Here is a 144,179-nt window from a genome sequence, read left to right as displayed (position 1 = left end):
TGTAGATAGCTTTGGGTAGTATTGACATTTTGACAATATTTATTCTTCCAATCCATGAGCAGGGAATGTCTTTCCATTTCTTTAAATGTTCTTCAATTACCTTCATAAGCTTTCTATAGTTTTCAGCATACAGATCTTTTACATCTTTGGTTAGATTTATTCCTAGGTATTTTATGCTTCTTGGTGCAATTGTGAATGGGATCAGTTTCTTTGTCTTTCTGTTGCTTCATTGTTAGTGTATAAGAATGCAACTGATTTCTGTACATTGATTTTGTATCCTGCAACTTTTCTGAATTCATGGATCAGTTCTAGCAGACTTTTGGTGGAGTCTATCGGATTTTCCATGTATAATATCATGTCATCTGCAAAAAGCGAAAGCTTGACTTCATCTTTGCCAATTTTGATGCCTTTGATTTCCTTTTGTTGTCTGATTGCTGATGCTAGCACTTCCAACCCTATGTTAAACAACAGCGGTGAGAGTGGGCATCCCTGTCGTGTTCCTGATCTCAGGGAAAAAGCTCTCAGTTTTTCCCCATTGAGGATGATGTTAGCTGTGGGCTTTTCATAAATAGTTTTATGATGTTTAAGTATGTTCCTTCTATCCCGACTTTCTCAAGGGTTGTTATTAAGAAAGGGTGCTGGGGGCGCCTGGGTGGCTTAGTCGGTTAAGCGTCCGACTTCGGCTCAGGTCATGATCTCGCAGTCCGTGAGTTCAAGCCCCACGTCAGGCTCTGTGCTGACCGCTCAGAGCCTGGAGCCTGTTTCAGATTCTGTGTCTCTCTCTCTCTCTCTGACCCTCCCCCCGTTCATGCTCTGTCTCTCTCTGTCTCAAAACTAAATAAACATTAAAAATTAAAAAAAAAAAAAAAAGTAAAAAAAAAAAAAGAAGAAAAAAGAAAGGGTGCTGGATTTTGTCAAAGGCCTTTTCTGCATAGATTGACAGGATCATATGGTTCTTATCATTTCTTTGATTAATGTGATGTATCACGTTGATCGATTTGCGAATGTTGAGCCAGCCCTGCATCCCAGGAATGAATCCCACTTGATCATGGTGAATAATTCTTTTTATATGCCATTGAATTCGATTTGCTAGTATCTTATTGAGAATTTTTGCATCCATATTCATCAGGGATATTGGCCTGTAGTTCTCTTTTTTACTGGATTTCTGTCTGGTTTAGGAATCAAAGTAATACTGGCTTCATAGAATGAGTCTGGAAGTTTTCCTTCCCTTTCTATTTCTTGGAATAGCTTGAGAAGGATAGGCATTATCTCTGCTTTAAACGTCTGGTAGAACTCCCCTGGGAAGCCATCTGGTCCTGGACTCTTATTTGTTGGGAGATTTTTGATAACCGATTCAATTTCTTCGCTGGTTATAGGTCTGTTCAAGCTTTCTATTTCCTCCTGATTGAGTTTTGGAAGCGTGTGGGTGTTTAGGAATTTGTCCATTTCTTCCAGGTTGTCCAATTTGTTGGCATATAATTTTTCATAGTATTCCCTGATGATTGTTTGTATCTCTGAGGGATTGGTTGTAATAATTCCATTTTCATTCATGATTTTATCTATTTGGGTCATCTCCCTTTTCTTTTTGAGAAGCCTGGCTAGAGGTTGGTCAATTTTGTTTATTTTTTCAAAAAACCAACTCTTGGTTTCGTTGATCTGCTCTACAGTTTTTTAGATTCTATATTGTTTATTTCTGCTCTGATCTTTATTATTTCTCTTCTTCTGCTGGGTTTAGGCTGCCTTTGCTGTTCTGCTTCTATTTCCTTTAAGTGTACTGTTACATTTTGTATTTGGGATTTTTCTTGTTTCTTGAGATAGGCCTGGATTGTAATGTATTTTCCTTTCAGGACTGCCTTTGCTGCATTCCAGCGCGTTTGGATTGTTGTATTTTCATTTTCGTTTGTTTCCATATATTTTTAAATTTCTTCTCTAATTGCCTGGTTGACCCACTCATTCTTTAGTAGGGTGTTCTTTAACCTCCATGCTTTTGGAGGTTTTCCAGACTTTTTTCCTGTGGTTGATTTCAAGAGTAGTATTGCCATTTAAACAATATTTATTCTTCCAATTCATGAGCATGAAATATTTTTCCATTTCTTTGTACGTTCTTCAATTTCCTTCATAAGCTTCGTATAGTTTCAGCATGCAGATCTTTTACATCTTCGGATAGGTTTCTTCTTAGGTATTTTATGATTCTTGGTGCAACTGCACGTAGGATCGGTTTCTTTATTTCTCTTTTCCTTCATTATTGGTGTGTAAAAATGCAATCTATTTCTGTACATTGATTTTGTACCTTACAACTTTGCTGAATTCATGTATCAGTTCTAGCAGTATTTTGGCAGAGTCTTTTGGGTTTTCCATGTAGAATATCATGTCATTTGCAGTAAGTGAAAGTTTGACTTCTTCTTTGCCAATTCTGATGCCTTTTGTTTCATTTTGTTTTCTGATTACTGATGCTAGGACTTCCACCAATATGTTAAACAGCAGTGGTGAGAATGGACGTCACTGTCGAGTTCCTGACCTCAGGGGGAAAGATTTCAGTTTTTCCCCATTGAAGATGATATTAGCTGTGTGCTTTTCATATATGGTCATTATGATGTTTAAGTATTTTCCTTCTATCCCAACTTTCTTGGGGTTTTTTAGTAATAAAGCATGCTGTATTTTGTCAAATATGTTTTCTGCAACTATTGACAGGATAATATGGTTCTTATCCTTTTATTAATGTAGTGCATCACATTGATTGATTTGCGGATATTGAACCAGCCCTGCAGCTCAGGAATGAATCCCATTGATCATGGTGAAAAATTCTTTATACATCCTGCTGAATTTGATTTGCTAGTATCTTGTTGAGAACTTTTGCATCCATGTTCATCAGGGATATTGTCCTGTAGTTGTCTTTGTTTGCTGGGTCTCTGTCTGGTTTGGGAATCGTAGTAATTCTGGTTTCATAGAATCAGTATGCAGGTTTTCCTTCCCTTTATATTTCTTTTTTTTGGAACAGGTTGAGAAAGATATGTATTATGTCTGCTTTAAATGTCTGGTAGAATTCCCCAGGAAGCCATCTGGTACAGGACTCTTATTTGTTGGGAGATTTTTGATAACCGATTGAATTTCTTCACTAGTTATGGGTCTGTTCAAATTTTCTATTTCTTCTCGTTTGAGTTTTGGAAGTGGGTGGGTGCTTAGGAATTTGTCCATTTCTTCCATGTTGTCCAGTTTGTTGGCATATGATTTTTCATAGGATTCTCTGATAACTCCTTGTATTTCTGAGGGGCTGGTTGTGATAAGTCTATTTTCATTCGTGATTTTATCTATTTATGTCCTCTCTCTTTTCTTTATAAGAAGTCGGGCTAGGAGTTTATCAATTTTGTTTATTTTTTTCAAAAAAAAAAACCTCTTGGTTTTTTTGATCTGTTCTACTGGGTTTTCTTATTCTATATTGTTTTTGTAATGTATTATTTTTGAGAGAGAGAGAGAGACAGAGAGAGAGAGAGAGACAGAGAGAGCACACTCACAAGCAGGGGAGGAACATAGAGGGAGACACAGAATCTGAAACAGGCTCCAGGCTCTGAGCTGTCAGCACAGAGTCCGATGTGGGGCTTGAACTCACAAATGGTGAGATCATGACGCAAGTAGTGGTCAGACTCCCAACTGACTGAGCCACCCAGGAGCCCCATATATTGTTTATTTCTGCTCTGATCTTTATTATTTCTCTTCTTCTGCTGACTTTGTGTTTTTTGTTTTTCTGCTTCTAGTTCCTTTAGGTGTGCTGTTAGATTTTGTATTTGGGGTTTTCTTGTTTCTTGAGATAGGCCTGGATTGCAATGTATTTTCCTATTAAGACTGCCTTTGCTGCATCCCAAAGGAATTGGATTGTTGTCTTTCCATTATCATTTGTTTCTATATATTTTTTAAATTTCTTCTTTAATTGCCTGGTTGATCCATTTGTCCTTTAGTAAGATTTTCTTTAACCTCCATGCATTTGGAGGTTTTCCAAATTTTTTTCCTGTGGTTAAATTCAAGTTTCACAGCAATGTGATCTGAAAGTGTGCATGGTATGATCTCAATTCCTTTATGTTTATTGAGGGCTGTTTTGTCACCAAGTATGTGATCTATTTTGGATAACATTTCATGTGCACTCAAGAAGAATATGTATTTTGCTGCTTTAGAATGAAAAGCTCCAAATATATCTGTCAAGTCCATCTGGGCCAGTGTATCATTCAGGCCATTGTTTCTTTATTGATTTTCTGTCTAAGTGATCTGTCCATTGTTGTAAGTGGAGTATTAAAGTCCCCTACAATTTCCACATTCCTATCAATAAGGTTGCTTACGTTTGTGATTAATTGTGTTGTGTATTTGGGTGCTCCTGAATTTGGTGCATAGACATTTATAACTGTTAGCTCTTCCTGATGGAGAGACCCTGTAATTATATAATATCCTCTTCATCTCTTGTTACAACCTTTAACTTTAAGTCTAGTTTGTCTGATATAAGTATGGCTACTCCAGCTTTCTTTTCACTTCCAGTAGCATGATAAATCGTTTTCCATCCCCTCACTTTCAATCTGAAGATGTCCTCAGGTCTAAAATGAGTACCTTGTAGAAAGAAAATAGGTGGGTCTTTTTTTTTTAATCCATTCTGATACCCTATGTCTTTTGATTGGCACATTTAGTCCATTTACATTCAGTGTTATTATAGAAAGATATGGGTTTAGAGTCATTGTGTTGTCTTTAGGTTTCATGCTCGTAGTGATGTCTCTGGTACTTTATGGTCCTTGCAACATTTCTCTCACAAAATCCCCCTTAGGGTCTCTTTTAGGGCTGGTTTATTGGTGGTGAATTCCTTCAGTTTTTGTTTGTTTGGGAAAACCTTTATCTCTCCTATTCTGAATGCAGTCTTGATGGATAAAGGATTCCTGGTTGCATATTTTTTTCTGTTCATCACATTGAAGATTTCCTGCCATTCCTTTCTGGCCTGCCAAGTTTCAGCAGATAGGTCTGCTACCACCTTAATGTGTCTACCTTTGTATGTTAAGGCCTGTTTATCCCTAGCTGCTTTCAGAATTCTCATTTTAACCTTGTATTTTTCCAGTTTCACTATTATATGTCATTCAGAAGGTTGATTCAAGTTATGTCTGAAGGGAGTTCTCTGCCTCTTGGATTTCAATGTCTGTTTCCTTCCCCAGATTGGGGAAGTTCTCAGCTATGATTTGTTCAAGTACACCTTCAGCCCCTTTCTCTCTTCTTCTTCTTCTTCTTCTTCTTCTTCTTCTTCTTCTGGAATTCCTATGATATGGATATTGTTCTGTTTGACTGCATCACTTAGTTCTCTAATTCTCCCCTCATGATCCTGGATTTTTTTTATCTCTCTTTTTCTCAGCTTCCTCTTTTTTCCATAATTTTATCTTCTAATCCACCTATTGTCCTCTCTGCCTCTTCAACCCGCACTGTGGCCACCTCCATTTTATTTTGCACCTCATTTATAGCATTTTTAAATTCCTCACAACTATTTTTTAGTCCTTGATCTCTGCAGCAATAGATTCTTTGTTCTCTTCTATGCTTTGTTCAATCCCACCAATTAATCTTATGACTATTATTTTAAATTCTTGTTCAGTTATATTGTTTATATCTGTTTTGAGAAATTCTTTAGCTATCATTTCTTCCTGGAATTTCTTTTGAGGATAATTCTTCTGTTACATCATTTTGATTAGCTTTCTGTTCCTTATGTGTTTTAAAAGGTGTCATGTTCCCTGCTCCTGTGAGCACTACTATGTTAAAGAGGGGTCGTACACTGTCCAGGGCCTTGCTCTTCTGGAGGAGTTTTTGGGAGAGTGTTACTTGCTGTCTGTTGTTGTGACTTTGGTTACTTTATTTCCCTATTCCTAGTGATGTTTTGGACCCTCCACCAAATTATTTGTTCATTGAAGTAGCCCTGGAAATGAAAACAAACAGACAAACAAACAAAGAACAGCAGAAAATGAAAACACGCAAACACACAAAGACACACACACACAACAAAAACAAAAAACAAAACAAAACAAAAAACAAAGCAAAACAAAACCCAGAAACACCAGCTACAAGTAAACAACAGGGTGGGGGGGTGCTGATGGAAGTGAACTTATGGCATGCAAAGAGAGAAATGACAAGAGCGGGGAAAAAGAGAAAATAAAAATTGACCAGGCAGAGAAACTATAGGCTTAATACAGAGAGAGAGGAAGGAAAATAAAGAAGGAGGCAGGGAAAAAGAAAAAAAATGATAAAGTTGTCCAAACAGAGAAACTATATGGCTGAGTCCAGAGAGAGAGAAATGAAAATAAGGAGGGAAGTGTAGAACGTGTATCAAGAGAATGGATTAAATATGTCTGCCTAAGCAGAGCAACAGCCAGAGTAACCAGACTAGAGGAGGAAAGAGATAAGAAGAAGAAAAGGAAGGAAGAATATAGTATATAATAAGAATTGTCTGAGAATTAAACCAGGGAATGCAACAGAGCTGGTCTGTAGGAGGGGCTGCCTGGTTCATCCTTGTCAATCCCGCTCCAGTAGATATGCAGTTACTAAGCACAGAAGGGTGTTGTTTTGGTGTAGGTGGGTCCCAACTCCAGTGTAGGCTCGCTGTCTATTCCCTGAAGCGCCCCACCTATGACCTGTCAGGTGGGGTCCTGGTAACAATTCTGCCTCTTTTCCTCCTGGTCTCTTGGGGTTCAAAGTCCTTTGGCCTCAACACACCTTTGTTTGATAGATGAGGGAACTTTGGATTCCCCTACTTCTCTGCCATGTTCACCCTCCCTCCAACATCTCCCTTCTGAACTGCCACTTTGACCCACTCAGATGCTCTGTGGGGGGTGGGTCTCACTGAGCAATGGCCTGATACTGGCCCATCCCCAGGAACGTTCATGAGACTGAGTTGCTGCCAGTGCCCAGAGACTGCGGCTAGGTGACAGCCCACCCCAGAAAAATTTCACGTGATCTTGTAGCAGCAGCAGTTCAGGGCTTATGGAAAATCACAACACACATCTAGTGCCAGACTTCCCCCTTAACATCCTTGTTCCAACACAAGAGAATGTGCTTGTTCTCTGGGATTTGCTGGGAGCTTTGTTTGTGGGGTGGCTGCACAGCCTCTACCAAATGTCCTCCCCACAGGGGAACTGTCACTCCCTATGTGGCCCATGGACCGTTGGACCTCACTCTCTGCTCTTGGGGATTCTCCCTTCCCACCAGAACACCACCAGGTATCGAGCTGCTGAGTCTCAGACTCTGCTCTCCCTCTGCTCATACAGTCTTGATGGAATTTAGGCCCTCTCCTTTCTCCCTTTTTTTGTTCAGTCCCTGTGGTTATTTCCACCTTCCCACTTTCTCTCCAGCTGCCTAAGGGAAGTGTTTTCTCCCCCACCCCGTGTCTCCATCATCTTTCTGCAAGTGAAAACAGATTCCTGCCCTCCATAGCTACTCTCTTCCCTGGTTCACCTCTCCCTGTTGTGTACCTAATTCTGTGTTTCAGGTTGTGCATATTGTTGTGTGAATCCTTAGATCTGTTTTCTAGGCATGCAAGATGGTTTAGTATTGATCTGGCTGCATTTCAGCAATGAGAGATGCAAAACAAAACAAACAAAACAAAACAAAACTTCCATTCTGTTCTGCCATCTTAGACCCTCTCCCAATATCGTATTTTTAAATTATATTTCTACTCACTCATTGGTCATAGGAAAGATATTGAATTTTATATGTAAATTTTGTATCCTACAACCTTGATATAATCACTTACTAGTTTTAGGAGGATTTCGTTGATTCTTTAGGATTTTCTGCATAGATGGCCAATACATCCCTAAACAAAGACAGTTTTATTCCTTACTTCCCAATTTGTATGCCTTTTATTACATTTTCTTGCCTTATTGTATTACCAAGGAGTCCAGTACAATGTTGAGAAGGAGTGGTGAGAAGGAATATCCTGGTCTTCTACCTGATCTTAGTGAGAAAGCTTTGAGTTTCCCAACATTAAGTTGACATTAGCTGTAAGATTTTTGTATTTTTTTAATCAAGTTGAGAAAGTTTCTATTTCTAATTTATTAAGAGTTATCATGAATGACTGTTGGATTTTGTCAACTGCTTCTCCTGCAGCTATTGATATGATCATATGATTTTCTTTCAGTCTGTTGAGGTGATGGATTACATTGATTGATTTTTAAATGTTGAAATGGCCTTGCACACTGGAATAAATCCACTTGATCATGGTGTATATTTCATTTTGTACATTTTAAATTCAACTTGCTAATATTTTCTTAAGTATTTTGCATCTATATTCATGAAAGATATTGATCTGTAATGTTTTCTCTTATAATGGTTTTGTTTGGTTTTGATATTAGGATAATGCTGGCCTCATAGAATGAGTTAGTAAACATACATAATTAAATACAATGTAGTTATAATTATTTTGAATGAACTGCTATCTCTTAGATCAATTGAAAATAAAAGTAATAAAAGTTTTTATTTTACCTGCACTGAATCCTTCTTTTATACTCTCCCTTCCTTTGTGTAGATCCAAGTTTCTGATCTGTATTATTTTCTTTCTCTCTAAAGAACTTAGTTTTAATATTTCATTCAAGACATGTCTACTGTCAAGAAACTTCTTCAATTTTTGTTTGTCTGAGAAAGAGTTAATTTCTCTACTTCTGAAAAATAATTTCTCAGGGTACATAATTCTTGGTGTATGGGTTTTTTCTCTCAACATTTTAAATATTTTTCTCCTGTCTCTTCTTGTTTGCATGGTTTCTAAAATACAAATTGAATTGTAACACTTGTTTGCCTATGTGAATTTTTTTTATCCTGCTTAGTATTCTTTGAGCTTCCCAGATTTTTTATTTGGTATCTGATATAAATAGAGGAAATTTTATGTCATTTTTTTCAAATATTTATTTTCTTTCTTTCTTCTCCTGGTTTTCCCGTTACATGTATGTTATACATTTATAGTTTTGCCATAGTCCTTGGATATTCTGTTATGGTTTTTTTAATAGTCTTTGTTTTCTTTGAGTTTTGGATTCTATTGACATATTCTGTTGCTCAGAGATTCTTTCCTTTTCCATGTCGAGTCTACTATTAATCAAAGGCATTTTTATTTCAGTTACTATTTTTTATCTCTAGCATTTTTTAAAGATTTCCATATTTATGTTTAAATTGTCCATCTATTCTTGAATGCTGTCCACTTTTCATTAATGACCCATAGAAGGTCTGACAATTTTGTTTTTGATTTGTTTTTATAATGTAAGTCTCTGACTTACACTCTGATTGCTTAGGCATCCACTTCAAAGCGGCATCTACTTCAAAGATGGCTATTTGAACAAACACTCTGCAGCCCTGTGATTAAATAAAGAGCCAGGCCACAGCCCATTCCCCACCTCCCTCCTCAAGTTACTTTTTTTTTTATTTAGAGATCTTGGTTAACTTTGATAACTGACTATTTGGGCAACTTTTTTTTCTCTTCACAGGCTTTAAATTCCTGATCTTATATTTTAAATTCACCAATAAGAGTGATCTTGTGAAACTATACTCCCTCACAATTGACCCTAATGAAAGCAGAAGCCCAGGCATGTGCTCTCTCTCTCTACTCACAGCATCACTGTGTGGCCCCAGGTGTGCTGTGTAATTTCAAGGACTCATAAGTCATAAACTGTGTTTTTTTTCCTTAAAATTTCCTTATGGTTATTGCTGAGGACATCCTGTAATCATAATAAGAACACAAAGGGGTAGTCCAGCCACAACATTGGTTATCAATGGGCTGAGACTGGCACAAATTGGTATAGCAGACACAATTGTTTGAATGCCCTTACAGTTAAACAAGGAAAATGCCCTTTAGCTGCAACTTGCTTACTCACCACCTAACTCAGGTGGATAACACCATCTTTGAAAGAAGCACCATTTACTGGGGCTATGTCACATTGTTATGGCTTTCACATATTGCCTCTGTAATGTGTCACTTGCTGTATCCAACCCAAAAATCATGGTTGCCATATTAATTCAATGATCTCCCCAGAGCAGTATGATCGTGGCCATATATTCTAACAGGACAATCAAACTATTAATTGTAAAGGCCTTAATTTACTATTAATGTTCATGAATGTCCTTCATGCCTTGAGGCCAAAGTGTACTAAAAAAAGGTCTAGTGGATCTTAAAACTATTGTCACTACCCAAGGAGAAGTTCTGGTATAAAAGCACAAGAAAATCCTATAGGTAAAGAAACCAGAAATTCTCACTCCATCTGCAACTACTCAGTGGGTCATTCCTGGACTATATGTCAACCTATACAGTGAAATAGCTTTGCAACAAGAAATCAATGGCATTACCAGAGGGAAAGTACAACAGAGGTCCACTTCAGTCCCTTCGGTTGCTCTTCATCCCCTGACCTAATGGGATATTGTGGACCCATTTCTAGGCACAATGCTGCTAAAAAATTAATGGAAAATATCAGTGTTCTGAATATCTGATGACAGTACCTCCTAAAATACTGAGGAGGTAACCAGCTCCTTGATAAATGCAAAACCTCATAGAAGATGTAATACACACACAAACACACACACACACACACACAATGGAATATAACTCAACCATAAAAAGAATGAAATATTGAAATTTGCAATGATATGGATGAAGCTAGAAGAGTATTATGCCAAGTAATGAAATAAGTCAGTCAGAGAAAAACAAATACCATTTTATTTCACTTATATGTAGATTTTAAGAAACAAAACAGATGAACATGGGGCAAAAAAGAGGCAAACCAGGAAACAGACTCTTAACTCTAGAGAACAAACTGAGGGTTACTGGAGGGGAGGTGGGCGGGGGGGATGGGAATTAAGGAGGGCATTTGTGATGAGACTAGGTGTTGCATGTAAGTGATGAATCACTAAATTCTGCACCTGAAACTACTATTACAGTGTATGTTAACTAATTGGAATGTAAATAAAAACTTGGAGGAAAAAAAAAAACACCTCATGGAAGTATTCTGAGTGTTGTTCAGTGCCATGCATACTAACATGCCAAATCTCTGTTACTATATTCCAGAGGTCTAGGGCTTTTCCTAAGTACCCTTTGTGTATTTCACTGGTTAGAGGTACACCCCAATCCCAGAAAGGACAATTGAGACGCCCTGAAAAGGAAAGCAGCCATCTAGGATAAGGGGTCACAGTGACATCATCTCAAGTTTTCTAGTAACAACACCTAAGTTTAAGATAATAGGAGAAAAGCAAGAAGTAGAAACTGATATCAGAACTTATACCATAATTGTAATGTAAACCTTCCTTAAGGATTTTATGCAGCAATAAGGAGAGAGGGGAGCTAATTAGCTATTGCAGGTGTGTTTTGTTTGTTTTGTTTTGTTTTGTTTTGTTTGAGAAGGCTTTAAATTGTTACAGCGGCCTAAATTCATCTACTGGCTGGTATCTCTAAAGACCCTCAAATCCATAAGATTCTTAAAGATCCATCTGGGCTAGGTGTTCACTTCTTTTGAGATATTGTAGATTTAGAGCCCCCTTGGTTTTCGACAAAATGGGGCAGAACTAAGAAGCACACGTTACAAAGCATCCTTGCCACCAAAAGAAAAGCTGGCGGGGTTTTTGAGGCCTCTAGTGAGGAGAAATCAGGAAAAGGGAAGGCAAAAGCCCCTAGAGCCACTGATATTTGTACCAGGCCCCTCCCTCTCCCCACTTGGATATGTATTGCCTGGAACCATGCCCATCTTTTAATCACAGTGATCACTGCTAAGGTTCACAGGTAATGAAACCATTAGGTAAGGCCCATCTCCTGATGAACAAAATTGGCATGGTCCAATGGGTTTATCATTTCCCATTACCATAGTGACCCAAATGACCCTCTCCTTTTCCAATCCTGAAGAGGCCTTATTTCATCCTGAGTCCAGAGAATACTTGTTTTAAAATTAGAGTATAGTTGACACACAACTTTACATTAGTGTCAGATGTACAACTTAGTGATTTGACAAGTCTGTAAATTATGCTATGTTCGCCACAAATATAGATACCATCTGTCCCATGATATCACTACAACAGTATTATTGATTATATTACTTATGCTCTGCTTTTTTTTATTCCTGTGACTTATTGCATAACTGTAGGCCTATATGTCCATCTTCCCTTCACCCATTTTTCCCACTCCCCCTAATCCCATCCCCTCTGTCAATCATCAATTTGTTCTCTTTATTTATAGCTCTGATTCTGCTTTTTGCATGTTTATTCATTTTTTTAGATTCCATTTATGAGTTTAGTCATATAGTATTTGTTTTTCTCAGTCCAACTTATTGCATTTAGCATAATACCCTCTGGGTCCATCTATGTTGTCTCAAATGGTATGATCTCATCTTTTTTATGGATGTGTAATATTCCATTATATGTATTCACCACATTTTCCTTATACATTTGTTTATTAATGGACACTTAGACTGCTTCCATGTCTTTGTTATTGTAAAAAATGCTGCAATAAACAGGGGTGCATATATCTTTCTGAGTTAGTGTTTTTATTTTCACTAGGTAAATATCTATTTGTGGAATTATTTGACCATATATTATTTCTATTTTTAATTTTTGTAGAAACTATTGTGTTTTCCACAGTGGCTGCACCATTTTGCATTCTCACCAACAGTGCATGAAGCTTCCTTTTTTTCCCGCATCCTCACCAACACTTGTTTCTTTTCTTCTTGATTTTAACCATTCTAACAGATGTGAGGTGATATCACATTATGGTTTTGATTTACATCTCCCTCACGATTAGTGATGCTGAACATCTTTCCATGTGTCTATTGGCCATCTGTGTGTCTTCTTTGGAAAAAAATGTTCAGGTCTTCTGTCCATTCTTTATTCAGGTTGACTTTTTGGTGTTGAGGTGCATGAGTACTTTATATATTTGGATATTAGCCCCTTTTTGGATATATCATTTGCAAATATCTTCTCCCATTCACTAGGTCACCTTTTTTTTCTGATTGTTTCCTTTGCTGTATAATAGTGTTTTCTTTTAATATAGTTCCAGTAGTTTATTTTTGCTTCTGTTTCCCTTGCCTGAGGAGCCCCATCTAGAAAAATGTTACTAGGTTAAAGTCAGAGAAATCACTGTTTGTATTCTTTTCTAGGATTTTTATGGTTTCAAGTCTCACATGTAGGTCCTTAATCCATTTTGAGTTTATTTTTGTGTATGATGTTAGAAAGTGGTCCAATTTCATTCTTTTACATGTAGATGTCCAGATTTTCTAGCACAATTTTTTGAATAGACTGTTTATTCCCATAGTATATTCCTGCTTCCTTTCTCATAGATAAATTGATCATATAACTGTGAGTTTATTTCTAAGGTCTGTAATCTGTTCCACTGATTCATGTGTTTGTTTTTGTGCAAGTACCATACTGTTTTAATTACTACAGGTTTGCAGTTTATCTTAAAATATGGAATTGTGATACCTTCAGCTTTGTTCTTCTTCAAGATTTCTTTGGCTATTTGGGGTCTACTGTGGTTCCACACAAATTTTAGTATTAAAATTTGTTCTAATTCTGTGAAAAATGCTGCCAGTATTTTTTCTATTAAAATTTTTTAACATTTATTCATTTTTGAAAGACAGAGACAGAATGCAAGCAAGGGTGGGGCAGAGGGAGAGAGGAGGACACAGAATCTGAAGCAGGATCCAGGCTCTGAGCTGTCAGCACAGAGCCAGACGTGGGGCTCAGACTCATGGACTGTGAGATCATGACCTGAGCCAAAGTCGCACGCTTAACTGACTGAGCCACCCAGATGCAACACTGCTGGTATTTTGATAGAGATTGGATTCAGTATTTAGATTTCTTTGGATAATATGGACATTTTAACAATATTACATCTTCCAATCCTTGAGTGTGGAATATCTATTTGTTGTGTCATCTTCAATTTCTTTTATCAATATTTTATAGACCTCAGAGTACTGGCCTTTCACTTGTTTTCATTAAGTTTATTCTTAAGTATTTTATTCTTTTTGGTGCAGTTGCAAATGGTGGGATTTTTACATCTTTCTTTCTATGACTTTGTTGTTGGTGTATAGAAATGCTACTGATTTCTATGTCTGTATTTTGTATCCTGCCACTTTACTGAAATCATTTACTTTTTCTAGTATTTTTTTTGGTGGAGTTGTCAGGATTTTCTTTTTATAGAATGTTCTTCCTGGTTACAGAGCAGGACTACATTTTATTGGGACTGCTGAAACCATCCAAAAGGCACTAAAATCCATAAGAGAAAACATACTTTATTTATATGTTTCTTTATTATTTAAGTCTTGCCATGCCTTACATAAATACCCCAGGAAGTAACTAAAACACAACCTATAATTACCTGAAACTGAAGGAAAAAAATTGTGGTGTGGGAGGCCTTTTAAAATAGAGCTGCTATAAGAAATATCTGGCTGACTCAGTCAGTTGAGCATCTGACTCTTGATTTTGGCTCAAGTCATGATCTCCTGGTTCATGGATTTGAGCCCCACATCAGGCTCTGCACTGACAGATTTTCTCTCTCTCTCTCCCTCTCTTTCTACCCCCGCTTCTCTCTCTCAAAATAAATAAATAAACTTTAAAAATACAACTGTTATAATAGCTTTTTTGCCCAAACTCTAGTCCACAACCTTCTTAAGATTAATTGTCAATGACAAATACAAATCTTAGAAATCTCCTCCACAAATATTGGTAAAAATAATTAGTCATTGGAGCATGTAACTTTAACTTGTTCCATCTGCCAGAGATACAAAGTAGATTCAACTATTGTTTTGTAAACTAGTTAGTTTTGTATTATATCTGATTCATGGCAAAATTTTTGGAATAGAAGATATAAGGTCTCTGTGTCTGTGCATTTATGTACGTCTATGGATGAATGTTGTTTATATGTGATTTTTTTTGGTATTTATTTATTTATTTATTTTAATATATGTAATTTATTGTCAAATTGGTTTCCATGCAACACCCAGTGCTCATCCCAAAAGGTTCCCTCCTCAATACCCATCACCCACCCTCCCCTCCCTCCCACCCCCCATCAACCCTCAGTTTGTTCTCAGTTTTTAAGAGTCTCTTATGCTTTGGCTCTCTCCCACTCTAATCACTTTTTTTTTCTTCCCCTCCCCCATGGGTTTCTGTTAAGTTTCTCAGGATCCACATAAGAGTGAAACCATATGGTATCTGTCTTTCTCTGTATGGCTTATTTCACTTAGCATCACACTCTCCATTTCCATCCACGTTGCTACAAAGGGCCATATTTTGTTCTTTCTCATTGCCATGTAGCACTCCATTGTGTATATAAACCACAATTTCTTTATCCATTCATCAGTTGATGGACATTTAGGCTCTTTCCATAATTTGGCTATGGTTGAGAGTGCTGCTATAAACATTGGGGTACAAGTGCCCCTATGCATCAGTACTCCTGTATCCCTTGGGTAAATTCCTAGCAGTGCTATTGCTGGGTCATAGGGTAGGTCTATTTTTAATTTTCTGAGGAACCTCCACACTGCTTTCCAGAGCGGCTGCACCAATTTGCATTCCCACCAATAGTGCAAGAGGGTTCCCGTTTCTCTACATACTCTCCAGCATCTATAGTCTCCTGATTTGTTCATTTTGGCCACTCTGACTGGCATGAGGTGATATCTGAGTGTGGTTTTGATTTGTATTTCCATGATAAGGAACGACGTTGAGCATCTTTTCATGTGCCTGTTGGCCATCCGGATGTCTTCTTTAGAGAAGTGTCTATTCATGTTTTCTGCCCATTTCTTCACTGGGTTATTTGTTTTTCGGGTGTGGAGTTTGGTGAGCTCTATATAGATTTTGAATACTAGCCCCTTGTCCGATATGTCATTTGCAAATATCTTTTCCCATTCCGTTGGTTGCCTTTTAGTTTTGTTGGTTGTTTCCTTTGCTGTGCAAAAGCCTTTTATCTTCATAAGGTCCCAGTAATTCATTTTTGCTTTTAATTCCCTTGCCTTTGGGGATGTGTTGAGTAAGAGATTGCTACGGCTGAGGTCAGACAGGTCTTTTCCTGCTTTCTCCTCTAGGGTTTTGATGGCTTCCTGTCTCACATTCAGGTCCTTTATCCATTTTGAGTTTATTTTTGTGAATGGTGTGAGAAAGGGGTCTCGTTTCAACCTTCTGCATGTTGCTGTCCAGTTCTCCCAGCACCATTTGTTAAAGAGACTGTCTTTTTTCCATTGGATGTTCTTTCCTGATTTGTCAAAGATTAGTGGGCCATACGTTTGTGGGTCTAGTTCTGGGGTTTCTATTCTATTCCATTGGTCTATGTATCTGTTTTTGTGCAAATACCATGCTGTCTTGATGATTACAACTTTGTAGTAGAGGCTAAAGTCCGGGATTGAGATGCCTCCTGCTTTGGTCTTCTTCTTCAAAATTACTTTGGCTATTCGGGGCCTTTTGTGGTTCCATATGAATTTTAGGATGGCTTGTTCTAGTTTCGAGAAGAATGCTGGTGACATTTTGATTGGGATTGCATTGAATGTGTAGATAGCTTTGGGTAGTATTGACATTTTGACAATATTTATTCTTCCAATCCATGAGCAGGGAATGTCTTTCCATTTCTTTAAATCTTCTTCAATTTCCTTCATAAGCTTTCTATAGTTTTCAACATACAGATCTTTGATATCTTTGGTTAGATTTATTCCTAGGTATTTTATGCTTCTTGGTGCAATTGTGAATGGGATCAGTTTCTTTGTCTTTCTGTTGCTTCATTGTTAGTGTATAAGAATGCAACTGATTTCTGCACATTGATTTTGTATCCTGCAACTTTGCTGAATTCATGTATCAGTTCTAGCAGACTTTTGGTGGAGTCTATCGGATTTTCCATGTATAATATCATGTCATCTGCAAAAAGCGAAAGCTTGACTTCATCTTTGCCAATTTTGATGCCTTTGATTTCCTTTTGTTGTCTGATTGCTGATGCTAGCACTTCCAACGCTATGTTAAACAACAGCGGTGAGAGTGGGCATCCCTGTCGTGTTCCTGATCTCAGGGAAAAAGCTCTCAGTTTTTCCCCATTGAGGATGATGTTAGCTGTGGGCTTTTCATAAATGGCTTTGATGATGTTTAAGTATGTTCCTCCTATCCCGACTTTCTCAAGGGTTGTTATTAAGAAAGGGTGCTGGATTTTGTCAAAGGCCTTTTCTGCATCGATTGACAGGATCATATGGTTCTTCTCTCTCTTTTTTTTTTTTTTTATTAATGTGATGTATCACGTTGATTGATTTGCGAATGTTGAACCAGCCTTGCATCCCAGGAATGAATCGCACTTGATCATGGTGAATAATTCTTTTTATATGCCGTTGAATTGAATTTGCTAGTATCTTATTGAGAATTTTTGCATCCATATTCATCAGAGATATTGGCCTGTAGTTCTCTTTTTTACTGGGTCTCTGTCTGGTTTAGGAATCAAAGTAATACTGGCTTCATAGAATGAGTCTGGAAGTTTTCCTTCCCTTTCTATTTCTTGGAATAGCTTGAGAAGGATAGGTAGTATCTCTGCTTTAAACGTCTGGTAGAACTCCCCTGGGAAGCCATCTGGTCCTGGACTCTTATTTGTTGGGAGATTTTTGATAACCAATTCAATTTTTTCGCTGGTTATGGGTCTGTTCAAGCTTTCTCTTTCCTCCTGATTGAGTTTTGGAAGAGTGTGGGTGTTTAGGAATTTGTCTATTTCTTCCAGGTTGTCCAATTTGTTGGCATATAATTTTTCATAGTATTCCCTGATAATTGTTTGTATCTCTGAGGGATTGGTTGTAATAATTCCATTTTCATTCATGATTTTATCTATTTGGGTCATCTCCATTTTCTTTTTGAGAAGCCTGGCTAGAGGTTGGTCAATTTTGTTTATTTTTTCAAAAAACCAACTCTTGGTTTCGTTGATCTGCTCTACAGTTTTTTAGATTCTATATTGTTTATTTCTGCTCTGATCTTTATTGTTTCTCTTCTTCTGCTGGGTTTAGGCTGCCTTTGCTGTTTTGCTTCTATTTCATTTAGGTGTGCTGTTAGATTTTGTATTTGGGATTTTTCTTGTTTCTTGAGATAGGCCTGGATTGCAATGTATTTTCCTCTCAGGACTGCCTTCGCTGCACCCCAAAGCGTTTGGATTGTTGTATTTTCATTTTCGTTTGTTTCCATATATTTTTTAATTTCTTCTCTAATTGCCTGGTTGACCCACTCATTCTTTAGTAGGGTGTTCTTTAACCTCCATGCTTTTGGAGGTTTTCCAGACTTTTTCTTGTGGTTGATTTCAAGCTTCATAGCCTTGTGGTCTGAAAGTATGCATGGTATAATTTCAATTCTTGTAAACTTATGAAGGGCTGTTTTGTGACCCAGTATATGATCTATCTTGGAGAATGTTCCATGTGCACTCGAGAAGAAAGTATATTCTGTTGCTTTGGGATGCAGAGTTCTAAATATATCTGTCAAGTCCATCTGATCCAATGTATCATTCAGGGCCCTTTTTGCTTTATTGACCGTGTGTCTAGATGATCTATCCATTTCTGTAAGTGGGGTGTTAAAGTCCCCTACAGTTACCACATTCTTATCAATAAGGTTGCTTATGTTTATGAGTAATTATTTTATATATTTGGGGGCTCCAGTATTCGGCGCATAGATATTTATAATTGTTAGCTCTTCCTGATGGATAGACCCTGTAGTTATTATATAATGCCCTTCTTCATCTCTTGTTACAACCTTTAATTTAAAGTCTAGTTTGTCTGATATAAGTATGGCTACTCCAGCTTTCTTTTGGCTTCCAGTAGCATGATAAACAGTTCACCCCCTCACTCTCAATCTAAATGTGTCCTCAGATCTAAAATGAGTCTCTTGTAGACAGCAAATAGATGGGTCTTGTTTTTTTATCCATTCTGATAGTCTATGTCTTTTGGTTGGCGCATTTAATCCATTTACATTCAGTGTTATTATAGAAAGATACAGGTTTAGAGTCATTGTGATGTCTGTATGTTTTATGCTTGTAGTGATGTCTCTGGTACTTTGTCTCACAGGATCCCCCTTAGGATCTCTTGTAGGGCTGGTTTCGTGGTGACAAATTCCTTCAGTTTTTGTTTGTTTGGGAAGACCTTTATCTCTCCTTCTATTCTAAATGACAGACTTGCTGGATAAAGGATTCTCGGCTGCATATTGTTTCTGTTTAGCACACTGAAGATATCGTGCCAAGCCTTTCTGGCCTGCCAAGTTTCAAAAGAGAGATCAGTCACGAGTCTTATAGGTCTCCCTTTATATGTGAGGGCACGTTTATCCCTTGCTGCTTTCAGAATTTTCTCTTTATCCTTGTATTTTGCCAGTTTCACTATGATATGTCGTGCAGAAGATCGATTCAAGTTACGTCTGAAGGGAGTTCTCTGTGTCTCTTGGATTTCAATGCCTTTTTCCTTCCCCAGTTCAGGGAAGTTCTCAGCTATAATTTCTTCAAGTACCCCTTCAGCACCTTTCCCTCTCTCTTCCTCCTCTGGGATACCAATTATGCATATATTATTTCTCTTTAGTGTATCACTTAGTTCTCTAATTTTCCCCTCATACTCCTGGATTTTTTTATCTCTCTTTCTCTCAGCTTCCTCTTTTTCCATAACTTTATCTTCTAGTTCACCTATTCTCTCCTCTGCCTCTTCAATCCGAGCCGTCGTCATTTCCATTTTGTTTTGCATTTCATTTAAGGCGCTTTTCAGCTCCTCGTGACTGTTCCTTAGTTCCTTGATCTCTGTAGCAAGAGATTCTCTGCTGTCCTGTATACTGTTTTCAAGCCCAGCGATTAATTTTATGACTATTATTCTAAATTCACTTTCTGTTATATTATTTAAATCCTTTTTGATCAGTTCATTGGCTGTTGTTATTTCCTGGAGATTCTTCTGAGGGGAATTCTTCCGTTTGGTCATTTTGGATAGTCCCTGGAATGGTGAGGACCTGCAGGGCACTTTCCCTGTGCTGTGGCATATAACTGGAGTTGGTGGGCGGGCCGCAGTCAGACCTGATGTCTGCCCCCATTCCACTGCTGGGGCCACAGTCAGACTGGTGTGTGCCTTCTCTTCCCCTCTCCTAGGGGCGGGATTCACTGTGGGGTGGCATGGCCGTCTGGGCTACTTGCACACTGCCAGGCTTGTGGTGCTGGGATCTGGTGTATTAGCTGGGGTGGGTAGGCAAGGTGCACGGGGGCAGGAGGGGCAGGCTTAGCTTGCTTCTCCTTAGGTGATCCACTTCAGGAGGGGCCCTGTGGCAGTGGGAGGGAGTCAGATCTGCTGCCAGAGGGTTGGCTCTGCAGAAGCACAGAGTTGGGTGTTTGCACGGAGCAAGCAAGTTCCCTGGCAGGAAGTGGTTCCCTTTGGGATTTTGGTTGGAGGATGGGCAGGAGAGATGGCGCTGGTGAGCGCCTTTGTTCCCTGCCAAGCTGAGCTCTGTTGTCCGGGGGCTCAGCAACTCTCCCTCCCTTTGTCCTCCAGTCTTCCCGCTTTCTGAGCAGAGCTGTTAATTTATGACCTCCCAGACGCTAAGTCATGCTTGCTGTGGGAACACAGTCTGTCTGGCCCCTCTGCTTTTGCCAGTCAAACTGGGGGCTCTGCTTGGCTGGTGGGCAGCCCCTCCGCCCCGGCTCCCTCCCGCCAGTCCATGGAGCGCGCACTGCCTCTCCACCCTTCCTACCCTCTTCCGTAGGCCTCTTGTCTGTGCTTGGCTCCGGAGATTCCATTCTGCTAATCCTCTGGCAGTTTTCTGGGTTATTTAGGCAGGTGTAGGTGGAATCTAAGTGATAAGCTGGACGCGCGGTGAGCCCAGCATCCTCCTATGCCGCTATCTTCCCTCTCTCTCCTATATGTGATTTTTTATATCTATGAATGGTATTGCAAAAATTAATTCATAAAAAATGTTATTTAATTAGTTTAGGAAAAATAAGTGCTTATCAAATTAAATATTTTTAAACCCTAAGAAATATAAAAGAAACTAACCCAATTCTTTCCAAGTTCACATTACGTGGGATAACATTGAATAAATAAAAGATAGTTAAGTTTGTTGATTTAGTTAAAAGGCTTCAGAGTAATCAGCATTAAACATAATACAGGCATACAATTTTTATTCTACCTGCATTTATTGGTCAAATAAGCTCATGTTATCTCTGTTAAAAAATTTGTCATGATGGCTAGTTATATTAGTGTCTCATGAAATTTTCGTAAGTAATCTAAATTGTTAAGAATCGATAAGTTAAATAAAAGTAAGTGGGATAAAAGTTAAGTGTACTTTTCAATAGCAATTATGTTTTATGATATGTCTACTTAAATAGTTTTGTCACCAGCTACATCCCAAGACCTGATCTTTGCTGACTACCTGCTTGTACTCATTTTGTCCGCATTTTTCCTTAATATTTTCCTTTCAGCTTATCTCTTAACTTGGGCAAATGGAAACCAAAACCACCCCTCAAACAAGAGCAGCTGCCATGACAAGACCTCTAGCCATCCCAGACCACCCAGACAAATTTGACTGTAACCCCTGTCTTGTACCTGCACAGATGGACCATCGAATGACCTCTAGAATGACCTACAACTAATTTTACTTCATTATAATACTAAAATATCCGCCCAAGGAAGACCATAAACTCGTTCACATAATATATATATATATATATATATATGCATGTTTCCTTAAGGTGCATGCACAGCCTTATGCCCACCTTTATATACAATGACAAGGCTTCCATATCTAAATATTCATCCTAACCCAAAATCAAGGGAACTTATTCACATGTGTGGGGAGTCATGGCTTTGGAAGTTTTTCTTCATGATCTCTTTATTTGCTGCAAATAAAGTTTACTTTGTGCAACAACGCTGCCTGGTGTATCTGTGACTCACCAAGGAGCAAACTCACACGGTTCTGTTACAGTTTCCCATATCTCTTCAGTAACTTACATCCTTAAAGTTTTCCTAAATTAAGCTAAATGTTCTTTGAATATATACGTTGTTTCAAAATAAGTGTTGAAACATTGAATTCATTGAATATCTAGATTGTTTCAAAATATAGTACTGAAACATTAATTATCAAATATAATTTTATTGACTTCCAGATAATTACAGAGAAACTAAAGATATTTGGATGTGTTAATGAATATGTCCAGCACTATATTAAAAGCCATATTAAAAAAGGCATATGCTTCTAGAAATTTTGAAATGTATCCTTAAATTTGTCAATCTACAGAGAGATCACATAACAGTTCACAGTTAATTATAATTTTTATGACTTTTTGTTTTAACATTGATAGTTTTTTAATATTTTGGCTTTATTTCCAGACTTAAGGAAACCTTTTCTCTTAAGCTATCCATGACTTAACCACAATTTGGTCAAGTACATCTTTGGGTACCAAACTGAAGAAATTATTTTTTTCCTCCATACTGATCCTTCTACAACTTGAAATTTCAAGCAGTATTCTTATATTCTTGGCAATATAGTTATTTTCATGAATTCCATAAGAATCTATCCTTCTTGTAACGGTACATAGTTGCAAACATTGGCTATATTACCAAAGCTTTGACTGGAGTGTCTTATTAGGGAGAGAGATGCATGTACTCAGATACAACTAGTTATCTTTAATGGACCAAAGGTGACTTTATGAAACCAATAAAGCCCCTTGGAATAATTGGCCTGGTATCTTGCTTCCATGTTTCCCAGAAGCATTGCCAAATGAGTAAGAAAGGGCATTTCTTGGCTGGACCAGGAACACCAGGATATTTTATGGACGTCAAGAAGATAAGAATTTACTCAAGCCCACAGATAATTCAGGCAAAGTCTGATCACTGGTCTTTGGCTTGCTATTATCATGAGGCTTTTTAGAGTTCAATCTGACATTCCTTATGAAGATGTCCAGCAAAACAGAGCATATATAGTCAATCACTATTCTTGTTGCAGTTATGTAAATATGCAGTTATGTAAATATTATGTAAATAATCAGGCCAAGTTAAATGAAACTAGATTTATTTTGTAAACAAATTAGTCTTACTTTGATTATCTCTGATAGAAATGGGAGAGATTATAAATGGGAAAATTATGTTCCAATGGAAAACTATAGTATGCCCATGTGGAAAATCAGATTCTAGTCCTCTTGTCTTTGAAATTTTGTTTTTGCCTGTAAACTGGATTGGATGCTGAATTCTAGTTTTATCCAAACTAATGTTTCCATTTTTTCTCCTATCCTTCTAATTTGGAATTATTAAGAACTAAAACTGTACTTTTTCTGAAACTATACAAGCTAAAGTTGGACAGCTTGATAAAAACTTCAGAGAAATCAGTATAACAGCTCATGTATACAACAATCTTTATGCCTGCCACTATGTGCATCACTCAGAAAGGTTATTAGACACATTAAAAGTATAAACAAGGGACACAGAGGGAGATGGAGGTGTAGGAGGACGCTGGGCTCACTGTGTCCTAGTGATCACTTAGGTTCCACCCACACCTGCTTAAATAACCCAGAAAACAGCCAGAAGACTACCAGAATGGATTATCTAGAGCCAAGCATAGGAGAGAGGCCCACGGAAGAGGGTAGGAAGGGCGGACAGGTGGTGCTCGTGACACAGACTGGCAGGAGGGAGCCGGGGCAGAGGGGCAGGCTGCCAGCAAAGCAGAGCTCCCCAGTCTGGCTTGCAAAAGCAGAGGGGCCAGAGTGTGTTCAGACAGCAAGCGGGACTTAACATCTGGAAAGTTATAAGTTAACAGGTCTGCTCAGAGAGAGGGAGGGCTGGAGGACAACATGAGGAAGAGTTATTGAGCCCCTGAGGACAGAGTTCAGCTTGGCAGGGATCAAAGGCGCTCGCCAGTGCCATCTCCCTCACCCATCCCCCAGCCAAAATCCCAAAGGGAACCAGTTCCTGGCAGGGAACTAGTTTGCTCCGCACCAACACCCAATGCTGTGCTTCTGTGGATCCATCCCTCCAGAGGCAGGTCTGACTCACTCCTGGTGTTGGAAGGCCACTCACGAAGCAGACCACCAAAGGCAAAGGAGGTGAGCCTACCCCTCCCGCCCCTGTGTACCTTACTGATCCACCCCAACTAATACACCAGATCCCCAGCACCACAAGCCTGGCAGTGTGCAAGTAGCCCAGACAGGCCACTCCACCCCACAGTGAATCCCACCCCAAGGAGAGAGGAAGACAAGGTACACAACTGTCTGACTGTGGCCCCAGTGGTGGGCTGGGGTCAGACATCAGGTCTGACTGCGGCCCTCCCCACCAATGCAAGTTATACAAGACAGCACAGGGGAAGTGCCCTGCAGTTCCGACCACTCCAGGGGCTATCCAAAATGGTGAAGCAGAAGAATTCCCCTCAAAAGAAACTCCAGGAAATACCGACAGCTAACGAACTTACCAAAAACGGTTTAACAATAAAACAGAAAGTCAATTTAGACTAATAGTCATAAAGTAAATCACTGGACTTGAAAACAGTATAAGAACAGCACAGGATCTATTGCTACAGAGATCAAGGGACCAAGGAACAGCCAGGAGGAGCTAAAACATGCTATTAATGAGCTTCAAAATAAAATGGAGGCGACCACAGCTCTGACTGAAAAGGCAGAGGGGAGAATAGGTGAACTAGAAGATAAAATTATGGAAAAAGAAGAAGATAAGAAAAAGAGAGATGAAATAAATCCAGGTGTAGGAGGGGAAAATTAGAGAACTAAGTGATGCAATAAAGAGAAATAATATACGCATAATTGGTATTCCAGAGGAGGACGAGAGAGGGAAAGGTGTTAAAGGTACTTGAAGAGATAATAGCTGAGAACTTCCCTGATCAGGGAAGGAAAAAAAAATGAAATCCAAGAGGCACAGAGAACTCAGACGTAACTTGAATCAATCTTCTGCATGACAGGTCATAGTGAAACTGGCAAAATACAAGGATAAAAAATAATTCTGAAAGCAGCTAGAGATAAACATGCACTAACATATAAAGGGAGAAGTATAAAACTCGTGACCGATCTCTCTACTGAAACTTGGCAGTCCAGAAAGGAATGGCAGGAGATCTTCAATGTGATGAACAGAAAAAAATATGCAGCCGAGAATCCTTTATCCAGCAAGTCTGTCATTTAGAATAGAAGGAGAGATAAAGGTCTTCCCAAACAAACAAAAACTGAAGGAATTTGTCACCATGAAACCAGCCCTACAAGAGATCCTAAGGGGGATCCTGTGAGACAAAGTACCAGAGACATCGCTACAAGCATAAAACATACAGACATCACAATGACTCTAAACCCGTATCTTTCTATAATAACACTGAATGTAAATGGATTAAATGGGCCAACCAAAAGACATAGGGTATCAGAATGGATAAAAAAACAAGGCCCATCTATTTGCTGTCTACAAGAGACACATTTTAGACCTGAGGACACCTTCAGATTGAAAGTGACAGGATGGAGAGCTATTTATCATGCCACTGGAAGCCAAAAGAAAGCTGGAGTAGCCATACTTATATCAGACAAACTAGACTTTAAATTAAAGGTTGTAACAAGAGATGAAGAAGGGCATTATATAATAATTACAGGGTCTATCCATCAGGAAGAGCTAACAGTTATAAACGTCTATGCGCCAAATACCGGAGCCCCCAAATATATAAAACAATTACTCATAAACATAAGCAACCTTATTGATAAGAATGTGGTAATTGCAGGGGACTTTAACACTCCACTTACAGAAATGGAGAGATCATCTAGACACATGGTCAATAAAGCAACAAGGGCCCTGAATGGTACACTGGATCAGATGGACTTGACAGATATATTTAGAACTCTGCATCCCAAAGCAACAGAATATACTTTCTTCTCGAGTGCACATGGAACATTCTCCAAGATAGATCATACACTGCGTCACAAAACAGCCCTTCATAAGTTTACAAGAATTGAAATCATACCATGCATACTTTCAGACCACAATGCTATGAAACTTGAAATCAACCACAGGAAAAAGTCTGGAAAACCTCCAAAAGCATGGAGGTTAAAGAACACCCTACTAACGAATGAGTGGGTCAACCACACAATTAGGGAAGAAATTAAAAAATATATGGAAACAAACGAAAATGAAAATACAACAATCCAAATGTGTTGGAATGCAGCGAAGGCAGTCCTGAGAGGAAAATATATTGCAATCCAGGCCTATCTCAAGAAACAAGAAAAATCCCAAATACAAAATCTAACAGCACACCTAAAGGAAATAGAAGCAGAACAGCAAAGGCAGCCTAAACCCAGCAGAAGAAGAGAAATAATAAAGATCAGAGCAGAAATAAACAATATAGAATCTAAAAAAACTGTAGAGCAGATCAACGAAACCAAGAGTTGGTTTTTTGAAAAAATAAACAAAATTGACAAACCTCTAGCCAGGCTTCTCAAAAAGAAAATGGAGATGACCCAAATAGATAAAATCATGAATGAAAATGGAATTATTACAACCAATCCCTCAGAGATACAAACAATCATCAGGGAATACTATGAAAAATTATATGCCAACAAATTGGGCAACCTGGAAGAAATGGACAAATTCCTAAACACCCACACTCTTCCAAAACTCAAGCAGGAGGAAATAGAAAGCTCGAACAGACCCATAACCAGTGAAGAAATTGAATCGGTTATCAAAAATCTCCCAACAAATAAGAGTCCAGGACCAGATGGCTTCCCAGGGGAGTTTTACCAGATGTTTAAAGCAGAGATAATGCCTATCCTTCTCAAGCTATTCCAAGAAATAGAAAGGGAAGGAAAACTTCCAGACTCATTCTATGAAGCCAGTATTACTTTGATTCCTAAACCAGACAGAGACCCAGTAAAAAAAGAGAACTACAGGCCAATATCCCTGATGAATATGGATGCAAAAATTCTCAGTAAGATGCTAGCAAATTGAATTCAACAGCATATAAAAAGAATTATTCACCATGATCAAGTGGGATTCATTCCTGGGCTGCAGGGCTGGTTCAACATTCGCAAATCAATCAACGTGATACATCACATTAATAAAAGAAAAAATAAGAACTATATGATCCTGTCAATCGATGCAGAAAAGGCCTTTGACAAAATTCAGCACCTTTCTTAATACCCTCGAGAAAGTCGGGATGGAAGGAACATACTTAAACATCATAAAAGCCATTTATGAAAAGCCCACAGCTAACATCATCCTCAATGGGGAAAAACTGAGAGCTTTTTCCCTGAGATCAAGAACACGACAAGGATGCCCACTCTCACCGGTGTTGTTTAACATAGTATTGGAAGTTCTAGCATCAGCAATCAGACAACAAAAGGACATCAAAGGCATCAAAATTGGCAAAGAAAAAGTCAAGCTTTCACTTTTTGCAGATGACATGATGACTATGCATGGAAAATGCAATAGACTCCACCAAAAGTCTCCTAGAACTGGATACATAAATTCAGCAAAGTTGCAGGATACAAAATCAATGTACAGAAATCAGTTGCATTCTTATACACTAACAGTGAAGCAACAGAAAGACAAATAAAGAAACTGATCCCATTCACAATTGCACCAAGAAGCATAAAATACCTAGGAATAAATCTAACCAAAGATATCAAAAATCTGTATGCTGAAAACTATAGAAATCTTGTGAAGGTAATTGAAGAAGAGAGAAAGAAATGGAAAGACATCCCCTGCTCATGGATTGGAAGAATAAACATTGTCAAAATGTCAATACTACCCAAAGCTATCTACACATTCAATGCAATCCCAATCAAAATGGCATCAGCATTCTTCTCAAAACTAGAACAAGCAATCCTAAAATTCATATGGAACCACAAAAGGCACCGAATAGCCAAAGTAATTTTGAAGAAGACCAAAGCAGGAGGCATTACAATCCCGGACTTTAGCCTCTACTACAAAGTTGTAATCATCAAGACAGCATGGTATTGGCACAAAAACAGACACATAGACCAATGGGGTAGAATCGAAACCTCAGAACCAGACCCACAAACGTATGGCCAACTCATCTTTGACAAATCAGGAAAGAACATCCAATGGAAAAAAGACAGTCTCTTTAACAAATGGTGTTGGGAGAACTGGACAGCAACATGCAGAAGGTTGAAACGAGACCACTTTCTCACACCATTCACAAAAATAAACTCAAAATGGATAAAGGACCTGAATGGGAGACAGGAAGCCATCAAAACCCTAGAGGGGAAAGCAGGAAAAGACCTCTCTGACCTCAGCCATAGCAATCTCTTACTCGACACATCCCCAAAGGCAAGGGAATTAAAAGCAAAAATGAATTACTGGGACCTTATGAAGATCAAAATCTTCTGCACAGCAAAGGAAACAACCAACAAAACTAAAAGGCAACCAACGGAATGGGAAAAGATATTTGCAAATGACATATCAGACAAGTGGCTATTATCCAAAATCTATATAGAGCTCACCAAACTCCACACCTGAAAAACAGATAACCCAGTGAAGAAATGGGCAGAAAACATGAATAGACATTTCTCTAAAGAAGACATCCGGATGGCCAACAGGCACATGAAAAGATGCTCAACGTCGTTCCTTATCATGGAAATACAAATCAAAACCACACTCAGATATCACCTCACACCATTCAGAGTGGCCAAAATGAACAAATCAGGAGACTATAGATGCTGGAGAGGATGTGGAGAATTGGGAAACCTCTCGCACTGTTGGTGGGAATGCAAATTGTTGCAGCCACTCTGGAAAACAGTGTGGTGGTTCCTTAGAAAATTAAAAATAGACCTACCCTATGACCCAGCAATAGCACTGCTAGGAATTTACCCAAGGGATACAGGAGTACTGATGCATAGGGGCACTTGTACCCCAATGTTTATAGCAGCACTCTCAACAATAGCCAAATTATGGAAAGAGCCTAACTGTCCATCAACTGGTGAATGGATAAAGAAATTGTTGTTTATATACACAATGGAGTACTACATGGCAATGAGAAAGAACAAAATATGGCCCTTTGTAGCAACGTGGATGGAACTGGAGAGTGTGATGCTAAGTGAAATAAGCCATACAGAGAAAGACAGATACCATATGTTTTCACTCTTATGTGGATCCTGAAAAATTTTAACAGAAACCCATGGGGGAGGGGAAGGAAAAAAAAGAGATTAGAGTGGGAGAGAACCAAAGCATAAGAGAATCTTAAAAACAGAACAAACTTAGTGTTGATGGGGGTTGGGAGGGAGGGGAGGGTGGGTGATGGGTATTGAGGAGGGCACCTTTTGGAATGAGCACTGGGTGTTGTATGGAAGCCAATTTGACAATAAATTTCATATATTGAAAAAAAATAATAAAAATAAAAAAGAAGTGGCATATATATTCAATGGAGTATTACTCTGCCATAAAAATTATGAGATCGTGCCATATGCAACAACATGGATGGATCTATAGAGTATAATGCTAAGCGAAGTAAGTCAGTCAGAGAAAGACAAATGCCATATGATTTTACTCATATGTGGAATTTAAGAAAGAAATCACACAAAGAAAAATGAGACAAACCAATAAAAGCAGACTGTTAACTATAGAGAACATACTGATGGCTGTTCTAGGTGGGTCAGTGAATTAGGTGAAGGGAGTAAAAGTACACATCATAATGAGCACTTACTAAAGTACACAATTGTTGAATAAGTATTGTACACCTGGGACTGAAATAACAGTGTATGTCAACTACACTGGAATTACAAAAAAAAAGAGCAGCTATCATATAAAAAAGCTAGCCTTAAAATTCCCCCAAATATCGGGGAGCTTTTGGAACTTTCCCTTGGTGGAGGAGCTGGTGGACACAGTTTTTGCTCTCCTTTCACCTTGAAAGTGCAGACCTGTGCAGAAGGTGGGTGCCCTAACAAAACATGTTGCCTCAGTGAGCTCCAGACCCCTATGCCACACCAGCCTTAGCTGTCACACAAAGGTGGCCACATATTGGTGCATACTGGGACACTCTGGTTAGTGTTCATTACACCACCAACCTTTACACAAAAATGACACAGGCACAAATGACCCCAGAGCACTTTAGGCCCACATCACTTTGGCTGCAGATGGTTTGTTAATGTACTTCTGGTGCAGAGTATGTTGGAACCTCCTGTTTGATATCTGCTTCAGATTCAGCCACCCTGCCAAGATGCCACCTTCACAGAGTGCTCCAGAACACTCCTGCTGCACTGGACTCTTCTACAGTCACCACCAGTCCAGGACACCCACTATGTTGTGTACCTCAGGACACACTGGCTTGCAGCGAAATCAATTTCAGCTGTCCTGTCAGGTCACTCTTAATATGGAAAACCCTGGAACAAGCCAACCTGCAACCACTTCAGCTTCAGCTGAAATACTAGAGAACATTTTGTGTGAAAAGTCCAAAGATCACACCCACCCACACCCACTCTAACTTTAGCTGTCCTACCAGAGGATCCCCTTCTTGAGCACCGCAGGACCCCATGATACATACACCAGGAAACTTCCTGTGCAGAGTATTGTAACACCTTAGTTTACATCCACTTATGCTTATCTATTCTGCAAAGGTATTCTTCGTGAGTAGAAACCCAGTTCCCCAGCTTGCACCCACTTTAGTTTCAGCTATTCTGCCAGGTTACCCTCTGTACAGGGAGCCCAGGAACTTTCTGGATCATACACCACCTCACTCCAGCTTCCCTGCCAATGTACCTCTTGCACAAAAAGCACCAAGACACTCTAGATTACACCAAATGCAGCTTCAGCTATGAAGATGCTTTCTGCAAGTAGAGTCTCAGGACAACCTGGTTTGCAACCACTTTAGCTTTAGCTGTCCTGTCAGGGAACCTGTTGCATAAAGAGCCAAAGACCACACAAATTTGTTCCCACTTCAATTTTAGCTATTTTGCCACAGCACTCACTGTGTGGATGGTCCTGGGATGCCAGGCCCCACCTACAACCAGTCAGAAAATTTCACCAAGTACTCACTCTCAACATAGGGGTTACCATACCCAAGACAATTCCATCAAGATTAGAAGTAGCTGTTTTGCCTAACCCATAGAAGCAAACACAGAAATTCAAGAAAAATGGGGAGACAGTGGAATATGTTCCAAAATAAAGAATAAGAAAAATAATCTAAGAAAATAACTAAATGAAAAGGAGATATGCAAAATGCTTAATAAAAATTTACATGAATGGTCATAATTATGCTAACCAGGCTGCAGAGAAGAGTGGAAATCTCACTGGGACCTTCAGAAAAGATATAGAAAATATAAAAAAAGAACCAATAAGTGTTGAAGAATACAGCAACTAAAATAAAAAATCAACAGTAGAGTAGCAATACAGAATGTATAAGTGATTTGGAAAAGAAGGTAATAAAAAGCACTGAAGCTGAACAACAACAAAAAATAATAATAATTTTAAAAAATGATGAAAGGTTAAGGAATCTCTTGGACAACATCAAACGAACAAACATATGCATTGTAGGATTCCCAGAAGAAAAGACAGAAAAGTACAAAAACACTTATTAGAGGAAATAATAGCTGAAAATTTCCCTAACCAAGTGAAGGGAACATTCACGCTCAAAGAAGCACAGAAAGTTCCAAGTAATATTAACCCAAAAAAGAGCACACAATGACACATAATTAAAATATCAAAGTTTAAAGATAAATAATTTTAAAAGCCACATGAGAGAAGCAAAACATTACCTACAAGGTAAATCCTTAATAATATCAGCTGGTTTTCCAGCAGAAAATATTCAAGCCAGAAGGGACTGGCAATGTATATTCAAAGTGCTTAAAGGAAAATAAATCTACAGTCTACAATCAGGAATACTCTACCTGACAATCTTATTATTCAGATTTGAAGGAGAGATAAAAAGTTTCCCAGAAAAACACAAATTAAAAGTGTTTATCACCACTAAACCAGCCTTACAAAGGATGGTAAAAGGACTTATCGAAGTGGAAAATAAATGGCCATAATTAGACATGAGAAAATTAGGAACAAAAAGTTATAAAATATGACTGCATATACATAAATGTGAGGGAGGGAGTAAAAAAAGGAAGTATCTTTGGAATGTGTTTGTACTTAAATGACAACCAACTTAATATAGACTGCTGTATACTTAGGATGTTATATATCAACCCCATTGTAACTACAAATCCAAAAAATATATAATAGATGCACACACAAAAAAAAAAACAATAAGGAGAAATAATGCCAAACATAACACTACAGAAACTCCTCAATCACAAAGAACAAGAGAAGAAAAAAGGAAAAGAGAACAACTGCAAAAATAACCAGAAAACAATTAACAAAATGGCATTAAATACATACTTATCAATAATTATTTTAAATAAATGTCCTAAATGCTTCAATCCCAAGACATAGGTTATCAAAATGGATAAAACAACAAGACCAATGTATACGTGGCCTATAAGACACTCACCACAGATCCAAAGACACATACAGACTAAAAGTGAAGCTATGGAAAAACATATGCCATGAAAATTGAAGTGAAGAAAAAGGTAAGGTAGCAATACTTATATCAAACAAAATAGACATTAAAACAAAGCCTGTTTCAAGAGATAAAGAAAAGAATTACATCGTGATAGAGATCAAACAAGGAAATATAAAAACTTCAAAAATCTTCACACACAATAATGACACAATAAATGCATATAGAAAATATTAATGGACATAAGAAAAGACACTGATGGTAATACAATAATAGGGGGCACTTTAATGCCCCACTTACATCACTGTATAGATCATCCAGTCAGAAAAATCAATAAGAAAACCTTGTCTTTGAACTTCAAATTTCACCAGATGAACAAAACAGATATGTACAGAAAATTCCATCCAAAACCAGTAGAATGCTTCACCAAAAACCATACTACATTTAGGAATAAACCCGACCAAATAGGCAAAAGATCTATACTCTGAAAAATATAGAATGCTTATGAATGAAATTGAAGAGGTCACAAAGAAATGGAAAACTATTCCATGGTCATGGATTGGAAGAACAAATATTGTTAATATGTCTATACTACCTAAATCAATCTACACAATTAATGCAATCCCTATTGAAGTACTACCAGCGTTTTTCACAAAGCTAGAACAAACAATCCTAAAATTTGTATGGAACTATGATAGACCCCAAATAGCCAAAGCAATCTTGAAAAAGAAAAGCATAGCTGGAGGCATCACAATTCTGGGCTTCAAGCTATATTACAAAGCCATAGTCATCAAGACAGTATGGTATTGACACAAAAACAGACACACAAAGCAAGAAAGAATATCCAAGGTGGGGGGGGGGAGAGGGAAACAGTGTCCTCAAAAAATGGTGTTGGGAAAACTGGACAGCAAAATGTATAAGAATGAAACTGGGCCACTTCTTACACCATATACAAAAATAAATTTAAAATGGTTGAAAGACCTAAATGTGAGACAGGAAACCATCAAAACCCTACAGGAGAATACAGGCAGCAACCTTTTTGACATTGACCATAGCAACTTCTTACTAGACACATCTCCAGAAGCAAGGAAACAAAAGCAAAAATGAACTATTGGGACTTCATCAAGATTAAAAACAAACAAACAAACAAAAAAACAAAACAACAAAACAACAACAAAAAACCTTCTCTGTAGAGAAGGAAAACAATCAACAAAACTAAAATAAGCCCATGGAATGGGAGAAAATATTTACAAGTGATATATATGATAAAGTATCCAAAATCTGTAAAGAATTTATCAAACTCAACACCCAGAAAAACAAAATAATCCAGTTCAGAAATGGGCAGAAGACCTGGATAAACATTTTTCCAGAGAAGATGTTCAGATGGCTAACAGACACATGAAAAGAGTTTCAACATCACTCATTATGAGAGAAATGCAAATTCAAACCACAATAAGATACCACCTCATATATCTCAAAATAGCTAAAATTAACAACACAGGAAACAACAGATGTTGGCAAGGATTCAGGGAAAAGGGAACCCTCTGGCATTGTTGGGAATGCAAACTGGTGCAGCTACTCTGGAAAACAACATGGAGTTTCCTCAAAAAGTTAAAAATATAACTGCCCTATAATCCAGCAATTACAATACTAGGTATTTACACAAATGATACAAAAATACTAATTCAAAGGGACATGCACCCAGATGTTATAGCAGCTTTTTTTTTTTAATTTTTTTTTTCAACGTTTATTTTATTTTTGGGACAGAGAGAGACAGAGCATGAACGGGGGAGGGGCAGAGAGAGAGGGAGACACAGAATCGGAAACAGGCTCCAGGCTCCGAGCCATCAGCCCAGAGCCTGACGCGGGGCTCGAACTCACGGACCGCGAGATCGTGACCTGGCTGAAGTCGGACGCTTAACCGACTGCGCCACCCAGGCGCCCCATATAGCAGCTTTATCAACAATAACCAAATTGTGGAAAGAATCCAAATGTCCATCAGCTGATAATTATACAAAGAAAATGTGACATAGAAGCACCTGGGAGGCTGAGTTGGTTGGTTGGTTGAGTTATGACTCTTGATTTCAGCTTAGGTCATGATCCCAGGATCATGGGATTGAGCCCTGCTTGGGATTCTCTCTCTCCCTGTGCCCCTCTCCCCGGCCCATTCTCTCTCTCTCTCTCTCTCTCTCTCTCTCTCTCTCTCTCTCTCTCTCTCAAAATGATGTGATACACTCACACACACTACTACTCAGCCATAAAAAATAATGAAATCTTGCCATTTTCATGATGTGGACAGAGCTAGAGTATATTATGTAACACAAAATAAATCAGCCAGAGAAAGAGAAACACCATATGATTTCTGTCATATGTGGAATTTAAGAAACAAAACAGATGAACACAGGGGAAGGAAAATAAAGAAAGGACATTATACTTCCTTCTTAACCATAGACTTTTATCTACAGAGAATAAACAGTGTTGCTGGAGGTGAGGTGGGTGGGATGGACTAAATTAAATGGGTGATGGGTATTAAGGAGGACGCTTGTGATGAAACCTGAGTGTTATATATGTGATGAATCACTAAATTCTACTCCTGAAACCGACATTATACTATATGTTAACTAAGTAGAATTTAAATAAAAACTTGAAACAAATTACCAGTAACCAATATACTTTCAAGTGCACATGGAAAATTATACAAGATAGATCACATGTTAGGCCACAAAACAAGTCTCAATAAATCTAAGACTGGCATCATATCATACCTTGTTTTTGACTCCAATAGTATGAAACAATAAGTCAATTACAAGAAAAAATTGGAAAAAAAAACAAAAACTCGGAGACTAAACAACATGCTAAGCAACCAATGACTCATGAAACAATCAAAGAAATAATAAAAAACATACAAGAAGGTAAATGAAAATGAAAACACAATGATCCAAAATCATTTGGATGCAGCAAAATCAGTTCTATAAGGGAAATTGATAGCGGTACACGGTTACCTCAAGAAACAAGATGTTGAGCATCTTTTCCTGTGTCTGTTAGCCCCTCACACTGGTCAGAGTGTCTAAAATTAACAACTCAGGAAACAACAGATGTTGACAAGGATGTGGAGAAAGGGAAACACTCTTGCTCTGTTGGTGGCAATGCAAACTGGTGCAGCTTCCCTGGAAAACAGTGTGGATGTTCCTCAAAAATTTAAAATAGAATTACCCTATGACTCAGCAATAGCACTTCTAGGAATTTATCCAAAGGATACAGGAGTCTTACTTGTAGGAGCACAGGTATGCCAATATTTATGGCAGCACTATCAACAATAGCCAAATTATGGAAAGAGCCCAAATGTCCATCAGCTGCTGAATGGATAAAGAAGATGTGGTATGTATATATAATAGAATACTACTCGGTGATGAAAAAACTGAAATCTTGCCATTTGCAACAATGTGGATGGAACTGGAAGGTATTATACTAAGTGTAATAAGTCAGTCAGAAAAAGACATCATATGCTTTCACTCATATGTGGAATTTAAGAAACTTAACAGAAGACTGTAGGGGAAGGGAAGGAAAAATAAGTTACAGAGAGGGAGGCAAACCATAAAGACTCTTAAATACAGAGTACAAACTTATGGTTGATGGGGATGGGGGGTTAGGAGGTGGGGGAAATGGGTGATAGGCATTGAGGAAAGCACTTGTTAGGATGAATCATGGGTATCTAATCCTGAAGCCAAGACTACACTGTACACACTGTATGTTAGCTAACTTGGCATTAAATTATTAAAAACAAAAAAAGAAACAAGAAAATGTTCAAATAGTTAATCTGATCTTACACATAAATGATGGGAAAAAGGGACAAAAAAAACCCAAGGTGAGTAATAAAAAAGGAAAAAAAACCCACAAAGATCAAGGCAGATATAAGTAGCATAAAGTCTAAAAAATGTAAAGACAAGAAAAGGAAAAAGTCAATGAAGCCAAGAGCTGCTTCTTTGAAAACATAAACAAAATTAAAAATCTTTAGCCAGACTCAAGAAAAAAAAATGAAAAGGCCCAAAAAATAAAATCAGAAATGAGAGAGAAGTGACAATTGAAACCACAGAAATACAAAGGGTTATAAAAGAATACTAAAAAAATTATATATGAACAAATTGCACAATGGGGAAGTAATGAATGGATTTATAGAAACATAACCTTTCAACACTGAATCAAGAAATAGAAAAGAAAAAAAAATAGAACATTTCAATGGAAGAATTAATAGTAGTGAAATTAAATCAATGATACTGATTAAAAAAAATACTACCAAAAAATTTCCAGGACCATCTGGATTCACAGATGAATTCTACCAAACATTAAAAGAAGAGTTAATACCTATTCACCTTAATCTATTCCAAAAAGAAAAAAGAACCAAAAAAAAAAAGAGCTTCTAAATACATTCTATGTGGCCAGCATTACCCTGTACTAAAACCAGATAAAGACACAATAAACACACACACACACACACACACACACACACACACACAATAGGCCAATATCTCTGATGAACATAGATGAAATACTACTAAAAAATATTAGCAAACCATATTCAACAATACATTAAAGGAATTACACATTACAATCATGTGGGATTTATTCTGGGTACACAAAGATGGTTCCATTATTGCAAATCAATCAATATAATATATGATATTAACAAAACAAAGGATTAAAAGCATATGATTACCTCAATAAATGTAAAAATACCATTTGACAAAGTACAGTATCCATTTATGATAAAACTCTCAACAAAGTGGCTTTAGGTGATCATGCCTCAACATAATAACAGACATATATGAAAAACCCATAGTTAACATCATATTCAATGGTGAAAACTTGAGAGGTTCTATTCTAAGATTAGGAAAAAGACAGGGATATACAATGTCACCATTTTTATTCAACATAGTACTGGAAGTCCTACACGCAGGTATTATATTATTTTACTCACATGTGGAATTTGAGAAACACAACAGATGAACATAGGGAAAGGGAAGGGAAAATAAAATAAAAACAGAGGGAAGCAAACCATAGAGAGTCTTAAATACAGAGAACAAACTGAGGGTTGCTGGACGTAGATGGGGGGATGGGTTAAATGGGTGATGGGTATTAAGGAGAGCACTTTTTTGGATGAGCACTAGGTGTCCTATGTAAGAGATGAATCATTGGGTTCTACTCTTGAAGGCAAGAATACACTGTATGTTAACTCAATTGAATTGAAATAAAAAAAGACAAGCAATAACAAGTGTTGACAAGAACTTGGACAAAAAGGTATTATTGTACACTACTGGTGGAAATAGGAATTGATACAGCTACTGTGGAGAACAATATGGAAGTTATCTAAAAATAGAATTATCATATGATTAATTAATTCTACTACTTAATTTTTCATGAAAAGAAAACAAAAACACTAAATCAAAAATATATATTCATCCTTAAGTATATTAAAGCATTATTTACATTAGCCAAGATATGGAAGGAAACTGTCCATGGATAGTTGATTGGACAAGGAAGATGTATATACATATATATATATATATATATATATATATATATACATATACATATATACATATGGTATACACATGTACATATAGAAAAAAATGTTACATAGCCATAAAAAGGATGAGATCTTGCCATTTGTGATAATGTGTAGAACTAACAGATATTATACTAAGTGAAATAAGTCAACCAGAGAAAGACAGATACCATATGATTTCACTCATATGTGGGATCTAAACAACAAATGAGTAACAAAGAAAAAGCAGAATCGGATCTATAAATATACAGAAAAGAATGATGATTTGCAGAGGGGTAGAAAAAGGGGGATGGGCAAAATGTGTAAAGGGTATTGGGAGATACAGCCTTCCAGTTATGGAAAAAAATAAGTCATAGTAATAAAAGGCACAGCATAAGGAATATAGTCAATGATATTGTAATAGCATTGTGTGGTGACAGGTGGTAGCTACATTTGTGGAGAGCATAGCATAATATATAAACTTACTGAATCACTGTGTTGTACCCCTGAAACTAATGTAACATTTTGCCAATCATAGTCAAAACTTTTTAAAGGTAAACAATAAAAACAAATTGAAATTAAGGATTTAACCATTATTGAAAAATTATTTATAAATATGGACTATATAATAGTTTTATTTTTTGGAATAAAAGAATATTAAAATGTAGTTCAAAAGAAAATATTTTTTCTTTTTTTTTCCAAATTTTTATATAAATTCTAGTTAATTAATATATATTGCATTATTAATTTCAGGAGTAGAATTCAGTGATTCATCACTTACATACAACACCCAATGCTCATCATAACAAGTGCCCTCCTTAATACCCATTATCCATCTAGCCCATTCCCCACCCACCTCCTTCCATCAATCCACATTTTGTTCCATATATTTAAGTGTCTCTCATGGTTAGTTTCCCTTTCTCTTTTTTCCCCACTCCCGTAAGTTCATCTACTTTGTTTCTTAAATTTTGTATATAAGTGAAATCATATGGTATTTTTCTTTCTCTGACTTATTTTGCTTTGCGTAATACACTCTAGTTCCAAACATATCATTGCAAATGGCAAGATTTAATTCTTTCTGAAGGCTGAGTAATAGCCTTCAGATATACATCTTCTTGATCCATTCATCAGTCCATGGACATTTGTGCTCTTTACATAGCTTGGCTATTGTCGGTAATGCTGCTATAAACATTGGGGTGCATGTACCCCTTCAAACCTGTATTTTTTATCCTTTTGGATAAGTACCTAGTAGTGTAATTGCTGGGTCTTAAGGTAGTTCTACTTTTAACTTTTTGAGGAACCTCCATACTGTTTTCCTGAATGCCTGCCTGCACCAGTTTGCATTCACACCAACAGTGCCAGAGGGTTCCCCTTTCCCTGCATCCTTGCCAACATCTGTTGTATACTGTGCTGTTAATTTTAGCTATTTTCACAGATATGAGTTGGTATCTCATCATGGTTTTGATTTGCATTTCCCTGATAATGAATGATGTTGAGCATCTTTTCATACTTCTGTTGACCATCTGGATGTCTTCTTTAGAAAAGTGTCTATTCATGTCTTCTGCCCATTTCTTAACTAGATTATTAATTAGTATTTGGGGTGATGTTGATATATATATATATATATATATATATATATATATATATATATGCGTGTGTGTGTGTGTGTGTATATATATATAATTTATTGTCGAATTGGTTTCCATACAACACCCAGTACTCATCCCAACAAGTGCCCTCCTCCATGCCCATCACCAACTTTCCCCTCTCCCCCACCCCCATCAACCCTCAGTTTGTTCTCAGTCCTTAAGTGTCTCTTATGGTTTGGCTCTCTCTTCTGCAACTTTTTTCCCCCTCCCCCCCCCATGGTCTTCTGTTAAGTTTCTCAAGATCCACATATGAGTGAAAACATATGGTATCTGTCTTTCTCTGCCTGACTTATTTCACTTAGCGTAATTTGGATACTAACCCTTTATCAGATGCCAACTGCAAATATCTTCTCCCATTCCATTGCTTGTGTTTTAGTTTTCTTACTGTTTCCTTCTCTCTGGAGAAGCTTTTTATCTTGATGACATCCCAATAGTTAATTTCTGCTTTTGTTTCCTTGCCTCTGGAGATGTTTCTAGTAAGAAATTGCAATGGTCAGTGTCAAAAGCTTGCTGCCCTCTACTGTAAGGTTTTAATGGTTTCTGTCTCACATTTAGGCTTTTCAACCATTTTGAATTTATTTTTGCATATGGTGTACGAAAGTGGTCCAGTTTCATTCTTCTGCATGTTGCTTTCCAGTTTTCCCAACATCATTTGTTCAAGACACCATTGTTTTCCCCACTGGATATTCTTTCCTGCTTTGTTGAAGATTAATTAACCATATAGTTTTGGGTTCATTTCTGGGCTTTCTATTCTGTTCCATTGATCTGTGTGCCTGTTTTTGTGCTAATACCATACTGTCTTGATGACTACAACTTTGTAATATAGCTTTAAATCTGGTATTGTGATGCCCCCACTTTTCTTTTTCTTTTTCAGGTTTGCTTTGGCTATTTGGAATCTTTTTTGGTTCCATACAAATTTTAGGATGTTTGTTCCAGCTCTGTAAAAAATGCTCATTGTATTTTGATGGGGATTGCATTAAATGTGTAGATTGCTTTAGGTAGTATAGACATTTTAACAATGTTTGTTCTTCCAATGCGTGAGCGTGGAATGATTTTCCATTTCTTTGTGTCATCTTCAATTTCTTTCATAAGTGTTCTATAGTTTTCAGAGTATAGATCTTTTACCACTTTTGTTAGGTTTATTCTCAGATTCCTAATTTTTTGGTGCAATTGCAAACAAGATCGATTCCTTGACTTCTTTTTTGGCTGCTTCATTATTGGCGTATAGAAATGCACCAGTTTCTGTACATTGATTTCATATCCTGAGACTTTGCTGAATATGTGACAATACTTCAGTTGATAAGTAAAATAGTTGTAAAAGTTTAAGGTGCAAACATTTACACACCTGTGTTATAAGTCACACAGATGAAAAGAATAGCATCAGGAATTTAGTCAATAATATCTTAATAAGTACTTAATAAGTACTTAATAAGACCTAGGACCATTTACTTGAGTGCCTATACACTAGGAAAAGGAGAAAATACAGTTACTTTGAGGAATATTGGACACAGCATCTGACTTGACATTGATATCCAGAGAACTGAAGCATCACCATCACGGTACCCTTAGTAAGGCCTTAGAGATGGGTTACGGGTTGAATTGTGTCCCTCAAATTTCTCTGCTGATATCCTCACCTTCAATACTTCAGAACATGACCTTTGAGGGAGAGTCTTTACAGAGATAAATGTTTAAATGAGGTCATTGGGATAGATCCCAATCCAATGTGATATGTCTCCTTATAAAAAATGGAAATTTGGACACAGATACATATGTAGAGGGAGAATACCATGTGAATATGAATACATCCATCTACAAGCCAAGGAGAGTCCTTCCCTCACAGTCCTCAGAAGGAACCAACTCTGTCAACACCTTGATTATGTTGTTATAGCCTACAAAATGGTGAGAGAATAAATTTCTATGGCTCAAGCCATTCAGTTTGTGGCAGCTTAAGTACCTGCCACTTTGGTAGGCTACCCTAGAAAACAAGTACATATGAACAGGTAATAAGTAGAGTCTTGGTTATGGTTCAGCTTATGATTGGTCTAATGGATCTTGCAAACCCAACCACTGGTCATTTCCTCAACTTCTAAGTGTATCATTTTCAGCTGTATACTTGGCAGTTGGAGTAACCCTCTATGTGGTCCATGGACTGTGGAGTAGTAGTTATTAAGTAATGAAATCAAGTGGAAACATTAGAAAATTCCTCTCCACTCTTTAGGAGAAACATAAAAGTATATATAGCATCCCTAGGTCCACTTGGCAATGATTTATATTACTTTTAAGGAGAAAAAGTATACAAGAATAACATTGCCACTCATAGCTCTGCTTAATTTGTCAGTTTGCCTACTGAGAAAACTGGATGAATCATGGAGAATGACTATAAACTACTACAAGTTCATCCAGGTAGTATTCCCAACTGTAGCTGCTCTGCTAGTCATGGTACTCTTGCTAGATCAGCTTGGAAAGACCTCACATACACTGATTTGGGAAATTATTTTCTATTTATTCAGAAAAGGGAAACAGAAAACAGTTCACAATCATATGAGGCAGACAATGATATGCATCTACAGTTTGCTGAGATCTATGTTAAATCTCCCATTCTTTCTTATAATATAGTGTAAACTATTCTGAAACATCTGTATACCCTATAGAATATTACATTAGTGGCATTATGCTGATTAGGCAGGATAATAAAAAAGTTGAAAAATATGCTGGAAGGCTTTATTAAGGGACATTTATTTCAGAGAATGGAGGACAAATAATAGAAATATTCAGGAACTTGCAATTTTACTAAAACTTTTCGTCCAGTGGTCAAAGACATGCTGAGACACTGCCCCTCTACAGAAAAAAAAAGTTGTGTCTGGCATTTATTACTAAGCAGAAAGAAATACATTGTCTGGTGGTCTTCTTTGGATTCTGGAGTAACACAGTCCACACAAAAGAATACTGCTCCATTTGACTTACTGGGTGACACTAAAGGCTGACAGATTTCAATGGGGCCTTGAAACAGAAAAGGGCTTGATAATAAGCCCAAGTTGTGGTGTCAGTATCCCTGCTGCTTGTGGCACAGAATGAATAAAATTCTCTGGTTTTGGAGGTGTAAGTGGTAGAGAAAGGTGCAATGTGGTGTTTCTGACAGGTGCCAGTGTGAGAATCTCAATTCAAGCCCCTGGGTTTCTGAAGCAAAGCCATGGTGTCTATATCCAAGAATTATATGCCCTTTAACAGACAACTCTTGGCATGGTACTGGGCTATAATAGAGACAAAATGTTTTACAATAGGATACCAAATGATTATGAATCCAGAACTGCCAAGCATAATCCAGATTCTGTTGAAGAATTTTTCCTAATCAAAAAGTCATGAAGGCCCAGCAGCTATCCATCATAAAATGGACATGGTCATTCTGGGATCAAGCCTAAGCAGGACCAGAAGTTATAAATAAATTTTATGAACAGTTTACACAGACCTCTATGTCATCCAACATACTTGCACTAGCACCCTCCCTCTGCTTACACCTGTGAATATTTGAAAAAGGAGAGAAAGCCTGAATTTCATTCATAAATAGGTTAGTTCAGTTTGTGGGTTCAAGCTAAAAATATATGGTACCTACATTACAGCCACACTCAGGGATGACCTTAAAAGAGTATAGTATCTAACTAGAGGATTCACTTCACAGTAAAGGAGAAGTGGGAGTAAACTGGCCAAGAGATTCACTGGTAATACATATTGCACTATCCAGAAGCAACTGTCTTCAGAGAGAGCCTGAATGACCTACTGAAGGCATAATAAAATATTAACTTGGGTGCAATACTCTTCAAAATTGAGTGACATTCTTTAAGATGCAGTGCATGCATGAAAACAGCAACTTCTATGTAATGGTGTGCCTTGAATAGGGAGAGCATATGTGCTTAGAAATGAAGTGATATACTCAGGAGTGGCCTCACTTACCATCCCTCTTAATGGCTCACTAGAGCTTGAGTTCTTGTTACATCAGTTCTGGTCAATGTAGTGTTATAAGTCCTAATCCTCCTAAAAGGAACATATTCTTGCCAGGGGAAATAGCAATAGTCCCAGTGAAGTGCAAGTTATGTATATTGCCAGGGAACTTTGGACTCCTTATGTTTAGAGGCCAGCTATTGTGAAGAAAATTCACCACCTTGACAGGGTAATTTAACCTGATCAGCAAGAGAAGATAGAGTTCCTGTTTACAATATAAGAGAGAAAGAATATCTGTGAAAGGCACATGATCTCTTGGTACTCTTTTTTCCATTTTTTACTATGAATGGAGTTTGAAGAGTGTATGATTACTAGGGTCTCAGACCCTTCTGGAATGAAATTGGAGGTTGTACCACCAGGTAAGGCAGCAAGATCTATAGAAGCAATACCTGAGGATGAAGAGAAAGAATGGACAGCATAGGAAGTCAGCCAATTGTGACCCTAACATCAACAACAGTGATGAAGGCTATTGTTTTTCCACTTTTCTCCCTAAGAAGAAGTCCACAGGAGCTTTGGAGGGGTGAGTATGGATAGAGAAATTAATCTGTGTAGTGACTGAGTTTGCTGCTCAGATCTCACTTCAAGAAAGATTGGGGCGCCTGGGTGGCTCAGTCGGTTGAGCCTCCGACTTCGGGTCAGGTCATGATCTCGCGGTCTGTGAGTTCCAGCCCTGCATCGGGCTCTGTGCTGACAGCTCAGAGCCTGGAGTCTGCTTCTGATTCTGTGTCTCCCTCTCTCTCTCTCTGCCCCTCCCCGACTAATGCTCTCTCTGTGTCTCAGAAATAAATATTAAAAACCTGCATATCAAGATAATCCCTTCTTTAAAAAAAAGAAAGAAAGAAAGATTGTGCTATAAGGAGCATAGATACTGATAGCCTCAAGCTACTGAAAATTTGAGATCCACCAGTGTGCAAGCCAGGGCCACTCTTTCACTGGATTTCTTCCAGCTAATGATTTAGCACCATGGGGGTACAAAGGTCAGGATATTCCTTACCAACACAAACTCTTCTAAAGAGCAGTGTTTACTCATGGCTTTTCACCGGCCTGGTTGAGACTCTCTGAGCTGCATCACAGTCTCAGGCTCTTCCTTCCAGCTTTCCTTTTTCTTTCTCTTTTAACATGGGTCACAACTGCATGGTAATCTGAAGATTCTCCCTACCTACTCTTTCTCCTTTTCTCCTTTACCTTTCAACACTGTTTCCCTTAGTAAGTCATTTATATTTTTCATTATGCCTTAGCTTGTAATTCCTGGAGGATCGCTGGTGCTCTAGGGTAGAAGGCCAGAGAGACATTTCAGGTGGAGGGTAAATTCTCTAGCTGCCATTTGCCAACTGTTTTGGAAGTATTTTTACCAACATTTACAGATCTATCCTTGTGTACTGGCTGAATATTGGTATTGGGTCTAAATTTCATCCCTGTTTCTCATTTATTTCTCCAACATCACTTATTATTTATAGGTAATTGCTTTTATTATTTTATTTTATATCATTCAAGAGCTTCTTTTAGGAAATACAGGTACACACACACACACACACAAGGACACACATACACAGACACACACACATGCATTCTCTCTTTCCTCTTTTAAAAAATACTATAGCTTATATAACATATCTCTTATTCACCTTGATTTTTTTCACTAAAACTTAAGTAAAAGATCTTTCCATCTCACTACATAGAGAGCTTCTTTATTCCTTTTCAGATTCACGTGGTATTCCATTGCAATGAAGTACTGTTATATATTCAACCAATCATTTAATGACAGATAAATGGACTGTTTTTAAACTTTTCATATTTACAATGTTGCAATAAAAAAACTTTTTTGTGTCATTTAGGGAATGTGTAAAGTTATCAAATGGGTTAGAAAAATGACACCTCTTTAAGAATTGGATCTGAAATGTAGTAATTTCTGAGTAAATGGAAGACAAGATTATAACAAAAGGCAGAAATCAGACTGTATGGAATGAAGGAGTGCTCCATATTTATATCTGTCTATAGCTCTATCTATATATTTGTTGTTTCAATAGATAGGATATTTGTGTTCTCTCAAAATTCATATATTAAAATCTTAATTCCAAATGTGGTGGCATTAGAGTGGGCCTTAAGACCCCAAAGGTAGAGTCTTTGGGAAGTGCTTTGGGGGAGCAGAGCCCTCAAGAGAGGAATTAGTGTTTTTATAAAAGAGAACCCAGCGCTCCCTTTTCCCCTTCCACTATGTGAGGACACAGTGATAAGGGAGGTCTATGAACCAGAAGGTAGGCTCTCACAAGACCCTGAATTTTCTGGTTCCTTGATCTTGGACTACCCAACCTCTAGAATTGTGAGAAATAAATTTATTTATGAGCTACCCAATTCGTGGTATTTTGGTTATAGCAGCCAAGACAGACCAAGACGATTATCTAATCTAATCTAATCTAATCTAATCTAATCCTACTTCGGATTAGACTGTCGTTCTTTCCACACCCCTTTACAGCTTTCAAGAATAAACATTACAAGCATATTCATGGAAATATGTAAAATAATTGACAAATATGTGTTATTCTTTCAGGGTAACTTGCAGATTATCATTAAATAAAGTAATAAACTAAAGAAAAAGTGTCTAAAGGTAAATGATTACATTTAGAGGTCTATATGTATGTAGGAAGTGGGGGTTACTCTCTACATATATCTGTTTATTTCTTTTAAGGGTGTAAAAGATATGATTCTTTCCTTCCATTATCTGTTTACTTTTTCTTAATGCTAAGAAAAGGTAGATAAAACAAAACATGATAAATGTATTCAAAGGGAGATTGTAAAGTTTTAACCTAAATTTAGAAATGGTTTCCAATTAAAGTTTCAGAACATGGGGTAAAATGCTACAGCATTTTGGCTTGAATAGTTCAAACATTTAATAAAGCATGTACCACTAAAATTACCTCTATAAATTATACACAGGAAAATCAGCTCCTGGTGTAAGTGTTAAATTGTAGTGTAGGGCTAACCTGTAGCCTTGAGAAATAACAGCTTTGTTTGGATACTGTAGGTTAAGAGCTAACAGCCTTGTCCTATCAATCAAGGGAACAAGTTCAAGGAAAATCAACTGGATTAGTGTTTGATTGAATTGGGGCAAGGGCATGTCTGAACTGTTTCCACCCCGATCTGGGAACTATTTCTTTGTTCTGTTCCCAGGTGGTGATAAGACGATGTGGTAGGCTATAAAAACTCTGTACCCCGGCTGTTCAAGGCCACACTCTGATCAAGAGTGTTGGTCCCGATCTGTCGGCCTTGCCTCTCATTGCAATAAACTTTGTTGTGACTGTCACTGGTGCCCGTAGCATTCTGTTTCAGGAGTCGTGTGGATGCAACACTGGGATTCATGGAAGACTTGTTTTTATTTATTACAGTTCCACACAAGTAGAAATGATCATTTGGGAGTAGCCAGTGTTTACTGTGGTAAGGCCATTCTGTGAAACCAAGTGCTCAGTTGTTCTTTTATTTTCTTTTTCTTTTTCTTTTTCTTTAAAGCAGCTTATGAATCCACTTTGCTTCAGGCTGAGGAATAAAGTAAAAAAAGGAAAATAAAGAAAATAAAAAGTAAAATATTATTTATCTATTAATTATGGAGAGTTCCAGGTTTTTTAGAGACCACACCAAAACACATAATGTCACAAGTGAAAGGAACTTGGATATCATTTTTATTTTTTATTAAAAATACAGGTCCCTGGACTCCACCCCAGACTTATCAAGACGAAGTCTGAGATGGAGTCAGAAATTTGCATGTTCAACATCCCTGGGTGCTCCTAATGTTCACCAAAAGGTGAGAAGTACTGAATACTCATCCAACAATAAGGATTTGTGTAGGAACCAAGTTCTATCAAAGTACATTATGTATCTAAGATCTCACAACTATTTTAATAGACCAGAACTTTTGAAATTGATAATATAATATAAAAACACAAAAAGTAGTTAACAATAATGGAAAGTCACTTCAAATTCCACCCTACTAATATAAATATATTCATATTTGCATATTACTATCTTTGTTCAGAAACATGCAGATTTTTGCTTAGTTGTGATCCCATAGTATTTTTTCCTGTTTTTATCTCTTAAAAGTATAGTATGAACTTTTTCCTTTAATTATCAAGGTTTTATAATTATTTCAATGAATGCATTCTCCTAGTTTGATACCTTTAGTTTAATTCCAAAGTTTTTCCTTTATAGACTGTATTGTAATCATTGTCTTTATTCCTAGTGTTTGTTTATCCATCTGCTGATATTTTTATTACAATACATTTCAAGTAATGGGATTACTGAATCAAATAGTATTACCACATTTACGACTCTTCCTTCATAGTTCCATATAATTCTAGAGGAAGGTTAGACCAGTTTACACTGTTCTTTTGTGTCAGCCGTGAATAAATGTACCACCATCCTTAAAGCCTCAAGAACTCTATGTGAGATATATATGTAAGATATCTTAAACACATAATACATATAAAATTTATGTTATATTTATATAATTTAGGTATGGATTATTATATTTTTACTTCATTATTATATGAGAAATGATCTCATAGGATTGTTTTCATTACTAACCATGGTCAATATATTTTTTTAAATTTTTAAATATTTTATTATTATTTATTTTTGAGAGAGAGAGAGACAGAGCACGAGTGGAGGAGGGGCAGAGAGAGAGGGAGATACAGAATCCAAAGCAGGCTCCAGGCTCTGAGCTGCCAGCATAGAGCCTGACATGGGGCCTGAACTCACGAACCATGAGATCATGACTTGAGTTGAAGTCAGAGGCTTAACTGAATGAGCCACCCAGGCACCCCATAGTCAATATTTTTTAATAATTTTATTTCTTATATTTATTTATTTCCTCCTGTATAAATTATGTTTCTATTTCTTGGTCATTTATTATAGGTACCTTTATTTTACTATAAGAAATGTGTCTTATTACTCACACTCTTGATTTATAGTTCAGTATTTTTTTCTACATGATGATACTTCTCAAATAATTAGGATGAAGTGTTGACTGTGTGTAGCCTAAAATACAGATGGAATAACTTTCATCTACATATTGTGGTTTACGAGAATTACTGGAAATGCCACTTTCTAAAGCATTTCACATTACAAGTCCAAATATTTGACATTCATTCATTTATATTTTGGCTTTAAGAGATTTAAATGCTTCTGTTAAACCATAGTTAATACTTTAAGGGTGACTACTATGGACTGAATGTTTGTGTGTCCCTAAAATTCATATTCTGAAACCTTAATGCCCAATATGATGGTATTTGAAGGTAGAGAATTTTAGGGGGTAATTAGGTTTAGATGAGGTCCTAAGGGTGGAGTCCTCATGATGGGATTGGTCCCCTTATAAGAGAATGAATAGACCAGATCTCTTTCTATGCCATGCAAGAATATATCAAGAAAGTGGTGTCTATAAGCCAAGAATAGGTCTTTTACCAGAACTCAGCCATGCTTATACCCTAGTCGTGGACTTCTAGACTATCAAATTTTGAGAAATATGTGTTAAGTCACCCACTCTATGGTATTTGTCATAGCAGCCTGAGCTAAGATAGTATGAAATTATTTTGACAATTCAGGGAATAATAAGTGGCAGAATTTTTTCCATATGAGAAAGAGTTTTGAGTTTCTGGGACTTTCCATAAGATGAAACATTGTCTAAAGAAGGGAGATCTTGGGATTAAAGTTTGTTATTGACAGCCAAATGTCAACAAGAAATCAAAACTAATGGTGACTGAGGGGAAATAGGTAGACTAGTTGCATGTTTGAAGCACAGCAAAGCAACAGCATATCAACACAGTTATGCAATAAAGGAAAAAAAATCTTTTGAAACTACACCATTAAAAATCATAGGCCTTTGTTCACCTTCTTTCCATTTAATTTATAGTTTAATATTAAAAAGAAAACCTGTGTAGAGGCATCACAATAATCTATTGCAGCTTTTATGCCCCTTAGGTTTAATTATGTTTACTATGTGAGTTGCCAACCCTGTGTCTCTACCACCACTCACTTTGGATTCTTCCTGGAAATTCTATGTTTTACTTCAGTTAATATCACCTTTCAATATCATACTCTTATCTTGTATCTAATAATAAAATTTTATAGCCTGGTTCTCCTATTAACTAGTTGAGTGTACTTGGATACAAATTTCCCCACTGTCTTTGCCTTTCAAAATATTTCTTATCTTTCATGATCCAGGTCAAATATAACCTTAATAGTTATTTGACAGCTTTTTTTTTTACCCTTTTTTAATGAATGAATGGATGAATCAATGAATCAATGAATGTATTTATGAACTGGGCACACTAAAAATTATACTATCTAGTATCATCTGGATTTTTAAAACTGCCCAGCAATTATTTTATTCATTTTTTCCAATTTTTTAAATAAACGTCACACTAATTTTCTTGTTCAATAAATATCAAGTGCTAGCCACTTTCTTGGGAATTTGGGATATATTAGCAAACAAAACAAAGAGCTTTGCCCTCACAGCAATTACATTATATATTATATTATACTTTATGTATATAATACATTATATATTATATATTACATTATATATAATATACATATTATATATATGTGTGTGTATATATATATATATATATACATATTCATATTTGTCAAACTACTGCCACAATCACCCCAAACATTTCAATCACTCCCAAAAGATGCTATATATCCCTTGATTGAAAGTTTTAAGCAGATGTGATGTGTTTTAACATGATGTGATGTATGTTTTCTACAGAAGAGAGTTAACAGTGGCTGGGACCAGGGAGGTAGCAGTGTAGTTGATGAAAGGTGGTCATATTTTAGATATTTTTTGAGTAAACCAGATCTAACAAGGATTGTAAAAGAAAAAGAAAAATCAAAATGTCTTTGGTATATATTTATATATTTATATATATATTTATATATTTATGTATTATTTATATTCTGACTTATTTTGCTTATTTTGCTTATTTTGCTTGCATAATATTGCCCAGCTCCAGCCATATCGTTGCAAATCACAAAATTTTTCTTGTGTGAAAACCCATTTGTCCTGATATTCAGCACCAAAGCAACAAATTGAAAAGTGCCTAGACCATGAATGACAAAGACCCATTTACTAATTTTAAGCAGCTTCCAGACAGGTAGAAACCTGCAAGTACGTTATCAAGGGGCAGAAGCACTGGAGAGTGTCATTTTTGCAATATCATCTTGACTTGCTGCTGATAATGGCAATGATACCCATTTTTGATTCTCTTCCTCTAGCCTGTTAACATCAGTGGGCTGTGCTTCCTATCCTTCACTGTAATCAGAATGTATGAGTATCCCATGCCCCAATCAACGTGCAGGACACCCAAGCCACAATAGGGCCAAGTGAGTGCTCAAGCACCCCAACCCATGCAGAGACCAAGGCACAACAAGGGTGGGTAAGCACCCTAGGCCCTGCACTACCCACACAGCAACCAAGCCAAAGCTAAGTTGAGAAAGAGCCTCACATCCTGCCATCCCTATGTAGTGGAAATGCCACAACTTGGTTAGTTAGTTCCTTGAGCCTCACCCAAACCATTCAGAGACTTGAGCCACAGTTTAGGAAAATGCCCTTAGATTCACATTCCCTGTGCAACATACTAGCCACAAACTGAACAAATGAGTACCCAAATCCCTTGCCTACCCCACACAGAGACCAGGAAACAATGAGATGAGCAAGTGGCTAAAATTATACTCTCCTTGTGCAGGGGTTGAGTTACAAACAGTTCAAGAAAAGGCCTCATGCTTCACCACCTCTGTACAGCAGTTGTAGCCTTATCACAACCCATGAGTATGTGCAACCCATAAGAAGTACAACTATAGAGTACCTGGCTCTGGTAGCCAAGGAAGATTGAATTTCTGGACCACACATTTCAGCTTCTACACAAGACTTCTCCTTCAAGAGTGGGGGAGGTGGCCATTTTGCTTAATACAATACAAACACAGATAGGCAAAATGAGGAAACAGGAAAATGTTCCAAATCAAAGAATAAGGCAAATTCCCATATTAAACTTAATGAAATGGAAATAAACAATCTAACTGATAAAGCATTCAAAGTAATGGTCATAAAGATGCTCATTGATCTTCGGAGAAGAATGTATGAACATAGTGAGAACTTCACCAATGTAATAGAAAATATAAGAAAGTGCCAAACAAATTATAACTGTACTGAAAAATACATTAGAGAGGTTCAACAGCGCAATGAACAAAATAGAAGTATGAATTTGTGGGCTGGAATATAGAGTAATGGCAAACACCCAGAGCACCAAAAGGGGAGAAAAAAAAAGACAACATCTGGATAACATCAAGCAGAATGGGAAAAGAGAAAGAGAAAGGGACACAGAAAATGAAAATATCTCAAGAAATAAGTGCTAAGATGTCTCTAATCTGGGACAGGAAAACATACATACAGGTTCACAAAGCCCCAAAAGTTCCAAATAATATGAAACCAAAGAGAAACACATGGGGACACATTTTAAAATGGTAAAAGTTAAGGACAAAAAGAATTTTAAAAGCACCAAGAGTAAAGCAACTTACTACATACAAGGGAAACCTCAGAAAGCTATCGGCAGATTTTTCAGCTGAAACATTATAGGCCAGAAAGGAGTAGCATGACATATTCTGAAGTGCTGAAAGAGGAAAACTGCAAACCAAGAATCCTCTGCCTAGCAAGTTTATTATTCAAAATTAAGACTTACAAGTTGTTTTCCAGATAAGCAAGAACTAAAGGAAATTATCACCACTAAATCAGCTTTAAAAGAGATGTTAAAGACACTTCTCTGAGCTGAAATGGACAGGCATTAGTGAGTAATAAGAAAACACAGAAAAGCAAAAACCTCACTGTAAAGGATAAATAAATAAATGTTCAACCACATATAAAGTTAAGTATGATGGGTAAAATAAAAGTAGTAAAATTAAAAATACAATAATTAAGGGATATATAAAATAAAATTATATAAAGTGTATTTTCAAAATATTTTTGGGTGATATGAGTAAAGATTTGGAATGAGTACAAAATTAATATCAACTTAAAGTGGAGTATAACAAATAGAACAAAGTGAGGATTGCTCGAGGGGAGGTGGATGAGGGGATGGGCCAAATGGGTGATGGGCATTAAGGAGGGCATTTGTTGGGATGAAGACTAGGTGCTATATGTAAGTGATGAATCACTGGTTTCTACTCCTGAAACCAATACTACACTGTATGTTAACTAACTTATATTTAAATAAATAAATTTTAAAAAGACTACAATATACCTAAGGTATTTTATTTTATACGAACCTCACAGTACCATAAACAGCAACAATGGAAAAATCTTATAGTGAATACAAGAAAGACAATGAGAAAAGGATCTAAACATAATACTAAAGAAGAGGAGGAGCCAAGATGGCGGAACAGCATGGAAGGTTTTTGTGTGTCTCGCATCCATGGAATACAGCCAGACCAACACTAAACCATCCAACACACCTAAAAAACTGATTGGAGGTTTAACCCAACAATCTGCACAACCTGAAACACAGAATTCAGCAGGTATGTGGCACGGAGAGGTGAACTTGGGGAGAGAGAGGCTGGTGGCAGGCAGGGAGTCGCTTTTGCAGGCAGAGAGAGGATGGAGACTTGGGGTGGGGAGAATACAGGAAAAGCACCCCTCCCCAAAAACAGCTGGAGAGAAAGTGGAAAATTGGAAACAGCCACAGGGTCTAAAATAAAAAGGGAGAAAGGATAAAGGAGAGGGTTTAAATTCCATTAAGACTGTAAACAAGGGGAGCACAAAGTCTGCAACTCTGCAGCTCAATAACTGACTGTGCTCTGGTGGGAAGGGTGAATCCCCAGGAACAGACTGGGGTCTGGGGGGATCTCAGGCCACACAGGGAAGAGCGGTTCCACTGCTGGAAGGACATTTGGTAGAGACTGTTGAAGCCACCTAGACCCAGCAGACCCCCCAAAATGGCTACATTCGCTGGTGCTGGAATAAGGTCATTAAGGGTGAAGCCTGGTGCCAGATGTGTGTTGTGATTTTCCATAATCCCTGTAGCTCCTGCTACACTATCTTGATAACTTTTTCTGGGGTGGGCTGGCACCTGGCCTCAGTAATGGGGCACCAGAAGCAGCAGGGTCTAGCAAGCGATCCTGGGTGCAGTCAACATTTGGCCTTTGCTCATTTGGCCATTGCTCGATGAGACCCTCTTGCAGAGGGGCGGAATGGCTAAAAGCAGCAGTCCTTCAGAAGTCAGGGGCTGGGGGAAAAATGCATCTGAGACAAAACTTGGGAGAGGTATTGCCTGGGGCTTGTTCATAGTGAAGAAGTGGAGAGTGGATGAAAGCTGAAGACAGAGGACGGGTGCATGATTACTGATCAGGGAGAACACAGTTCCAATACTAGAGACTGGGTAGCTAGAACAGAGAATTAGTGATATAGAGGACAAACTTACCGAGAATAATGAAGCAGAAAAAAGAGGGAGATTAAGGCAAAAATGCACGATTTAAGACTTAGAGAAATCAGTGACTCATTAAAAAGGAACAACATCAGAATCAAAGGGGTCCCAGAAGACGAAGAGAGAAAAATCAGGGTAGAAGGGTTATGCGAGCATATAATACACAAATTCTCAAAATACTCAGGCAAGGAGAGAATCATGAAAGCATCAAGGGAAAAAAAGTCCCTAACTTACAAGGGAAGACAGATCAGGTTTGCAGCAGAAATTTCCACAGAAACTTGGAAGGCCAGAAAGGAGTGGCAGGGTATATTCAATGTGCTGAATCAGGAAAATATGCAGCCAAGAATTCTTTATCCAGCAAAGCTGTCATTCAAAATAGAAGGAGAGATAAAAAGTTTCCCAGAGAAACAAAAATTAAAGGAATTTGTGACCACTAAACCAGCCCTGCAAGAAATTTTAAAGGGGAATTTCTGAGGGAAGAAAAGATGTATACATATATATATATAATATATATATTATATATACACATATATATTATATATAATATATATAATATATTATATAACAAATATATAATTATATATTAATTATATTTATATAATATATTAATATAATTATATTATAATTATAATATTATAATATTATATATTATATGCTATTATATTATATATAATAATATAATATATATATTATATATAATATAATTATATAAAATAATATATATTAATATATTATAATATAACATATTATATATACCAAAAGCAACAAAGATTAGAGAGGACCAGAGAACACCACCAGAAACTCCAACTCTGCAAGCATCATAATGGCAATAAATTGATATCTTTCAGTACTCTAAACGTCATTGGGCTCAATGCTCCAATCAAAAGACATAGGGTAACAGAATGGATAGGAAAACAAGATCCATCTATATGCTGTTTACAAGAGACACACTTTAGACCTAAAGACACCTTCAGATTGAAAGTAAGGGGATGGAGAACCATCTATGATGTAATGGTGAACAAAAGAAAGCCAGAGTAGCCATACTTATCTCAGACAATCTAGACTTTAAAATAAAGACTATATCAAGAGATGCAGAAGGGCATTATATCATCATTAAGGGGTCTATCCACCAAGAAGACCTAACAATGGTAAACATTTATGCTCCAAATGTGATAGCACCCAAATATATAAATCAATTAATCTCAAACATAAAGAAACTCATCAATAGTAATACCACAATAGTAGGAGACTTCAACACCCCACTCACAACAATGGACAGATCATCTAATCAAAAAATCAACAAGAAACAATGTCTTTGAATGATACACTAGACCAGATGGATTTGACAGATATATTCAGAAAATTTCATTCTAAAGCAGCAGAATACAGTTTCTTCTCCAGTGTACATGGAATGCTCTCCAGAATAGACCATATACTGGGACACAAATCAACCCTAAGTAAGTACAAAAAGGTCAAGATCATACTGTGCATATTTTTAGACCACAACACTATGAAACTCGAAATCAACCACAAGACAAAATTTGGAAAGGTAACAAATACTTGAAGAACATCCTAGTAAAGAATGAATGGGCTAACCAAGCAGTTAAAGAGGAAATTAAAAAGTATATGGAAGTCAATGAAAATGATAACACAATCCAAAACCTCTGGGACGCAGCAAAGGCCATATAAGAGGAATGAATATAGCAATCCAGGCCTTCCTAAAGAAGGAAGAAAGATCTCAGATACACAACCTAACCTTATGTCTTAAGAAGCTGGAAAAAGCAGCAAATAAAACCAAAATCCAGAAGAAGACAGGAAATAATAAAGGTTAGAGCAGAAATTAATGCTATTGAAACTAAAAGAAAACAGTAGAACAGATTAATGAAACCAGAAGCTGGTTCTTTCAAAGGATTAACAAAATTGATAGACCACTCACCACTTTGATCAAAAAGAAAAAAGAAAGGACCCAAATAAATAAAATTAAGAATGAAAGAGGAGAGATCACAACCAACACAGCAGAGATACAAACAATAATAAAAGAATATTATGAGCAGTTATATGACAATGAAACGGTCAATCTGAAAGAAATAGACAAATTCCTAGAAACATATACACTACCAAAACTGAAACAGGAAGAAATAGAAAATTTGAACAGACGTATAACCAGTAAGGAAATCGAATTAGTAATCAAAAATCTCCCAAAATACAAGAGTCCAGGGCCAGGAAGCTTTGCAGGGCAATTCTACCAAACATTTAAGGAAGAGTTAACATTTTTCTCTTGAAAGTGTTCCAAAAAATAGAAATGGAAGGAAAACTTCCATACTCTTTCTAGGAAGCCAGCATTACCTTGGTTCCAAATCCAGACAGAGACCCCACTAAAAAGGAGAACCATAGACTGATTTCCCTGATGAACATAGATGCAAAAATCCTCAACAGGATATTAGCCAACTGGCTCCAACAATACAGTAAACAAATTATTCACCACGACCAAGTGGGGATTTATACCTGGGTTGCAAGGCTGTTTCATATCTGCAAAACAAAAGAAAGCAAGACACAAACAATCGGGCCAATATTTCTAAAGAACTTAGATTTTAAAATTCTCAAAAACCTATTAGCAAATTGAATTAAACAATATATTAAAAGAATAATACATGGTCAAGTGAGATTCATTTCGGGGATTCAATGATGGTTGAACATATGAAAATCAATCAACATGATATTCCACATTAAAAAATGAAGGATTAAAAAGTACATGATTAGTGACAGTACTGGAGAAGGAAGTTGGAAGCCACTATAGTAGCCTCTGGAGGAGCAAGCAACGTTGATCTGTGGTCCAGAGGCCATTATCCCCAACTGGGAAACCCAGGAAATCTCCACAGGGACCACTTTAATGGCTGAGCAATTTGATGGGGTCGTGATTTTGGGAGCCCACTCCATAACAACCACTGGGTCCTATATCGCCAGTTGAGTGACTGATAGGCTGACCCCTATTCATGACTATTTTTTGCTGCCACTAAGGCTCAGCAGCTTATATGCAGGCAGTAGCTGATGCTGTCAGTTATCAGTTTGATTTCCACAGCACCGAGCTGAATGAGCCTCCTATGGTACACACAGCAACCAGCCTCTTTTAGGAGATGTGTTAATGGTATCTAGAAGACCTGATGGCAGGAATCATCATTGCAGGCTGGTAACCCCAAGAAGGAGAGCTGTTGTACTCAGTGCCCATTGTAGGTATGATCGTAAGGCAGTCCTTGGCCACTGGGGGTTCTGGGAGCTCATATACCTATGGCTATTGGAAAGCATGACCAAGGAAGAGTGTCTGGAATTCACTGCCAATGATATTAATTTGGTCATCGAATGGGTGGTTCCAGTGGAGGGGTGATTTGCCTGGAAGCCATTGCAGAATTAAGGGTAGAGCAGAAGGTACTTTTGGGAGCCTAGATTCCCAAACTCACCATTACCACATCCCCAATTCCTAGAATTCTAGGATACAATAAAAGACACACCATTGTTATGGAAAATTCACTAAAAATTTCATCAAAAAAGAAAAAAAGTATGATAATTTCTATAGATGCAGAAAAAGCATTTGACAAAATTCAACATCAATTTATCATAAAAATTCACAACAAAGTGTTTGTAGAAGGAATGTACTTCAACATATAAAAGCCATATACAATAAACCCACAGCTAAGATACTCAGCAGTGAGAAGCTGAAAGCTTTTCCTCTAAATCAGAAACAAGACAAGGAGGCCTGCTCTGAGCACTTTTATTCAATATAGTATTAAAGTCCTAGTTGCAGCGATTAGGAAAGAAAAATAAGTAAAAGGTATCCAAATTGAAAAAGAAGAAGTAAAATTGTCACTATTTGAAGATGACATGAAAATGAATTCAGTAACATTATAGGATACAGAATTAATATACAGAGATGTATTATATATCTATACACTAAAATGAACTATCAGAAAGAAAAATTAAGAAAACAATCCCTTTTACAATAACATCAAAATAATAAAATACTCAGGAATAGATTTAACCAAGGAGGTGAAACTCTTATATTCAGAAAACGATGACATTGTAAAAGTGATTAAAGACAACACAAATAAGTGAAAATATATTTTGTACTCATGGACAGGAAGAATTAATATCTTTAAGATATCTATACTACCCAAAGAGTTAATATCATTAAAATATCTATACCACCCAAAGCAATCTAAAGATCCAATACAATCCCTATAAAATACTAATGACATTTTTACAGAATTACAGTAAATAATCCTGATATTTGAAGGAAACTACAATGGATACTTAATAGACAAAGAAATCTTAAAAAAGAATAAATATGGAAATATTAGATGCTACATGATTCTGAACTACACTACAAAACTATAATAATCAAAAGTATATGGTATTGGAACCAAAAGAGGCACGTAAGTTAATGGAACAGAATAGATACTCAAAAAATAAACTCATTTTCTGTGATCAATTTATCTACAACAGAGGAGGCAAGAACATATAGTGGGGGGAAAGAAACCAGAGTTTTTAATAAATTGTGTGCAAAACTAAACCACCTTCTTACAGTGAATACAAAAATATACTCGAAGTGAATTAAATACTTAAATGTGAGGCCTGAAACCAAAAAATTCCTGGATGAAAATACAAACAGTAAGTTTTTTTTGCATTGATCTTACCAATATTTTACTGGATGTATTTCCTCAGACAAGGACAACTAAAGCAAAAATGAATAAATGAAACTAGAGCAAACTAAAATCTTTTGCACAGTGAAGGAAACCAACAACAAAATAAATAGACAATCTACTAAACAGGAGAAGACACCTGGGGTTGATAGCCAAAAGATATAATGACCTTGTACAGCTCAATAGTAAAAGAAAAAAAGGCTAATTAAAAATTGGCATGCAACCTAAATAGACACTCTTCCAAAGAAGTCAACAGGCAACAACAGGGAGATGGCCAACAGGAAGATCAAAACATGCTCAATATCACTAATCATCAGGGAAATGCAAATAAAAACTTTAAGGACACACCAACTCATGCCTGCCAGAATGGTAATTATCAAACAAACAAAAAGCAAGAAATAACAAGTGTTGGGGAGGATGTGGAGGAATGGGAATCTTTGTGCACTGTTGGTCAAAATATAAATTGATGCAGCCACTATGAAAAACAGTATGGAGTTTCCTCAAAAAAAAAAAAAAGATTCAATTACCATGTGATCCAGCAATTCCACTTCTCATTATTTATCCAAGGAATGTAAAAACACTAATTCTAAAAGATGGATGTATTCCTTTGTTTATTATAGCTTTATATACAATAATCAAGATATGGAAGCAAACTAAGTATCCATTAATAATAAATGGATACAGAATGTATCACAAACACATTGGAATATTATTCAGCCATACAATAGAATGAAATCCTGCCAAATCCAACAACATGCAATCACGTAGAGGATATTATGCTAAGTGAAATAAGTCAGAGAAAGGCAAATGACATGATTTTTACTTATATGTGGAATCTAAAAATAAGTCAATAAAGCAAGACAGAAGTAGGCTCATAGGTACAGACAGCAAACTGATAGTTGTCAGAAGGGAGGGGATGGAGGAATGGGTGAAATAGGAAAAGGGGGCATGCAAACTTCCAGTTTAAATGATTAAGTCAGGGGCACCTGGGTGGCTCAGTTAAGCGTCTGACTCTAGATTTTGGCTCAGGACATGATCTCACAGTTTGTGGGTTTGAGCCCCATGTCTGTGCTGTGCACAGAGCCTGCTTGGGATTCTCCCTCTCCCTCTTTCTTTCCCCCACTTTTCTCTCTCAAAATAAATAAACTTTAAAAAATAAAATAAAATGATTAAGTCATGGGGATGTCACGTCCATCATAGGGAATATAGTCAATAATATTGTAATAAGTCTATATGGTGACAAATGGAAACTAGACTTCTGGTGGTAATCATGTATTAATGTATAAAATTATCAAATCACTATGAGGTACATTTGTAACTAATATATGTTGTATTTCAATCATATTTCAATAAAAATATAAAATAAGAGAAGGGCTAAAGAAAAGGGACAGGAAAGAACTGAAGAGGAATGAGTACAAAAATTTTTCAAATAAAATATTTAAAGTTACAAAGACAATTAATGAAGGAACTAAAAATAAAGATAGAATCATATTAGGAAAAGAGGAGAGGAGATGGTGTATATGAACAAAATCTTCACCCATTGTGGAAGACCATTTTGAGAAAATGTATAAAATTGAAAAGTAACCATAAAATATATTATTTAGAGATATGGAAGTAGCCAACAAACAAAATAAATACAGAATCACATTTATATGTACCTATGACCTTCGGTTTGCCTATACAACTAATTTTACTGGTACTTGAATATCTTATCATCAAATACAATGATAATGCTTCAAATTAAAGCAATTGTGTCTTTTGAAAACAGACCAAACCAAGTAATGACAGTGTTAGAAAAATGAGTCCTTATGTCATAAGTATATATTTTAAATACAATTCTTAAATTATTATTTTTTTACACTCTGGAAATCAGTGTAGTATCAAAGAATTCCCATACCTTTTCCTTTTCCTTAGAAAAATTTCATTAGATAATTTTCATTTCATGTCACTATTTCTTGTGATCTAGTAGTTCAGCCACCTATGTTACATCATTAGGCGTATTCCATTACTGATCCATCCCAGTTATGTGCAGGCACATGGCTTACATCTTTCAGACTCCATTAAAACACCAAACACTGTCACTGTACTGTTCACTCCGGTTTCAATTTATAGCTCATTTAACTTAATTCTTCATTTTGGAGACAAAGAAATAGGCCCAGAATAGGAAGAGGATTTACTGGTTTTATTTTGTCATAAAACGATATGTGTTTTAGGGTAAAAAGTACAAATTTAAAGAGTCTGCACAGTTCTATAGTTCCTGTGTCTTTATTCAATTTGTGAATTCACAAAAAAATCACACAGAGTAGAAAGATTTTGGAGGAAGATGGTGGCGTAGGAGGATGCTGGGTTCACCGCGTCCTACTGATCACTTAGATTCCAACCACATCTGCCTAAATAACCCAGAAAACCCACCAGAAGGCTAGCAAAATGGACTCTCCAGAGAAAAGCGTAAATGAGAGGCCCACGGAAGAGGGTAGAATGGGGTGAGAGGCAGTGAATGTTACATGGACTGGCAGGAGGGAGCCGGGGAGGTGGAGGGGCAGCCAGCCTTCCCGGCAAGGCAGAGCCCCCGAGTCTGGCTTGCAAAAGCGGAGGGGCTGGATGGAGTGTGTTCTCACAGCCAGCAGAACTTAACATCTGGAATGTTATAAGTCAACACCTCTGCTTGGAGAGTGGGAGGGCTAGAGGAAAATGGGAGGGAGAGTTGTTGAGCCCCAGAAGACAGAGCTCAGCTTGGCGGGGAACAAAGGCGCTGGCCAGCACCATCTCCCTTGCCCATCCCCCAGCCAAAATCCCAAAGGGAACCAGTTCCCATCAGGGAACTTGCTTGCACCGGGCAAACACCCAATGCTGTGCTTCTGTGGATCCATCCCTCCGAAGGGTTGGCCTCCCTCCCGGTGCTGCAGGGCTCCTCCCGAAGCGGACACCTAAGGCAAAGCAAGCTGAGTCTGCCCCTACTGCCCCTGGCACCCTGCTGATCCACCCCAGCTAATATGCCAGATCCCATCGAAGCAGCACCACAAGCCTGGCAGTGTGCAAGTAGTCCAGACAGGGGCCACACTACTCCACATTGAGTCCTGCCCCTGGAGAGGAGAAGATAAGGTACACACCAGTCTGACTGTGGCTCCAGCGGTGGGCTGGGGGCAGACATCAGGTCTGACCACCAATGTAAGTTACTCCAGACAGCACAGAGGAAGAGCCCTGCAGTTCCACGCCACTCCAGGGTCTATCCAAAATGACAACATGGAAGAATTCTCCTCAAAATAATCTCCAGGAAGTAGAGACAGCTAAAGAACTGATCAAAACGATCTAAGCAATGTAACAGAAAATGAATTTAAAGTAATAGTCATAAAATTAATCGCTGGGCTTGAAAAAAGCATAAAGGACAGCAGAGAATCTATTACTACAGAGATCAAGGGACTAAGAAAGAGTCAGGAGGAGCTAAAAATGCTATAAATGAGCTGCAAAATAAAAATAAGATGACCACAGCTCAGATTGAAGAGGCAGAGGAGAGAATAGGTGAATTATAAGATAAAACTATGGAAAAAGAGGAAGCTGAGAAAAAGAGAGATAAAAAAATACAGGAGTAAGAGGGGAAAATTAGAAAACTAAGTAACAATTAAACGTAATAACATATGCATAATTGGGATTCCAGGGGAGGAAGAGGGAGAGAGAGGTGCTGAAGGTGTACTTGAAGAAATCATAGCTGAGAACTTCCCTGATCTGGGGAAGGAAAAAGGCATTGAAATCCAAGAGGCACAGAGAACTCCCTTCAGACGTATCTTGAATTGATCTTCTGCATGACATATCATAGTGAAACTGGCAAAATATAAGGATAAAGAGAAAATTTGGAAAGCAGCTAGGGATAAACATGCTCTAACACATAAAGGGAAACTGATAAGACTAGTGATGGATCTCTCCACTGAAACTTGTCAGGCCAGAAAGGAATGGCAGGAAATCTTCAATGTAATGAACAGAAAAATATGCAGCCGAGAATCCGTTATCCAGCAAGTCTGTCATTTAGAATAGAAGAGATACAGTCTTCACATACAAAAACTAAACACATTCGTCACCACTAAACCAGCCCTACAAGAGATCCTAAGGGGGACCTGTGAGACAAGGTACCAGAGACATCACTACAAGCATGGAACCCACAGACATCACAATGACTCTAAACCCATATCTTTCTATAATAACACAGAATGTAAATGGACTAAATGCTCCAACCAAAAGACATAGGGTATCAGAATGGATAAAAAACCAAGACCCATCTATTTGCTGTCTACAAGAGACTCATTTTAGACCTGAGGACACCTTCAGATTGAAAGTGACAGGATGGAGAACTATCTATCATGCTACTGGAAGTCAAAAGAAAGCTGGAGTAGCCATACTTATATCAGACAAACTAGACTTTAAATTAAAGGCTGTAACAAGAGATGAAGAAGGGTATTATATAATAATCACAGGGTCTATCCATCAGGAAGAGCTAACAATTATAAATGTCAGTGTGCCGAATATGGGAGCCCCAAAATATATAAAACAATTACTCACAAATATAAGCAACCTTATTGATAAGAAGGTGGTAATTGGAGGAGACCTTAATACTCCACTTACAACAATGGATAGAGCATCTAGACACAAGATCAATAAAGAAACAAGGGCCCTGAATGATACATTGGATCAGATGGACTTGACAGATATATTTAGAACTCTGCATCCCAAAGCAACAGAATATACTTTCTTCTCGAGTGCACATGGAACATTCTCCAAGATAGATCACACACTGGGTCACAAAACAGCCCTTCATAAGTATACAAGAATTGAGATCATACCATGCATACTTTCAGACCACAGTGTGATGAAGTTTGAAATCAACCACAGGAAAAAGTCTGGAGAACCTCCCAAAGCATGGAGGTTAAAGAACACTCTACTAAAGAATGAATGGGTCAACCAGGCAATTAGAGAAGAAATCAAGAAACATATGGAAACAAATGAAAATGAAAAGACAACAATCCAAATGCTTTGGGATGCAGTGAAGGAAGTGCTGAGAGGAAAATACATTGCAATCCAGGCTTATCTCAAGAAACAAGAAAAATCCCAAATACAAAATCTAACAGCACACCTAAAGGAAATAGAAACAGAACAGCAAAGACACCCCAAACCCAGCGGAAGAAGAGAAATAATAAAGATCAGAGAAGAAATAAACAATATAGAATCTAAAACAAACAAAAAAAAACCTACAGCATATCAATGAAACCAAGAGTTGTTTTTTTGAAAAAATAAACAAAATTGGTAAACCTCTAGGCAGGCGTCTCAAAAAGAAAAGACAGAGGGCCCAGATAGATAAAATCATGAATGAAAATGGAAGTATTACAACCAATCCCTCAGAAATACAATCAATTATCAGGGAATACTATGAAAAATTATATGCCAACAAACTGGACAACCTGGTAGAAAAGGACAAATTCCTAAGCACCCACACACTCCCAAAACTCAAACAGGAAGAAATAGAAAACTTGAACAGACCCATAACCAGTGAATAAATTGATTCAGTTATCAAACATCTCCCAACAAATAAGAGTCCAGGACCAGATGGTTTCCCAGGGGAATTCTACCAGACATTTAAAGCAGAAATAATACCTATCCTTCTCAAGCTATTAAAAAAAAAAAAGAAAAATGAAGGAAAACTTCCAGACTCATTCTATGAAGCCAGCATTATTTTGATTCCTAAACCAGACAGAGACCCAGTAAAAAAAGAGAACTACAGGTCAATATCCCTGATGAAAATGGATGCAAAAATTCTCAATAAGATACTAGCAAATCGAATTCAACAGCATATAAAAAGAGTTATTCACCATGATCAAGTGGGACTCATTCCTGAGCTGCAGGACTGGTTCAACATTCACAAATCAATCAACGTGGTACATCACATTAATAAAAGAAAAGATAAGAACCATATCACCCTGTCAATCGATGCAGAAAAAGCATTTGACAAAATCCAGCACCCTTTCTTAATAAAAACCCTCGAGAAAGTCGGGATCGAAGGAACATACTTAAACATCATAAAAGCCATTTATGAAAAGCCCACAGCTCATATCATCCTCAATGGGGAAAAACTGAGAGCTTTCTCCCTGAGATCAGGAACATGACAGGGATGTCCACTCTCACCGCTGTTGTTTCACACAGTGTTGGAAGTTCTAGCATCAGCAATCAGACAACAAAAGGAAATCAAAGGCATCAAAATTGGCAAAGATAAAGTTAAGCTTTCACTTTTTTCAGATCACATGATATTATACATGGAAAACCTGATAGACTCCACCAAAAGTCTGCTAGAACTGATACATGAATTCAGCAAAGTCGCAGGATACAAAATCAATGTACAGAAATCAGTTGCATTCTTATGCACTAATAATGAAGCAACAGAAATACAAATAAAGAAACTGATCCCATTCACAATTGCACCAAGAAGCATAAAATGCCTAGGAATAAACCTAACCAAAGATGTAAAAGATCTGTATGTTGAAAGCTATAGAAAGCTTATGAAGGAAATTGAAGAAGATATAAAAGAAATGGAAAAACATTCCATGCTCATGGATTGGAAGAATAAGTATTGTTAAAATGTCAATACTACCCAAAGCTATGTACACATTTAATGCAATCCTAATCAAAATTGTACCAGTATTCTTCTCGATGCTAGATCAGGTAAGTCAGAGTGGCTAAAATGAACAAATCAGGAGACTGCTAGATTTGATGCTAGAAAGGATGTGGAGAAACGGGAACCCTCTTGCACTGTTGGTCGGGATGCAAACTGGTGCAGCCACCATGGAAAACAGTGTGTAAGTTCCTCAAAAAATTGGAAATAGACCTACCCTATAACCCAGCAATAGCACTTTTGGAAATTTACCCAAGGGATACAGGAGTGCTGATGCATAGGGGCACTTGTACCCTAGTGTTTATAGCAGCACTTTCAACAATAGCTAAATTATGGAAAGAGCCTAAATATCCATCAACTGACGAGTGAATAAAGAAATTGTGGTTTATATACACAATGGAATACTACGTGGCAATGAGAAAGAATGAAATATGGCCCTTTGTAGCAACGTGGTTGGAACTGGAGAGTGTTATGTTAAGTGAAATAAGTCATACATAGAAAGACAGATATCATATATTTTCACTCTTATGTGGATCCTGAGAAACTTAACAGAAGTCTATGGGGGGGGGGGAGAAAAAAAAAGAGGTTAGAGAGGGAGAGAGCCAAAGCATAAGAGGGTCTTAAAAACTGAGAACAAACTGAGGATTGATGGGGGGCAGGAGGGAGGGGAGAGTGTGTGATGTGTATTGAGGAGGACACCTTTTGGGATGAGAACTGGGTGTTGTATGGAAACCAATTTTACAATAAATTTCATATTAAAAAAATCACATAGAGTAACTAAGTATAGCTAATTCCGTATAGAGTAAGTACTCTAAGGTGGACTCCAGTTTACAAACAATATCTTTCCTTGAATAGAAATAATTTTTCATCCTCCTTCCTTTTTTTTTGGTTATTTGATTTGCCTTCATTTGACTCTAATTAACCATGGAATTGACAATACAAGCTATTTCATCAAATGCTTAGTATTATGTATAATACCACCTAATTTCTGGGTGCTCAGTAAATGAAAATACCTGCTGGAAAATAAAATAAGCTATCAATGACAGTTTCTATTGATAAGAAGGTGACAATTAACATATTGATTTATTTTTTGACTTGAACATTTTGTACCGAACTGGTTTCTTTTACCTTATGTTCATATTGCCCAAATGCAAATTAAAATTTACACACATCAGTATTTTAGAAATCTTGATAGGAATATGGGTCTATGAATATGTTTCATACAACCCTAGATATATTACTAAGCAATTTACATGCTTTACTTTCCTATAAAGAATGTAATATTCATGTTCCATTTTACATTTGAGGAAAATGATATTCCAAATGATTAAAAAAAGTTCTGCAAAGGAATTCTGCAAGTAACTGGTAGGGTAGCAATTAAAATCAAAGCTTTCTGACTCCAAAACTGTAGGAAGTAGCAACTAGATTATGCAACATTCATGATACTTTCTATTTTCAACTTATTTTGGTATTTTGAGGAAGGTTAGAATATCTTTGCTGACACATTTTAAGATACTAGAACCTTGGCTATCACAATGTTCACAGTTGGGGACTAGATGACCACTTATTATTTCCTTAGGGCAAGCTTTTTAAAAATTAAAAAAAAATGTTTATTTTTGAGACAGAGCAAGAGACAGAGGGCAAGTGGGGTAGGGATAGACAGAGGGTGACACAGAATCTGAAACAGGGTCCAGGCTTCAAGCTGCAGGCACAGAGCCCAACACGGAACTCATACCCAAGAACCGCAAGATCATGATCTGAGCCAAAGTCAGCTGCCAACCAACTGAGTCACTCAGGTGCCCCAGGACTAGCTTTTTATTTTTAAATTCCCTGTTGAAAACTAGGTTATGGCGAAGATTATTTTCACCAATATAGAAAGCCAAGAATAAATGAAAAGAATTAAAATATATTTGGCTATATAAAGGTTTATAAATTTTTGCATAGCAAAACCAACAACAACAACAACAAAAACATAACCCAACGCAAATATCATCCTCCATGGGGAAAAACTGAGAGCTTTCCCCCTAAGGTCACGAACAAGACAGGGATGTCCACTCTTGCCACTGTTATTCTACATAGTATTGGAAGTCTTAGCCTCTGCAATCAGACAACACAAAGAAATAAAAAAGCATGCAAATCTGCCAGGAAGGGGTCAAACTTTCACTCTTCGCAGATGACCTGATACTCTATATGGAAAAACCAGAAGATTCCACCAAAAAACTGCTAGGATTGATTCATGAATTCAACAAAGTTGCAGGATATAAAATCAACACACAGAAATCGGTTGCATTCCTATACACCAACAATGAAGCGGCAGAAAGAGAAATCAAGGAATCCATCTCATTTACAGTTGCACCAAAACCCATAAAGTACCTAGGAATAAATCTAACCAAAGAGATGAAAAATCTATACATTGAAAACTACAAAAAGTTTAACAAAGAATTTGAAGAATACACACACACACACACACACACACACACACAAAATAGAAAAATATTCCATGCTCCTGGATAGGAAGAACAAATATTGTTAAAATGTCGATACTACCCAAAGCAATCTACATATTCAATGCAATCCTAATCAAAATTGCACCAGCATTCTTCTTGAAGCTAGAAGAAATAATACTAAAATTTGTATGGAACCAGAAAAGACCCTGAATATCCAAAGCAATCTTGAAAAAGAAAACCAAATCAGGAGGCATCACAATCCCAGACTTCAAGCTCTACTACAAAGCTGTAATCTTCAAGACAGTATGGTACTGGCATAAGAACAGACACTCAGATCATTGGAACAGAATAGAGAACCCATAAATAGACCCACAAACGTATGGCCAACTAATCTTTGACAAAGCAGGAAAGAATATCCAATGGAATAAAGAGAGTCTCTTCAGCAAGTGGTGCTGGGAAAACTGGACGGCGACATACAGAAAAATGAACCTGGACCACTGTCTTACACCATACACAAAAATAAACTTAAAATAAATGAGAGCCCTAAATTTAAGATAGAAAGTCATCAGAATCCTCGAGGAGAAAGCAGGCAAAAACCTCTTAGATGTTTGCCGCAGCAACTTCTTACTCAACAAGTCTCTGGAGGCAAGGGAAACAAGCAAAAATGAACTACTGGGACCTCATCAAAATAAAAAGCTTCTGCACAGTGAAGGAAATAATCAGCAAAACTAAAAGGCAACTAACAACACGGGAGAAGATATTTGCAAGTGACATATCAGATAAAGGGTTAGTATCCAAAATCTATAAAGAACTGATCAAACTCCACCCCCTAAAAACAAAGAATCCAGTGAAGAAATGGGCAAAGACATGAATAGACACTTCTCCAAAGAAGACATCCAGATGGCCAACCGACGCATGAAAAAATGCTCAACATCACTCATTATCAGGGAAATACAAATCAAAACCACAATGAGAGACCACCTTACACCTGTCAGAATGGCTAACATGAACAACTCAGGCAACAACAGATGTAGGCGAGGATGTGGAGAAAGAGGATCTCTTTTGCATTGTTGGTGGGAATGCAAGCTGGTGCAGCCACTCTGGAAAACAGTATGGAGGTTGCTCAAAAAACTAAAAATAGAACTACCCTATGACCCAGCAATTGCACTACTAGGCATTTATCCACGGTATACAGGTGTGCTGTTTCAAAGGGACACATGCACCTCCATGTTTATAGCCGCACTATCAACAATAGCCAAAGTATGGAAAGAGTCCAAATGTCTATCGATGGATGAATGGATAAAGAAGATATATAATAATATATATTAACACATATTAATATATTAATTAATTAATATATAATTAATATATATATATTATTATTACTCAGCAACCAAAAAGAATGAAAGCTTGCCATTTGCAACTACATGGATAGAACTGGAGGGTATTATACTAAGTGAAATTAGTCAGTCAGAGAAAGACAAAAATCATATGACTTCACTGATATTAGGGCTTTGAGAGACAAAATAGATGAACATAAGAGAAGGGAAACAAAAATAATATAAAAACAGGGAGGGGGACAAAACAGTAGAGACTCATAAATATGGAGAACAAACATAGGGTTACAGTAGGGGATGTGGGAGGGGGGATGAGCAAAACGGGTAAGGGGCACTAAGGAACCTACTCCTGAAATCATAGTTGCACTGTATGCTTACAAATTTGGATGTAAATTTAAAAAAATAAAATAAGAAACATAAAAACAATAGATATATGAGAGTAGGGGAAATTACAACAAAGAAGAACAACAGAGACTTATATCTATAATAAAGTCTTTTATAAATTGACAATAATCTATAAATATCCAATGAGAAAAATGGACAAAGGATACAAAGCCATGATTCTCAAATTATCAAACCAATGTGACCAAAATACATTCAAAATATTTTCAAGGTTACTAATAGGAACATGCAAGTTAAAGTATCAGTGAATTATTATGCATCCATTAGAATGGTTAGAGGAAGAGCTGTAACATATATTGCTAACAAAACATCGCCCTCTCTTCTGCTTTCTGCACCTTTCCCATTCTCGTGTGTGGTGTGTGTGTGTGTGTGTGTGTGTGTGTGTGTGTGTGTGTGTGTTTCAAGGTTTGATATGGTCAAGTGAATCTTTAATAAAAGTAAAGAATGATACATAGTAAAAGGTTGTTGATTGTTATCCGAAGAAAATAAGTGGAAATGGATAAGGGTAGAAATGGGCAGTGGGAACACAAGCCAAAATAAAAACTAAAAAAACAGATGTTAGGCAAATCCAGAATGTATGGCATCTTGGAGAATTAAATTATGTGTGTATTTTCATAAATAAGATGGAACTTAAAGCAATAGCATTAGATATATATCTCCTGGTTTATAGAGATAATTAGGATATTGTCAGGTAAAAAATTAAATTGTAAAGTACTGCATATGTATGATTTTAGTTTAGTCAAAACAAATTATTTATCTCTCTATCTGCTTCTGCTTACATACACTTGTATGTACAAGGTGTTGGTGCAAAAGAAAAATGAACACCAGGCTGGTAACACTGGTTATCTCAAGAGGATATATGCGTAAGGAACTTAGAAGTACAGGAGTGAGCATAAGGATTTAGTAACTTTTTACATATTTTGTATTATTTTAGTTGTTATAAAAAATTTGTATTACTTTTGTTAGTAAGAAAATATTTAAATTTGACCATAAGACAGAAAATCAATAACGAAAATTCAGTTTTAAACAATACATTATACAAAAGAAACTTAACAGATATATACAAACCATTCCAAATAAAATCGGTAAAATATATATTATTCTCAAGTGCAGGTGAAAAATTCTCCAGGATCAGTAATGTGTTAAGCCATGAAACCAGTCTTAAAAAAATAAGGAGAGGGGCGCCTGGGTGGCTCAGTCGGTTGAGCGACTGACTTCGGTTCAGGTCATGATCTCACAGTTTGTTGGTTCAAGCCCCGTGTTGGGCTCTGTGCTGACAGCTTGGAGCCTGTAGCCTGCTTCGGATTCTGTGTCTCCCTCTCACCCTGTCCCTCCCCCACTCATGCTCTGTCTCTCTCTGTCTCAGAAATAAATAAACATAAACAAAAAATTTTAATTAAAAAGTTAAGGAGATTTAAATAATATCAAGCATCTTTTCTGAACATAATGATAAATTACATAAAGAAACGTAGAAAATGTATATTACATGGAAAGTTAAAAACATGCTACTAAATAACCAATGTGTCAAAGAAGAAATCAAAAGAGGAATTAAAATGTAACTTGCCAGGGCATGTGAGTGGCTAAATTAGTTGTGTCTAACTCTTGATTTCAGCTCAGGTCATGCTCTCATGGGTCATGAGATCAAGCCCTGAATCAGGCTCTGAACTGATGGCATAGAGCCTGCTTAGGATATTCTCTCTACCTCTCTGCCTCTCCTTCCCCTAAAAATAAATAAACTTGAAAAATATAACTTGAGAAATTAAAATGTAAATACAACTTACCTAAACTTATGGGTAGAAGAAAAAACAATTCTAAGAAAAAAATCATACTGAGAAATACCTGATTCAACAAATAATACTAATAATACATAAAAAAGAGAGAGACAATTCTCAAATAATAAAACTAGCTCTACAACTCAAGAAATAAAAATAAAAGATTAAACAAAACTGAAAATTAGTAGAATGAAGGAATTAACAAAGGTCAAAGCAAAAATAAATGAAAAAGACACTAAGAAGATAATAGAAAAAAAGATCAATGAAACTAAGAGATCGTGTTTTGGAAAGATAAACAAAATTGATAAACCTTTACCTAGCCTCACCAAGAAAAATATCAAATAAATAAAATCAGAAAAGAAAAAAAAATACATTACAGATTTTGTTACAACAGAAATACAAAGGATCATAAGAGACTACAATGAAGAATTTGATAAATCCTAGCAACAGACAACATTGCAAGATGGAATAAAAAAGAAATAGAATATCTGAACAGACTGATTACTAGTAAGGAGGTTGAATAAGTAATCAAAAACCTCCCAACAAAAGTTGAGAATCAGAGGGTTTCCCTGCAAAATTTTATCAAATATTTAAAGAAGAACCAATACCAATCCTTCTCAAACTCTTCTAAAAATATAAAAGAGGAAGTAACATTGCTGAACTCATTTTATTTATCCATATACTAAAACCACTCAAGGATACCACAAGCAAAGTAGAGGCCAATATCCCTGATGAATATAGATAGAAAAAATCCTTAGCCAAATACTAGCAAAACTGAAATCAACAATACATTAAAAGAATCATACAACATGAACAAATAGGATAAATTCCAGGGATGCAAGGATGGTTCAACATCTGCACATCAATGTTATACACCATGTTAACAAAACTCATTTTAATAGATGCAGAAAACATGTATGAAAAAATTCAACATTCCTGTATGATAACTCAATACACTGGGTATAGACGGAATGTACTTCAACCTAAGAAAGCCTATATGAGACAAAATCCACAGCTAACATCATATTTAAATGGTTAAAACTGGACATTTTCCCCCTAAGATTAGACACAAGAATTATCATTCTCATCATTTTTATTCAACATAGCGTTGAAAGTCCTAGCCAGAACACTTAGGTACAAACAAGAAATTAACATCATTCATACCAGAAAAAGTTAAAGAGCGTTAAGACATACAAACTTCCAATTACAAAATAAATCACAGAGATGAAAAGAGCACCATAAGGAATATAGTCAATAAGATAGTAATAATGTTTGGTGATAGATGGTCAGTACACTTATCATAATGTATAGAATTGTAAAAGCAGTATGTTGTACATTTGAAAATAATATAACATTGTATGTTAATTATACTTGAATTAACAAGTCAACCAAATCAGAAAAGAAAAAGTAAAAGTGTCTCCATTTGCAGATAACATATTATACATTATAAACAGTAACCACCAAAATCTGTAAGAACTAATAAAAGCATTCAACAAAGTTGCAGGATACAAAATTAATACACAAAATCCTGTTGTTTTTCTACACAATAATAATGGACTAGCAGAAACAAAAATGAAGAAAACAATTACACTTACAATTGCATCCAAAAAATATCCAGATATAAATTTAACCAAGGAGGTGAAACACCTGGACTCTGAAAACTATAAGACATTGAAGAAAAAAATGGAAGACACAAAAAAATAGAAAAGTATTCTATGCTAATGGATCTGAAGAATTAATATTGTTAACATATCTATGCTACCAAAAACATTCTACAGATTTAATACAATCCTTATCAAAATTCCAATGATATTTTTCACAGAAGTAGATATAACAATATTAAAATCTGTATAAAAATGATAAAAGACCTTGAAAAATCAAAGTAATGTTGAGAAAAAAGAAGAAAACTGGAAGTGTCATGCTGCCTGATTTCAGACTATACTGCAAAGCTATAGTAGTCATACTAATATGGTACTGGTACAAAAAAAGACAAAGAGTTCAATGGAGCAAGACAGAGAGATAAATAAACCCATCCACATAAAGTCAATTTGGTTATGACAAAGGGGCCATGAATATTCATTGGGGGAAATGACAGTGTCTTCAATAAGTGGTTTGGGAAACCTTGACAGCCACATGCAAAAGAGTGAAACTGAACCACTGTCTTACACCATACATAAAAATTAACTCAAAAACGGATTAAAGATTTAAATGTAAACTCAGAACCATAAAACTCTTAGAAGAAAATGTAAGCAATAAACTCCTTGACATTAGTCATGCTGATGGCATTTTGGATTTGATTCCAAAAGTTATGGAATAATAAGTCACAGTAATAAAAAGCACAGCATAAAGAATTTAGTCATTTATATTGCTATAGTGATGTGTGGGGACCGATGGTAGCTACACTAGTGGCAAACATAACATAATGTATACAATTTTCAAACACTATGTTGTATGCCTGAATGTACCTGAATGTGGTACACCTAATGTAGCATTGTGTTAACTATATTCAAATAAAAAAAATAACACACACACATACACACACACACACACGCACACACACATATACACAATGGAATGTTATTCAGCCTTAAAAAGAAGAAAATCTTGTACTATGTATGAAACTTGAAGGAATTATGCTAAGTGTAGTAAGTCAGATAGAGACAAACACTGTATGATTTCACCTATATGTGGAAATTAAAAAAAAATGGGAGAGTGGATACAGAGAAAACATTTGTGGTTGTCATATGTGTAGAGGCTGGGGAATGGATGAAGTGGGTGAAAGCAGTTAAAAATTACAAGCATCAAGTTATAAAAACAAAGAAGTCATGGGTATGTAATATACCATATATCTGCCAAACACCCCACTTACATCAATGGATAGATCATCCAGACAGAAAATCAATAAGGAATCAGTAGCTTTGAATGACACATTGCATCTAACATATATATTCAGAGAACACCATCTAAAAACATGGGAATACACATTCTTACCAAGTACACATGGAACACTGTCCAGAATAGATCATATGTTAGGCCATAAAACAAGTCTCAGCAAATTCAAAACCATTGAAATCATATCATGCATCTTTTCAAACTACAACACTATGAGACTTGAAATCACTACAAGAAAAAATTGGAAAGACCACAACAAAATGGAGGTTAAAGAACATCCTACTAAAGAATGAATAGCATAACCAGGAAAGTAAAGAAGAAATTTAAAAGTACATGGGATAAAAGAAAAATAAAAACACAACAGTCCAAAACCTTTGGGATGCAGCAAAGGCAGTCCTAAGAGGGAAGTATATTGTAATACAAGCCTACATCAAGAAGCAAGAAAAGTATCAAATACACAAGATAAACTTAATACCTAGAGGAGCAAGAAAAGGAACAGCAAATAAAGCCTAAAGCCAGCAGAAGAAGGGAAATAGTAAAGATTAGAACAGAAACAAATGATACAGGAACAAAAAGAAAACACAGACACACACAGACACACACAGACACACACACACACACACACACACACACGAAAAGATCAACAAAAATAAGAGCTGTTGTTAGAAAAAAATTAATGAAATTAATAACCCCCAGCCTTTTCAAAAACAAAAGATACAGAACCCAAATAGATAAAATCATTAATGAATTAGGAGAGATCACAGCCAACATCACTGAAATATAACCAAGTATAAGAGAATATTATTTTTTAAAAAAAACGAACTGGGCAATCTGGAAAAACGGACAAATTCTTAGAATCTCACAAAATACCAAAACTGAAGCAAGAAGAAATAGAAAATTTGAACAGACCCATAACCAGCAAGGAAATTGAATCAGCAAACAAAAATCTTCCAACATACAAAAGTCCAGGGCCAGATGGCTTCCCAGGGGAATTCTACCAGTCATTTAAAGAAGAGTTAATACCTATTTTTCCTCAAACTTGTCCAAAAAGTAGAAATGGAAGGAAAACTTCCCAACTCATTCCATGAGCATTACCTTGTTTCCAAATCCAAAGACCCCACTAAAAAGAATTATAGGACAATAGCCCTGATGAACATGGAAGCAAAAATTTTCCACAAGATACTAGCAAATCAAATTCAAAAATACATTAAAAGATTATTCACCATGATCAAGTGGGATTTTCTCCTGGGCTGCAGGGCTGGTTCAATATTTGCAAGGCAATCAATGTGATACACCACATTAAGAAAATAAAGGACAAAAACCATATGATCCTCTCAATAAATTCAGGAAAAGCTTTAGGCAAAATACAACATCCATTCTTGATTAAAAAATATCAACAAAGTAAGTGTAGATGGAACATACTTCAACATCATAAAGGCCATATTCTAAAGACCCCTAACTAATATCATCTGCAATGGGGAACAACTGAGAGCCTTTCCCCTATGGTAAGGAACAAGACAAGGATATCCACTTATACTATTAGTATTTAACATAGTACTGGATGTCAGTCTCAGCAATCAGAAAAAAATAAATAAATAAAAGACATTCAAATCAGCAATGAAGACCTCAAACTTTCACTATTTGCAGATGACATGATACTCTATGTAGAAAACCTGAAAGACTGCTAAAAAAAGTGTTGTTAGAACTAATACATGAATTGAGTACAGTCCCAGGATATAAAATCAATGTACAGAAATCTGCTGCATTTCAATAAACCAATAATGAAGCAGCATAAAAAGAAATCAAGGAATTGATCCCATTTGCAACTGCACCAAAACGATAAGATAAATAGGAATAAACCTAACCAAGGAGGTAAAAGATCTGTACTCTGAAAACTATAGAGCACTTATGAAAGAAATTGAAGAGGACACAAAGAAACAGAAACACATTCCATGCTCAAGGATTGGAAGAACAAACATTGCTAAAATATCTATATTACCTAAATCAATCTACACATTTAATGCAATATTTACCAAAATTCCACCAGCATTTTTCAGACATAGAACAAATGATCCTAAAATTTGTATGAATCACAAAAGACCCTGAATAGCCCAAGCAATTCTGAACAAGAAAAACAAAACTGGAGGCATCACAATTCTTGGTTGCAAGCTTATTACAACGTTGTAGTCATAAAGAAAGTATGGTATGTCACCAAAAAAGACATACAGATCAATGGAGCAGAATAGAAAACCCAGAAATTCACTTATAAGTATATGGTCAACTAATCTTTGATAAAGCAGGAAGGAATATCCAATGAAAAAAAGACAGTATCTTCACCAAATTGTGTTGGGAAAACTGGACAACAACATACAGAAAAAGGAAACCGAACCACTTTCTTACACTGTATACAAAAATAAATTCAAAAATGGATAAAAGACCTAAATGTGAGACAAGAAACTATCCAAATCCCAGAGAAGAACACAGGCAGCAAATTCTTTGACCTCGAATGTAGCAACTTCTTATTAAACAAGACACTAGAGGCATGGGAAACAAAAGCAAAAATGAACTATTGGGACTTCACCAAGACAAAACCTTCTCTGTACAGAAGGAAACAGTCAACAAAATTAAAAGGCAACCCACAGAATGGGAGAAGATGTTTGCAAATTACGTATCAGTAAAGGGTAAGTATCCAAAATATATAACGAACTTATACAACTCACCCCCCCCAAAAAAAACCGCCAAATAATTCAGTTAAGAAATGGGCAGAAAAGTTGAATAGACATTTTTCCAAAGAAGACATCCAGAAGGGTAACAGACACATGATAAGACGCTCAATATCACTCATCTTCAGGGAAATACAAATAAAAACCATGGTAAGATACCACCTCACCTCTGTCAGAATTGTTAAAGGAACAGCACAAGAAACAACAGGTATTAGCTAGGATGTGGAGAAAGGTGAACCCTCTGACATTGTTGGTAGGAATGCAAACTGGTGCAGCCATTCTGGAGAACAGTATGGAGGCTCTTTGAAAAACTAAAAATAGAACTGCCCTACTATCCAGCAATTGCACTATTAGGTATTTACCCAAGGGATACAAAAATACAGATTCAAAGGGATACATGCACCCGATGTTTATAGCAGCATTATCAAAAATAGCCAAACTACGGAAATAGCCCAAATGTCCATTGACTGTTGAATGGTTAAAGAAGATGTGCATGTGTGTGTATTCAGCCATCACAAAGAATGAAATCTTGCTATCTATGATAACATGCATGGAGCTACAGTGTATCATGCAAAATGAAATAAGTCAGTTCAGAATAGAACAAATACTATATGATTTCACTCATATGTGGAATTTAAGAAACAAAACAGATTAACATAAGTGAAAGGGTGAAAAAAGAGAGAGGAAAACAACCATGAGAGACTCTTAAAGATAGAGAGCAAACTGATGGTTGACAGATGGAGGTTAGTGGGGGGTGGACTAGATGGGTGATGGATATTAAGAAGGGCACATTTGTGATGAGCACTGGGTGTTATATATAAGTGATGAATCACTAAATTTCACTTCTGAAACCAATACTGCACTGTATGTTAATTAACTAGAATATGAATAAAATTTTTTAAAAAAGAATCCCATTTATATTGCAGCAAAAGGAATTAAATTTCTAGGAATACACTTAACCAAAGTGGTAAATGACGTGTACTCCAAAAAATGTAAAACATTAATGAAAGAAATCGAAGATGACACAAACAAATGGAAGGATATTCCATGTTCATGAATCGGGAGAACAAGTATTGTTTATATGTCCACACTACCAAAAGCAATCTACATATTTAATGCAATCCCTATCAAAATACCAACAGCATTTTTCACAGAAGTACAACAAAGAATCCTAAAATGTGTGGAATCACAAAAGACTCTAAATAGCTAAAGCAATCATGAGAAAGGGAACAAAGCTGGAGTTATCACTATCTCATATTTAAAGATATACTACAAAGCTGTAGTAACCAGAACAATATAATTCTGGCAAAAGAAGATGCACATAAATCAATGGGAGAGAATAGATTGCCCAGAAATAAACGTAGGATGATATGGTTAATTAATCTTCAACAAAGGAAGAAAGAATATACCATGAGGAAAAAAGAGTCTCCTCAAAAAATGGTGTTGAGAAAATTAAACAGCTACATGGAAAAAATAAATAAATAAATAAAATAAAACTGTACCACTTTCTTGCACCATACACACAAAAAAACTTAAAAAAGATTAGAAAAATACATGTGAAACCTGAAAGTATAAAATTCCTAGAATAAAATATAAGCAATAATCTCTTTGACATCAGTCATCAAAACATTTTTTCTAGATATGTCTCCTTTGGCAATGGAAACTAGAGAGAATTTAAATTATTGGGACTATACCAAAATGCATAACTTCTGCATAGTGAAGGGGAATAGCAACAAAACAAAACTATACCCAACTGAATGAGGGAGGATATTTTCAAACTATATATTTGCATCTAATAAAGGGTTAATATCCAAAATATATAAACAATTTTTACAATTCAACGTAAAATAATCCAATTAAAAATGGGCCAAAGACATGTATAGACATTTTCCAAAGAAGGCATACAGATGGTGAAAAATTATATATATATATATATATACATATTATATACATAGATGCTCAACATCACTAACCATCAGGGAAATGCAAATCAAAACAACAGTAAGATATTACCTCACACCTGTCAGAATGGCTAAAATAAATAAATAAATAACAAATTTTGGTGAAGATGTAGAGAAAAAGAAATCTTCGTGCACACTGTGTGGATATGCAAATTGCTATATTCACTGCGGAAAACAATAAGGATATTCCTTTAAAAATTAAAAATATAATTACCATATCTTCAGTAATTCCACTACTTGGTATTTACCCAAAGAAAACAAGAACACTAATTTAAATAATATATGCACCACAATGTTTATTGCAGCATTATTTACAATATTCAAGATACAGTAGCATCTTAAGTGTGCTCTGATAGATGAATGAATAAAAAAGAACTGGTACATCTATACAATGGAATAATACTTAGCCATGAAAAGGAATGAAATCTTCCCATTTGTAACATGGATGGATTAGAAGGTATAATGCTAAATTAAATAAGTCAATCAGAGAAAGACAAATACCGTGTTTCACTTGGTGGAATTTAAGATACAAAACAAATACATAGAATAAAAGCGACAAATAAGACACACCCTTATATATAGAGAATAAACTTGTAGTTTTCAGAGGGGAGGCTGTGAAATGAGTAAGGGGATTAAAAGTACACTTATCTTGAGCACTGAGAAAGATATAGGATTTAAAAAGTATATTATATACCTGAAACTAATATAACACTGTATATTAAGTTGAATTATTTTTTTTATTCCTGGTTATGAATCATGACATGTTTTACTAACATAATTTCAAATGTCAATTATTTTAATACAGGAATATAAACAGAGGTGATCTTGAAACATGGCATTAGCCCTTATTATGTCCATTATGATAATTATGAACAGTAGTATGATTCATTGAGCCCATACTAAAACAGACCTAAGGCTCATTAACAGTTTGTTTATAAATTCCCCAGATAAAAATGAGAAAAAATATATATGTATCCTTTTGTGACTTCCACTTAGAATGCATCGTTCCCTTTTGTGACTCCCCACAGTCTTTTAAAAAATATGCCTTATTATTTGTTCATTTTGTGTGAGTAGAAATGCTTGGAAAAACAGATGTCAGAGGTCCATTAGTATCATATGGTCTGCAGCTCTTTAGAGAAACCATGTTCTTAACCAACCAAATATATCTCACGTGCTGCTTTTGGAATGGTGGATACAGTTCTTGGGGAAGATGGCGGCATAGGAGGACGCTGGGCTCACCGAGCGTCCTGCTAATCACTTAGATTCCACCTACACCTGCCTAAATAACCCAGAAAACTGCCAGAAGACTAGCAGAACGGAGTCTCTGGAGCCAAGCGCAGATGAAAGGCCCACGGAAGAGGGTAGGAAGGGCAGCGAGGCGGTGTGCACTCCACAGACTGGCCGGAGGGAGCCTGCGTGGAGGGGCGGCCCACCAACCTAGCAGAGCCCCCGAGTCTGGCTTGCAAAAGCGGAGGAGCCGGACGGAGTGTGTTTGGACAGCAAGCGGGACTTGACATCTGGAAGGTTATAAGCTAACAGCTCTGCTTGGAGAACTGGAGGGCTGGAGGACAACGGGAGGGAGAGTTGTTGAGCCCCAGAGGACAGAGCGCAGCTTGACGGGGAACAAAGGCGCTCGCAAGCACCATCTCCCTTGCCCATCCCCCAGCCAAAATCCCAAAGGGAACCAGTTCCTACCAGGGAACTCGCTTGCACCACGAAAACACCCAACACTATGCTTCTGCGGATCCATCCATCCAGCGGGTCTGACTCCCTCCTGGTGCTGCAGGGCCCCTCCCAAAATGGATCTCTGAAGGAAAAGTGAGCTGAGCCTGCCCCTCCTGCCCCTGTGCACCTTGCTGATCCACCCCAGCTAATACACCAGATCCCCAGCACCACAAGCCTGGCAGTGTGCAAGTAGCCCAGACGGGCCACGCCACCCCACAGTGAATCCCTCCCCTAGGAGAGGGGAAAAGAAGGCACACACCAGTCTGACTGTGGCCCCAGCAGTGGAATGGGGGCAGACATCAGGTCTGACTGCGGCCCCGCCCACCATCTCCAGTTATACACCACAGCACAGGGGAAGTGCCCTGCAGGTCCTCACCACTCCAGGGACTATCCAAAATGACCAAATGGAAGAATTCCCCTCAGAAGAATCTCCAGGAAATAACAACAGCCAATGAACTGATCAAAAAGGATTTAAATAATATAACAGAAAGTGAATTTAGAATAATAGTCATAAAATTAATCACTGGGCTTCAAAACAGTATAGAGGACAGCAGAGAATCTCTTGCTACAGAGATCAAGGGACTAAGGAACAGTCACGAGGAGCTGAAAAGCTCTTTAAACGAAATGCAGAACAAAATGGAAATGACGACGGCTCAGATTGAAGAGGCAGAGGAGAGAATAGGTGAACTAGAAGATAAAATTATGGAAAAAGAAGAAGCTGAGAAAAAGAGAGATAAAAAAATCCAGGAGTATGAGGGGAAAATTAGAGAACTAAGTGATACACTAAAAAGAAATAATATACACATAATTGGTATCCCAGAGGAGGAAGAGAGAGGGAAAGGTGCTGAAGGGGTACTTGAAGAAATCATAGGTGAGAACTTCCCTGAACTGGGGAAGGAAAAAGGCATTGAAATCCAAGAGGCACAGAGAACTCCCTTCAGACATAACTTGAATCGATCTTCTGCACGACATATCATAGTGAAACTGGCAAAATACAAGGATAAAGAGAAAATTCTGAAAGCAGCTAGAGATAAACGTGCTGTAACATATAAAGGGAGACCTATAAGACTCGTGACTGATCTCTCTACTGAAACTTGGCAGGCCAGAAAGGAATGGCAGGAGATCTTCCATGTGATGAACAGAAAAAAATATGCATCTGAGAATCCTTTATCCAGCAATTCTGTCATTTAGAATAGAAGGAGAGATAAAGGTCTTCCCAAACAAACAAAAACTGAAGGAATTCATCACCACTGAACCAGCCCTACAAGAGATCCTAAGGGGGATCCTGTGAGACAAAGTACCAGAGACATCGCTACAAGCATGAAACCTACAGACATCACAATGACTCTAAACCTGTTCTTTCTATAATAACACTGAATGTAAATGGATTAAATGCGCCAACCAAAAGACATAGGGGATCAGAATGGATAAAAAAAACAAGACCCATCTATTTGCTGTCTATAAGAGACTCATTTTAGACCTGAGGACACCTTCAGATTGAGAGTGAGGGGATGGAGAACGATTTATCATGCCACTGGAAGTCAAAAGAAAGCTGGAGTAGCCATACTTAGACAAACTAGACTTTAAATTAAAGGCTGGACCAAGAGATGAAGAAGGGCATTATATAATAATCACAGGGTCTGTCCATCAGGAAGAGCTAACAATTATAAATGTCTATGCGCCGAATATGGGAGCCCCCAAATATATAAAACAATTACTCATAAACATAAGCAACCTTATTGATAAGAATGTGGTAATTGCAGGGGACTTTAACACTCCACTTACAGAAATGGATAGATCATCTAGACACATGGTCAATAAAGAAACAAGGGCCCTGAATGATACATTGGATCAGATGGACTTGACAGATATATTTAGAACTCTGCATCCCAAAGCAAGAGAATATACTTTCTTCTCGACTGCACATGGAACATTCTCCAAGATACTGGGTCGCAAAACAGCCCTTCATAAGTATACAAGAATTGGAATGCTGGATACAAGAATGAAAAAAAAAAAGAAAAACAAGGCTCACTGCCTACATGGAGCCTAAATTCTTATTGTGAATATAATTAATAAACAAATGAATATAGACTTTTAGATAAAGATACATTCTATGAAGAGGAATAAAGTAGGGTTCAGGGTTAGAGGACTGACTGGACACTTGTTGGGGGAGGAGATAACATAGTATATGGTAACCAGGGAAGGTTTCTCTGAAGAGATAACATTTAGACTGAAATATTACCTGTTGAGAATGTCTGGATCATGCAAAGATCTAGAGAGGAGCAGAGGGAACAGCATACATAAAGCCCTGGCAAGAAAACAATCTTGGTGTGTATACGAATCAAGCAACACATGCTAGCTTGGCTAAATTATATAATAAAAGGGAAAACATGGTACAAAATGAGGGTGGAAAATAGGTAGGGTCTAGATAATGTAGGCATTGAAAACCAGGTTAAGTGTTTGAAGCAGTAGAGAATAGAGATATCAAGACTACTTAGAAACCTTTGTAGAATTTCAGGAAAGATGATGATAAAAACTATTAAAGTAGTAGTAATTGATATGCAGAGAAGTTGACTGATTCAGGATATATTTTGGAGCTAAAGTACAGAAATTTGATTGATCACATGTGTGAGTGAGGAAATGGATGAATCATAGATGATATACAGATTTTAAAAGAGCAAATGAGTGGATGGCGTCACTATTACTAAGATGGAGAAGGCTGGGGAGGTATAGGTTTTGGAATGGGTTGAGAGTTGTTAAGATATGTTAAATTTGAGGTGCCTAGTAGAATTCATGCTAAAAATTTCAGGTAGGTGTTTAGATATAAGAATTGGTACCTCAATGGAAAGATCAAGCTAGACGTATTAATTTTGAACTAATTAAAACATAGATGATATTTAAAGCCATTGGATTAGATGAGTTTACCAAAGAAAGGTTGTAGATATAAAAGGTCAGCAACCAAGTCTTAGGTCATTGCAACATCAAAGATGAGGAAGAGGGGGTTACAATAAGGGTGGCAAAAACTACAAATAGAAAGAAAACATGATAGTTGAGTCCTAGAAGTAAAGTGCATTTTTTTTTTTAGGAGGAGAGAGAGGCTATTTTAAATGCTGTTGGTAAGATGAGAGAGGAGAAACCAGTGGATGTGGCCACAAGCATATATATGGCAATCTTGGAAAGAGCAGTTTCAGTAAAGTGATAGAGATGGAAGAGCCTAATTAAATGGTAGCTATGCACATGGAAGTTTATTAAAGTGACAGTCTGAATGTATAAAAGCCCATAACACACCCTGAAAGATTTTCTTGTACAATTAAAATCAATCCATGTCCCCAACTGGATTTCTTGTATTTTACTTATTTTTCATAAAAAAAAATCTAATGGAAAATAATCCAGCTACTTGAAGGTCTTTTATTTTCATTTACTTTAAAATTTATACACCAATACATTCTTATTTCTTGTAAATCTTGTTGCGCTAGTGGCCACTCATCCATTGATTCAACCTCCAAGACTTATCCTTTAACAAAGAAGTCGTGAATTAGTTTCAAGTCTCAAAGCTGACTTTTTGAGTCTGCTTGGAAAAAATGGACTTAAAGTCCAGGATTTTTGACAGAAGTTTTTTTTTAAGATTTCTAAATAAAAATAGGAAAATATAGGAAGATAAAAATGGAGATCTATACATAAAATTGTATTAAAAACCAAGGATAGAAAAAACTTGGAATAAAATGTAAAGGGAAATCCCCACAAGATTAGAGGAGGAATATTTGAGACGAAATAAGAATAGGAAAACAGGGAGGAAGAGGAGGAAGGAAAATTTTAATTAATGCAAGAATTTAATTAACACAAGAAGCTCAAGGTTAAGACTCAGCAATATCTACAGGTGTTCTGAATTTAGCAGGACAGAGAACATAAGCCCTATCATGAAGAGAATTGACAATAAACATTATGTGAAAGCAGAGCACACAGATTGATGCCCAGAAACCATGCAAATAAATTACACCCCAACCAAAGATTAGAGAGAGCCCGCAATAGTGGACAACATGGGGAACAGGAGACCCTACATTCAAACTGAGATGTCTAATTAAGCTTCCCTTTACAGCAAGATTTTGGAGGAAGGGGAATGGAAGAGGAGATCTCCTGGAGGAGAGAAAAGAAATTAAATTTACAGAGCATTTACTCCTCTAAAGAGGGAATTAACCTGAAAGAGACTGTTATAAACCAGAGGGATCTAGTTACTTCTAGCAAGTTAACTTTTTTCCTGATTAATAGTAAGAATGATGAATTATAAATAAATTTATTTCAGATATAGATTAAATAATTTAATTGCGTATTTGAATCCTTGTATGTTACATTTTTACCCTGCTATCTCTGGATTTTGGTTGATATTTAGCAACTTCCTAGGAAATGTCTTCATACCTCATTAAAATTTGCCACTGTAGAAGTTTTAGTCAATTTTAATTTTTTATTCCTTCTTAAGAATAGGACACTTAACCACTCTTGTAGTATTCTCTTTACAAATACTTTTAAATGTTTCCTTAAGTTACAAGCCAGTTCTCTGTTCCAGTCTAAATATTATTAACTTTTTGACACTTGTTTTTCAACTCTTGAATTCTTTTGAAGTACTCTCTTATGTGTTAGTCCCTAACTTGTAAATATTCCAATAAAACTGAACTATTCTTAAGAAAAATATAAATTCAAACCTTTAAAATTTTTTTCATTATAGTCATTTTTTTTCTAAAAATAAAGTACAGTAAACATACCAAAGGAGCATATCTTGGTTTTAGAGGTGGAGGAGGCATCTTGCACTGACAGAGACGTTTGACCTTGGGTGATGGTAGTATAGGCTCACAAGGAGGTAGTGGTGGTCTTTCTCTTGATGGGGGGACTCTGCCTGTACCTATTTTTTTCCCTTTTTCTTTGAATGTAGTCTTTTTGGATGAAACTTTGAATTCTCTCTTCAGTTCCAGTGCTTCCTTCTTTGAAGCTGTAGATGTGGCATCTGATTCGTCAACTCCTTTCTTTTTAGCCTCCAGTTTATATAAGGAGTCTTCAGATTCAGCATCTGAACTTTTGAATGTCTTAGTCTTCTTTGAGTCTTTCTTGGAAGATTCATCAGATTCAGCATCAGTAGACTCTGTACTCTTCCTTGCATCCTGTTTCTTGGCAACTTTCTTTGAATCTTTGTTAGCCTTCTTTGAATCATACTTATCCTTCTTTGACTCCCAATCAGATTCAGTTTCAGTAGACTCTTCAGACTTCATTACAGACTTATTTCTGTCATCTTTCTTTGAATTTCTCTTATCATTTTTTTCATCTTTTTTACCCTTCTTTGAATCCCATTCAGATTCAGAATCAGCATCAGTAGACACTGCATCCTTCTTGGCGGACTTTTTCTTGTCATCTTTTTTTGAGTCTTTCTTGATCTGCTTTTCACCTTTCTTCCAATTTTTTGCCTCCAGTTCAGACTCAGATTCAGCATCAGTAGACACTGCATCTTTCTTTGTATCTTTTTTCTTGTCATTTTTCTTTGAATCTTTCTTAGCCTTCTTTGAATCTTTCTTTGCATCCTTTGAGTCTACAGATTCTGCATCAGTAGACTCTGCATCTTTCTTTGCATCTTTCTTTGCATCTTTCTTCTTGCTGTCTTTCTTTGTACTTTTCTTATCTTTATTTTCATTTTTCTTTGCATCTTTTGAATCTACAGATTCAGCATCAGAGCTCTTTGCATCCTTTTTTGGGTCTTTCTTTGAAGGCTTCTTTGAATTATTGTGAGAGTAATTCTTTAACCATATATCCAATTTCATGGATTCAGCACCAGACTCCTCTATATACAATATGAAATCCATATTTGAACTATTTTTTGAGCAAGTCTGTGATTTGACATCAGAATTGTTCTTTGAGCCCTTAGAATCCTTCTTTGCACACAGGAATTCATTACCTGTGTCCTTGGACTTCTTTGAATCTCTCTTATCTTTTTTTGGATCCATTGAGACTGTCTTAAAATCTCTGGATTCTGGATTTGTTTCCAATTTAAACTTTGACTCCTCGGATAGTTCACTTTTATGTGATAATTTTGATGGAGTTTTATCTGATTTCTTTCCTCTTTCAGGTTCCTCATCATTTACTGTTTTGGATTCTGGAGTTGTTTCATGTTGGCCTTTGTTTTTTTTGGAATTTCTTTGTAAAGTTCTTCCTTTTTTGTCATCTTTGGACTTTTCAGATTCTCCATTTTCAGGATGGGTTTTAGGAGTATAAGGATTTCTGAATAGAGCCTGTCTCCTGACAGTTAAATAAGCAGATGGCCTTTGGGAATTTTTTTTAAAAGAATGCCTTATCCGTATATGATCTGGCTTCTCAACTTCCTTTAACTTTCTTTTGTCATGTCTCTGAAAAGATTAGAATAATTTTAATCATTTTTGAATAAGTTTTATTCATATGTATATATTTTTAGAGAGAGAAAGAGACCAAGTGGGGCTGGTGCAGAGGAAGAAGGAGAGAAAGAATCTCAAGCAGGCTCCATGCCAAGCACAGAGCCAAATACAGGGCTCAGTCACACAACTATGAGATCATGACCTGAGCCAAAATCAATCAGTCAGACTTTTAACTGAGTAACCCAGGTGCCCCAAATGAGTTATGTCTTTTTAATATTGAAACATGAAAATAGGCTAGCTTTTCATTAACCATCTAGTTCAAATGGAAAAAAAAAATCAACATTCTGTGTGGGTTATGTATGTGAGATAACTCCATATTAGAAATAAAATGACTTTAGAAGAAATCTTGGTATTTTCTCAATGACTTCTATAGGGATTAGAGCAGGCCCGTAATGATCCATGACATTTAAGGGCTCATCCTCACAATTGATAGTGGGTTCCTTTTCAACCCCTGTATAGGAGAGATCATTTGAAACATTTTGTGCACCTTTAATCCCCAAGTTAGCTCAGAAATAAGCTGAATATCCATGAAGATTGTCAGGACAATTTTTATGATAACTGTAAGCTTCAAGTCTTAGCTTCACTTTGTACTCCTGCTTTTAAGGTCTCTGATCAAATCAAGAGACTTAGAGCCCTGACGAATTATTTCCCAGAACAAGGACATAAAATGAAAAAAAAAAATTGATACCATTAATTTGTGTAAAGGTACTGTAATTTTTTTAAATTCCTAATCTCAAATCTGTCAAATCTGGTTTTCATAGTGATCTCATACACTAATTTTGCATTTAGCTCTTATATTCTTTTAACTATTCAGTAGGGACTTCACCAATGACATGGTCATATAGAATTAAAGGAGGACCATAAAGAGTAGCATAAAACTTGGATCACTAAAGATGTGGAATTGGCACTCAAATAAATGCATTGACTTACTCTGACTTGGGAGATGCTCTTAAAACATATTTTGATATCACCATGGGTGACCTCTGTAAGCTAGTTTTTCCTTTTCCTAGTTAATAAGATATTTACACTTTATATAAAAGGGGTAAAATCTTGAATGTCCCTGTATCTAGTATCCTGAATGCCAGATTAAAGAAAATGGAGAGGCCCTGAAACCTTATCAACATTAGCCCATGTTCTAAGGTTCAAATTTTAGATGTTTTTGCAGCTGGTAAACATTTCCTGAGAGATCTCACCAGTTTTATCATTAGGTTCTGTAGCTTTCATAGCCTATTACTATATAATGCCTTTGAAAATTAGAATTATGTATAAATACAAGTATATCTGAAACAGATGGAGGTATTCTGTTGTACAGGGAATTATAAATTTAAAATATCTGCTTCCAAAAGGAATTAAAATTCAAATTATATATATTTTTATTTAAATTCACATATTGTATAGTCTTAGATTTAGTTAAAATGACATTTTCAATACTTACAGGAACTGAGATTTGTAATTCTGAAGATATTGATCTCTTTTCTCTACCTGGCTGGAGTTGTTTGGGAAATGTCAAAGTAAAGTAATCTTGATTCCATAATTTTCTGTTTGATTCACTGACTATAATGAGTGAGAACAATGCACAAGTTGCAGTTAATAGCCAGACTTCCATCAGCACTGAAATATTCTTAAGATTCCATAATTTTCTGTTTGATTCACTGACTATAATGAGTGAGAACAATGCACAAGTTGCAGTTAATAGCCAGACTTCCATCAGCACTGAAATATTCTTAAGAAATATATTGCTTAAATTAAACTAAGTTATAACTCAAAATATAGCTTCTTTCCCTGGATTCTTTAGTATATTTGGGTATCAATTAGGGAAAATAAAAACTAATTTCCCCATTTAGCACTAAATTGTATGTAAAATTACATTTGTAACTTTATTTTTTAAATTAAACTTTTTTTCACAATTTTTACTTAAATCATAATAGTTAATATAATACAATAAGTAGGAATGTAAACTGGAGAAAAATTTGCTGTTTCTTTTCAAACATCATCTTATATATTTTGATTTATTTTCTTTGTCATTTTGGTTATCTTGCAGACAATGTGACTTCTATAGTCCCCATAATAGCACAATGCAGAGCATAAAGTAGTCCATAAAGTCTCTATTGATTAAATCTGATCATATATTTTAGCACACTTCTGACCTCAATGACATCCAAGTCACAAAAAATTAGGGCCACAAACCCAAATACTGAATTTAGTTCAGGGAAACCTATTTAAAGATTGGTATATACACCCTTGAGCGCATCCAGAATAAAGTGATCAAACTATCTGGGTGTTCTAACCTCAAAGGAAGAAATAGTGAGGTAATTCAGTATAGTTCTCCTGGATATAAGGAGATTAATGAAGGATGTGATCACTATATTCAAATATTTAAATAACTGTTATATGAAAGTATAATAGTAATAGTAACAGTATAACTGCAACTACTAACACATATAGTGGTTACTATGTGTCAGACTGTTTTAAGCACGTTTAATTCACACAACACTGAGTTAGATAATAAAATTTATAATTGCTTCAATTTTATAGATATACAAAAATGAAGCACTGAGAGAGGTTAAACTGCTTTCTGAAACTCATAATGGGGAAGAGCTAAGATTCAAACAGGTAATTTGGCTCAGAGTCCGTGGTCTTGGTCACAATGTTAGAGACTTTTTCTATGTATTTCCTGAGGGGAGAACTAGATCCAGTGGGAAAAGTTGTATCAGTGCAGGAAGATATCCGCTCAATATATAAGGAAAAAATTATTTAAGTTGTAGCTTTTCAACAAAATTGTATGTCCACTTTCGTCATTTTGACTACAATTCTTCTCTACTTTGGGTTTTGTAATTGTGATTTATCTCTACTTTGGGCTTTGTAATTGTGATTTTTAAATGAAAGGAAACTTATGTAATTAAGATTTGTTGATTTGTTGTTATAATGAGGAAGAACAAACTAAATATTTCATTTTTCAGTTTATTTATTTACTCACTTATGTATGTATTTTGAGAGAGAGAGAGAGAGAGAGAGAGAATCCCAAGTGGGCTCTGTTATGTCAGCACAGAGAACGACATGGGGCTTGATCCCATGAACAATGAGACAATGACCTAAGCTGAAATCAAGAGTCAGATACTTAACTGACTGAGCCATCCAAGCGTCCCAATATTTTCTTTTAAAATAGCTACTACAAACCTACATCAAGATCAAAAATACTTTAAACACACACATATTTCAATGCACACATATACACATACACACACATATAGGTTCTTTTAAATTTTAAGAGATATCAGGGCACTTTATGCTTTACTACTTTGAATGGTTATTTGTTCCAAAAAACAAAAGTTATTTGTCCCCAAAATAACTTTGAATATGATCTAAGTAATATTGAATTTCAAAGACTCAATTCTTACTTGATATGGAATTATCATACATTCTGATGTTTACTTCTTGCCTGTTAAAAAAAAGCTACAATTAAATTTGTGCTATAGTTAATAATAACTAATAATAGTCATACATCAATAAATATAATATAATACAATACAATACAATACACCAGTGAGAATGCCTGGTATCAAAAAGACAAAAATAATAAGCGTCTGTGAGGATGTGGAGAAAAGTAAACACTTGCACACTGTTGGTAGGAATATAAACTGGTGCAACCACTGTGGAAAACAGTGTAGAGTTTCCTCTAAAACCTAAAAATAGAAGTACCATATCATACAGTAATTCCACTTTTGGGTATTTACTCGAGGAGAACAAAAACATTAATTCAAAAAGATATATGAACCACTATGTTTAGCACAGCACTATTTTCAATAGCTAAAATCTGGAAACAATCTAACTGTCCATGCATAGATGAACGGCTAAAGATGTAGTGTGTGTGTGTGTATATATCAACTAAAAAAATGATTACATCTTTCCATTTGCAGCAACATGAATGGACCTAGAGGGTATTATGTGAAATGAAATAAATCAGATACAGAAATTAAAAAATACTATATGTTTTTGCTTATTATGTGGAATGAAAAAAGAAAACAAACAATGAACACATAAACAAAAATAGAAACAGATACATAAGTACAGAGAACAAGCTGGTGGTTGCCAAAGGGTAAGAGGATGGTAGCATGAACAAAATAGGTGAAGAGTATTAAGAGGTACAAACTTTCCATTATAAAATAAATAACAGGGATGAAATGTATAGCACAAAGAATATAAGCAATATTTTAACAATGTAGTATAGTGCAAATGGTAACTGCACTTATTATGGTGAGCACTCTATAATGTATAGAATTGTTGAATCACTATGTTGTACACATGAAACTAATATAATATTGCATGTCAACTATACTTCAATAAAATGTAACATAAATTTTGGGGTGCCTGCGTGGCTCAGTCTGTTGATAGTCCAAATCTCAATTTCAGCTCAGGTCATGATATAACATTTGTGAGATCAAGCCCCACATCAGGCTCCTCACTGAGTTTGGAGCCTACTTGAGATTCTCTCTTTCCCTTTCTATCTCTGTCCCTCCCCAATTGTGTGCACTCTCTCTCTCTAAAGAAATAAACATTTTTTTAAAGTAACATCAATTTTAAAACATGCTAAAATACTATGTACTTCTTATGTATTATTCAATATTGTAATAAACAAACACAGTTTGCATTATTAACATCAATAAACATATACTAAAAATACTTCAATTAAATTTATACTATGGATAATGATTATTATAAATACTATTATTAATAAGCCTTCAATAGTAACACTTTGAGGATTTTTTTCATTTGAATATAGTTGTCACAATGTTACATTAGTTTCAGTTGTACAAAATAGTGATTCAACAAGTTTATACATTGTTATGTTCACAAGTGTAGCCTTATCCATCTCAATACATTGTTGTTACAATATAACTAACTATATTTCTTATGCTATGCCTTTTATTCCCATAAATGTCAACTATCAGTTTTCTGCATTTGTAGGTCTGATTCTGCCTTTAATAATTTCTTTTTTGATATTCCACTTATGAGTGAAATTATATGGTATTTGACTTTCTCAGCCTGATTTATTTCACTTAGCATAACACCTTTAAAGTCCATCCATGCTGTCTAAAATCTCTTCCTTTTGGGGCACCTGGGTGGTTCAGTCGCTGAAGCATCCAACTTCAGCTCAGGCCATGATCTCATGATTTGTGAGTTCAAGGCTCATGTTGGGCTCTGTGCTGACAGCTCACACTCTGGGGCCTGCTTCAGATTCTGTCTCCCTTTCTCTCTGCTCCTTTCCTGCTCATACTTTCTCTCTCTCTCTCTCTCTCTCTCTCCCTCAAAAATAAATAAACATTAAAAATTATTTAAAAAATAAAATCAAATCTCATCTTTCTTGTGGTTGCATAATATTCCACTGCATGTATACACACAATCTCCTTATCCATTGATCTATTCATGGGAAAGTTAGTGGTTTCCATATCTTGGCTCTTGTAAATCATGCTTCAATTAACATAAGGGTGCATATATCTTTGTGAATTATTATTTTTGTTTTATTTGTGTAAATACGCATCAGTGAAATTATTTGATCATGTGGTATTTTAATTTTTAATTGTTTCAAAGAACCTCCATACTGTTTTCCACAGTGGCCATACCAATTTACATTCCTACCAAGAAGGTACAAGAAAGGGTTCCTTTTTTCTCCACATTCTCTCTTGTCAAAACTAATTGTTACTTCATGTCTTTTAACCATTTTAAAAGTTATAAAGTGATATCTAATTGTGGTTTTGATTTGCATTTCAGTGATTATTATTGATGTTGAGCATCTTTTCATGTGTCTGTTGGCCATCTGAATGTCTTTTGGAGCATCCGGTAAGGGAAGGAGAAATAAGATAAAAACACGGAGGCAAACCATAAGAGACTCATATACAAAGAACACACTGAAAGTTACTGGAGGGGAAGAGGTTGGAGGGATGGGTTAAATGGGTGATGGGTATTATGGAGGGCACTTTTTGGGATGAACACTGGATGTCATATGTAAGAGATGAATCACTGGGTACTACTCCTGAAGCCATGACAATACTGTATGTTAACTAACTTTAATTTAAATTTAAAAAAATGGCTATTCTGGTCCCCTGCACATTTTTCAATCAGATTGCTTGATTTTTTTCCTGTGGAGCTGTATACATTTTAAATATATTTTGAATATTAACTCTTTATCAGGTATATCATTTGCAAATGTCTTCTCCCATTCACTAGGCTGCTCTTTTGTTTTGCTGATAGTTTCCTTTGTGGTGGAAAATATTTTTATTTTGATGAAGCCCCAATAGTTTACTCTTGGTTTTGCTCCTCTTGCCTTAGGAAACATATCCAGAAAAAATATTGCTATGATTGATGTATGAGTAATTATTGCCTTTATTATGAGAGTAATTATTGCCTGTATTATATTATAAGAGTAATTTTTGCCTGTATTATCTTCTAGGATTGTGATGATTTCAGGTCTTTAATCCCTTTTGAGTTATTTTTAGGTTTGCTATTAAAAGGTGATTCAGTTTCATTTTTTTACATGTAGCTGTCCAGTTCTCCCAGCACTATTTATTGAAGAGATGGTCTTTTGCCTAAGGTATATTATATATATTGTGTTTCTTTATTGAGAATCTCACTGAGTTCTTCCACTCCCTTCTACAGCCTGGTATCTTTATAATCATTACTTTAAATTCTTTATAAGGCATGAAGGTAAAAAAAGAAAAAAAAAAGAAGAAGAAAAGAGGTTAGAGAAGGAGGGAGCCAAACCATAAGAGTCTTAAAAACAGAAAAAACTGAGGGTTGATGGGGGGTGGGAGGGAAGGGAGGGTGGGTGATGGGTATTGAGAAGGGCGCCTGTTGTTATGAGCACTGGGTGTTGTATGGAAACCAATTTGACAATAAATTTCATATTAAAAAAAGAAACAAAAACAAACAAAAAATAAAAAAATAAATTCTTTGTAAGTCATAGTGCTTAAACCTATTTCATTTAGTTGTTTTTATGAAGTTTTTTTCTTTCTTTTTTTTCTCTTTCTTTTATTTCTTTATTTTCATTTTCTTTCTTTCTTTCTTTCTTTCTTTCTTTCTTTCTTTTTTCTTTCTTTCTTTTGGAGAACATTCTTCTGTGTCTCCATTTTGCTTGACTTTCTGTGTTTGTTTCTATGGATTGGGAAGATCACTGACATTTTCTAAACTGAAGGAATGGTCTTGTTTATGGTTAGCCTCTATGTAGACTATGTGGTTGGTGACTTTTCCTGGCTGGCTAGAGCTACGGTTGGCATGGACTGAGTGTCTTGGGGCTTTCCAAGTAGTGGGCATCCTGTCAGGACAACTAAAAGTGAAGTGTATGCAAGCAGGGTATTCTCAGCATTCTACACACTGAGGCCACCCTAGTAAGATAAAGCTGAAATGGGTGTAAACCATGGTGTTCTGGAGCACTCTGTGAAGGAGGTGCCAGGCAGGGTGGCTGGAGCTGATGTAATGTGCAGTCAGGAGGTCCCTGAGCTCTCCATGCAGAGGGTGCCATAGCAGAACAGCTGAAACTAAAGTGGGTACAAGTGAAGGCACTTAGGTCTCTACACACAAAAACATCTTGGGAGGATAACTGAAGACCAGAATCCACCCTAGGCACCCCAGGCATGGAGGGACCCACACAGGGAAAACAAATTACCATAATATTTGGCTTTGAAAACTAGAGAAGCCTAACAATCAGGGGGACTGAATACTGGAACTTTAAAAATCCGGGGACCAATAGTAATAATAATAATAATAATAATAATAAAAGAAAGAGAGGCAAGCCATAAAACAGACTCTTAACTATAGAGAATAAAAAGGGTTGCTGGAGGGGAGGTGTGCGGGGGGATGGACTAAATGGGTGATGGGTATTATAGAAGGCACTCAAAGTGATGAGCAGTGGGTATTATTGTATGTAAATGATGAGTCACTAAATTCTGCTCCTGAAATTAATATTATAGTGCATATTGGCTAACGAGAATTTAAATAAAAACATGAAACAAACAAACAAAAAGCCAGGGGGAGCTCAGTTCTAGGAGAGTGAGGAGGGCAGAGTCCCTGCCACTAAAGATACAGCACAACAAACAGCCCTGTTGAGATGTCGTTTAGAAGCAGCAGTTTTGAAAACACTTGGAGTGTGCAGGAAGGAAATTTATTTACTAATCTCAGAGAATGTCCTGGGTGGGCAGGGATCTTTGGGGAACTTCTCAAGGAAAAAAAGAGCTAGTAGGTACCATTCATTTCCTTCCCCCACACCCTAACCTAGATTCAAGGGCAACAGCAGAAGTTAGCACAGTGCATACTTTCCACTTCATTTGCTAATAGTGTTCCCCAACCCTGTGTGCTCCTGCAGAAACATTCCTGACATCCAAGCTTCAGCAGTTTTTCCAGGTAGCTGCAGCCCCCTTTAGCAGCAGAAGTGTGCAGAACTTTCTGGCACTGTCCTTCCAGACCCCATGTTCTCCTGTGGACCTTATGCCTCCAATATACCCTTGTCTACAGCCCATTGAAAGCAATGCCAAAAAACAGCCTCACTAGGAGCCAGCACCACTCCAAAGTGATTCCTGGCCTGTGGAGAGGGGAAGATAACTACACATGCAAATCCAACAGTGACTCAAGAAGTAGGCTGGGAGAAGACATCAGAGAAGAAACTGATGGTTACCAAAGGGGAGGTGGCTTGGGGAATGGATGAAATAGGTTAAGGGGGATTAATAATATACCTATCATGATGAGCACTGTTAATGTATAGAATTATTGAATCACTATATTGTATGCTTGATACTAATATCACATTATATATTAACTATACTGGAATTAAAATAAAAAATAAATATTTAAAATAAATAAAATTACATGATTATAAATCTTAAAATGATAAATTAAAATAAGAGACAAAACTTTTTCAGTGGATTATAGAAGATATACCAAAATAAAAGAACACATAAAGATTAATGTTTTAGTGGAGATAGTGTACTGTGTACACACTAAAGGATAGTAAGCTCATAAAGCTACACTAATGTCAAACAAAGTTACTTTTAACGTAAATAAAGATAAATGCAACATTTTATAATGCTAAATGGGTCAATCCCATAGGAAAATACAAGTCTAAATTTGCATGTACTCACTTGCATAACTAAAATACACAAGCAAAAAGTTATACAACTAAAAGCAATATGCAAACTTACAATTACAGCTGGAACATTTAGTATGTGGAGCAATTATATAAAATATATAAGTAGAGATATAGAAATTTTGAATAACATTATTAACAAAATGACATATGAAGACACTACACCAAACAACTGCAAAATACACATTCTTTTCAAGTTCACATGGAATATTTAACCAAAGTGACTATAGGCTGGACCATAAATTAAGTTTCAACAAATATCAAAGTACTGAAATTGTATGGTATATATTTGCTGACCACAGTTGCATAAGGCTAGAAATCAATAACAAAAAGAAAATTTTGAAAAATCTAAATATTTGGAAATTAACAGTATAATATATATGGGTTAAAGAGTAAATAACAATTAAAATTAGAAAATATTTTGAAATATATTTTGTATATCATGAAGAATAATATGATAGTTAAATATGAATGGATGCAAAGAATTACTAAGAATTTTATAGCTTTATTCATATATCAGAAAATAAAAGAATCTGAAAACAAATGTTTTACATATCCATATCAAGAAACTAGAAACAGAACAGCTCATTGAAGCCAATATATGTAGGAAGAAAAAAAAATAAAGATAACATGGGCACCTGGGTGGCTTAGTCAATTAAACATTTGACTCTTGGTTTCAGCTCAGGTCATGATCTTATGGTTCATGAGATTGAGCTCTGTGTTGAGCATTTTTCTGACAATGTGGAGTCTGCTTGTGATTCTCTGTCTCCTCTTTCTCCACCCCTTTCCTTCTCTCTCTCTCTTATAAAATACATGAATAAACATTAAAAAATAAAGATAACAGAGGTGAAAAGAAAACAAAAAAATTATGCATGTAAACTTGAAAAATTAGGTGAAATAGGAAAATTCCTTTAAAAAGAACACATATTAAAGCTGAAATAGAAAAATATAAATTATTGTATGTATACTAAAGATGTTAGCTTGATAATTAAAAACTTACCGACATAAAGAATTTGCGGTATGGATGTCTTCATTGATAAATTCTCCCAAAAATCTGAAGAATAAATAATAACAATTATTCACAAACTCTTCTGAAAAAGGGAACATTTATCAACTTGTTCTATGAGAAGAGAATAGCCTTAATAACAACATCTGAAAAAGTCATTAATAGAAAATAAAATTACAGTCTTATATCTTTTATAAATATAGATTCTAAAATGCTTAAACATTTTATCAAATTCAACACATAGAAAGCATATTATATCACAACCAAATGAGTCCTATTTTAAGTCAGTTCAACATTTGAAATTCACCACATTAACACATTAGAATAAAGGAGGGAAAGTCATGTGATCATTTCAGTATACAGAAAAAGTCTTTAAGAATATCTAACATTTGGGGAGCCTGGGTGACTTAGTCAGTTAAGCGTCTGACTCTTGATTTAGGCTTAGGTCATGATCTCATGGTTCATAAGTTTGAACCCCACATTGGGCTCTGCAATGGTGGTGTGGAGCCTGCTTGCAATTTTATCTCTCCATCTCTGCCCCTCCCCGGCTCACACTGTCACTCTCTCTCAAAATAAATAATAAACAAATAAAATTACAAAAAAGAATATCTAAAATTCATTTATGGAAAATTTTTGGCAAACAAGAAATAGAAATTTCTTTAGCCTGGTAAAAAGAATCTATATGAAACCAGAATAAATGTAATATTCAATGGTGAAGTAGAAGCGTTCCTCTTAAACTGATGAATAAAAAGGGTGTCCACTAGTAAACTTCGATCTGACATTGTAATAGAGGTCCTAGCCTATGCAATAAAGCAAGAAAAAATAAGTTAAAAGCCTAAAAATAGTAAAAGGAGAAATAAAATTGTTATTTGCAGCCAGCACAACTGTTTACATGGAAAATGTAAGATGTTCAGACACACAATCAGAATTAATAAATGAATTTAGTGAAATTGCTATATACTAAGATTAACTGTGAAAATAAGTTATATTTCTATACACAACAACATAATTAGAAAATATACCATTTATATGATAACATCATGAATACCAAACACTTAGGAATAAATCTAAAAATATATCTTCCAAATGTCTATAATAAAGGGTGTAAACCAATATTAAGATAAATTAAATAAAACATAAACAAATTGACATATATACCATCTTCAGGAATTGAAAGATTCAATATTATATGTATAACACACCTTCCCACATTGATATATTGATTGAATATAATCTCAATAAAAATTTTTTGACATTTTTTATAACTGATAGTTGATTCTAAATTTACATGGAAATGAAAGAGCCAAGAATATTCAAGACAATTTGAAAAAAAAATGGAAAATTATACATTGCCAAATATCAATATATCAATTTATGATAAAATGGCAACAGTTAAGACAATGTAGTATTGGCACAAAAACAAATAACCATTGAAACAGAATAGGAAATATAAAAAGATGTCTATAAAGATATGGTCACATGAATTATCCCAAAATTGTCATGCAATGGGGAAAGAGTATTTTCAACAAATGGTACTAGTCAATTTGATATCTTCAAAGGGACAAGATGTGAGTATTGGTCCTTCTCTCACTTTACACACCAAAATTAGTACTAGATGTATTATAGACATAAAGCTGAAAAGTAAAACAAAATATTTTCAGAGGTAACATAAGAGAATATTTTAATAGCAGTGGAATATTTCTTAAACAGGACACAAAAATATATAATCCTAATGGAATAGAATGACATGTAAGCCTTCTGTTATCCAATGGGGATTAACTGTACCACTCTCCCTTTTTCCAAAAAAAAGGAAATGTAAAGAAAAAAGTAGATAAAAGTAGTAGAAAAAAGTAGTAGATATTTCTTTTTTGAACATCATAATAAAATATTTTTAAAGAAATGGTAGTCATAACAATATTAATAACAATAATAACTAGTATGTTTATTGTGCTTTTATAGCATTTTAGAGTGCTTAAAATGCACTTTCCAGTATAGTATACCTTTTAATATAATAAGCTATTTTAATTTGTTTTATTTGTTCTAGAATGAAATCCTGCTCTCAAAATTATTTTTCCTTCTCCATTTATATGTCGTTTTCTTCAAATCTTCTTTTTATAAACATAACTGCTGTTTTTCTCTACTTCATTTAATTCATTACTCTTCTTGAAATTCTATTCCTTGATAATTGAATAAGTCAGTTCTTCAAATTTGAATAAGAAATTATGATGTTATTTTCATTCATGTATTCATTCAACTAATAAATATTGAGTACTGTGGAAAGCTAGTAAATAACTTCACAAAATGTCCATATCTGAAGGACTGGAACCTGTGAATATCATCTTATATGACTAAAGGGATTGTACATATGTGGTTAAGAACCTTGAAATCAGGAAATTATTCTGGATTATCCAGCAAGACACTTAATGTATTCAACAGAGTTCTTATAAGAAAAAAACAAGAAAACCAGAGGGTGATAAGGCAATCTGATGATGAAAAAAGAGATTGGAACGATTCCCTTTGGAGAAAGGGAAAGGAGACACAAGCCAAAGAACTCAGGTGGGCACTAGAAGCTAAAACTATGCAAGAAAATTGGTTTCCTCTTCAAAGACTTTAGAAGAAAGCAACCTTGCTGACACCTTGATTTTAGCCTAAGTAAAACTGATTTCAGACCTATAACCTCCAGAAATGTAAGCAAATGTGTTTGTATTATTTATCCCACTGAATTTGTGGCATTTTCTCACAGCAATAATAATTAATACAAATCATGGTACCAGTAATGGGTGTGGGTGCTACTGTAACAAATACCTAAAAATGTGGAAGTGAATTTAGATTTGGGATATGGCAAAGGCTAAAGGGATTTATATTGCCTTGGAAAAACTGTTAGTAGACATATGAGTGTTAAAGTCTCTGATGGACTCTGGAGGAAGTGAGGAGCATGATAGAAAAAGCCTATATCATCTTAAAGAATACGTAATAAACAAACTATTGGTAAAATATGGACATTAAAAGTGTTGATGAGGGTTCAGAAGGAAGTGGAGAGCACAATAGAGAAAATGTAACATCATCTTAGAGAATACCTATATAGTCACAAATAGAATTTTGGTTGAAATATGAACATTAGGGTGCCTGGATGGCTCACTCAGTTTAGCATCTGACTCTTGATCTCAGCTCAGGTCATTATCTCATGGTTCATGAGATGGAGCCTTATCTGAGCTGACAGCACAGACCCTGCTTGGTATTCTCTCTCTGCCTCTTTTTCTATCTCCTGCTCATGCTCTCTCAAAAGAAACAAACTTTAAAAAAAAAAAAAAACAGGAAGGAAGTTAAATCTCCAAAGCAGTAAAACGGTTACATATATATATAACCCAGTCACAAAATTCACAAAATAGAAGGATGCAAAGTATGATATCATATGTGTGCATGGGGGAAATAAAAAATTAGTGCTTTCAGAATGGGTTGCATTTAGGTAACCATCAATTTAATATAGACAGTTATATGCATGAAAAGTTATATATGAGCTAATGGTAACCACAAATGAAAAATCTGTATAGAGATGCAAAAAAAGAAAAAAAAATAATCCAAACATATTATTAAAGAAAACACCAAACAAGAGAAAATAAAAGAGAAGAAAAATACAAAAAAAAATGAAACAACAAAATTGAAATAATTAAACATTTATTGGTAATCCCTTTGATTCTAAATGGCCTAAATGCTCCAAACAAGAGACACATGCTGAATGAAAGGATAAAAATGCAAGAACCACTTTTGGTTCTCTATATGGTACCCAGAAGAGACCTACTTCAGACTTAAAGACACATACATATTGAAAGTGAAAGAATGGAAAAACCCTTACCATGCAAATGGAAATAAAAAGAAAACTGGGTAGCAATATTGTATAGGAAAAAATAGACTTTAAAACAAACAGTGTAACAAGACACAAAGAAGGACACAACATAGTGTTACGGCCAAAAATCCAACAAACAGATATAACAATTTGAAATATTTATGCAGCAAAAATGGGTGCGCCTATATACATAAAGCAATTATTAGCAGACATAAATGAAGAAGTTGACAATAATACGATGTATGGGACTCTAACACACCTTTACAGGAGTAAATAGATCATCCAGGCAGAAAATCAACAAGGAAAACGGGGCTTTGAATGGCACATTGGACTAGATAGACCTAACAGATTCAGAAAATTCTATCCAACGTGTGGAATGCACATTCTTTTCAAGGGCACATGAAACATTCTTCCAAATAAATCAGATGTTATACCACAAAACAACTCTCAATAAGTTAAAAAGACTGAAATCATATGCATCTTTTCTGACCACATTGTTATGAAACTAGAAATCAATCACAAAGAAAAAATTTGGAAGGAACACAAATACATGAAGGCTAAATAACATGCTACTAAACAATGAATGGGTCAACCAAGAGATCAAAGAGGACATTTAAAAAATACATGGAGACAAATGAAGATGAAAACAAAATAGTAAAAAAAAAAAAAATTGAGGGATGAAGCAACAGCCGTTCTAAGAGGGAGGTTATGGCAATACAGGCCTACCTCAAGTAGCAAGAAAAGTCTAAAATAAACAACCTAACCTTAAACCTAGAAGAACTAGAAGAGCAAAGTCCAAAACCATTAGAATAAAGGAAAAAATAATAATTAGAGCATAAATAAATGCAATAGAGACTAAAAAAATATAACAGATAAATTAAACAAGAAATATTTCTTTGAAACAAAGCATATCAACAAAATTGACAAACCTTTAGCTAGACTCAACAAGAAAAAATGAGGGAGGACTCAAATGAATATAATAAAAAATTAAGTAGGAGAAATAAGAACTAACACCAGAAAAATATGAAGGATTATAAAAGAAAATTATGAAACATTCTATGGTATCAAATTGGACAACCTAAAGGAAATGGATAAATTCCTAGAAACATAAAACTTTCTAAAAGTGAATCAGGAAGAAATAGAAAATTTAAATAGACTGATTACTAGCAATGAAATTGAATCATTAAAAAAAAAAAGAAAATTCCTGTAAAACAAGTGCAGGACTGATGCATTCACAGTAAATTATACCAAACACTTAAAAAAGAATTAATACCAATACTCCTCAAACTATTTGAAAAAATAGAAGGGGAAAGAAAAAAAAATTCTATAAGGCCAGAATTACCCTGATACAAAAAACAAACAAAGCAGATAAAGACACCACAAAAAAAGAAAACTACAGGCCAATATCTCTGATGAACATAGATGCAAAAACCCTCAATGAAATATTAGCAAACTAAATCCAACAGTACAGTATCAAGTGTGCTTTATTCCCGGGTTTCAAGGGTATTTTAATATTCATAAGTCAATCAAAGTGATGTGTCACCTTAACAAAAGAGTAAAAACCATATGATCACTTCAGTAGATTCAGAAAAAAGTTGACAAAGTGCAATATTCATTCATAATAAGTCTCAAAAAATCTGTTTTAGGGGGAATATGCCTCAACATAAGAAAGACCATATGTAAAAATCCCACAGCTAACATCATACTCAGTGGTGAAAAACTAGAGTGTTTTTCCTCTAAGGTCGGGAACAAGACATGGATGTCTACTTACACTACATTTATTGAATATAGTACTAGAAGTCCTAGACAAAGCAAACAGAAAAGAAAAACAAATAAAAGACATCCAAATTGGTAAGGAAGAAGTAAAACTTTAGCTGTTTGAAGATGATATTATATACAGAAAACCTTAAAGGCTCCACCCAAAACTACCGGAATTGATAAATAAATTTTGTAAAGTCACAGGATACATAATATGCAGAAACCTGTTGCCTTTATGTACACTAATAATGAAGTAACAGCAAAGAAAATTAAGAAAGCAATCCCTTTTACAATTGCACAAAATGATAAAATAATAAATGTAACTAATGTGGTGAAAAACTACTCTGTAAACTACAAAATATTGGTGAATGATACTGAAGATGACACAAACAAATGGAAAGATATTTTATGCTCATGGATTAGAAGAACCAGTATTGTTAAAATGTCCATAATAACCAAAGCAATCTACAGATTTAATGAAATCTCTATCAAAATATCAACATTTTTCACAGTACTAGAACAGATGATACTAAAATTTGTGTGTAACTACAAAACACCCCAAATAGCCAAAGTAACCTTGAGGAAAAAAGCAAAACAAACAAACAAAGCTGCAGGTATTGTGATTCAAAATTTCAAGGTATACTACAAAGGCACAGTTATCAAAACAGTAAGGTCCTGGCACAAATATAGAAACATAGATCTTTTTAATAAGTGGTGTTGGAAAAACTGGACAGCTACATGCAAAAGACTGAAACAGGACTACTATTTACTCCACACACACAAATAAAAAAGTGAATTAAGGAGAAAAATGTGAGACCTGAAACAATAAAACACTTAGAAGAAAACAGAATTTCTCTGACATCAGTTGTAAAGAAATTTTTCTAGATACGTCTCTTCTAGCAAGGGAAAGAAAACCAAAATTAATCTATTGGGACTATACCAAAATAAATGCTTTTGCACAGCAAAGGAAGAAATTAACAATACTAAAAGATAATCTACTAAATGGGAGAAAATATTTGCAGATAATATATCTGATAAAGGGTTAATAGTCAAAACATATAAAGAACTTATACAACACAATACCAAAAAATAGTACAATTAAAAATGGGCAGAGGGCATGAATAGACATTTTTTTTTTCAGAAAAAGACATATAGATGACCAACAGCAGTATGGAAAGTAGCTCAACATCATTAATCATGAGGGATATGAAAATTAAAACCACAATGAGATTTTACTTCACACCTGTCAGGATAGGTAAAATCAAAAATACAAGGAATAAAACAGTTAATGAGGGTTCTTTTCTCTCCACATCTTCCCCAACACTTATTTATTTATTTATTTATTTATTTATTTATTTATTTTGTATTTCATCAAGATATGGAAACAACCCAAATGTCCCTAAGGTCCTTAGAACAATTATAAATAGTGCTGCAGTAAACATAGGGGTGCATATGCTTTTTCAAACTAGTCTTTTCATATCCTTTGGGAAAATATCCAGGAATGGAATTACTGAATCATATGGTAATTCAATTTTTAATTTTTTGATGAACCTCGATAATGTTTTCCACCATGGCTTCACCAAATTTTGTTTAGTACCATATACTAAGGGATCCAGGAAGAGTCTTGCCCACCTTTGTATGTGGCGATAGTCCTTGGTACCACCTATGAACACTGCAGTAGCCCATGAGCCACCATTAGCCCCTTTCAACCATGGTCCAAAATACCCTGGATAACACTGTCTTAAACAGTCACTCACATATGAGCCTTTGCAGAAACCCTGGTTTCAAGTGGAGAAGTTATAGCACACCATTAAAATAAATAAATAAGAAAGAAAGAAAGAAAGAAAGAAAGAAAGAAAGAAAGAAAGAAAGCAGGCTGCTTAGAGAGAGTAAGAGAGACAATTGGAGGAGTTGACTTTATAAGCATCACCCATCCCCAAAAGCAGCACAGCTCACTGACAAAAGTGAGTAAAAGTGTAGCCTCTGATTTCTCCCATGGAGGAGAGTGAAAGTGTGTGAATGTCCAGTTTCCTTAGCTGTGTGGGAAAATGACAAAAAAAAGTCCATTTCTATCTCATCACATCCAGAGTATTGAGTCATGAGCAGCATTACTAGGGGCATGAAGAGTCAGGGAGAGCAGTAGATATAATTCTCCGAGGACATTAAATGGATATGGATCCTACTGTGTTAATGACTCCATCAAGAAGCCTATCCATGAGCTTCTGGGAATGCTTTGCACATGGATCCCTAAATTGACCCATGGGCACCCATGACACTGCCTCACACACAGACTCACACATTGTGTTTGGCTGCCTGTGAATGCTCCTGATGGTGAAGAGTGTGAGCTTTGGCAAATGGCTAGTGAGAATGCACATAAACCTAGCATGAATCTGTGGTCCAGGAAATACAATGTTGAGCTTTAGTGTTGCCTCTAGGGAAATAAATGGGAAGCTGTCTGCAGTTGGCCTATTGCTTGGCAAGATCCAGGGAAGAATTCAAACTTAAGAATTCTGCCACAAAAAGGCATAAGAAGCATGGAACATGTATATCTATAAAATGTCTGAGAGAACCTCGGGATCCCCAGCAGGGAAGATGGAAGGTGTTTCTCTTTTGAAGTCAGTCAGTAAGGAATGGACAAGGTGACTCTTACTTCAAATATGAAAACAAAAATGCAAGATTCCAAGGAACATAAAACATCAAGGAAACATTACACCAAAAAAGGATTACAGTAATTTTTCAGTAACAAACCACAACCCAATGGAGATTTGTGATTTACCCAATAAATAATTCAAAATAGCTATTTTAAGGAAGCTTAATGAACTACAAAAACACAGAAAGAAAATTCAACAACAACAAAAAAAACAATACACAAGCAAATTGAATAGTTTAACAAAGAGGATAGAAAACATAAAAAAGGAAAAACAAATTCTCGATCTGAAAAACACAGTGAATGAAATGCAAAATGCAATAGAGAAATATCAAATAGTATAGATCGAATAGGAGAAAAGAATATATGCATTAGAAGACAGACCTTTTAAATTATTGAGTCAGAAAAAAAAACAAAAAAAATGAAAAAGAGTGAAGAAAGCTGATACAATTTATGGAATACAACAAAAAGAAAGAATCTAAGAGTTATCAAAGTTCAGAAATCTTGCAAGCAAGGAGAGAGTATGAGGATAAATTCAAAAATCTGAAAGAGAAAAAACCCAAAAAACAAAAAACAAAACCTTGCCAACAAAAAACACTCTATCTGTAAAGTTATCCTTCAGAAATAAGGGAGAAAAACAATTTTCCAGATAAAAACTGAGGGAGTAAATAATCACTATTTTTTTAAGAAATGCTGAAAAAGGATATTCAAGCTGAAATTAAAGGACGTTAATTAATACAAAATATACTAATATATTTAACACATTAGTAAAAGTCATATATAGTCAAATTCAGAATATTTTAATACTGTGATACAGTAGTAAATTGACCACTACTTAATCGAAGTTAAGTACTTATCAGCTTACAATGAACTATTATATTTATTAAGATGTTTTCTTTAAGACCAATAGTAACACAAAGCAAAATCACACAGTAGATACACAAATGATATATAGAAGGGAATCCAAGCATATTACTGGGGAAAATGATAAATTCACAAAGGAAGGAAGCAAGAGAATTAGCAGTGAAACTATAAAAACAGCCAGAAAACTATTAATAAGGTGATATTTGTAACTCCTTACCTATAAATAATTACTCTAAATAAAAATGGATTAAATTCTCCAAAGGCATAAAGTGGTGGAATGGATTAAAAAACAAGACATAACTCTATTATGCTTATAATAGACTGACTTCAGCTTTAAGGACATCTATAGTCTCAAAGTGAAGTGATTGAAAAACATATTCCATGCAAGTGCAAACCAAAAGGGATCAGGGAGAACTATAATTATATCAGATAAATAGACTTTAAGCCAAAAACAGTAAGGAAAGATAAAGGTTAGTATATAATGATAAAGGTTTAAATTTATCAAAAGTATATAACGATGGTTAATTATATAAGCAACAAATATTAGGTTACCTGAAGATATCAAGCAAATACCAAAAGATCTGAAGAGAGAAACAGACAACAATACAGTAATAGTAGGGGACTTCAATGGACTTTTAACAATGGACAAAACCTCCAGACATGAAATCAGCAAGGAACCAAATAATTTAAATTATATTTTAGACCAAATGTGCCTAAAAGAAATATACAAAAGATCATATCCAATAGCAGCAAGATACACATTCCTCTCAAGAACACAAGGAGCAAACTCCAGGATAGATCATACAAAAAGTCACAAAATAAATCTTCACAAATGTAAGAAAATATAATTCACATCAAATATCTTTTCCAATCACAATGGTATGTAACTAGAAATCAATAACCAGGAAGCAAACGAAAATCTACAAATATGTGGAAACTCCTAAACACCCAATGAATCAAAAACGAAATGAAAAGGGAAATAAAAAATAACTTTGACACAAATGGATATGGAAACAACATACAAAAACGTATGGGATGCCACAAAAGCAATTCTAGGAATCAAAATTAAGATGATAAACAACTATATTAAGAAAAAAAGAACGATCTCAAACAATCTAACTTGACATCTGAAAGAACTAGAAAAAAGAACAAAGTTCAAAGTTAGAAGAAAAGAAATATAAAGATCAAAGAAGAAATAAATTAGAGACTAGGAAAACTTTAGAAAATGTCAACAAAACAAAGAATTAGTTTTTTGAAAGAATAAAATTGGCATACCTTTAGTTAGATGAAGTGGAAAAAGAGGGAAGTTTCAAATAAATGATATTATTAATGAAATAAGAGACATTAGAAACATAGAACCAAACAGGAATCAATCATAAAAAAATAGAGAATCTAGACTAACACATAGTAGAAGTAAGGCTAGAGTAATTAAAAAATCTCCCAACAAAGAAACGCCCAGTAGCAAATGATTCCGCTGATGAATTTTAGAAAACATTTAAAGAATTATTCTAATTATTCTGAAACATTTCCAAAAATTCAGAGGTGGCAACATTACTAAACTCATTTTGTGAGGCAAGCATTACCCTGATATCAAAGGCATATAAAGATAGTAAAAATTAAAAAAAAAATACAAGCCAATATCTTTCATTAATATGCATGCAGAAATCCTCAAGAAAATATTAGCAAACTGAATTTAACAGTATATTAAAATAATTATACACCACGAAGAATTGGGATTTATTTCCTGGATGTAAGGACAGTTAAATAAAATCAAATTGGTAAATATAATATAACAAATAAATAGAATAAAAGAAAAATCATATAATCATATCAATAGATGCAGAAATAAGCATTTGACAAAATACAAAATCCTTTCATGTAAAAACTCTCAACACATTGGCTATTAAGGAAATGTAGCTCAATGTAATAAAAACCATATATGATAAACTCACATCTTAAGTTCTACGGGATGAAATGTTGAAAGGTCTTCCTCTACAATTAGGAACAAAATAAGTGTGACCACTCTGGCCACTCCTATCCAACATAGTACTGGCAGTCCTAGTGAGAACAATTAGGCAAACAAACAAACAAATAAACAAATAAATGACATCCAAATCCAGAAGTAAAATTATTTGTTTGCATACATATGATCTTATTTAGAGAAAAATCCTAGAGATCCCACAAAAAAACTATTGAAGCTAATCACTATATTCAGTAAAGTTGCAGGATACAAAATCAAGATACAGAAGTGGGTTGCGTTTCTATACACTAAAAACAAAATATCTGAAAAATAATGAAAACAATCTAAGAGAAGGAGGGGAAGATGGCCCCAGAGTAGGAGGACCCAAGGCACATCTCATCCCAGGAACACAATTAGATAACTATCAAATCTTGCTAGATACCCTAGAAATCAACATGAAGTCTGACAGAACAAACTCCACAACTAAGGGAGAGAAGAAGCCACGTCTAAGAAAGTAGAAAGTGTGGATATTTGGCTTAGAGGAGAAAAGGATCATGGGTGCCATTGAGGGGAGGGAACTGTGGTAACAGAGGATGAGAGAGAGAGAGAGAGAGAGAGAGAGAGAGTAGAACACACAGGACAGTGCACAAGGAGAACAGTTCCACAAAGACTTTGGCTTGAAAAATGAGAGTGGTTCAATGTTGTGAGTTCTTGCAAACAATGGGGCTAAAAGCCTGGAGTTATAAAGATCAGCAAGCTTGGCTGGGATAGAGTCCTGAGAGTGCTGCCCTGCTTCTTGAGAGAAGGAGGCAAACAACTCAGGGGCAGAAGGTGGGGAAACCGTGATCTGAAGCCTGGGGTACACAGGGGAGAGATTACTCACTCTTTTCAGAGCACACCCTTGAGAGGTAACTTTCACAGAGACACCTCTCCTGGAACAAAGAAGCTTCCTGGTGCCATTTCCCTCCCCAACTCCCCAGCATAAACACAGAGACACCTGAGGGAAACAGCACAGAAGGGACACTGGCTACTTAATCAGCTTATACCAAGCCCCACTACCTTGAGCTCTGAGGAGACTGTCCCTTTCAGTCAAGTTTGCCTCAGTCCCAGTGCAACAGGCACCTACTGCAGAAGACTAGCACAAGTGTAGAGAGGAGAGGAGCCAAGATGGCAAAACATCATGGAAGTTTTTTGTGTCTCATGTCCATGAAATACAACCAGGCCAACACTAAACAATCCTGCACACCTAGAAAACTGACTGGAGGATTAACACAACAATCTGCACAACCTGAACACAAAATTCAGCAGGTACGCAATACAGAGAGGTGAACTTGGGGAGCGAGAAGCCATGGCGGGCAGAGAGAGGATGGAGACAGGAGATGGGGAATGCAGGAAAAGCACCCCTCACCAAAAGCAGCTGGAGAAAAAGTGGAAAATTGGAAATAGTCACAGGGACTAAACCAAAAAGGGAGAAAGGAGAAAGGAGAGGGTTTAAGACTGTATTAAGACTGTAAACAAAGGGAACACAGAGTCTGTAACCCCACAGCTCGATAACTGGCAGTGCTCTGTTGGGAAGGGTGAATCCCCAGGAGCAGAGTGGGGTCCAGGAGGTTCTTGGGCCACATAGGGAAAAGCGGTTCCACTGCTGGAAGGACATTTGGTAGAGACTGTTGAAACCACTTGGTCCCAGCAGACCCCAGGAAACAGCCACATTTGCTGGTGCTGGAACAAGGTCAAGAGTGAAGCCTGGTGCCAGATGTGTGTTGTGATTTTTCCATAATCCCTGAAAAGCTGCTGCTACACTATGTTGAGAACTTTTTCTGGGGCGGGCTGGAACCTTGCTAGCAGCAGGGTCCAGTAAGCGATCCTGGGTGCAGCCAATATTTGGCCACTGCTCAGTGAGACACTCCCATAAAGGGGCAGAATGGGTCAAAGCCACAGCCTGTCAGAAGTAAGGGGCCGGGAAAACAGCTGCATCTCAGATAAAACTCCAGAGAGAGGTACTGCCTGGGGGCTTGGTCACGGACAGTAAAAAAGTGGGGAGTGGGAGAAAGCTGAAGACAGAGGATGGGTGCATGATTGCTGATTGGGGAGAACACAGTTCCAATACTAGACACTAGGTAGCTGGGTGACACCATTTTCACTGCTCCTGTGCTTGGGCGCACAGGACTCGCACAAGTGCCACAACACTCCATCCCAGTAGTCTAGCAGCGCCATCTGGTGGAGAACGGAGCCATTGCACTGAGACTTCCCAATCGGGCCAACCTCTGTCTTCAAGAACAGAAGTCTCACCACATGCTTAGTTTATGGACTATAAAACGCTTCATAGTCTGACTGCTAGGCGAAAACGAAGTAATTTAAGTCCTATTTGAATCTGTTAGCAGGTCCATCTACTCAATTTCCTTTCTTTCTTTTTTTTTTCTCTTTTTCTTGAATACAGAAAGAGAAAAAAAATCATTTTTATTTTCAATTTTTATTAAAATATTTTTTCTTTAATTTTGTACTATATATTTTTTTACTTTTGTGTAATTTCTTTTTCAAATTCTATTTTACTTCCATCATTTTATTTTAGTCTATTTCGGGGTATTCATTTTTTCAAATTTTCAAACGATTTCCTTTCTTTTCTTTTTCTTTTTTCTCTTTTTCATTTTCTTTTCTTTTCTTGAATACAGAAAGAGAAAACCTTCATTTTTCCTTACAATTTCTGTTAAAATATTTTTTTAATTTACTATATTTTTTTTACTTTTATGTATTTTTTTTCAAATTCTATTTTAACTCCATAATTTTATGTTAGTCTATTTCTGTGTGTTCATGTTTTTTCAAATTCTCAAATGATTTCCTTTTTTCCCCCTTTTTTGCTCTACTCTATAAAACCACTTTCAACATCCAGACCAAAACACACCTAGGATCTAGCATCATTTATTTGATTTTTGTGTGGGTGTGTTTTAATTTTTTAATTTTAATATTTTATTCATTTTAATTGTTTTTAATTTTTTTACCTCATTAATTCCTTTAATCCCTTCATACTGACAAAACGAAGTAATTCACCCCAAAGAAAAAGCACAAAAAATGGCAGCCAGGGATTTAACCAACAAAGATACAAGTACAATGCCTGAACCAGAATTAAGAATCACAATGATAAGAATACTAGCTGGAGTCAAAAATAGATTTGAATCCCTATCTGTGAATATAAAAGTAGTAGAAACCAGTCAGGATGAAATACAAAATGCTATAACTGAGCTGCAATCATGGATGGATGCCGCGGTGGCATGGTAGGATGAGGCAGATCAGAGCATCGGCGATATAGAGGACAAAATTATAGAGAATAATGAAGCAGAAAAAAGGGAGATTAAGGCAAAAGAGCACTATTTAAGAATAAGAGAAATAAGTGACTCATTAAAAAGGAACAACATCAGCATCATAGGGGTCCCAGAAGAGGAAGAGAGAGAAATAGGTGTATAAGGGTTATGTGAACAAATCATAACAGAAAACTTTCCTAACCTGGGGAAAGACACAGACATCAAAATCCAGGAAGCACAGAGGACACACATTAGATTTCACAAAAACTGACCATCAACAAGGCATATGATAGTCAAATTCACAAAATAGGTAAGGAGAGAATCATGAAAGCATCAAGGGAAAAAAAGTCCCTAACATACAATTGAAGACAGATCAGGTTTGCAGCAGACCTATCCACAGAAACTTGGCAGGCCAGAAAGGAATGGCAGGATATATTCAATGTGCTGAAACAGGAAAAATATGCAGCCAAGAATTCTTTATCCAGTAAGGCTGTCATTCAAAATAGAAGGAGAGATAAAAAGTTTCCCAGAGAAACAAAAATTAAAGGAATTAATGACCACTAAAACAACCCTGTGATAAATTTTAAGGGGGACTCTCTGAGGGGCGAGAAAATGAAATATATATATATGTATATATATGTATATATATACTAAATATATATATATAGTATATATATACATATATATACATATATACATATATACATATATACTATATGTATATATATGTATGTATATATATGTATATATATACTATATATAACAAAGATTAGAAAGAACCAGAGAACACCACCAGAAGCTCCAACTCTACAGGCATCATAATGGCAATAAATTCATATATTTCAGTACTCATTCTAAACATCAATGGACTCAATGCTCCAATCAAAAGACATAGGGTAACAGAATGGATAGGAAAACAAGATCCATCTATATGCTGTTTACATGAGACCCACTTTGGACTTAAAGACGCCTTCAGATTGAAAGTAAAGGGATGGAGAACCATCTATGATGTAATGGTCAACAAAAGAAAGCCAGAGTAGCCATACTTATATCAGACAATCTAGACTTTAAAATAAAGACTATATCAAGAGATGCAGAAGGGCATTATATCATCTTTAAGGGGTTTATCGACCAAGAAGACCAAACAATTGTAAACATTTACGCAAAAAATATGGCATCACCCAAATATATAAATCAATTAATCTCAAACATAAAGAAACTCATCAATAGTAATACCATAATAGTAGGAGACTTCAACACCCCACTCACAACAATGGACAGATCATCTAATCAAAAAATCAACAAGGAAACAATGGCTTTGAATAACACACTGGACCAGATGGATTTGACAGATATATTCAGAAAATTTCTTTCTAAAACAGCAGAATATAGTTTCTTCTCCAGTACACATGGAACGCTCTCCAGAATAGACCATATACTGGGACACATATCAACCCTGAGTAAGTACAAAAAGGTCAAGATCATACTGTGCATATTTTCAAACCACAACGTATGAAACTCGAAATCAACCACAAGACAAAATTTGGAAAGGAACAAATACTTGGAGACTGAAGAACATCCTACTAAAGAATGAATGGGCTAACCAAGCAGTTAAAGAGGAAATTAAAAAGTACATGGAAGTCAATGAAAATGATAACACCACAACCCAAAACCTCTGGGACACAGCAAAGGCCGTCATAAGAGAAATGAGTATAGCAATCCAGGCCTTCCTAAAGAAGGAAGAAAGGTCTCAGATACACAACCTAACCTTATGCCTTAAAGAGCTAGAAAAAAGAGCAGCAAATAAAACCAAAAACCAGAAGAAGACAGGAAATAATAAAGGTTAGAGCAGAAATTAATGCTATCGAAACCAAAGAAAAAACAGGAGAACAGGTTAATGAAACCAGAAGCTGGTTCTTTCAAAGGATTAACAAAATTGATAAACCACTCGCCAGTTGGATCAAAAAGAAAAAGGAAAGGACCCAAATAAACAAAATCAAGAATGAAAGAGGAGAGATCACAACCAACACAGCAGAGATACAAACAATAATAAGAGAATATTATGAGCAGTTATATGACAATGAAATGGTCAATCTGAAAGAAATAGACAAATTCCTAGAAACATATACACTATCACAACTGAAACAGGAAGAAATAGAAAATCTGAACAGATGCATAACCAGTAAGGAAATTGAATTAGTAATCAAAAATCTTCCAAAATACAAGAGTCCAAGGCCAGGTTGCTTTCCAGGGGAATTCTACCAAACATTGAAGGAAGGGTTAACGCTTTTCTCTTGAAGGTGTTCCAAAAAATATAAATGGAAGGAAAACTTCCATACTCTTTCTATGAAGCCAGCATTACCTTGGTTTCAAATCCAGACAGAGACCCTACTAAAAAGGAGAACCATAGACTAATTTCCCTGATGAACATGGATGCAAAAATCCTCAACAAGATATTAGCCAACTGGCTCCAACAATGTATTAAACAAATTATTCACCACGACCAAGTGGGATTTATACCTGGGTCGCAATGCTGTTTCATATCTGCAAAACAATTAACGTGATTCATCACATCAATAAAAGAAAGGACAAGAACCATATGATCCTCTCAATACATGCAGAGAAAGCATTTGACAAAATACAGCATCCTTTCTTGATACAAACCCTCAACAAAGTAGGGATAGAAGGAGCATACCTCGAGATGACAAAAGCCATACATGAAAGTCTCAACACTAATATCATCCTCCCTGGGGAAAAACTGAGAGCTTTGCCCCTAATATCAGGAAAAAGACAGGGATGTCCACTCTTGCCACTGTTATTCAACAAAGTATTGGAAGTCTTAGCCTCTGCAGCCAGAAGATACAAGGAAATAAAAGGCATCCAAATCAGCCAGGAAGAGGTCAAACTTTCACTTTTCGCAGATGACATGATACTCTATGTGGAAAACCCAAAAGATTCCACAAAAAACTGCTAGAATTGATTCATGAATTCAGCAAGTTGAGGATATAGAACTAACACACAGAAATCAGTTCCATTCCTATACGCCAACACTGAAGTGACAGAAAGTGAAATCAAGCAATTGATCCCATTTACAGTTGCATTAAAAAAACATAAAATACCTAGGAAAAAATCTAACCAAAGAGGTGAAAAATCTATACAGAGAAAACTATAGAAAAACGATGAAACAAACTGAAGAAGACGCAAAAAAAGGAAAAGATTCCATGCTCCATAATAGGAAGAACAAATATTGTTAAAATGTCAACACTACCCAAAGCAATCTACATATTTAACGCAATCCCTATCTAAATAACACGAGAATTCTTCACAGAGCTAGAACAAATAATCCTGAAATTTGTATGGAACCAGAAAAGACCCCGAATAACCAAAGCAATCTTTAAAAAGAAAACCAAAACAGGAGGCATCACAATCCCAGACTTCAAGCTATACTACAATGCTGTAATCTTCAAGACAATATGGTACTGGTGCAAAAACAGACACTCAGATCAATGGAACAGAATAGAGAACCCAGAAATGGACCCACAAACGTATGGCCAACTAATCTTTGACAAAGCAGGAAAGAATATCCAATGGAAAAAAGACAGTCTCTGTAACAAATGGTGCTGGGAGAACTGGACAGCAACATGCAGAAGAATGAACCTGGACCACTTTCTTACATCATACACAAAAATAAACTCAAAATGGATGAAAGACCTCAATGTAAGACAGGAAGCCATAAAAATCCTCTAGGAGAAAGCAGGCAAAAACCTCTTTGATCTTGCCTACAGCAAATTCTTATTCAACATGTCTCCAGATGCAAGGGAAACAAAATAAAAAATGAACTACTGGGACCTCATCAAAATAAAACTTCTGCACAACAAAGGAAACAATCAGCAAAACTAAAAGGCAACAGACAGAATGGGAGAAGATATTTGCACATGACATATCAGATAAATGGTTAGTATCCAAAATCTATAAAGAACTGATCAAACTCAACCCCCAAAAACCAAATAATCCAGTGAAGAAATGGGCAAAAGACATGAATAGACACTTCTCCAAAGAAGACATACAGATGTCCAACCGACGCATGAAAAAATGCCCAACATCACTCATCATCAGGGAAATACAAATCAAAACCACTATGAGAGACCACCTTACACCTGTCAGAATGGCTAACATTAATAACTCAGGCAACAACAGATGTTGGCAAGGATGTGGAGAAAGGGGATCTCTTTTGCATTGTTGGTGGGAATGCAAGCTGGTGCAGCCACTCTGGAAAACAGTATGGAGGTTCCTCAAAAAACTAAAAATAGAACAATCCTATGACCCAGCAATTGCACTAATAGGCATTTATCCAATGGTTACAGTTGTGCTGTTTTTAAGGGGCACATGCTCCCCAATGTTTATAGCAGCACTATCAACAATAGCCAAAGTATGGAAACAGCGCAAATGTCCATCGATGGATGAATGGATCAAAAAGATGTGGTATATATAGACATGAAGTATTACTTCAATTAAAAACAATGAAGTCTTGCCATTTGCAACTATGTGGATGGAACTGGAGGTATTAAGCTAAGTGAAATTAGTCAGAGAAAGACAGAAATCATATGATTTCACTCATATGAGGACTTTAAGAGACAAAGCAGATGAACATAAGGGAAGGGAAACAAAAATCATATAAAAAGAGGCAGGGGGACAAAACAGAAGAGAGTCATAAATATGGAGAACAAACTGAGCATTATGGGAGAGGTTTTGGGAGAAGGGATGGGCTAAATGGGTAAGGGGTATTAAGGAATCTACTTCCGAAATCATTGTTGCACTATATGCTAACTAATTTGGATGTAAATTAAAAAAAAAAAAGAAAATGAAAAAAAGAAAACAGAAGAAAAAATAAATAAATATAATATTAAAATAAGATTAGTAGCACAAGCCACTGCTCACAACATGTATCTAAACTTAGGAGTTTGAAAATTCACCAATCTTTTCTGGGATTGAGCATGGAGAGCACTGTGGTGTTCCTGGAGAGAAGGCAGGCAAAAAGCCTGGAGGCAGACAACATGGAAACAAGGATTTGAAAGACACATGGCACACACAGGAGGGCCATTATTCATTCTTCTCAGAGCCCTTCTGTGATAGGCAACATTCAGGGGAAGCCTCCCCAGGAATAAAGGAACTAGCTGGTGCCTTTCCCTTCCCTGCCCCTCAGCATGAGCACAGAGCTAACTATGGGAAAAGGCTCAGCACCAACACCTGCTAGATACTTGCTTACACCAAGCCCACCCCCTGTACTCTGTTGGAAATGCCCATCTCAGTTAAGTTAGCCTCAGTTACAGTGCAATGGACCCCTCCACCCGAAGATTAGGAGAAACCCCCACACATACCATGTCTCCCAACCAGAGTTCTTCAGGGCTTCAATTCTAGCGAAAGTAGTATCAGGTCTCATTTCACACGCAGACCAGAACATTGGTCTTGTTAAAACTTACCACATTTAGTCCAAGGACCAACACCGCCCACAGCAGGCAAGTAAATCTTCTGCAGAAAACTGGCCTGAAGTAGAGAGCAGACAAAATACAGTAGCAAGAGCACACACAACACTCACCAGAGACACTACTTGAAGCACCAGGCCCTGGACACTATATGACCTCTTCATCATAAAGCCATTATTTTAGAAGCAGGAAACATAACTGGATTTTATAACACAGAGAAAAAGGAAGTGGCAGATAAAATTCAAAGACAGAGGAATTTATCCCAAATGAAGGAACACCATAACACTATAACCCAGAGATCTAAGTGAAACAGATATAAGTAACATGTCTGAAGGAGAATCTAAAGCAACAATCATAGAGATACTGTACTTTAGAAAAGAATAAAGTACATCAGGGAAACTTTTTACCACAGATATAAAAGAGTTAAAAAAGAATCAATCATAGATGAAGAATGAAATACATGAGATCAGAAACAGGCTTGATGCAATGAATACCAGAATGGAAGAAGCAGAGGAATAAATTAGTGACCTAGAAGACAAAATAATGGAAAATACGGAAGCTGAAAAAAGTACACAAAGAACAACTATGCAACACAATAATAGACTTAGGGAACTCAATCAAGTGTAATAACATTTGTATTATGGGAGTTCCAGAAGAAGCACAGATAGAAAAGAGGGCAGAAAATTTATTTGAAGAAATCATAGTTGAAAATATCCCTAATCTTGATAAGGAAACAGTCATCCAGATCCAGGAGGCACAGAGAACTCCATTAAAATCAACAAAAGGAGTCCAACACCAAGACATATTGAAATTAAATTTGCAAAAGATAGTGGTAAAAATTATAAAACATCAAGATAAAAAAAAAAGTCCTTATCATACAAGGTAATACCCATTAATCTAGCTGGAGATTTCTCAACACAGACATGGCAAGTCAGAAGGGAATGGCATGTTATATTTAAAATACTAAATGGGAGCAGTGTTTCAGTGGCTCAGTCAATTGAGTGTCCAACTTCAGCTCAGGTTATGATCTTGTGTTCTGTGGATACAAGCCCCGCATCAGGCTCTATGCTGACAGCTCAGTGTCTGGAGCCTTCTTCAGATTCTGTGTCTACCTCACTCTCTGTCCATCCCCCGCTCATGCTTTCTCTCTCTCTCTCTCTCTCTCTCTCCCAAAAATGAATAAACATTAAAAAAATCGAAAGCTAAATGGGAAAAATCTAAAGCCAAGAATATTCATACAGCAAGGCTATCATTAAGAATAGAAAGAGAGGGGCGCCTGGGTGGCGCAGTCGGTTAAGCATCCGACTTCAGCCAGGTCATGATCTCGCAGTCTGTGAGTTCGAACCCCGCGTCAGGCTCTGGGCTGATGGCTCGGAGCCTGGAGCCTGTTTCCGATTCTGTGTCTCCCTCTCTCTCTGCCCCTCCCCCGTTCATGCTCTGTCTCTCTCTGTCCCAAAAAATAAATAAAAAACGTTGAAAAAAAAAGAATAGAAAGAGAGATAAAGAATTTCTCAGACAAAAAAACTACTAAAGGAATTTGTGATCACTAAACCAGCCACAAATATATAGAGGTTAAACAACATGCTACTAAATAAGGAATGGGTCAACCAGGAAATCAAAGAAAAAGTTAAAAAAAATACATGGAAACAAATTAAAATGAGAACATGATAGTCCAAAACTTTAGGGATGCAGCAAATTGGTCCTAAGAGGGAAATATAGTAATACCAACCTACCAAAAGAAGAATAAATTGATCAAATAGACAAACTAACCTTAAACCTAAAGGTGTTAGAAAAACAAACAAAGCCTAATGCCAACAGAATCAAGGAAATAATAAAGATTAGAGGAGAAATAAATTATATAGAAATTAAAACAACAAAAATAACAACAATAGCAACAACAATAGAAAATACCAATGAAACAAGAAACTGGTTCTTTGAAAAAATTAATAAAATTGTTATACCTCTAGCCAGACTTAAAAAAAGAGAGATTTTGGCACCTGGGTGGTTCAGGTGGTTGAGCATTCCACTTTGGCTAAGGTCATGTTCTCACGGCTTGTGAGCTCAAGCCCCGTGTCTGGCTCTGTTGTGACACCTGAGCCTGGATCCTGTTTCAGATTATGTGTCTCCCCTTCTCTCTGCCCCTCCTCTGCTCATACTCTCTGTCTCTCTGTCTCTCAAAATAAATAAACATTAAAAAAAGAAATACTGAAATAAATAAAATCACAAAGGAGGGAGGAGAAATGACAACACTACAGAAATAAAACAATTGTAAGAGAATATTATGAAAAACTATATGTCAACAAATTAGACAACCTGAAAGAAGTTGATAAATTCCAAGAAACATATAAGCTAACAAAATTGAAACAGTAAGAAGTAGAAAACTTGCACGCACACACACACACACACACACACACACAATAGAATCTTATTCAGTCATAAAAAAGATGTCTTGCCACTGCAATGATGTGGGTGGAGTTAGCGAGTATTATGTTAATCAAAATAAATCAGAAAAAGAGAAATACTGTATGTTTTCACTGATATGTGGAATTGAAGAAATAAAACAAATGAGCAAAGAAAAATAGAGTCAAACCAAGAAACACATTCTTTTTTTAATGTTTCACTTTTATTTTTGAAAGAAAGACAGAGCATGAGCCGGGGAAGGGCAGAGAGAGAAGGAGACACAGAATCTGAAGTAGACTCCAGGCTCTATGCTATCAGAACAGAGGCTGACATGGGGCTCGAACTCACAAGCTGCAAGATCATGACCTGTGCTAAAGCTGGAAGCTTACTCAACTGAGCCACCCAGGTGCCCTGAAACATAGTCTTAATTATAGACAAGCTGATGGTTACCAGAGCAGAGGTGGGGAAGAGGATGGGTTAAATTGGTGATAGGGATTAAGGAGGGCACTTCTTGTGATAAACATCAGGTGTTGAATGTAAGTGTTGAATTGGCACATTTTTTATCTGAAACTAATATTACACTGTATGCTAAATAACAGGAACTTAAATAAAAACTTAACAAAAAGAAAAGGAAAAGTAAGCCATCTAATTTGGAATAGTTTAAAAAATAAAATGATTACAAATATCTTTAGCCAAGGAATTTAAATATTTTTACACTGAAAATTTTCAGATATTGAGGAAAGGAAATGAAGACACAAATAAATGGAGAGGTATCCCAAGTTCATGGATCAGTAGAATAATATTGATAAAATGCCAATACTACCAAATCCATATATAGATTAAATGCAATCCTGGTCAAAATTCTAAGAGAATTTTTCCACAGAAAGGGAACAATCCTAAAATTCATGTGGAAACACAAATGACTATAAGTAGGCAAAACAGTTCTGAGAAAGGAATAATACTGGAGATATTACACTTTCTGATTGCAAACTATAGTAAAAAGTATAGTAATTAAAACAGTATAGTATTGGAATACAAACAGAAACATAGACCAATGGAATGTAACCAAGAACAGAGAAGTAAACCCATGTATATATGATAAACTAACCTTCATGAGGGCACCAAGAACACACAATAGGTAAGGGATCATCTCTTCACTAAATGATTCTGGGGAAAGTGGATATCTACATGCGAAAGAATAAAAGTTGAACCCTATCACACACAAGTCATAAAAATTATCTTGCAATGGTTTAAAAACTTGAACATAAGAACTGAAAGTTTTCAACTCCTAAAGAAAAACATAGGGAGAAAGATCTTTGATATGCCCTTGACATTGATTTTCTTGGATATGCCACCAAATGTTCAGGCAACAAAAACAAAAGTAAGTATGTGGAATCTATATAAAACTTAGCTTCTGCACAACAAATGAACAATCAATATTGAAAAGCAATTATCTGATATGGGGTTAACATACAAAACATTTAGGTAACAGTAAACTGATTAAAAAATGGAAAAAGGATGTGAATAGGCATTTTTCAAAGAAGACATGTTCTTTCCACAGAAACAGATGTTGTCAAAGGGTACAAACTTCCATTTATAAGATGAATATGTTGTGAGGATCTAATGCATAATATGGTGACTATAGTTAACACTGCTGCGTTATATACTTGAAATCTGGTAAGAGAGTAGACCTCAAATGTTCTCACCACAAAAAAAAATGGTAATTACATGACGTGATGGAGGTGTTAAATAACCGTACCATAGTCATAATTTTGCCATGCACGTGAGCATCAAATAATAACATTGTACGTCTCAAACATACACAGTTATATTTCAATTGTTTCAATAAATCTATAGAAAAAATAAAAATAACGAGGCTACAGAAAATAAGTTAAATATAGGAGCCATATTCTTACGTAGTGAAGGAAATCCAATGCTCAGTGTTATGAGTTGAATTGTGTCCCACATAAAGACACACTCATGTCCAATCACTGGGTACCTGTTAACTTGGCCTTATTTGGAAACAGGGTCTCTGTAGATGTAATCAAGTTTAGATGAGGTCATACTGGATTAGGGTGGACCCTAATTACAATGACCGGTGTTCTTATGAGAAGAAGGAGATTTGGACACAGACACACACAGGGAGAGTGTGCCATGTGAGCTATGATGGAAGCAATGACTGGGGTGATGGATCTACAATCCAAGGAATGTCAATGATTGCTAGAAACTGCCAGAAGCTAGAAGAGAGTCATCGGACAGATTCTTCCTCAGAGCCTTGACAAGGAGACCATATTGCTGACATTTTTATTTTGGACTTTTAGCTCACAGAAATTTGAGAAAATAAACTTCTAATGTTTTAAGCCAGCTGATCTGTGGTAATTTGCTTAAGCAGCCCTAGGAAACTAATATACCTTAAGTTATATTTAGATATGAGCAAGAAGAGAGTATCTACTATAATAGGAGAAAAGTCAGGGAAAAAAAAGGTTGTAAAATACATATAGATTAGTATATTTAGTTGTGACTATGGTGAAAATTTATCCTATTTATCTCTATTATGTGAGAGTGGAGTGGAAAAATCTATTATAAATTTAACAGAAAAAATGTAAGAAATAGTCATCTTAAAGGAGAGACTTGAACAGATGAGAGAAGTTTAATACCATTGCCAGGTAACATTAATGGCCCACTTGCAGTATGATATTATAAATTAAGTTGAAGCCAATTATCATGGTTACATGATTTTCCTCAACTACATTCAGCTTGCAAAAAGGTACCACTGAGAAGTGATGGGGGAGTTGGATATATCTATAACTAGGGTTTTGTCTAAGAGACATCAAAATGAAAATGGATAAAGGGAATTGAATATTTATGCATGAAATTATTTGTTTTGGTTCACTATGAGCCTATAGGAACCTAAAATAGGTAAGAATCTATAATGAGTAAGAACATAAGTAAAGCCATTGGGAAAGTATTAATGAGCAGTAGTTCAAAGTTGGTAAAATCAATAGTAGGTCTTATAGGGGTAGGTGAATTGTTGGAGTGTGGGTATTAGAGGTGCCTGAAGTAGTGTTTGGAGAATAATTGAAATTGAGATTTTGGAGGGATATGAATAGAAATGAGCAACTGAAATAAGATGGAAGGCAAGATACTTTGAGAAAATGAAGTAAAAAAATGAGATATTAGGATATGGGAATGATTATCTATGTATCAAAATCACCAGGGATTAAATAAAGAGGGAATTGCAGTGGACCAGACAGAGAACCATGGCAAAATAAAGGGAATGACCTGGGAGTTAGTCGATGAATACAACAAGGAAACATAGCAGGTGATATAAATCTGATGATATGAGATTCAAAGCTGGCTATTTTTAGGGAGTAGAGAAGTAGAATGAGTTGGAAATGCCATTGAGGAACCAAATGTACATCTATAGCATCTCTGGTTCCAGTGGCAGGAGGGGACATGGGAAGGAAAATATCCACTCAAGAGGGCCCCAAGAAAAACAATGTATTTGAGAAACAGCCGAGTTTCGGAGAGCAATAAAGTGGAGATATCATTCAGATATGAGGCAGAGGAGGGTATAGAGGATTTTGCTGATGACAGTGTGTTTCAGAGATAATGCCCAATGGTGACATAATCCTGAAGCCTTTGTGATGTAAGAGGAAAGATCATATGTAGGCAGGATAAAACTAGAGATACCTCTCCAAAATCACTAGGAGCTCAATTTTAATTTCTAGATCAAACCATTCTTTTCCTTTCTTTCACACTGTATTGAAATTTCTGATTTTAAAAGTAATACAAACTCATTGAAAAACATCCAAGCATCATAAAAATGTGTCATTTAAAAAGGGAAAATCTCTTTAAGTTTTTTAGAGTTTGAATTTCTGAGTCAAAGATTTTCTAAATGTTCTTTTTATAAATGAGGTTGTGCACTTTTTCATATGTTTACTGGTCATTCACATTTCTTTTTTTATAAAATATCTGTTCATAGCCTTCAACTATTTTTATGCCACCTTAATTGTACCTTTCTTATTGAGCTTTATGAGCTTTTTATATGATTGTATCTTAAGAAATTCCCATTTTTGTAGGTAAAAATGGTTGAATATTAACAATCTCATATGATTCAACATAATACACATCGCTATTAGCTGGTAGTTCCAAGTCAATATGGTCTATATTATCCTAATTTTTGTGTTATTTCAGCAATATTCTTGTGGAGATGTAAACTTTTAAAATAAAGACGAACATTGAAAGATGTGGCCAACTAAAACCTGCAGAAATACTGTTAAATCCATGTTAATATTTCATCATCCACTTAATGACTCTTTTTAAAAGTCAACTCACTAAACTTTATTTTCTTGGAAATAATACTGTCTTCCTTTTTAGCAGAGCAAAAGGATGATCTAACTTTCTTTTTACAGAAAATTAAGTATACCAAAGTTGTATAATAAAGTCTTACTACATTATATCATGCTTTACATTTTAAGTGCCTTCACACACATTAATTACTTCCTGTCTCAAAATAAGATGTGATTGTGAGTACACACACGCACACACACACAAAATGGTTAAGGCCATGCAACTGTTTTGTGACAAAGCCTGAAGTAGCTAAATCTCAAAGCAAAAAACCCAAGATATTGTTGAAAATTTCATACCTCTCTTTAAAGTATTAATCTATAAATAAAATTACAATGAAATAAACATTATTCACATTTAAAAATATAAATATGTTGCTAAGTTGAGCATATTAGTCATTAAAAATACTAAAAAGTATTAGACAAAGTACTTACAATCTTGTAAGAGACATTTCCCCTGCCTATATGTTGCCAGGACTTTAGGATTGTAATTTCAAACTGGTAGTGTTGAGTGATGACATCATAAAGACACTGTGAATAACAGGAAGTTGAAGGGAAAAGACAGAATTAATTATATTTTATGGTGCATATATGCCTCTGAAATCTATTGTAAAATTGTACCTGTGTTTACACATAATGTTTTACAGCTTGAACAGGAAGAATCAGGTTTTCATTGATTAATTCTATTTTGTTGTTTGCTAAACATCTAATTGTTATTAGACTATTTTAACACCAGTTTTGAACATACATGTGTACACACAGACCTATATACACGTCTATATGTGCATATGAAGGAGCTATATGGATTAAAAGGAATATAAAAGAATATAAACATTCCTCTAAAGAGCTACTTTAATCCTGTACATTTCCTTCACATTCAGACTTTCCCCCATAAAACTATCTATTATGTATCTATCTATCTATCTATCTATCTATTATCTATCTATACTCACAGTGATATTTCTTCAAAATAACTTGAATATAGTTTCATCTTATGTGTGTAAGTTACACAAAGGTGAAATGTCTATTAAAATAGTACCAAGAACTCTGAAACACTTTTTTTCTCCCCGAATCTAAAAACAATTGTTGTTATGTACAAAGTTATATTAGAACCAGTTATCAAATGCTACTTGGCAGGAAATTTGCAAAATATGAACTTTACATTATATAAAGGAAAGTCATGTGGTAGGTAAGGATGCATACAGAAAAAAGATGTCTTTTATGTGATCTAGAAAACAAAAAGTGAGTATCTTTTTGGTCCCAGGAAGAGAAGCAGTTGATTAGTTATTTTCATTTTTGGCTACATTTTTGTCATTGAATTTTTATTTATTTTTGAAAGTGTATATTTCTTATGTAATACTAAGCTCATCTCATTTTTTTAGTTTGTTTATTAATTTTGAGGAAAACAGAAAGCACGAGTGAGTGGGGAAGGGGCAGAAAGAGACAGAGAGAGAGGGAGAGACAGAATACCAAGCAGGCTCTGTACTGTCAGCACAGACAACTTCACAACCACGAGATCATGACCTGCACCAAAATCAAGAGTTCAATGCTTAACCGACTGAACCACCCAGGCGCTCTTGACCTTATTTCATTTTTAGAAAATAAAAGCAAAATGTGATCCAAGCACCAAGTTAGTTTTCACTTGAGTAGTGTTACACAGTCTCAGAGCCCTTCCATTGGCCAAACTGAGCTTAAAAGACTATCAAAAAGTATTACCTTCTGAAGTAAAGTAATATAAAGCCATTCAATCTGTAAGTCAAAAATAGACCACAATCAGTAAAGTAATAAAAGGAACACTATGTGTAAAGAGCCTTGAAAAATGTTCCTACTCTCAGGCAGAGTAATTCTACTCCTAGGAATGCATCCTAAGTAACTATTTCAGCACAAAGATGTTAATTATAATTTTACATAAAATATTAAAATTTAGATACACTCTAAATGTCCAAGATTAGGGAATGGTTTTAGTAAATCCCTAGATTATAATTCCATGAGGGCAGGAATCATGTCTGTTTGGTTGTCAACGCCTAACATTTGTGTGAAAAAAAAAAAAAAGATATGTAGAACTGTACACAGAGTTTGATAGCTACCATGTAAAGTGGAAGTATTTATTGTAAAAAGAAATAAAGTTAAATATATCATAATGGTATAAGTGGAGTTATGGATAATTTTGTTTTCTGCATATGATGTTTTGTAGTTAAAATTCCTACAAAATATGTATATATTGATAAGCAAAAAATATAATACTAAAATATATGTAAAGCTTTGCAAGTGCAGATAGAAATAATATTTGGAACATTTATATTCTTGGATTATTTGGCCTGATAAGAAAATTAGTATTACTTTTGAAAGACTGTTGTGTAGATAAAACAATTAACAAAATAATTATTTTATTAATTTTTTTAATGTATATTTATTTTTGAGAGAGTCAGAGTGTGAGTGGGGGGGATATAGACAGGGGAGACACAGAATCTGAAACAGACTCCAGGCTCTGAGCTGTCAGCACAGAGTCCAATGTGGGGGCTCAAATTCATGAACCTGGAGATCATGACCTGAGCTGAAGTTGGAGGCTCAGCCGACTGAACCATCCAGGTACACCGCAAAATATCTTGACTAATACTACTTTATTTTCTTAACTTACCTGTTAATTCAAATAGTCAAATTGGTATAAATGCAGCTTCAATGAATACAAAATTTCTGTCAAAATTTTTTAAGATTCAGTCAAGGAAAATTAATTAATATCTATGAACATATAAAGCTGTAAAGGGCTTATTTTAACTCATGTGAAGAGTATACTTAAAGTTTTTATTTTTAAAAATTTATACATACTATTGATTTGAAGGTTTAATCATAAGGAAGAAAATTGGAAGAAGAACCAGAGAACAGCCTTGTTTTGGGAAAGATCTAGGGCTCAGGAAGAGTATATGCCCTGTACAAACCCATCACCAAGGCAATACTGAAGCAGACAGAGGCTGGTTGTCTCCTCCTCTCTTTCTCTTTTGTCACACCTGTTTCCTCCCCCCCACCCCCCATTTCAAAACTTTCTCAGATTTTAAAAATGAGATACAAAGCAGGGAACAATGAAAGCATATGCACATCTACAACGAGATTTGGCTTGGGCCCTGGACTTCTCCAAGCATGACCTCGAGCTTTGAAGAAGAAAAACATAACATTTTATTTTCAGTCACCAATTTCAGTCTTTAACAATATTCACACACAGACTGGCAGGACATCACATCTTCAATTGAATCTGAAGCCCCCATACCACTTTCTCCCCTGTGCTGGGCCTCCCTTCCACTCTATCTCATTTATTTTTTTCCATAGCACTTATTACATTCTACATAACTTACTTGTTTATTGTTTATCACCCACCACTAGAATATACAGACCATGGCTACAGGGATTTTTGTTTGTTTTATTTACTGGTGTATCTCCAGTTCCTGGCAAATAGATGACACTAAACATTTTTATTGAATGAATACTATCTCAGGTGTTTTCTTTCACTAAGAAAGCATCATTAATGTCTGTAGCCACTGAAAAACTGAGATTTAAATGATCAATATACTGCTACCTACTAGTAATAGGACTAACTTGGCCATTAATTTTGACCTAAAATTTATGACTATGTTGCAGTTTCATTTTGTACTGATCCCCTGCTGGTTCTGGTGGTAAGGGTGGAAGTGTTTTGAAGGGATATGCTTGGGAGTAAAAACATATTAAATTAGAACTCAGGAAACCACTGTTAAGATTTCAGCTTTGTCACTAATCATAGGGCTTTGGATAAGCCAACTAAACTTTCCTTGGTGTCTCAGTCTGTAATAGGGATGGAGTAGATAGCTAGTTAACCTAGAGTAACACAGACTGTTAAGGATCTAAGAGGGTAGTAACCAAGTGGTCCAGAGCCAAATTCCACATTTCACATAGGTTTCATTCTGTATTAATATATTTTATGTAAAACAATCTGAGTGCTTTTGCATGTAATATATTGATCCAGTAAGGTAACACCACTATTTCTTACTTATCAGGCATTTTAATTGGCAATGATATATAATGAAAATAATTGTGAATATGAAACTCTATGGAATTCAAGATTTAAGTTAAAAGCTAAAATCTGAAATTACCCCTTGCCCTATTCCCACCATTACTCAGGAAACTCCAGTAGACTAAAAAGAGCCTGATATCTCCATCTAGTTAGAATAATGGTTCTTAACTCTTAAACTCTAATCATTTATAAGGATGCTCTCAAACTTTGATCAAGAGATAATATAAATTATTGTTGCAAGTGAGGATGCACACTTCAAGTCTTGTCAAAAGGAACCTTGAAGTGAGTGAATCTTCTGATATTGAGGGGAATAAACCTTGCATCAAATTCAAAGGGGGCAAATTGGGATATCAAAACTTGAGTCAACAATCTTATGTTTCCTGGAACAAGCAATGCAAGCCCCACATGAAAGTAAGGCTATTTCTGTTTTTGTTTTGTTTTGTTTTGTTTTTGCTGTTGTTGTAGTTAATAATTTCATCTCCATGATTAGCAGAGTGCTGCTTCAAACTAGGCACTCAACAAATATTTGTTCAATGCATAAATATGTAAGAAAGGTATGATCAAGATAAAGTTGTACACAGGTAGATATAAAGGACTGACATGCAACAATTTAAATCGTACAAAAGTGGATGTTTTTATAGATCATTAGTGACATTTATTATTAGTAATTGGGTTGCAATTATTGTGGCTTAGTACAGCTTTAGTTAGAATCTTTTATTTGAAATGTGCTCAGAAATTTTCATTTTCAAATGTGTGCTATAAACACATGTACATGCATGATTGTGAATCACAGAATTAGAAGAACTTGTCTTACAAAATAGGAAATTGTCTAAAGCTTTTGAGAGAACTTTACTAAATATTTTATTTACATGTAAGACCCATAAAGACTAAATAGCGGCTATATTTTGAGAATATCCGTGACTGAGTTCATTAGATATTTGTTTTGATTGATCAAATGAATACATTTTTAAAAGGCAAATGAATTAGAGAGATAGAAAGACAACACCCTTGCACTGCCTTTTTTAAAATATAAAGATAAATACTACACATGTAACTCCTATGCTTTCAGTAGGTGAACATGTGCATCCAATCTATTTCCCCAACCTCTTTCTATCATTTCCCTCATATTTCTGATACCCATGTCCACTGAAAGATATTGTGATAGAACCTATTGATTGCTTACCCAACATTTTTACCTTCCTCTGTATTTCTTACCTGTCATCACCATAGATGTTAGGGAGTCCATGTGCATGGTTTCCAAGACTTCCTTGTAGCTAGTACTGGTCCCCCAACCTAGATTGGGCCAATGATAAATAATAAAAATACTTCTAGGGAGTGTCTGGGATTTTCTATTATGATAAAAACCCTATTTTATTCCTGCTTCATATATTGTTTATATAATGGCATGATGCTTGAAAGTGCAGCAGCCATCTTGTGAACATGAGAGGACATATTGACAACACCAAAGATAACTCAGCAGAAAGAGTATAATAACATTTTTAATCCTTTAACTTAATTATATATAAAAAATCTTTCTGAAATTATGCTAGGGTGAGCCTGGGTGGCTCAGTTGGTTAAGCCTCCAATTATTAATTTTGGCTCAGGTCATGATCTCATGATTGAGCCCCATGTCATGAGATTGAGCCACATGTCAGCCTCAGTGTGGAGCCTGCTTGGGATTCTCTTTCCACCTCTCTCTCCCACTTGTGTGTGCTCTCTCAACATAAATAAACTTCAAAAATCTTGTTAAGAAAACAGTAATGTCTTGATGGTTTAAGCTGCTATTAATGGAGTTTTCTCTTACATTTTTTCAGAAAGCGATAATAACTGATCCAACTTTCTGTGCCAGTTTATGACTTTTTCCAGTGTCTTTCCCCTCATCTAAAATGGTATTCTCCCTATCTGTTTCCATACCAATTTTCATCTAGCACCAGATCAACTATTATTTGCTCTGTGAAGACTTTATCATTCAGAGTTAATTGCTTCCTAGGCAGAGTTGGTCATTAATTCAAAAAGTAATTATTGAGAACCGACTTTATGACAGACATTTTACTAGAATAATGATGTAATTGTTTAAAAAATGACTCTCTGGAGTTTACAGTCCATTGCATATATAATTAGTTATATACCAACATTCATTTCCCTATTTTTTCCTTATAAGCAAAACCACAATTTTAATTTATTGTTCATACTTTCCTCATATAACTTAAATGAGGCAAACTTTATCTAGAGCTATAAGTATAAATTATTGTTGCCCTAAGCCATTGTTCAGTATTTTTTTTTTTTTGCTAGTAATTGATTTAGGGGTAAACATATCATCCAGTTCTAGCCAATTATATCTGAGAGAAGGATTCTAGGAAAGGTTTTTTCACTCTTATGTAGTTGTCACTAGAAAAAAAACAGTCCATTTTCATCTCCTAGAAATACTCATATCTGGTTGCAGTGCTTGAAACCAATGCAACAACCATCTTGTAAATATGAAGAGACACAAAACAGGCAAAGCCAAACAACTAAGGTATTTAGATATAGAAATTAGGTTTTGATGACATTTGTGATATGCTGAATTAACCAACACTGAAAATTTCTCTAGTTCTAAACACTATGTAACTTAAATGCATTAGCTGTGTAAGTTTATTTGAGTTAGAGTTTTCTAATACTTGCAGGCAAAAACATCTCAAATAACAGTCTTACAGACAATGCAAGAACAAGGTTGTAAATGATGAACAAATTGGAGAAAAAAACCTTTGGTTTTATTAATTAAAAACTCTTGGTCTCAGAATAACTAGATTGCCCATTCAAGAGAACATAAATAGACCACAAAAATCATTCTTACTAAATATTTGTAGATCAAAGATCTTAGTACTTAGTGGTTGCCTCCATGGCATATATTTTTTGCCATAGCAATGGCAAGGTTGTTTCAATATAATCATCTATGTCCCTTTGTGATTGTCTGAAATATAGCTGTCCAATATTAGGGAAACTGTTTTTTATCATGACATCAAAGATGACTAATTATGTGGAAAATATTTGTGGACCTTGGATTTATTTGTATTGAACTTTAACCTCTAAACTAGCTTTCTACAGATGTTGTATTCCATTTAATATTTTGTGAATAATGTATATATGTGTAAAGACTTATATCATGTTTTTATGTTTATGGATTTTCTATCCCTATTTTCTTTCTGTGCCTTTTAAACTCTTCTAGCCCTCTGGCAACTGGCATTAGCTTTATGCAAAATTTGTCATTTTCAAACATCTTAGTAATACCAATGTGACATTTTTATACCAAAATTTGACTGTTCAACCAAGTCACCATAGATTTAATTTATAAGGTTACATTCACTAAGACATATTCATAATATACCCATTATGTTGTGACAAGTGAGATATTTTTATGTTCAGCATTTCCATTTCTCTTGCTAATTCAAAGGTCAAGGTCACTGTCTATATTTTAGCTTAATCTATTTAGTAATGAATACTGTCCAATATTTCTAGTTACTTTATTGTTTTTTTGGCCAATAATTTAAAATCCCCCTAATATTTCCAAATTCATAAACCTTACACGTGTATTTGAGAACTTTGTTGGATAAAAGAGAACACTTGAAAGACACAATATTCAACATTGTAAAGCAGAGTAGGTCAAAACAATGATTAACAAGCAGGCTGTCTATAGAAAAAAAAACATAAGGAAAAATCCCTTTGACATTGGCCTTGGCAACATTTTTTTTCAGATATGTCACCAAAAACACAAGCAACAAAATGAGAAATAAACAAGTGAGATTACATCACTCTAAAAAGACTATGTGGAATGAAGAGGCAATCTATGAAATGAGAGAAAATATTTGCAAATCATAGATCAAATAATGGCTTAACATCCAAAATGTGTAGGGAATTCATATAACTCAATAGTAAAATAATAACAATAATAATAATAAGTAAATAAATAAAATGGGCAGAGGACCTGAATAGACATTTATCCAAATGGCCAACAGATATAAGAAAAGAGTCTCAACATCACTAATCATCACGGAAATGCAAATCAAAACCAGGGTGAGGTATTATCTAACAACTGTTAGAATGCCTATTATCAGAAAGACAAGAGATAACAAGTGATGGTGAGAATGTGGAGAAAAGGGAACCCTGTACAATGTTTGTGGGAATGTAAATTTGTATAGTCACTATAGAAAGCAGTATGCAGAGTTAAAAAAAAATTAAAGATATAACTACCATATAATCCAGCAATCTCACTTCTGGCATTTATACAGAAAAAACGGAATCACTGTCTCAAAGGGATATTTGCACAGCCATTTTCACTGCAGCATTATTCGCAATAAACTAGACGTGAAAACAACCTAAGTGTTCATCGATGGTTAAATGGATAAATAAGAGGTGGTATATATAAATAATATATATATATATATATATATATATATACACACACACACACACACACACACACACACATACATACACACAATGGAATATTATACTATTATACAGCCATAAAAAGATAATCCTGTCAGTTGCAGCAACACTAATGGATCTTGGGGGCATTATTCTATGTGACCTGTCAGACAGAACAAGTAAAATACTGCATGACCTCACTTCTATGTGAAATTTTAAAAAGCCAAATTCATGTAAACAGAGAATAACAAAGTTGTTATTAGTCTATAAAATCTATAAAGGGACCTTATACAATGTTATATGCCAATTATATCTCAAAAATATTTATATATACTTTATACATACATAAAGCTGGAAAAAATTAAAAATAGAAGAAAACAAATAGGCTGTCTGGTAGAAACTAAAATATATCTCTTAATTCTTTTATAAAAGTTAACAGAAAGTAGAGCATGCAACTCTTGTTCTCATGATCATGAGTTTGAGCCCCATGTTGGGTGTAGAGATTACTTAAATAAAAAAAATTAAATTAGAAATTATGTTTTAGATTTCAACCTTCAAGTCAATTAGAGATAAATATGAATCTTCCACATTTTTTCTCTCTGAAGTTGGACAGTTACATTCAAATAATTAAAGGCTGTATGAAGAGAGACATGTATCATATTTCCTGTTATCTTTTTTGTGCTAATACAAATTAGAATTTAAAATGTTTTTCAAGCAATGTGTCAATAATAAATCAGTGAATCTATTAATCATACACAAAATAATCACTGAGTGTATTCCAATGTGGGAAATATGGGAGAAATGTGTTCTTGGGAAGTGTTCTCATGGGATGTTTTGGTGAGTGTATAGGTGTTCATTTTAAAATAAATTTATGATGTGTTTATTTTTTCAACTGATGCACCATTTATAGAAAATTTTAAAAATATAGAACACTAGTAAGAGTTTGATAGGTAGAAACTGTAGTTTCAACTTGGTATAATGAGTACATGTTGCAGCTTCCACCCTTACATTAATCTATAAAAATTTTTAAAAGAATATTTTAAAAATTAATGAAGATATTACTATATTCAAATATAGGAATGATAAATCACAAGAGAAAAGAAAACAAAAGCAGATAAATTTAATCAGAGAGATAACCCAGAGAGAGGCTCAGAGCCTAGGATGCATATGGGATCTAGTGGGAGAGTACTGGGTTTTTAAAAAGAATCAACACCAAGGGACCTTAATGTCTAGAGGTTCTTGACACTAATAACAGAAATAAACTGAGAGACAAATAATTGGGGATTAGTAGGAACAGAGCAGGAGAGAGCAATGAGGCTGGCTTATACTTGAGCATTCTTTCTCTAATTCTCTTATGATTCTGAAAGCTGTGATAAAGGCGTCTGTTTCCAGGAGGAAGAAGTGCTTGGAGATGATAAAGCCTGTAGATGAGTATGTCTATACTAAGAATAAATAAATAAATAAATATATATATGTTTATATATATATATATATTTTCATATATATATGTTTATATATATATTTTTTCATATATATATATATATATATATGTTTTCCCAGAAGATCAATTGTAGTGAAACTATCCAACTTGCAGTATGCTCCACTCATTTATCCTTCTCCTAAAAACTATCTCTCCTGTGCCCCCAAAGCAGGCTGTATAGTCAGATTTAGCTGATTGTCTTGGAGTAAATCTCAGTTACCAGGATGAGCTCACAATAACAAAATATAGGTCATTTGAGACATGTAAACACCACAAAAGTGAGACAATACAGATGTGTGAAACCAGAGCTAATGGAGAAGGCAGATCAGGACTTACATATAAGTATAATTATATAAATATAAGAACTGACATTCATGACACAAGAAAGAATAGCCACAAAAATTAAAATATATAAATAATTTTATAAATAAATATGAGTTTCAATATGTTGATATTCAATAGATGAATTGAATAGAACAGACACACAAGAACAGAGAATTAATAAACTGGACAATTTGGCTAAGCAATTCTCAATGCAGCACAAATGAATGGAAAGATGAAAGGTAGTTTTAAAAGGTTAAGTTAATAAACACATAGATTACAGAAGGGCCAGAATCCACCTAATGTAGTTCAAAAAGAGTAACACCTAATTTAATCTAATACAGAGAAACTTGCACCCACCAAAGATTGGACATTCTTTCAAATGCACATAGAACATTATTAAAAATAGAGCACAAGGAAATAGCAAAAAAAATTAAGGAATAAAAATTATAAAGACCATGTTGCCTCACAAAAATGCAATAAAACTAGAAATAAAAAAATACCCTCAGTTATAGAAAATATATTTGGAAAACAAATGTATCTACTACTACAAATTAATTGATTAAAGAAAAGATAACATAATAAAAGTTATGAGATACAATAAAATGACAAAATACTATACTGAATTGTGGGAATTCAGAAAGAAGGACAAATAATATGCATTTTAAGAGAATAATTGGCAGTATTCATAAATACTTTAAATATTGGATATAACAGAAGAATGAGTCAAATATAAGTAGGATCTAAGAGATGTTTTGAAAAACTAGTGGGACATTTATTTTAGTGAGGCTGGAAGGAGAAAATTTTCAAGATGGAAACTACATTTTGGCAGAAAACCTCGGAAGAGTTAATAGTTGATGGTATGTGCATTAATGACACCTCTGAGATGAAGAATGTATAAAGAAGAGCAAAAGATCAAAGACTGAAAGAACCTTTAGTAATCCCCGTATTTTGATGATGATAAGAGTAAAAGGCGATTAGGTCTAAAACAAAAATGTTTAGATAAGAAGAAAAACCCAATGCACCAAATGTCATTAAATTCAAAATATGAGAGAATTTCAAGGAGTGGGAAATAATTAACCGTGACTAATTCAGTAGAGAAGTTAGTAATAAATGGAATAGAGAAAAAACAGTTGGATTTAGCAAGATTTTCACATCCAACTTTCTTTTTTTATATGAAATTTATTATCAAATTGGTTTCCATACAACACCCAGTGCTCACCTCAACAGATGCCCTCCTCAATGCCCATCACCCACTTTCCCCTCCCTCCCAACCCCCATCAACCCTCAGTTTATTCTCAGTCTTTAAGAGTCTATTATGGTTTGGCTCCCTCCCTCTCTTTTTTTTTCCTTCCCCGCCCCCATGGTTTTCTGTTCAGTTTCTTAAGATCCACATATGGTAAACTTTCAAGAAAGCAATACGAGTAGAATAGTCATGGAAAAATGCCTGATAAATTAAATTATTTAAGAACAAAATGAATATATCATGTTCTAGAGATGTTTATCAGTAAATTTATTTATTGTAATCACTTCTTTTGATGATAGGCCCTATTGTAGAAGGTGAGGTGTTGGATAAGCAAGTTAAGTCAAGAATTATGGTTTATCCATTAATACTCCTTTCTGCTTTTTTCTATCTTGTTAATGCTTGTTAATGTTTTAAGATTTGATCACAAAAGGTATGTAAAGCTCATAAAACTTTAGGAGGATTTCATCTGTACGTATATAATAGTTACTGTTTTGGTTCACAAGGCAGATAATTATGTCATATCTGATTATAAGTCTGTAATTATAAGTTAGGCTTCATTGGTAGCCACATTAATTCTGCTGATTGAACATGAAATACTCCTTCAGTGGTAAAAAGCTAGTGTGGCTTCTAAAATGTTGTGTTCCTCTTGCTTCCAGAGACATGTCTAGTAAGAAATTGCTACAGGGTGCCTGGGTGTCTCAATCAGTTAAGTGGCCAACTCTTGATTTCAGCTCAGGTCATGATCTCATGATCTTGAGATCAAATCCTGCATTGGGCTCTTCAATGAGCATGAAGTACATTTATGATTCTCTCTCTCCCTCTCCCTCCGCCCCTCCCCAGCTTGTTCTCTCTCTCTCTCTCTCTCTCTCTCTCTCTCTCTGTCTCTCTCAAAGAAGAAGAAAGAGAAGAAGAAGAAGAAGAAGAACAAGAAGAAGAACAAGAAGAAGAACAAGAAGAAGAAGAAGGACAAGGAGGAGGAGAAGTTGCTATGGCTGAGGTCAAAGAGGTTGCTCCTTGGGTTCTCTTATAGGATTTTGATGGTTTTCTGTCTCATATTTAGATATTTCATCCATTTTGAATTAATTTTTGTGTAAGGTGCAAGTGGTCCAGTTTCATTCTTCTGCATGTCATTGCCCAATTTTCCCCATGCTATTTGTTGAAGAGACTGTCTTTTTCTCATTGGATATTCTTTCCTGCTTTGTCAAAGATTAGATGACCATATAGCTGAGCATCTATTTCTGGGTTGTCTATTCAGTTAGATTGTTCTATGTGTCTGTTTTTGTGTCATTACCATACTTTCTCAATGATTACAGCGTTGTAGCACAACTTGATGTCTGGAATTGTGATGCCTTCCACTTTCCTTTTATTTTTCAACACTGATTTGGCTATTCAGGGTCGTTTCTGGTTCCATAAAAAATTTAGAATTGTTTGTTCTAGCTATGCAAAAAATGCTGATGTTATCTTTATAAGAGTTGCATTGAATGTGTATATTGCCTTGGATACTATAGATATTATAACAATATATGTTCTCCCAATCCAAGAGCATTTCCATGTTTTTTCAATCTTTTCTTTTCTTTTGTCTTTTTCAATTTCTTTCATAATTGTTTGGCAACCTACAGAATAGAAAAAGATATTTGCAAATATCTGACATATCAGATAAAGATATCTGATATCCAGAATCTATAAAGAATCTATCAAAATCAACACCCAAAAGACAAACAGCCCAATTAAGAAATTGGCAGAAGACATGAAGAAACACTTCTCCTAAGACATACAAATGGCTAACAGACACATGAAAAAATGCTCAACATCACTCATCATCATCAAGGAAATACAAATCAAAACCACAGTTAGATACCACCTCACATCTGTCAGAATGGACAAAATTAACAACTTAGGAAACAACATATGTTGGTGAGGATGCAGAGAAAGGGAAACTCTTTTGCGTTGCTGATGGAAAGGCAAACTGGTAGAGCCACTCTGGAAAACAGTGTTAAAGAAAGTTAAAGATAGAACTTTAACTCAGAAAGTGAAAGATAGAACTACCCTATGGCCCAGCAATTTCACTACTAGGTGTTTACCCAAAGGATACAAAATACTGATTTGAAAGGGCACATGTACCCTAATGTTTGTAGCTGCACTATCAACAATAGCCAAATTATGAAAAGAACACAAATATCCATCGACCGAGGAATGGATAAAGAAGATGTAGTGTATATATACAATGAGATATTACTTGGCTATCAAAAAGAAGGAAATCTTGCCATTTGAAACAACGTGGATGGAAATAGAGTGTCTTATGCTAAGCAAAATGTCACTCAGAGAAAGAAACATACTGTATGATCTCACTCATATGTGGAATTTAAGAAACAAAACAGATGAGAATAGTAGAAGGGAAGAAAAAATAAGATAAAAACAGAGAGGGGGGCAAATCATAAGAGACCCTTAACTATAGAAAACAAACTGAGAGTTGCTGGAGGGGAGGTGAATGGGGGATGGGCTAAATGGGTGATGAACATTAAGGAGGGCATTTGTTGTGATGAACCCTGGGTGTTATATGTAAGTGATAAATCACTAAATTCTATTCCTGAAACCAATACTACACTAACTTGAATTTAAATAAAATCTTGGAAAGAAAAAAATTGAAAAAATAGAATGTTGCCTGTATATAAGAATAATGTGACTCCCTTATAATTCAAAAAATACATGGTGCCTGGGTAGTTCCAAGTTAATAAACCAGATATTTTCTGAAATCCATGGGTGATCCACAAGTACATTAAATTGTGTACATGTGTAATAGTAAAAAAAAAATGGGAGAAGATAATGGGGACCAATGCTAGTAATTAAACAGAAAAATCTAAGAAACATAAAAATAAGAATTTTATTAATATTTATTCATATATAAATCCTAGCTGTTTTAAAAGGAAAAGGTGATTATTATAGTAGAATAGAGAAATCTGAAATTATTTTATCCAGATTTTAAAGCGTTGTCTGGGAAATTACAAAGATTCTGGAAGTTGGTGATACTTTTGTATTGTTAATTTCAGTTTAAAACTCAATATTTTGTTTTTCTTTCAGATGGGAGTATAATTTTAACTATTCATATTGTTTTATAATTACAGTTAGGGTCCTTTTTGAATCATAATAGGGGCACTTATGAAATACATATCATTTGTCAAGCATTGTGCTAGGTATTTTTTATAATAGTCTCCTTTAATCTTCACAATTATTAAATGAAGGGAGTCTTAGTTTACTAATTTTTTATATGAGGATACTAAAACTGAGAGACAGGTTAAGTAACTTGTCCAAGGGTACCCAATAGTAAAAAGCAGAGCTAAGAGTTATATAACCTAAACCATCTGACTACAAAACCTGTGTTCCATTCTCTGTACTAATCTGTCACAAACATAATGAAAATAAGGAGAAAGACAATTTTAGAATGAAGGGAAAGGATTTTAAAAAATCCAGCTAATTATGTAATAGTTAGAAATTGCTGAGGGGTGCCTGGGTTGCTCAGTGGGTTGAGCATCCAACTCGATTTCAGCTCAGTTCACAATCAGGCGGTTTATAAGATGGAGCCCCCCATCAAGCTCTGGGCTGTCAGTGAGGAGCCTGCTTGGGATTCTTTCTCTCCCTCTGTCTCTGCCCCTCCCCCACTTGCATTCTCTCTAGCTCTCAAAATAAATAAATACACATTAAAAAGAAGAGAAATTGCCTGAGATAGACTAACTAGGCAAAAGCTCAAGGTGTGCATGCATGCGTGTGTGTGTGTGTGCGCGCGCGCATGTGATTGATCACTTTGAAGTGGGAAATTTTTAATCAGATACTTCCAAGGTTGGTTCAAGTGTGCTCAAGATTATGGAGATGAGAGTGGCATGGGATATGAGAAACTAAGCAATGTGTAACTTCACAACTTGGTGAGGACCAATTCAATTTATTTTAGTTTAAATGCAGCATCTTTCAGGAAAAGTGACTTTATACCTACCAGAGGTGACACTGATATTGAGTTCCTATAGGTATTCCTGTAGCTTTTAACTCAGCATGAGGCCTGACTATAAGATTTTCTAGTTGTGTAATTCTTAAGGAACTGAGTGCTCCGGGCAGCCATTTTCTTTTTAATAACATAAGATTAATGGGAGACAAGAGAGGAGGTGCAAATAGAATTATACATGTTTTACACATGTAAAACTTGAAATACAAGATTACAGACTTCTGAATAAGGGGGCATATTGTTCTCTGAGTCAAGAATAGACTAAATTAGTAACTGGAATTTTCTTTCTTTCTTCTTTCTTTCTTTCTTTCTTTCTCTCTTTCTAGAAATAATAACAAAGTTTTCTCAGGGTGGGTTTCATAGAAATTCCTTTGATATACTTTCTTTTTTTTATTAGTTTACAATTTTTTTAATGTTTATTTTTGAGACACAGAGTGAGACGGAGCACGAGGGGGGAGGGGCAGAGAGAGAGAGAGGGAGACCCAGAATCTGAAGCAGGCACCAGGCTCTGAGCTGTCAGCACAGAGCCCCACACGGGATGGAGCAAATGATGGCAATTAACAAACATTGCTCATAATCATTCTATTTCCTTTTAATGATTATTTCTCTTATTTGACAACTCTATGTGTACAGAGATGAAAACTAAATTAATCAAAGAATCTAATATAGTATATTGTGTCATATAGGTATTCAGCATAATTTGTGCTTATGAACTACCTAACAGTGAGTCAATAATTGCCATAAGTGGCTGATAGTGATATCACTCATTGATTTATTCATTAACCTGACAGTGAAGTGTAGGATAAATAGAAAAGGCTACATTTATCCATTCATTTATCTCTTAGACATAACTAGAAAATAAATTCTTAGTGACACAAGTTATACAGAAAGGGTTAAAATGTTATCTAGTTTAAAAGTATGTATATTCAGTAGTGCTAATGCACAAAATGGTTTATCTAATAAAACTAACTAAAGATGGCTGTGACTCCTCCCTTATCTCATCATGTGTATGGTTCTAAAATTTGTGATTGTTCTTTGTTTAGAGAAAAGCTATAGATGTCTCCCATGATAAAAATCCTTTATACTTCAATATTTTACATTTTTTTTCAAAGTAATTTCATATCCATTATTTAACTTGATCCTCACAATAATGCTATAAAATAGGTAGAACATATATCACAGTGCACTGAATGCTCTGGGGCACCAGAGCAAACTCACAGGGATACCATGGGATAATTTTAATTTTCAAGGGAAACAGTAATATTCAACACTGAGGTAATTTACAGTGTCAACATTTAATATCAATACATTATTTTTGATGATCATATCATTAGAAGTTGGGTTTATGGCAATTGTGATAAAAAAGCAAGTACTGTATGAAATTTAATGTGGGTGGTGGTGTAAAATCTAATTCCAGGGCTTAAGAAATTGTAATAGTCAGACTCATTTTACTAGCAAGCAATTCTTGTTGTATACAAATGAAATATAAATGTTGGTTTTTATTTCCATTCATGCATATTGTTTTTTTAAAGGTTTATGTATTTATTTTTGAGAAAGAGAGAAAGGAGGTGGGACACAAGAGAGAGAGAATCCTAAGCAGGTTCTGCACTGTCAACACACAGCTGGCTGCAGGGTTTGAACTCATGAACCACAAGATCATAACCTGAACCAAAATCAATAGTTGGATACTTAACAGACTGAGCCACACAGGTTCTCATTTTTATGCTGTTTTCCCCCCAAAAAGCTAAGTTATTAGGGTATATAGTATGTTGCTTAGACCTAATTACTTCGTAAACAGGAATGTTAGATGTTTCTGTAGGTCTAAGAGTACCATGACAAAATTACTAACACACTGAGGTGCCATGAACTGAGAAAGTTTGGGAAACTCCATTATTAATGAAGGACTTTTCTCAGAATCACAGATGAAACTAGGACATCGTTATGACTTTGTGAAAGTGAAGCACAGGGTGCTGGAGGGTAAGCCCGGGTTCAACAACAGACACAAGACATTGAAACAGAGAAATCTGTTCCTCATAAGTCCTGGAGAAAGTACATGGCACAACTCAAGGGACAGAGGGATCGGTGCAGGGTACAGACAAAAAAAAAAGGGCAAGACCTGGGGAACATGTTTTTATTAGAGTCTGTGGGTGGACTGTTTTGGGTTTCCTGGGCTAGAGCAGATTGGTCAGTTCATACTAAAAAGTGGAGCTTTATTAAGCCCAATTAAGGTCTTATCTAGGGATCACATAAGGCATAAAAGCACTGGAGGTTGAAGATACTTGATGACAAGTGTTGGCAAAGTCATTTCAGGAACTCACATTTGCTTGTGACTCTGTGGGCTGCTCTCTAGGTCATGCACTTATATGATGTGGCTAGTGTCGATTTAAAGTCCTTGAATCCTTCAGGCTGCTTGGTCTAACAAAATGGAGACTGAGGTAGCAATACCATGGAATAGGTTAACTAAACTATCGACAGTCCTTATATTTTGATTACACGCTAATATTCCTGCCTCTATATTATGCTGGCTCTCCTTTGTCCACACATGATGACATCTTGTTTTTATTCTATTTTCCATCACTCACTAAGATGTCAGGTGTCTGCTTTTGCAGTTTTCATTAATGTATGAGACTGATAAAGATAGAGATAGTCCATAAATGATGCAAAGATGAAAAATAGGTGCATTTATGTGCATGTATATTGTTTTGCTTAGTGTATTAAAGCTACTTAGAATATAAAAATAGAATAGGTCTCCACCTAAAAGCAGCTTCTCAGCTTCTTCTAGAACCCCTGTCAGGTTAAGCTTACTCATTTTCACTCCAGCCTTCACCATGTCCATCATGGTGACCCAGAGGTCTTACAGAGTGCCCATTTTCAGCCCCCAGGCTTTCAGAAGCCACTCATACATGAGCATGCCTGGTTCCTGCATCAACTCCATGACCTTATCACAGTTGGGCAGTAGAAGCAACTTCAGGGGTAGCCTGGATGCCATCATGAATTATTTTCAGGGGCTATGGCAGGGCTGGAAGTATGGAAAACATCACAGCTATCTCAGGGAACCAAAGGCTGCTGAGCCCCCTTAAGCTGGAAGTGGGCCCCAACATCCAGGCTGTGCACACCTAGGAGAAGGAGCAGATCAAGACCCTGGACAAGTTTTCCTACTTTGTTGACAAGATGTGGCAGCTGGAGTAGCAGAAAAACATTCTGGAAACCAAGTATAGCCTCCTTAAGCAGCAAGAAACAGCTCAGAACAACATTAACAATATGTTTGAAAGCTACATCAACAACCTTTGGTGGCAGCTGGATACACAGCCAGGAGAAGCTGAAGCTGGAGGTTGAGCTTGACAACATGCAAGGGCTGGTGGAGAACTTCAAGAATAAGTAGGAGAAGGAGATCAAAGAGTATGAAGACATAGAGAATGACTTTGTCCTCACCAAGAAGGATGTAGACAAAGCTTACATGAATAAGGTAGAGCTGGAATCCTGCCTGGGAGGGCCGACCAAGGAGATCAGCTTCTTTAGACAGCTTTATGAAAAGGAGATCTGTGAGCTGCAGTCCCAGATCTTGGACATGTTCATATTACTGTACATGGACAGCAGCTGCTCCTTGGACCTGGACAGTATCATCACTGGGATCAAGCACCAGTAAAAGGAGATTGCCAACCACAACTAGGCTGAGGCTGAGACCATGTACCAGATCTAATATGAGGAGCTGCAGACATTGACGGGGGAGAACGGGTATGACCTCTGTCACAGGAAGATGGAGATTTCCGAGATGAACTGGAACATCCATCTGCTGACTCCAGGCTGATATTGAGGGCCTCCAAGGCCAGAGGTCTTCCATGGAGGTCACCATCACTGATGCTGATCATCGTGGGGAGCTAGCCATTAAGGACACCAATGCCAAGCTAGAGAAGCTGGAGGCCTCCCTGCAGTGAGTCAAGCAAGACACAGCATCACAGCTGTGCTAGCACCAGGTGTTCATGAGCATCAGGCTGGCCCTGTACATCAAGATTGACATATACCACAAATTTGTGGAGTTTAGGGAAAGCCAGCTGGCATCTAAAATGCAGAAAATAAGTGTTGATACTAAGACCACCACTACTCAGGCTGAGCTTGGCCTTTGGGAGCCTCACAAGCCCTGGACTCAACTATGGCCTGAGCTCCTTCCAGTTCAGCTTCAGCTCTGGTGGGGGCTCCAGTTCCTTCAGCCATTTCAGTTCCTCCAGGGCTGTGGTTGTGAAGAAGATCAAAACTCATGATGGGAAGCTGGTGTCCAAATTGTTTGATATCCTGACAAAGTGAACAACTACAGTGGTCTCCCAGCCTCTCTATTTCTGTGGCTGACATAGAGCCTTTGGGGGAAGCATTTGTGCAAGGGAATGTCAGGAACAGGAGACTTGCCTGAGGCTCTACCCCAGTCCTCAGCCTACCCTTGTGGGGAGTCTACTGCCCTGGGTTCTCCCTCTTGCCCATGCCTCCAAATAAAAACCAATTCAAGTGTCTTTTCCCAAATAAAGTCACAGATGGCTCTTCCAATCCCTTCCCCCATCAAAGTAATAGAATAAGCACAAAGTACAAAAGTTCAATAACTTTCTTATATTTTGGTAACAAAACAAGGACAGTTTCAGGAGTGGTGGTAAGAACACAAAGAATTCTATAAGCAGTTGCACACAGACCTCAAGACTTGATGATTTAGTACCATCAGTGTTAAAAAAAACATTAAATTAAATGAAATAACATGACATTTTATGCTTCCTTGCAGGAATGTCTTTGTCTTAAGTGAAGATACACTAAAATTTATTCTACAGAAAACACACAACAAAATTTAGTTGATTTCTTTCAAAACCAATATTAATGAAATAATGAATCCAT

General features: G+C 35.8%; 1 protein-coding gene and 2 pseudogenes across 6 annotated transcripts; 2 read left to right on the top strand and 1 right to left on the bottom strand.

Moving 5' to 3' along the window:
* Nucleotides 1–46,939: 46,939 nt before the first annotated feature.
* Nucleotides 46,940–124,343, bottom strand: CYLC1 (cylicin 1). Of its 6 annotated transcripts, XM_042974283.1 has the most exons (7): nucleotides 124,262–124,294; nucleotides 117,075–117,138; nucleotides 97,217–97,270; nucleotides 90,482–90,522; nucleotides 88,519–88,637; nucleotides 85,413–87,038; nucleotides 46,940–47,118 (listed from the first exon to the last, which is right to left on the bottom strand). In XM_042974283.1, exons 4-7 carry the CDS (start codon nucleotides 90,501–90,503, stop codon nucleotides 47,086–47,088), a joined length of 1,800 nt encoding a protein of 599 aa, XP_042830217.1. In that variant the 5' UTR covers nucleotides 90,504–90,522; nucleotides 97,217–97,270; nucleotides 117,075–117,138; nucleotides 124,262–124,294; the 3' UTR covers nucleotides 46,940–47,085. The 6 variants fall into 6 exon arrangements, with proteins under 6 accessions (XP_042830217.1, XP_042830214.1, XP_042830218.1 ...); XM_042974280.1 differs by lacking the exon at nucleotides 117,075–117,138 and having other exon boundaries at nucleotides 124,262–124,343; XM_042974284.1 differs by lacking the exons at nucleotides 117,075–117,138; nucleotides 124,262–124,294 and adding an exon at nucleotides 120,586–120,604.
* On the top strand, nucleotides 51,675–58,157 carry LOC102960549 (annotated as a pseudogene).
* Nucleotides 124,344–142,126: 17,783 nt separating the features above from the next.
* Nucleotides 142,127–143,609, top strand: LOC102959123 (annotated as a pseudogene).
* Nucleotides 143,610–144,179: the final 570 nt, after the last annotated feature.

Source organism: Panthera tigris, chromosome X (genome assembly GCF_018350195.1).
Source record: "Panthera tigris isolate Pti1 chromosome X, P.tigris_Pti1_mat1.1, whole genome shotgun sequence".
NCBI lineage: Eukaryota > Metazoa > Chordata > Mammalia > Carnivora > Felidae > Panthera > Panthera tigris.
The sequence above is the reverse complement of the archived record's forward strand: the minus strand, read 5'-3'. Positions and strand labels throughout refer to the sequence as shown.

Coding starts and splice junctions, on each gene's coding strand:
- CYLC1 (XM_042974280.1), bottom strand. Junction 88,638..90,481: donor GTATGATAATTCCATATCAA/GTAAGAATTGAG, acceptor CACTCATTATAG/TCAGTGAATCAAACAGAAAA. Junction 87,039..88,518: donor AATTACAAATCTCAGTTCCT/GTAAGTATTGAA, acceptor TAATCTTTTCAG/AGACATGACAAAAGAAAGTT.